The 144179-nt window shown below is 47.8% G+C and overlaps 2 protein-coding genes across 15 annotated transcripts; both read right to left on the reverse strand.

The window, feature by feature from the left end:
* Positions 1–53117: 53117 nt before the first annotated feature.
* ENTREP3 (endosomal transmembrane epsin interactor 3) lies at positions 53118–71697 on the reverse strand. Of its 7 annotated transcripts, none has more exons than XM_077256180.1 (12): positions 70361–71697; positions 60615–60671; positions 59987–60097; positions 59778–59903; positions 59549–59656; positions 59306–59466; positions 59135–59234; positions 56472–56556; positions 55368–55916; positions 54425–54493; positions 53898–54139; positions 53118–53640 (listed from the first exon to the last, which is right to left on the reverse strand). In XM_077256180.1, exons 1-12 carry the CDS (start codon positions 70577–70579, stop codon positions 53467–53469), a joined length of 2001 nt encoding a protein of 666 aa, XP_077112295.1. In that variant the 5' UTR covers positions 70580–71697; the 3' UTR covers positions 53118–53466. The 7 variants fall into 7 exon arrangements, with proteins under 7 accessions (XP_077112295.1, XP_077112331.1, XP_077112334.1 ...); XM_077256216.1 differs by having other exon boundaries at positions 71350–71696; XM_077256219.1 differs by lacking the exon at positions 60615–60671 and having other exon boundaries at positions 71350–71696.
* Positions 71698–72415: 718 nt separating this feature from the next.
* On the reverse strand, positions 72416–117309 carry SCAMP3 (secretory carrier membrane protein 3). Of its 8 annotated transcripts, XM_077256296.1 has the most exons (10): positions 82888–83462; positions 82628–82787; positions 82086–82582; positions 76748–76885; positions 76511–76631; positions 76018–76146; positions 75784–75943; positions 73402–73503; positions 73194–73314; positions 72416–73020 (listed from the first exon to the last, which is right to left on the reverse strand). In XM_077256296.1, the coding sequence occupies exons 4-10, from the start codon at positions 76838–76840 to the stop codon at positions 72877–72879; spliced, it is 870 nt and encodes a 289-aa protein (XP_077112411.1). In that variant the 5' UTR covers positions 76841–76885; positions 82086–82582; positions 82628–82787; positions 82888–83462; the 3' UTR covers positions 72416–72876. The 8 variants fall into 8 exon arrangements, with proteins under 8 accessions (XP_077112411.1, XP_077112391.1, XP_077112396.1 ...); XM_077256276.1 differs by lacking the exons at positions 82628–82787; positions 82888–83462 and adding an exon at positions 117062–117309 and having other exon boundaries at positions 82086–82163; XM_077256281.1 differs by lacking the exons at positions 82628–82787; positions 82888–83462 and adding an exon at positions 117062–117207 and having other exon boundaries at positions 75784–75886; positions 82086–82163.
* Positions 117310–144179: the final 26870 nt, after the last annotated feature.

Raw genomic sequence — 144179 nt, forward strand, 5'->3', positions numbered from 1 at the left:
TTTAATTTTTTTCACATTTTTTTTAACTTTTTTTTTTTTTTTTACTTTTGCCATGCTTCTATAGCCTCCATAGGAGGCTAGAAGCTGGCACAACTCTATCGCCTCTGCTACATAACAGCGATCATCAGATCGCTGCTATGCAGCAGAAAATCAGGTGTGCTGTGAGCGCCGACCACAGGGTGGCGCTCACAGCTACCGGCGATCAGTAACCATAGAGGTCTCAAGGACCTCTATGGTTACAATACTGAAGCATCGCCGACCCCCGATCATGTGACGGGGGTCGGCGATGACGTCATTTCCGGCCGCCCGGCCGGATGCGGTAGTTAAATGCCGCTGTCTGCGTTTGACAGCTTCATTTAACTAGTTAATAGCGGCGGGTGAATCGCGATTTCACCCGCCGCTATTGCGGGCACATGTCAGCTGTTCAAAACAGCTGACATGTCCCGGCTTTGATGCGGGCTCACCGTGGAGCCCTGCATCAAAGCAGGGGACCTGACGTCGGACGTACTATGCCGTCCGACGTCAGGAAGGGGTTAACATTATGGAGATTCAGGAATGTACCTTGGCTTGGTCATACAGTTTCAATAGAGTTAAGGTTCAAATGGGGGAGGTTTGGGGGGGGGCAAACTGATCCTTTGCCCCGGGTGCAGGAAAGGCTAGATACACCTCTGGGTCAGAGGCACCCAACACCATGTTGCAGTGCTGGAGATTCCTCCTGTACGGCAACAGTCCGAGGCGTATCTAGGGGGAGGGGGCAGCCGGAGTATGTGAGAGATAGGAAGCAGCTCCAGTCAGCACGGTGAGACAGCTTCTTCTGCTCTGCAGCCCCGGGACAGAAGACGAGAGCAGCGGGAGGTGCGGGACAGAGCTGCTGTAAGCAGGAGAAGCTGCAGGTTTATATCAGCCTCCCCTGTACCAGAGAGGAGAGTGTGAGATGTGTATATGAGCTGGTATCTGGTGTGTGTGTATCTGTAGTGTGTGTGTGTGTGTGTGTGTGATATCTGTAGTATGTGTGTGTGATATCTGTAGTATGTGTGTGATATCTGTAGTATGTGTGTGATATCTGTAGTATGTGTGTGTGTGATATCTGTAGTATGTGTGTGTGTGTGTGTGATATCTGTAGTATGTGTGTGTGTGTGATATCTGTAGTATGTGTGTGTGTGATATCTGTAGTATGTGTGTGTGTGTGTGATATCTAGTATGTGTGTGTGTGTGTGTGTGTGTGATATCTGTAGTGTGTGTGTGTGATATCTGTAGTGTGTGTGTAATATCTGTAGTGTGTGTGTGTGTGTGATATCTGTAGTGTGTGTGTGTGTGATATCTGTAGTGTGTGTGTGTGTGTGATATCTGTAGTGTGTGTGTGTGTGTGTGATATCTGTAGTGTGTGTGTGTGTGTGTGTGATATCTGTAGTGTGTGTGTGTGTGTGTGTGATATCTGTAGTGTGTGTGTGTGATATCTGTAGTGTGTGTGTGTGTGTGATATCTGTAGTGTGTGTGTGTGTGTGAGGCAGGGGCATAACTACCACGGTCGCAGCGGTGGCCGCTGCAAGCGGCTCTGGCAGGTCAGGGGCCCGTGTGTCCCCTTGAGCCTGTCTCCCTTGTCCCCTTATGCTTGTGTCCCTTGTCCCCGTGTGCCAGTCTCCCTTGCCCATTAGTCCCTGTGTGTCCCCATGTGCCTGTCTCCTTTGTCCCCTTGTGCTTGTGTCAGTCTCCCTTGCCCACTAGTCCCTGTGTGTCAGTCTCCCTTTCCCACTTGTCCCTGTGTGTCCCCTTGTGCTTGTATCCCTTATCCCCGTGTGCCCCTTGTGTCAAGCTCCCTTGCCCACTAGTCCCCGTGTGTCCCCTTGTGCCTGTCTCCCTTGTCCCCTTGTGCTTGTCCCTTGTCCCCGTGTGTCCCCTTGTGTCAGTCTCTCTTGCCCACTAGTCCCTGTGTGTCCCCTTGTGCCTGTCTCCCTTGTCCCCTTGTGCTTGTCCCCGTGTGTCCCCTTGTGTCAGTCTCCATTGCCCACTAGTCCCCTTGTGCCAGTCTCCCTTGTCCACTAGTCCCCGTGTGCCCCTTGTGTCAGTCTCCCTTGCCCACTTGTCCCCGTGTGCCCCTTGTGTCAAGCTCCCTTGCCCACTAGTCCCCGTGTCCCCCCTTGAGTCAGTCTCCCTTGTCCCCTTGTGTCAGTCTCCCTTGCCCACTAGTCCCCTTGTAACCTTCTCCCCTGCCTCCTAGCCCCCATGTGTCCCCTTGTGCCTGTCTTCCTTGCTCCCTAGCCCCCCTATGTTACCCTTGTGCCTGTCTCCCCTAGCCCCCTTGTGCCCTCTCCCCTGCCCCCTCGTCACCATTTGCTTGTGTCTTTCTCACTGCCCCTGTATGGAGGGGCTGCATTATACTATGAGGGGGGCTGCATTATATTCTATGGGGGTTACATTGAATTGTATGGGAGGGCTGCAGTATACTCTGTGGGGTGGCTGCATTATACTCTTTGGGGTGGCTGCATTATACTCTGTGGGGTGGCTGCATTATGCTATGTGTGGGCTGCATTATACTGAATCGAGGACTATGGGGAATATATTATACTATATGAAGAACTATGGGGTGCATTATACTGTGGGAAGTGAATTGTGCGACATGGATGACGATGGCGGTGCATTATACTATATGGAGCACTATGAGGAGTGTATTATACTATATGGAGGACTGAGCAGTGTATTTTAATATATGGAGGACTATGTGGAGTGTATAATACTAAATGGAGGACTGAGGAGTGTATTATACTGTATGGAGGACTTTGAGGGGTGCATTATACTATATGGAGCACTATGAGCAGTGTATTATACTATATGGAGGACTGAGGAGTGTATTATACTATATGGAGGACTGAGCAGTGTATTATACTATATGGAGGACTGAGCAGTGTATTATACTATATGGAGCACTATGAGGAGTGTATTATGCTATATGGAGCACTATGAGGAGTGTATTTTAAAGGGAACCTGTCACCCCATTTTTTCCGTATGAGATAAAAATACCGTTAAATAGGGCCTGAGCTGTGCATTACAATAGTGTATTTTGTGGACCCTGATTCCCCACCTATGCTGCCGAAATACATTACCAAAGTAGCCGTTTTTGCCTGTCAATCAGGCTGGTCTGGTCGGATGGGCGTGGTGACATCGCTGTTTCTTCCCCCAGATCTTGCTTATTTTTCCGTTGGTGGCGTAGTGGTTTGCGCATGCCCAAGTGCCGAATCCACTGCATAGGTGAGGAAATAGAGCACGATCTGCGATATTCCCTTGGTGATCGGTGGGGGCGGCCATCTTCCTGTGGCCGCGCGTGCGCAGATGGAGCGCTCTGCTGCCCGGGGCTTCAGGAAAATGGCTGCGGGATGCCGCGTGTGCGCAGATGGAGATCACGGCAGCCATTTTCCTGAAGCAGAGTTCGCATCTCGGCTTCAGGAAAATGGCCGCCGCGATCTCCATCTGCGCACGGGCAGCATCCCGCGGCCATTTTCCTGAAGCCCCGGGCAGCAGAGCGCTCCATCTGCGCACGCGCGGCCACAGGAAGATGGCCGCCCCCACCGATCACCAGGGGAATAGCGCAGATCGCGCTCTTTTTCCTTACCTGTGCAGTGGATTCGGCACTTGGGCATGCGCAAACCACTACGCCACCAACGGAAAAATAAGCAAGATCTGAGGGAAGAAACAGCAATGTCACCACGCCCATCTGACCAGACCAGCCTGATTGACAGGCGAAAATGGCGACTTTGGTAACGTATTTTGGCAGCATAGGTGGGGAATCAGGGTCCACAAAATACACTATTGTAACGCACAGCTCAGGCCCTATTTAACGGTATTTTTATCTCATACGGAAAAAACGGGGTGACAGGTTCCCTTTAATATATGCAGGACTATGAGGAGTGTATTATACTATATGGAGGACTGAGGAGTGTACAATACTATATGGAGGACTATGGGGAGTGTATTATACTATAAGGAGGACTATGGGGAGTGTATTATACTATAAGGAGGACTATGGGGAGTGTATTATACTATAAGGAGCACTAAGGGGGTGCATTACACTTCTTATATGGATCCCCATGACTTCTATGTTAGCCCCTGATGAGTATAATGATTTATTTTCTTTTATACATTACATAACAATGGTAGTACAGGGGACAAATATATCCCAGGATGGGGCACCAGATAGTTATTCAACTGAGGTCACACTATACAACTTTGCAATACAGCTATAGTGTGCAAAATGAATAGGGAAAATATGAATTTGGGAGGAAAATATTTTGGCGTGGGGGGGGGCCCATTTGAAAGTTCGCAGTGGGGCCCATAACTTTGTAGTTACGCCACTGGCATTAGCGTTATATTGGACAATGATAGGGATATCAGTCAGAGTATCAGATATTTCTCTGTCTTTCTTACCACCATTTATTAGGTCATTTCGTGACTTTGTGGTTGCTAACTGTCTAGCATTTAAAAGATGGTTTATGTCATACCCCTTATTTAAAAAAATAGTAGTTAATAAATCCGCCTCCAGCTCAAAGTCTTGTGGGCGTGAACAGTTTCTAAATGCACAGGTAAACTGGCTCTTTGGCACATTTAAAAGCCAGCTGGGAAGATGACAACTGTCCTTAGAAATATAGTTGTACGAGTCGGTAGGCTTACGATACGTGCAAGTATGAATAACATCATCTTTTATAAAAAAAAAATTGAAATCAAGAAAATTAACCATCTCAGTGCTGGTTGTGGCAGTAAAATTTAAAAAATATATGTTTTTATTGATATCACTTAAAAATTCTGTTAGGGATTCAGGACCTCCTGACCAGATGAATATAATATCATCGATATAACGGTGCCAGAGGACCAGGTTCTCACGCAGCCCGCCTCCCCCATAGATGGCAGTATCCTCCCAACTGCCAACGTAGTGGTTGGCATAGCTGGGCGCGAACCTGGTCCCCATGGCAGTACCCCATTGCTGGGAGTAGTAGTTCGTTTCAAACATAAAAAAAAATGTGCATTAAAATAAAATAAATACAATCTCTAATGAACAATATTAGTTCATAGGGAAGAGAACCTGCTTGCTCTAGAAAATGAACCACTGCTTCACAACCCTTTGTGTGCTGAATAACTGTGTAAAGGGAGGTGATATCGAGCGTACCCAGGATATAATGTTCTTGCTATCGGAATCGGATTTCTCGCAAGATTCGTAAAATGTGCGCACTGTCCTTCAAGTAGGATGGTAATGTTAGCACTACACTCTGTAAGTGGGTGTCAACATATTTTGACATATTCGCTGTCAGGCATTGAATGCTGGAAATTATTGGGCGGCCTGGAGGTTTTTCTAGACATTTGTGCACTTTTGGTAAATAATAAAAAATGGCAATTCTAGGATATAGAGTATTGATAAAATCATAATCTTGCTTGTTCAAAATCCTCTGGTCTAACCCTTTTTTAATTAATACTTGCATTTCTTTTATATATTTTGTAGAAGGGTCATTTTTCAATTTTTTGTAGGTTTTTTCATCACTAAGAAGACATAAGGCTTCTTCTCTATAGTCAGTTGTATTTAAAGGGAACCTGTCACCTGAATTTGGCGAGCCGGTTTTGGGTCATATGGGCGGGGTTTTCGGGTGTTTAATTCACCCTTTCCTTACCCGCTGGCTGCATGCTGGCCGCAATATTGGATTGAAGTTCATTCTCTGTCCTCCGGAGTACACGCTTGCGCAAGGCAATAATGTATAGTTAGAGATAATCGCGTTCTTCCTTTGGAAGTGTTTTTTTTATTGCTAATTTTCTCATAAACATTTTAATCCCAATGAACGCCTGGAATTTATTAAATTGAGTGGCCGGGGAAAATTTCAGTCCTTTATTCAGAAGATTAATTTCATTTTGATTTAAAACATGATTAGGTTAAATATTTTTTGCTGTTGTGAATTTTCATTCATTTCCTTCTGTTTTTTTCTCTTTTTTTGGGCGAGTTGCCCACCCCTATACCCTCTCTTTCATTTCTTTTTGGGGCAAGCCGAAAAAACGGGACTTTACTTTGTGTTTTGTGGACTTGTTTTTTGCCCCCCACAGGTTTAATATTATTTTGTACCACGGTGGTCGGGTTGGAATTACTGGTTGACGGAAGAGCATCACAGTTACTCAAACATTGAAATCTATTTTGTGTGTTAGTTGAAATAATTACTGCATGGGACACGGTATTCACTTGATCATTAGGTGTGGAAATTGATACTATATTATTTGCACGCATCTCGTTTTCATCTTCGTTCGCAATAGAATTAATATTTTCTAAAGGACAATCGTCCTCGGACACAGGATGAATAGAGAATATATCATCCGAAAAGGCAACGGAGGAAGGACTTCCCATAACTTCATCAACCACCTCAAATTGCGAATCCCTATCAGGTGTATTTACAATATGAACCTCCGGTATGGCATCCCTGCCAAATTTGCGTCAGTTTCTCTTGATAATTTCTTTCTCCTTTAAATGAATTCTCTTTTGTATATTAGTAGATAGATGTAGGATTTCTGGATGAGATTGATAAGGTTTAATTTCCTTAAAAAGCCTAGAGATCTGTGTTTTAAGGCCCCGTCTCACATAGCGAGATCGCTAGCGAGATCGCTCCTGAGTCACAAGTTTTGTGACGCAACAGCGACCTCAGTAGCGATCTCGCTATGTGTGACACGTACCAGCGATCAGGCCCCTGCTGCGAGATCGCTGGTCGTGTCAGAATGGCCTGGACCTTTTTTTGGTCGTTGAGGTCCCGCTGACATCGCTGAATCGGTGTGTGTGACACCGATCCAGCGATGTCTTCACTGGTAACCAGGGTAAACATCGGGTTACTAAGCGCAGGGCCGTGCTTAGTAACCCGATGTTTACCCTGGTTACCAGCGTAAATGTAAAAAAAAACAAACAGTACATACTCACCATCTGATGTCCGTCAGGTCCCTTGGCGTCTGCTCCCTGCTCTGACTGAGCCGCCGTAAAGTGAGAGCGCAGCAGTGACGTCACCGCTGCGCTCTGCTCTCACTGTACGGCGGCTCAGTCAGAGCAGGAAGCAGACGCCAAGGGACCTGACGGGCAACAGATGGTGAGTATGTACTGTTTGTTTTTTTTTTACATTTACGCTGGTAACCAGGGTAAACATCGGGTTACTAAGCGCGGCCCTGCGCTTAGTAACCCGATGTTTACCCTGGTTACCCGGGTGCTGCAGGGGGACTTCGGCATCGTTGAAGACAGTTTCAACGATGCCGAAGTCGTTCCCCTGATCGTTGGTCGCTGGAGAGAGCTGTCTGTGTGACAGCTCCCCAGCGACCACACAGCGACCACACAGCGACGCTGCAGCGATCATGATATGGTCAGTCCGTATGCAGAAAAAAAATTGGCGAAGGTCAGTGGTAGGTCTGGTGCTGTTGGCAACGGGGAAAGGGCCTCTGGTGAGTTGGCTGGCAGGGGTACTGGGGTTGGTTGCAGGCTTACCCCCCTCTCCAGCTGGCAGTGACTGTCTTCCGCAGGGGGGTTCGTTTAAGTATAAACATGGTGACGGTATATGACCCGCTTACGGAGAAACCCGTTCCTTGCATTTTGTTAGGTTTAGTTCCTAGCGATTTCAGTGAGTTATATCTCTCTCAGTGGACATCCGGAAAATGTAACTTTTATCTCGCTATCCCTGATCGGTGCCATTATACATAACTTTTCAAGAACAAAAGAGTCCCATGCAGTTTGGAATTTGCTGTACCAGTTATGCTGGTATCAGGTGGGAGGGGGGGATGAGAGGTTTAGGGAGGACTGGCTTTTGCAGCACAAAGCCATAAAAATTCCTCAGTGGAGCTGGCACCCTGGTCTCGCATTACAATTATGTAGTAGGGGAAGGTAGTTGCCTGCAGGCTAAGAAAGAAGGATTTTCTATGCAGAGTGAGAGGGGGTGGAAAAGCCCACAGCGCGTGCCTGAAAAGCCTGGGACCTTTTAGGTATATACTCAAAACGTGGCATATTCATATTATCGTGACAATCTGTATGGAAACATGAATCCTCTGTTAGACTAAAATCTATATCTCTGTGGAGGGGTAGTGGTCCTGCTGTGATTAAAAACACTTGTGGCTAAAAGGCGAAGTGCTCAGCCCGAAAGCTAATGAATACAAATTTCAAAAAACTGACCATCATATCAACATAGACTAAGGCTACTTTCACACTAGCGTCGGTATGGGGCCGTCGCGCTGCGTCGGCCTGACGTACCGACGCATACCGTGCAAGCGCCACACAACGGGGGCAGCGGATGCTCTTTTTCCATGCATCCGCTGCCCCATTGTGAGGTGCGGGGAGGTGGGGGCGGAGTTCCGACCACGCATGCGCGGTCGGAAATGGCGGACCGTCGGCACAAAAAATGTTACATGTAACGTTTTTTGCGGCCGGCGGTCCGCCACAGCACGACGCAACCGTCGCACGACGGTTGCGACGTGTGTCAATACGTCGCAATGCGTCGCTAATGTTAGTCTATGGGGAAAAAACGCATCCTGCAGACGACTTTGCAGGATGCGTTTTTTCGCCAAAACGACGCATTGCGACGTATGCAAAATAACGCTAGTGTGAAAGTAGCCTAAGAGTGAACAGGTGCTGAACCTAAAGTCACCAACTCATATACAATCAAATAAATAAGGCTTCTTTCACACTAGCGTCGGCCCGACGTGCCGACATGCGTTGTGAAAGTAATGCCCGACGTGGGCAGCGGAAGCAGTGTTACGACGTTTCCGCTGCCCAATTGTAAAGGGGGCGGAGTTTCGGCCGCGCATGCGTAGTCGAAAATGGCGGACACGACGAGCAAAAAAACTTTACATGTAACTTTTTTTGTGCCGACGGTCCACCAAAACACGACGCAACCGTCGCAATGCATCGCAAATGAAAGTCTATGGAGAAAAAACGCATCCCGCGGGCAACTTTGCAAGATGCATTTTTTCTACATAACGACGCATTGCGACATGCGTCGAACGACGCTAATGTGAAAGTAGCCTAAGGCAGCACACTGCTGCGCTAAAACATGCAAACATGAAACATGAAAATTGAATTGCATTACTGGACTAGAAATATGAAAAATTTAGAAATTTTAACGCATAAATTGGCCATTTCATGTGTACCAGGTAGCCACGATAAGATATTTCTCGTATACCAGGACCAGGGATATAGATTTTAGACCGAGGGTGGGAGGGGAAGACACGGGAGAGTATACAGGACAGGATCGAGGGGGTGAAGATATGACATGGTGGAATACATAGGACAGGACCGGGGTGTGAGGGGGTAGACTGGCAGAGTACACAGGAGAGGACAGGGGGTGTGAGAGGAAGACACGGCGGAGTATACAGGATAGGACAGGGGTGTGAGGGGATGAGACAACAGATTGTACAGGAGGACCGAGGGTGTGATGGAAAGGCACGGTGGAGTTTATAGGACAAGACCGTGGTGTGAGTGAAAGACATGGCGGAGTATAGGGGACAGGACCGGGGTGTGAGTGGAAGACACTGCGAATTGTACAGTAAAGGAGTGGGGTGTGAGGGGAGGACACAGTGGAGTATACAGGACAGGAAGTGGGTGGGAGGGGAGGACACGACAAAGTATACAGGACTGGGTGTGTGAGAGGACGACACGGCGGATTGTACAGGAGAGGACCGGGGTGTGAGAGGAGGACATGGCAGAATATACAGGAGAGGACTGAGGTCTGAGGGGAAGATACGCCGGAGCATACATGAGAGGACTGGGGTGTGAGGGGAAGATACAGCTGAGTATACAGGAGAGGACCAGGGTGTGTGGGGAGGACCATCGGTGTATACAGGAGAGGACCAGGGTGTGAGGGGAAGACGACGGAGTATACAAGAGAAGACTGGGGTGTGAGGGGAAGACCGGCGGAGTATACAGGACAGGACCAGGGTGTAAGGAGAAGACATGGCGGAGTATACAGGACAGGACAAGGGGTGTGAGGGGAAGATACGGCTGATTATACAGGAGAGGATCAGGGTGTGTGGGGAGGACTGGCAGAGTATGCAGGACAGGACCGGGGTGTGAGGGGAAGATACGGCAGAGTATACAGGAGAGGACTGGCGTGTGAGGGGAGAACCGGGGTGTGAGGGGAGGACATGGCAGAGTATACAGGAGAGGACCGGGGTGTTAGGGGAAGACACGGCGTAGTTTACAGGACCGGGGTGTGAGGGGAAGACGCGGCAGATTGTACATGAGAAGACCGAGGGTGTGAGGGGAAGGCACGGCAGAGTTTACAGGACAAGACCGTGGTGTGAGTGAAAGACATGGCGGAGTATAGGGGACAGGACCGGGGTGTGAGTGGAAGACACTGTGAATTGTACAGTACAGGAGTGGGGTGTGAGGGGAGGACACAATGGAGTATACAGAACAGGAACTGGGTGGGAGGGGAGGACACGACAAAGTATACAGGACCGGTTGTGTAAGAGGAGGACGCGGTGGATTGTACAGGAGAGGACTGGGGTGTGAGAGGAGGACATGGCGGCGCATACACGAGAGGACTGAGGTCTGAGGGGAAGATACGGCGGAGCATACAGGAGAGGACCGGGGCGTTTGGGGAGGACCAGCGGTGTATACAGGAGAGGACCAGGGTGTGAGGGGAAAACACAACGGAGTACAGGAGAGGGCCAGTGTGTGAGGGGAAGACATGGCTGAGTATACAGGAGAGGACCATAGTGTCAGGGGAAGACCAGCGGAGTATGCAGGACAGGACCAGGGTATAAGGGGAAGACATGGCGGAGTACGCAGGAGAGGACCAGGGGTGTGAGGAGAGGAAACGGCAGAGTATTCCTGACAGGACCAGGGTGTGAGGGGAGGACACGACGGAGCATAAATGAGAGGACTGGTGTGTCTAGGGAAGACCAAAGGTGTATACAGGAAAGTACCAGGGTGTGAGGGGAAAAAAACGGAGTATACAGGAGAGGGCCGGGGTGTGAGGGGAAGACATGGCTGAGTATACAGGAGAGGACTGGGGTGTGAGGGGAAGACATGGCTGAGTAAACAGGAGAGGACTGGGGTGTGAGGGGAAGACATCGCTGAATATACAGGAGACGACTGGGGTGTGAGGGGAAGACATGGCTGAGTATACAGGAGAGGAATGGGGTGTGAGGGGAAGACATGGCTGAGTATACAGGAGAGGAATGGGGTGTGAGGGGAAGACACGGCGGAGTATACAGGACAGGACCGGGGTGTGAGTGCAGGACATGGTGGAGTATACAGGACAGGATCAGGGTGTGAGGAGAGGACACAGCGGAGTATACAGGACAGGAGCGGGGGTGTGAGGGGAGGACATGGTGGAGCATACATGAGAGGACTAGGGTGTAAAGGGAAGATACGGCTGAGTATACAGGAGAGGACCGGGGTGTGTGGGGAGGACCATTGGTGTATACAGGACAGGACCAGGGTGTAAGGGGAAGACATGGCGGAGTACACAGGAGAGGACCAGGGGTGTGAGTGGAGGACACGGCGGAGTATACCGGACAGGACCAGGGTGTGAGGGGAGGACACGGCGGAGTACTCAGGAGAGGACCAGGGGTGTGAGGGGAGGACACGGGGGAGTATAACGGACAGGACCAGGGTGGGAGGGGAGGACACGGCGGAGCATACATGAGAGGACTGGGGTGTGAAGGGAGAACCGGGGTGTGAGGGGAGGACACGGCGTAATATACAGGACAGGACTGGGGTGTGAGGGGAGAACATGGCAGAGTATACAGGACAGGACTGAGGTGTGAGGGGAGGGCATGGCGGAGTATACAGGACAGGACAGGACCGGTATGTGAGGGGAGGACACAGCGGAGTATACAGGCCAGGATCGGGGGTATGAGGGGAGGACATGGCGGAGTATACAGGACAGGACTGGGGTGTGGGGGAGGATGCGGCAGCATGTACAGGACAATACTGGAGGACACGTATGTATTCTATAATGTTACACGTATAGTCTGACATCACTAGTGTGTTTAATTACTGTTTTCAGCAGAAAAGGTTCTAGGCTGCCATCACACTAGCAGTATTTGGTCAGTATTTTACATCAGTATTTGTAAGCCAAAACCAGGAGTGGGTGATAAATGCAGAAGTGGTGCATAGGTTTCTATTATACTTTTCCTCTATTTGTTCAACTCCTGGTTTTGGCTTACAAATACTGATGTAAAATACTGACCAAATACTGCTAGTGTGAGGGCAGCCCTACAACATGGGAAAACATTGCTGACTAGATGAAGGTGAGAAATGGGCAACCAACAGAATCAGAAGTCATAACATGCACACTGCTAACTGTGTGCAATTGACTCATTTATTGAAAGTTTTTTCTTTAAATTTAGAGCAATGGTCTTTAGTGAGGTCAATCATTTTATCAGGAAATAGGTGTCAATTATGGCCCTTATTTAACCCCTTAACAACCGCCGATACGCATAAGAACGGCTGCTGCTAAGGGGCCTTATTTCCTCATCGCTATTTTAAAACGGCAATCAGGAATAAATGTATAGCACCCCCAGAGTCTGAAAATATCCTGGGTGTCAGCTACCGGGGGTAAACAAGACCCTGGAGAACATGATCAGAATAGTTTTTTACTGTCCCTTATCATGTGATTGCTGTTATTCAACAAATAACGGAGATCACATAAAATAAAATGCAATGATCCAATATGTCAGAGGAGAGAGAAATGGTGTCCCCAAGTGCCCCTTATTAGCAGAACAGTCGGCCCCCCCTCCTCATGTTCCCAAAGCAAAATGGTGGGCGCATGTGCTGTGCGCCCTTCCAGATCTGCAACCGACAATGTCAGGACTTTGGTTCCTGACATTTGATCACTTGATAGAGTGATCAAAATATTTACAAAACAGGACAGCACTTGGGCTCTGCCTCCCTCTTCAGCCCTTGTACTTTTTCTGGAGAGCGGTCCTATCAGTAAAGAAAAAATCTAATTTTTAGAACAATTCCAATAAATCCTTCCTTAATATGCAAATCACACCCTTGATCCCGATCCCCCCCCCACACACACACACCCACGTCTCATTCCTTTCATTCAGATTTCATTTTTATTTTTTACTTTCTTTGCCGTAAGGGTTTTTTTTTTTTAAATGGAAAAATACTTTTTTAAAAATCCCAGTGTTGGTTAAGGTTTATGTTTACTAGTGCTAGATTATGTTTAGGGTTTTTCTTTTGTTAGGCAGGGATATAATATAATAATGGCTTTCAGAATGTTCACTGCAGAGCAAGCGTACACCCTGCTACGCTCTGGCTGATTCGGGACAGATAAAGAACCTGCTTCTGAAGTGGAAATGTTTTCCGCCATTGACGACTTTTCCTCCACAGGATCCAGCCACCCGATGGTAGCGGAGTCAGTTGTCACTGACAAAACCTCAGAGGCAGGGCCAAATTCCCATCTTCCCTGTGGTATCCTGACAATTCCTTTTCCATGCAAATTCCCCCATTTTTAGCAGCCTGTGGTATAACACTTTATGTAACTTTTTACCCCCTTTCATTTTTTCAAAATTTTTGTTACCCCTTAAGTCCTACAATTAGTTGCCCACCAAATTTATATGCCTATCAATACATTTCCCAAAAACCCACTACCTTTCGTTACAGTTTTTGGATCCCCACAAATGTTCCTGAAGTAAAAAAAAAAATTTTTTTTTTTTAGGTCTTACCCTGAACATCTCAAGGTAAAGAGACTTATTTACGGTGCAATTCTTCTCTGGGAAATTTAATATGCAAATTGAGCCTAAGCCAAAGTAATGCCGCACATGAAACTACCAGAAAGTATACAGGCTAATTTCAGATTAAAATATGCCTTTATTTATAATAAGGTGGCGAATGGTTACAATAAAAATGAAAAACAAATCATAAAATAAAAAAATAATAAAAACGTGCGCAAGAACAGGACTAATTAATGTAATATATTTATATATGTTTCTAGCTACCCCGGGAAAGGACTCAGTATAAGGATGATTATATATTACTCAACCATGCATATATTATTATTGTGAAAACCATAAAAAAGTGATTAAGCCACAATAAAGTGAGAAAGAGTGCATACAACTTTACACGAAGTGTAATATCACTGATACATCATCAATTAATCAGAAATTAAATAAAGTGCATGCGTGCAAAAAAATCACACAATAAAGGCAAATCAATGTGCAAAATACGCATAAATATATAGTACTTACAAATACATACAAAAACTATATCATAGTGAGTTATACATCCTATACCTGGGATAGACACTAAAGTGCAAAAGGGCAAACCAATGTGCAAGATACGCACAGATCTACATACTGAATATATCATAGCGAGATATATATCTCTTATATCTGGGATAACACTGAAGTGCAAAAAGTGCAGAAAGACCGCACATTTAGGGCCAAATGGTGTGCAGAATCTCCAACGATCCACCATAAGAATAGATGCACACAAATTATAATGGCACAGTAAAATATATGTCCTATACCTGAGGGGTAAGCTGGGTCCCGTCTCTGCGCACCCCGACGCGCGTTTCGGAAAACTCCTTTGTCAGGGGGTGGCTATTATGGGTATAGGAGAGGTTTATATACTGTGTGTGTTCCAACTGCCGTGACCCAGGTATAATCGGCGCATGCGCAGTCGGGAGGACCCGGAAGTTCCGGTCACCGAGTCACATGATCGGCCGCACAGGAACGGAGTACCTGGCGTAACCAAGGATACATGGACGCAGAAGGCCGGGACTCCAGGACATGGACTGAGCATGCACACAGCCAGGGGCACAGCGTGGGAGAAGAACGGAGTATAGGGTGTGTTGCGGTCATGTAGAATGACGACAGGCTACACTGCGCATAGTACTAAACAAGGAGAAGGCAAATGAATCTATGCTGGGCATCTTTGGGAATAAATGTCATACAAATAAATGAATGAGGGGATAGAAAACAATATATATATGTGTGTACAGCGACCCAAAAGCAGATCGCATACAGACACACATATACATAACCATATACATACATGAAAATATACATATATAAATGCGCAGTTTAATAATTAGAAATTATATAAAGGAAATATGAAGAATACCATATATCACTATAGTTTATCCCATATATAGGTTATAAATATATACTTGCATGATTGCCAACGGAAAATCAATTTAAATATAAAATGATAAATTATGCTTTCAATAAATAGAGTTGAGAATGTGCAATATTCGCATATAACAGGTATATGCACATCATGCCCATATATATATACACATATCACCTAGTTGCATATAATAATGTATAAAAGAGTATAATAATAAAGAAAAAATAATAAATATTTTAGTGATACGTGAAAAAATGTAAATATAATTAATCCTATACAGGAAAACATGCACAAAAAATATAATAATAATAATAATAATACAAAATAAAGAACAAAAACAAAATATTTTTATATTCTTTTCTTTTTCATTTTTCCAGAGTCTTCAAGCAATACAGATATGTAGCTTCAGTGAAATATGTAATCTTCAATCTTCAGTGGTCCGGAGTCCTTTATCCAAACTTGTTGGTGGGAACAATGTATCCAGAGCCATGGTCCGCACAAGGTAATAAAATTATACTAAAATGAATAATAAAAAAAATGTTAAAACTAAATAATAGCCAATATAGATAAAAAGATAAAAGAATAAAATAGTGGTTTACAAAAAAGGTTCGAAACTCAGGTTCTCATTCAAACCTTTTGGTGACACTGTTTCAAGAGTCCAAATCCATTTAGTTTCTTTTTTGGCCAATGCTATACTAGTTTCACCACCCCTCTCATTGACCTTGATCATGTCAATACCAGCTACCTTCAACAAAGATGCGTCGCAGTCATGGTATAGCTTAAAATGTTTTGGGATTGTTTTTAGTAGGGAGATATCCTCCACTTCTTTTGCCGCTATTATTCCCAAAATATGCTCGCGAACGTGAACTTTTAGCTGTCTGGTCGTCATGCCCACATAAACAAGGGAACACGGGCATGTGGCGTGGTAAATTACAGCTTTTGAAGTACAGGTTATAGCTTGTTTAATTTGATATGTAGTTGTCCTGTTGTAATTAGAAAAGGTATGAGTCTTTGTAATATTTTTACGCAAATCTATTACTGGGGCTGTGGGAGAGGGACCTTTTTCTTTCTGAGCCGGTGTCATCAATGGATCGCATCCTTATTTGGGTGCGATTCATTGATGACATATTTTTTATCTGGCAAGGCTCCGAGGAATCACTTCACACCTTTATGGAACATCTTAATCAAAACTCTTTAAATATCCGCTTAACCTACAGGTGTGATGTGAAGTTTATGGAATTCTTGGATGTGGGTGTACATAGGGATGATGATGGCTGCCTGTACTCTAATATCTTCCGCAAATCTACGGCAGTAAACTCTCTTCTGCACGCTACTTCATCACACCCCCCAACAATGATTAAATCTATTTCCATAGGTCAGTTCTTATGCCTACGCAGGATTTGCTCTAAGGCCTCTTTCACACTTCAGTTGTTTGGCGTCAGTCTAAATCCGCCATTTTCCTCAAATAACGGATCCGTTTTTTTTGTGACGGATCCGTTATTTTCCCATGTAGACTTGCATTAGCAACGGATTGTGATGGATGGTCGTCCGTTCCATCCGTCATGCGACGGATCCGTCAAAATTTGGCGGACGTCATCTAGACATTGACGGTCATTGCAACGTTTTTTGTCTGCGTTGAAATGGCGGATTGCGACGGATCTGTCGCGTCCGTCATTTCATAGTATGGCCACCTATGGGCGACGGATCCGTCGCGACCGTCATTTCGGCGGATCCGTCGCCCCAATCCGTTTTTTCAATTTTTTTCAATTGCGCATGCTCCAAAACGTATATACAACCCCCGAGTAACGGATCCGTCAAAAAAACGGATCCGTTACATCCGTTTTTTCAACTATTGTGACGGATCCATCGATCCGTCATTATGTCGGAAGTGACTGACGCCAAAAAACTGAAGTGTGAAAGAAGCCTTATGAGACGGACTTTGAGAAACAGGCTTCCGATCTCAAAGATAGGTTTTTAGAACGAGGGCACAGCCGACGCTCAATAAAGAAAGGTTACAATCGTGCTAGGCATATAACCTGACATCAAGCCCTATATGGAAATAAGCCATCGAAATCCAATCGGGTAGTAAGATATATCACCCAATATCACGGGCAAACTGAATTAATGAGATCCTATTTAGCTAAATCTTGGGCAATCCTAAGAGCTGATCCAGTATTGTCACAATATATTGGGGAGATACCTAACATCGCCTATCGTAGGTCCAGAAATCTGAAGGATCACCTAGTCAGGAGTAGGGTTGAGCGAAACGGATCGGTCATTTTCACAAGTCGCCGACTTTTGGCAAAGTCGGGTTTCATGAAACCCGACCCGATCCCAGCGGCCATGCGGTACACGATCTTCGCGCCAAAGTCGAGCTTCTTATGACGCTTAAAGCGCCATTTCTCAGCCAATGAAGGTGCACGCAGAGTGTTGGCAGCGTGATGACATAGGTCCTGGTCCCCACCATCTTAGAGAAGGGCATAGCAGTGATTGGCTTGCTTTCTGCGGCGTCACTGGGGCTATAAAGGGGCGTTCCCGCCGACCGCCATGTTACTGCTGCTGATCTGAGCATAGGGAGAGGTTGCTGCCGTTTCGTCAGAAGCAGGGATAGCGTTAGGCAGGGTAAATTAAGCCCCAAACCGCTTGTGCTGTAGCGATTACCACTGTCCAACACCACCTTTTGTTTTTGGGACAGTGGAGGCTCGATTTCTGTGCAACAGCTCTGTAGGTTATAAGGCTCCCTGATAGCTGCGTTGCTGTGTGTACGCCGCTGTGCAAACCAACTGCTTTTTTCAAAGCACAAATCCTGTTGCTCCTTCATCTCTGCACAGCTATCTATCTTGTTTGTTTGTCCACACTTTTGACTTTTGTGTGCAGCAGTCCTTTTTATTGCTGCCTGACATACTTTTCTGATATAACTGTAGGGAGATAGTAATTGTAGTACAGTCCCTTTTTTTTTATTTATTTTTTTTTATATCTCTTCAAGCCACTTTTTGCCACAGAAAATATACTCTAATACAGTGGCCCAGATTTATTCACAATTCTCCCAGAAAAAAAAATAAAACTGGGAGATTAAGATTGGCAAATCTGCATTAGTGCCAGTCCTGTGTGTGGCATCTGTCTTTGTTTTTTCTGCCACAGAAAACCTACTGTATAACAGTGGGCCTGATTTCCTCACAATTCTCCCAGAAAAAAAAATAAAAGTGGGAGATTAAGATTGGCAAATCTGCATTAGTGCCAGTCCTGTGTGTGGCATCTGTCTTTGTTTTTTTCTGCCACAGAAAACCTACTGTATAACAGTGGGCCTGATTTCCTCACAATTCTCCCAGAAAAAAAAATAAAAGTGGGAGATTAAGATTGGCAAATCTGCATTAGTTCCAGTCCTGTGTGTGGCCTTTTTTTTTTTTTCTTTCTGCCACAGAAAACCTACTGTGTGACAGTGGGCCTGATTTCTTCACAATTCTCCCAGAAAAAAAAATAAAAGTTGGGAGATTAAGATTGGCAAACCTGCATTAGTGCCAGTCCTGTGTGTGGCATCTGTCTTTGTTTTTCTGCCACAGAAAACCTACTGTGTGACAGTGGGCCTGATTTCTTCACAATTCTCCCAGAAAAAAAAAATAAAAGTGGGAGATTAAGATTGGCAAATCTGCATTAGTGCCAGTCCTGTGAGTGGCATCTGTCTTTGTTTTTCTGCCACAGAAAACCTACTGTGTAACAGTGGGCCTGATTTCTTCACAATTCTCCCAGAAAAAAAAATAAAAGTGGGAGATTAAGATTGGCAAATCTATCTGCATTAGTGCCAGTCCTGTGAGTGGCATCTGTCTTTGTTTTTCTGCCACAGAAAACCTACTGTATAACAGTTGGCCAGATTAAATCACTTGTGTCACATATCCCCCCAAAAAATTCAAATAAAGGGAGAATAATCTTGCCAAACCTGTGCATCTGTGCAAGTGCTGTCTGTGGTATCTGTCAGTCATTTTGTGCCACAGGAACTATACCGTGATATAGTGGGCCTGATTCAATCCCTTGTCTCCCATATCAAAAAAAAAGAGGGACATTTCTATTGCCAGTGTGTGCATCTGCGTCACTCCTGTTACTGCCATATCTGCCAGCCTCTTTCTGCCAATCAAACTGTGTTGTTGTGTAATACAGTGCCCTGATTTTTCACTGCATTCTCCCACACATAAAGAGGGACATTTCTATTGCCAGTGTTTTTATCTGCGTCACTCCTGTTAGTGCCATATCTGCCAGCCTCTTTCTGCTAATCAAACTGTGTTGTTGTGTAATACAGTGGGCCTGATTTTTCCCTGGATTCTCCCACACATGAAGAGGGACATTTCTATTGCCAGTGTGTGCATCTGCGTCACTCCTGTTAGTGCCATATCTGCCAGCCTCTTTCTGCCAATCAAACTGTCTACTGTAATATAGTGGGACTGATTTTTCACTGCATTCTCCCACACACAAAGAGGGACATTTCTATTGCCAGTGTTTTCATCTGCGTCACTCCTGTTAGTGCCATATCTGCCAGCCTCTTTCTGCCAATCAAACTGTGTAGTGTAATACAGTGGGCCTGATTTTTCCCTGCATTCTCCCACACATAAAGAGGGACATTTCTATTGCCAGTGTTTTCATCTGCGTCACTCCTGTTAGTGCCATATCTGCCAGCCTCTTGCTGCTAATCAAACTGTGTTGTTGTGTAATACAGTGGCCCTGATTTTTCACTGCATTCTCCCACACATAAAGAGGGACATTTCTATTGCCAGTGTGTGCATCTGCGTCACTCCTGTTAGTGCCATATCTGCCAGCCTCTTTCTGCCAATCAAACTGTGTTGTTGTGTAATACAGTGGCCCTGATTTTTCCCTGCATTCTCCCACACATAAAGAGGGACATTTCTATTGCCAGTGTTTTTATCTGCGTCACTCCTGTTAGTGCCATATCTGCCAGCCTCTTTCTGCTAATCAAACTGTGTTGTTGTGTAATACAGTGGGCCTGATTTTTCCCTGGATTCTCCCACACATAAAGAGGGACATTTCTATTGCCAGTGTGTGCATCTGCGTCACTCCTGTTAGTGCCATATCTGCCAGCCTCTTTCTGCCAATCAAACTCTCTAGTGTAATACAGTGGGCCTCATTTTTCACTGCATTCTCCCACACATAAAAAAGGGAGATTTACATTCCCAACAAGTTCACGCACACCTTGTACCTGGTTTTACAGGACCACATAACGGTTGTTAGTTTGGTAACATTTTTCCAAGAATAAGGAAGTCTGGTGGAAGAGGTCGTGGCCGTGGGCGGTCATTGGCAGCTGGTAATGATGGTAGTGGTGGTGGTCGTAGAGCATCAGGTGGTCGTGGGAAAAGCAGTATAGCCCCTAAGTCTCGATAAGTCTCGAGTTGTTGAGCCAGCGTCATCGTCTGGCTGCACAAGGCCTCGAAGGCTCCCTTTTCTGGGAGTAGGAAAACCGCTTTTGAAGCCGGAGCAGCAGGAACAACTATTGGCTTTCATTGCTGACTCTGCCTCTAGCTCTTTCGCCTCCTCCTCGGAAAGTGCCAAATGTCAGAGCAGTGCATCGTCAGTGGATGCTCCCGGTCAGGAACAAGTCGCTTCCTTGTGTCCTTCACCCAGAACAACAGTGAAGGATGCGTCAGGCGACACAACTGGTTACTCCATGGAGCTCTGTACACATACCGTGCCTGGGTTAGAAAGGGAAATTGTTAACAGCCCATTACAAGATGAATCGGACATGGAGTGCACTGATGCACAGCCACAGCTAGATTATTATGCTGTTCCTTTGACTCAGATCAGAACATTGCCCTCGCAGTGTACTGATCCAGAATCTGACCCCGATGAGACTATGGAGCCCCGTCACGAACGCTATAGCACTGGCTTACACGGTGACCCAGAGGAAGGTGCACAGAACATAGAAGAGGAGGTCATAGATGACCCAGTTGTTGACCCCGATTGGGAGCCATTGGGGGAACAGGATGCAGGCGGCAGTAGCTCTGAAGCAGAGGAGGAGGAGCCGCAGCAGGCATCAACATCGCAACAGGTTCCATCTGGCAGGCCCGTATCTGGCCAAAAACGTGTGGCAAAACCAAAACCAGTTGTAGGACAGCGTGGCCATCAGGTTAAAGTAGCTCAGTGTGCAATGCCTGCAATGATCAGCGCAAAGTCATCTGTAAGAAATGCTCAAGGACCTTCAGCAGAGGTCAGAATGTTAAAAATTTAAATACAAGTTGCATGCATAGACATTTAACCACCATGCACTTGCAAGCCTGGACAAACTACCAAACGTCCCTTAACGTTGTAGCACCCTCTCACAATGAAGCTAATGAGCAAGGCGACATCCCTTCCCTCACTGTAAGCCCACCGTTTACCACACCACCTGCAGGTAATGTTGCGGCTTAGTCGCAAGGCCAAAGCAGTCAGGGAATCACCAGGTTCGTGGTCGGAAAAACTGTATGTAGGGCACCATCAAGAATACCATCACCAACCCTCTCTCAGTCACCCATGTCCACCGGCACCCCCGCTAGTTCCACCGTATGCAGCTCTCCAGTCCAGCTCATCCTACATGAGACTCTCGTTAGGAAAAGGAAGTACTCATCCTCGCATCCGCGTACACAGGGTTTGAACGCCCACATTGCAAGACTAATCTCGTTAGAGATGATGCCCTACCGGTTAGTTAAAACCGAAGCTTTCAAAGCCCTGATGGACTACGCTGTACCATGCTACGAGCTACCCAGTCAACACTTCTTTTCGAGAAAAGCCATCCCAGCCCTCCACCAGCATGTAAAAGACCGCATTGTCCATGCGCTCAGGCAATCTGTGAGTAGAAAGGTGCACCTGACAACAGATGCATGGACCAGTAGGCATGGCCAGGGGCGTTACGTCTCCATCACGGCACACTGGGTTAATGTGGTGGATGCAGGGTCCACAGGGGACAGTAATATTGGGACAGTTCTGCCTAGCCCACGGTCTAGGAAACAGTTGGCTGTAGGCGTTCGTCCCCCCTCCTCCTCCTCGTCCTCCAGCAGAAGCGAGAGCTCGTCCACAGACCACAGTCGCACGACCACTCCATCCGTAGCTGCCACTGTTGCACACGAGGTGTCCAATTATGGAACAGCTAGTGGCAAGCGTCAGCAGGCTGTATTGGCAATGAAGTTTTTGGGCGACAACAGACACACCGCGGAAGTTCTGTCCGAGTTCTTGCAGCAAGAAACTCGGTCATGGCTGGGCACTGTACATCTTGAGGCAGGCAAGGTAGTGAGTGATAACGGAAGGAATTTTATGGCTGCCATAGCCCTTTCACAACTGAAACACATTCCTTGCCTGGCTCACACCTTAAACCTGGTGGTGCAGTGCTTCTTGAAAAGTTATCCGGGGTTACCCGACCTGCTGCTGAAAGTGCGCAGACTTTGCTCTCACATCCGCCGTTCGCCCGTACACTCCAGCCGTATGCAGAACCATCAGCGGTCTTTGAACCTTCCCCAGCATCGCCTAATCATCGACGTTGCAACAAGGTGGAACTCCACACTGCACATGCTTCATAGACTGTGCGAACAGATGCGTGCTGTTATGTATTTGTGGGAGGATACACATACACGGGCAGGCAGTTGGATGGCAGACATGGAGTTGTCAGCTGTGCAGTGGTCGGAGCTCCAAGACCTGTGTCAAGTCCTTCAGTGTTTTGAGGAATGCACACGGCTGGTTAGTGCAGACAACGCCGTAATAAGCATAAGCATCCCCCTAATGCGTCTGCTGATGCAAAGTTTGACGCACATAAAGGAACAGGCGTCTGCAGCCGAGGAGGAGGGAAGCCTTGATGATAGTCAGCCATTGTCTGCTCAGGGAAGTCTACAGGACGAGGTGGCGGGCGAAGAGGAGGAGGACGAGGAGGATGATGGGGATGACTATTTTTTGGATGAGGAAGCTTCTCAGGGGGCAATAGAAACTGCTGCCGGTGCAAGGCCGGGTTCAGGGTTTTTGAGGGAGACAAGTGACGTTGATTTGCCAGAAAGTGCTCCTCAACCCAGCATATGCACTGACTTGACAACTGGAACATTGGCCCACATGGCGGATTATGCCTTGCGTATCCTCAAAAGGGACCCACGCATTATAAAAATGATGACAGATGACGATTACTGGTTGGCCTGCCTCCTTGATCCTCGCTATAAAAGCAAATTGCAAAATATCATGCCACATGAGAACCTCGAACAGATATTGGCAACCAAACAAGCTACTCTTGTAGACCGTTTGATTCAGGCATTCCCAGCACATAGCGACGGTGATGGTTCTCACACGAGCTGCAGGGGGCAACAGGGCAGAGGTGTTAGAGGTGCACAGATCAGAAGTGGCGTAGGACAGAGGGGTTTTCTGACCAGGTTGTGGAGTGATTTTGCAATGACCGCAGACACGACAGGTACAGCAGCATCCATTCAAAGTGACAGGAGACAACATTTGTCCAATATGGTTACTAACTATTTTTCCTCCATTACCGATGTTCTCCCTCAACCGTCATTCCCCTTTGATTACTGGGCATCCAAAATAGACACCTGGCCTGAATTGGCTGAATATGCATTGCAGGAGCTTGCTTGCCCAGCAGCTAGTGTGCTATCAGAAAGAGTATTCAGTGCTGCTGTTTCAATACTGACCGAAAAAAAGGACTCGTCTGGCTACCCAAAATGTTGATGATCTAACCTTCATTAAAATGAACCACTCATGGATTTCAAATTATTTTGCCCCACCTTTCCCGGCTGACACCTAGCTTTCCTGTAAAAATGTCTTGCTTTGGGACTGGTGTTACTGACTGTTCCAATCTCTTAATTTGCAGCTGCTGTTTGTCCAGCATACGACATGTTTACACCTCCCTAAATGGCCTAACTCCCCCCACGGGGCCGTGGTCTCGCCACTTGTCGCAAGCACCCGTCAGAGTGCCGTTTGTCTGAAGAGGTGGGTGTGCCCACTTTTGGTCGACGGCACTGGCACTGGGTCCCTCATAGTACAATGAAGTGTCTCTGGCGGTGGTGGCGCGCACCCAACGTCAGACACACCATTGTAACATAAGGAGCCCTGGGCTTGTACCGCCGGCCAGGAGAGAGTGTCCCCCCACAAGGTCAAACAGTGCTCTACCACTTGCAAAATTATCTGTCGCTGCTCCACCACTGTTTAGTCTATGCGCTGAAATCCTTCCATGCCTGGCACAGACAATAACAATTTGTTGACATGTATGATGCTAGTTAAAATAGTCAGGGGCCCTGTCCTACATTTACACCAGTAAATACTTTGCGCCAAATTACAATGTCTGAAAGTCAGTATAGGAGCACACCCCTGTACCTAAGTATGCCACCCTTTTTTTTTTTTGGTTTTGTTTTTGTTTGGGATACATTAACATCAATTTAGGTTTTGGGACTCGGAGTACTTACTGTGTCAGACACTCCTTCCAATTGTCCTCCGCTGACCACACTAATGCTGCCTGTGTACCCCTGTAGCCAAATTTAAGCTGCATAGAGCCTATTTTAATATTTTGGGCCTAGGAAGTCTGTCTGCGGTCCCTCCTTCCAATTGTCCTCCACTGACCACACCAATGCTGCCTGTGTACCCCTGCCACCTAATGGAAGCTGCATAGAGCCTATTTTATTATTTTAGGCCTAGGAAGTCTGTCTGCGGTCCTGCCTTCCAATTGTCCTCCACTGACCACACCAATGCTGCCTGTGTACCTCTGCCACCTAATGGAAGCTGCATAGAGCCTATTTTATTATTTTAGGCCTAGGAAGTCTGTCTGCGGTCCCTCCTTCCAATTGTCCTCCACTGACCACACTAATGCTGCCTGTGTACCCCTGTAGCCAAATTTAAGCTGCATAGAGCCTATTTTAATATTTTGGGCCTAGGAAGTCTGTCTGCGGTCCCTCCTTCCAATTGTCCTCCACTGACCACACCAATGCTGCCTGTGTACCCCTGCCACCTAATGGAAGCTGCATAGAGCCTATTTTATTATTTTAGGCCTAGGAAGTCTGTCTGCGGTCCCTCCTTCCAAATGTCCTCCACTGACCACACCAATGCTGCCTGTGTACCCCTGCCACCTAACGGAAGCTGCATAGAGCCTATTTTATTATTTTAGGCCTAGGAAGTCTGTCTGCGGTCCCTCCTTCCAATTGTCCTCCACTGACCACACCAATGCTGCCTGTGTACCCCTGTAGCAAAATTTAAGCTGCATAGAGCCTATTTTAATATTTTGGGCCTAGGAAGTCTGTCTGCGGTCCCTCCTTCCAATTGTCCTCCACTGACCACACCAATGCTGCCTGTGTACCCCTGTAGCCAAATTTAAGCTGCATAGAGCCTATTTTAATATTTTGGGCCTAGGAAGTCTGTCTGCGGTCCCTCCTTCCAATTGTCCTCCACTGACCACACCAATGCTGCCTGTGTACCCCTGTAGCCAAATTTAAGCTGCATAGAGCCTATTTTAATATTTTGGGCCTAGGAAGTCTGTCTGCGGTCCCTCCTTCCAATTGTCCTCCACTGACCACACCAATGCTGCCTGTGTACCCCTGCCACCTAATGGAAGCTGCATAGACCCTATTTTATTATTTTAGGCCTAGGAAGTCTGTCTGCGGTCCCTCCTTCCAATTGTCCTCTGCTGACCACACCAATGCTGCCTGTGTACCCCTGAAACTAATTTAAAAATGCACAGAGCCAACTTTTTAAGTTAACACATACTACCTTTGTCTGTCTGCGGCGCCACTCAGTCACGTTGTCCTCCACTGAAAAAGCTGAACTTCAACCTTCAGGCTCTCATTAAGTAGTTGTTTATATAAGACAGCAGTTGGCCTACTACTTTGGTTGGGTCCTAGTAACGGTGTCTGCCGCTCCTTGGTGTTCTCCTCCTCCTTGGTGTTCTCCTCCAGGTTTCCTTGTCTGAGCTTCAACCTTCAGGCTCTCATTAAGTATTTTTTAATGTCACACTGCAGTTGGCCTACTGCTTTGGTTGGGGCTTAGTAACGGTGTCTGCCGCTCCTTGGTGTTCTCCTCCTCCTTGGTGTTCTCCTCCAGGTTTCCTTGTCTGACCTTCAACCTTCAGGCTCTCATTAAGTATTTTTTAATGTCACACTGCAGTTGGCCTACTACTTTGGTTGGGGCCTAGTAACGGTGTGTGCCGCTCCCTGGTGTATAAAGCTGAGCTTCAGTCTTTAGGCTTTCGGCCTATAGTAGCAGATATTAAACTGCATTTGGCCTTCAACTTTGGTTGGGCCCTACTAACGGTGTGTGCCGCTCCCTGGTGTTGTCCTCCACTGTATAAAGCTGAGCTTCAGTCTTTAGGCTTTCGGCCTATAGTAGCAGATATTAAACTGCATTTGGCCTTCAACTTTGGTTGGGCCCTACTAACGGTGTGTGCCGCTCCCTGGTGTTGTCCTCCACTGTATAAAGCTGAGCTTCAGTCTTTAGGCTTTCGGCCTATAGTAGCAGATATTAAACTGCATTTGGCCTTCAACTTTGGTTGGGCCCTACTAACGGTGTGTGCCGCTCCCTGGTGTTGCCCTCCACTGTATAAAGCTGAGCTTCAGTCTTTAGGCTTTTGGCCTATAGTAGCAGATATTAAACTGCATTTGGCCTTCAACTTTGGTTGGGCCCTACTAACGGTGTGTGCCGCTCCCTTGTGTTGTCCTCCACTGTATAAAGCTGAGCTTCAGTCTTTAGGCTTTCGGCCTATAGTAGCAGATATTAAACTGCATTTGGCCTACTAGTGTGGTTGGGCCCTTTAAAACGGTGTCTGCTGCTCCTGGGTTTGCTACTTCACTGAACAAAGCAATGCCGCCTGTTTAGTCCTGTTACCAATTTTGAACTGCATTTAGCCTACTTTATTCTTCGGCCCTATATCTGTGTTTCCTTCTCATCCTGCCCATTGCCCAGCCACTGCTAGATGAGTCTGCTGGTACATTGACCCAGACCACTACATTCCCCTTGCACTCTACACAGCCAGAATCTGACCCTGCTGAAAGTAAGGTTCCCCTTCCCGCATGCTATACCACCTCACACAGGGACAAAGAGGAAGGTGCAGATGAAAGTGCAGGTTCCTTCATCAGGTGGGGGGGCATAATCGTTGGCGACGTCACTGGCACAGGGCCCCTCAGAGTACGCAAAAGTGTCGCTGCCGGTGGGAGGCGCCCCCGCCGTGCAAACACACCGCTGTACTTTGAGGGGCCCTATGCCAGTGCCAATGCCAACGAGTGGGCCCCCCCTGCTTGCTCAGGATCACAGCACTTGCAAACTTGACATACTTACCTCTCACTGCTCCACCGCCGTGACGTAGTCCACGTTTCCTGGGCCCACTAAAAACTTGAACCAGCCCTACCCCCCACAACTTTAGCCAAATGACCCCCAATTTCCAATGCCCAACTATTATTATAAAGTTAATTAAGATTGGCAAGCTTCAGAAACAAGAATGGATGTTTTTGCCATTAAAATGGGCACTGTAGGTGTTTTCCTGGCCTCCACTCACTGCCGACTATGCTTCCCCATTGACTTGCATTAGGTTTCATGTTTCGGTCGACCCCCGACTTTTCGCGATAATCGGCCGACTTCACTCGACTTGACTTTTGACAAAGTCGGGTTTCGCAAAACCGACTCGACCCCAAAAAAGTAAAAGTCGCTCAACCCTAGTCAGGAGCCATTATACCCATAATCCAGTAACCCCCTCCTTTTTAATGAATTCAAAACCAATACCAGGCTGTAAATCATGTGGCAAATGTGTCGCATGCCAAATATTACAAACACTCATACCTTTTGTAATTACAACAGGACAACTACATATCAAATTAAACAAGCTATAACCTGTACTTCAAAAGCTGTAATTTACCACGCCACATGCCCGTGTTCCCTTGTTTATGTGGGCATGATGACCAGACAGCTAAAAGTTCGCGGTCGCGAGCATATTTTGGGAATAATAGCTGCAAAAGAAGTGGAGGATATCTCCCTACTAAAAACAATCCCAAAACATTTTAAGCTATACCATGACTGCGACGCATCTTTGTTGAAGGTAGCTGGTATTGACATGATCAAGGTCAATGAGAGGGGTGGTGAAACTAGTATAGCATTGGCCAAAAAAGAAACTACCGTATATACTCGAGTATAAGCCGACCCCCCTAATTTTGCCACAAAAAAACTGGGAAAACTTATTGACTCGAGTATAAGCCTAGGGTGGAAAATGCAGCAGCTATTCAAAAATAAAAATAGATGCTCCATACCGTTCATTATGGCCCCATAGATGCTCCATATAAAGCTGTGCACCGTTCATTATTTCCCCATAGCTCCATAGAAAGCTGTGCCATATAGTGCTCTGCACCGTTCATTATTGCCCCATAGCTGTACCATAGAAAGCTGTGCCATATAGTGCTCTGCACCGTTCATTATTGCCCCATAGCTGTGCCATATAGTGCTCTGCACCGTTCATTATTGCCCCATAGCTGTGCCATATAGTGCTCTGCACCGTTCATTATTGCCCCATAGCTGTGCCATATAGTGCTCTGCACCGTTCATTATTGCCCCATAGCTGTGCCATATAGTGCTCTGCACCGTTCATTATTGCCCCATAGCTGTGCCATATAGTGCTCTGCACCGTTCATTATTGCCCCATAGCTGTGCCATATAGTGCTCTGCACCGTTTTCATTATTGCCCCATAGCTGTGCCATATAGTGCTCTGCACCGTTCATTATTGCCCCATAGCTGTGCCATATAGTGCTCTGCACCGTTCATTATTGCCCCATAGATGTACCATAGAAAGCTGTGCCGCTGCTGCAATAAAAAAAAAATGACATACTCACCTCTCTTGCTTGCAGCTCCTCAGCGTCCCGTCCCGGCGTCTCTCTGCACTGACTGATCAGGCAGAGGGCGGCGCGCACACTATATGCGTCATCGCGCCCTCTGACCTGCACAGTCAGTGCGGAGAGAAGCCGGGAAGATGGAGCGGCGCCCGGCGTGTGGAACGCGGACAGGTGAATATGTAATACTTACCTGCTCCCGGCGTCCCTCTCCTTCCCCCGGACAGCTGGTCTTCGGTGCCGCAGCCTCTTCCTCTATCAGTGGTCACCGTTACCGCTCATTAGAGAAATGAATATGCGGCTCCACCCCTATGGGAGTGGAGTCCATATTCATTTCTCTAATGAGCGGTCCCACGTTACCGCTGAACAGGGGAAGAGCTGCGGCACCCGGAGACCGTGGGACTGCAGGGACAGCGCCAGGAGTCCCGGAAGCAGGTAAGTATGCCTCAGCGCCCTCTCCCCCTCACCCGCCGACCCTGCCGCCGACCGTGACTCGAGTATAAGCCGAGAGGGGCACTTTCAGCCCAAAAATTTGGGCTGAAAATCTCGGCTTATACTCGAGTATATACGGTAAATGGATTTGGACTGTTGAAACAGTGTCACCAAAAGGTTTGAATGAGAACCTGAGTTTCGAACCTTTTTTGTAAACCACTATTTTATTCTTTTATCTTTTTATCTATATTGGCTATTATTTGGTTTTAACATTTTTTTATTATTCATTTTAGTATAATTTTATTACCTTGTGCGGACCATGGGTCTGGATACATTGTTCCCACCAACAAGTTTGGATAAAGGACTCCGGACCACTGAAGATTGAAGATTACATATTTCACTGAAGCTACATATCTGTATTGCTTGAAGACTCTGGAAAAATGAAAAAGAAAAGAATATGAAAATATTTTGTTTTTGTTTTTTATTTTGTATTATTATTATTATTATATTTTTTTGTGCATGTTTTCCTGTATAGGATTAATTATATTTACATTTTTTCACGTATCACTAAAATATTTATTATTTTTTCTTTATTATTATACTCTTTTATACATTATTATATGCAACTAGGTGATATGTGTATATATATATGGGCATGATGTGCATATACCTGTTATATGCGAATATTGCACATTCTCAACTCTATTTATTGAAAGCATAATTTATCATTTTATATTTAAATTGATTTTCCGTTGGCAATCATGCAAGTATATATTTATAACCTATATATGGGATAAACTATAGTGATATATGGTATTCTTCATATTTCCTTTATATAATTTCTAATTATTAAACTGCGCATTTATATATGTATATTTTCATGTATGTATATGGTTATGTATGTGTGTGTCTGTATGCGATCTGCTTTTGGGTCGCTGTACACACATATATATATATTGTTTTCTATCCCCTCATTCATTTATTTGTATGACATTTATTCCCAAAGATGCCCAGCATAGATTTATTTGCCTTCTCCTTGTTTAGTACTATGCGCAGTGTAGCCTGTCGTCATTCTACATGACCGCAACACACCCTATACTCCGTTCTTCTCCCACGCTGTGCCCCTGGCTGTGTGCATGCTCAGTCCATGTCCTGGAGTCCCGGCCTTCTGCGTCCATGTATCCTTGGTTACGCCAGGTACTCCGTTCCTGTGCGGCCGATCATGTGACTCGGTGACCGGAACTTCCGGGTCCTCCCGACTGCGCATGCGCCGATTATACCTGGGTCACGGCAGTTGGAACACACACAGTATATAAACCTCTCCTACACCCATAATAGCCACCCCCTGACGAAGGAGTTTTCCGAAACGCGCGTCGGGGTGCGCAGAGACGAGACCCAGCTTACCCCTCAGGTATAGGACATATATTTTACTGTGCCATTATAATTTGTGTGCATCTATTCTTATGGTGGATCGTTGGAGATTCTGCACATCATTTGGCCCTAAATGTGCGGTCTTTCTGCACTTTTTGCACTTCAGTGTTATCCCAGATATAAGAGATATATATCTCGCTATGATATATTCAGTATGTAGATCTGTGCGTATCTTGCACATTGGTTTGCCCTTTTGCACTTTAGTGTCTATCCCAGGTATTAGATGTATATCTCACTATGATATAGTTTTTGTATGTATTTGTAAGTACTATATATTTATGCGTATTTTGCACATTGATTTGCCTTTATTGTGTTTAATTTTTTTGCACGCATGCACTTTATTTAATTTCTGATTAATTGATGATGTATCAGTTATATTACACTTCGTGTAAAGTTGTATGCACTCTTTCTCACTTTATTGTGGCTTAATCACTTTTTTATGGTTTTCACAATAATAATATATGCATGGTTGAGTAATATATAATCATCCTTATACTGAGTCCTTTCCCGGGGTAGCTAGAAACATATATAAATATATTACATTAATTAGTCCTGTTCTTGCGCACGTTTTTATTATTTTTTTATTTTATGATTTGTTTTTCATTTTTATTGTAACCATTCGCCACCTTATTATAAATAAAGGCATATTTTAATCTGAAATTAGCCTGTATACTTTCTGGTAGTCTCATGTGCGGTATTACTTTGTCTTAGTTGTTCCCTTTGTAGCGGTTTCCACTAAAAAATCTTCACAGCACACCATAACTACCTGTGTACTATTAGTATATATATTATTTTTTTTAATAATTTATATTTTAGATAAGTTTCAGGTGTTCTGTGTTTTTAAACGTTATAGCGCCACCTGATGGAAGCAGCAATCCTGTAAGTCACTGTCTGGACATATGACATAATGTCTTATTGTTCGATCGCACACTGAGCTCTGCTGCATCTTCCTGCGAGTGTAAGTGACATACGGCCCAGACACACACTGTGGGCTCTTTCTCCCCCCTCCTCACACTGCAAGTCAGCTCTGTCTGTGTAATCCTATACTCCTTTCCCCCTCCCCCAGGAATACTTTTGTTTGCAGCCATTCGTCCTCTGAGTTGTGTGAGAATTATTCATGAGGAATAATTCGACCTCAGGTGATGACACAGATATGATAGTCTGATAGAAACTTACCCCAAGCGACTTGCAGCTGTAATCGCAGCAAAAGGTGGCGCAACAAAGTATTAAGTTAAAGGGGCCGAATAATATTGCACGCCCCACTTTTCAGTTTTTCTATTTCCACAAAAATTAAAAATAACAAATACATTTTGTTCAACTTCACAATTGTGTTCCACTTGTTGTTTGATTCTTCACCAAAAATTTACATTTGGTATCTTTATGTTTGAAGCATGATATGTGGGAAAAGGTTGAAAAGTTCCAGGGGGCCGAATACTTTCGCAAGGCACTGTATATATGGGATGTGCGACAATAGGGCTACACACCAGTGCGTTTTCTAAGCACAGCGCCTAGCAGAAACAGAGAAATGGATTTCTGCTTAACCGGGTCATACAGATTCTTCATGTTTTGGCTCAAATTAACGCCCAGCTCATGCCCAGAAGAATGGTAGTTCCGTGGTCGCTATACAGGGTGCCATCCCCGAGCTACGACGGGTAGGTACGCTTCAGTCCCTCTGAGAAAAGAGGAGTGCATTTCATAACTCAGCCCACTCAGTGATGTCACGACAAGAGTTATGAGTCAGTCAGGAAAAAAGCCAACAGCAGCTCTGCAAGCTGCTCTGATGCATTTTGATGTCGCTCCCTCCCCCACCACATGGTTTGCCATGATCTGAAATTATGAGAGAACTGTAAGTGTTCTTTTTTCAACTTTAATCCCTTTTTAATTTGTAATCGTTCTGTATATACATAATGGTATCATTTTATAATATCTTTTTACACTTTGTTAAAATGCCTACCTTTTGAAGTAAAATATATAAAATTATTAGTTTCGTTTCTCCTTGCTCTATAACGTACTTTCACGTCCTCTGAAGTAAATTACGCTACTAATTGGATTGGCTCCTGACCTGTTATTGATTAAGGAATAGGAGCTGGTGGCAACGGACCGTACTGAGCTTGTTGGGTAAAGCTGGCAGCGATGGAACGGGGTTTATAAATGTATTGCTCGGCTGTGGCTGGGAATAATTATATCACCCTCACTGCAGTGTGTGCCCCACAGCCAGTACATAGCAGGCAGCATTTTGGCAACTAATTATCCTAGGTGCAGTTCCCTGACTGACCTGAGGGTAAGGGGCGCCAGAGAGCTGCAAGTTCCAAACCAGAACTGGGAAGTGGGATATAGATGAATCCCCTTCAGAAAAGAACCGTGGCCGGCCAACCAACCCCGGTTCATGACATATTGGTGTCAGCGGAGGGGATGATAAAAATATCCTCCCTGTGATTCGTGACAGTCACTATCAACCCTTTAACGGGCCTTGAAATGTGACTTAGGATGAAAGCCTAATCAGACTCTTGTGTATTATGTGTACATTGGGGGGGATGTGGTGCACGTGTACAATGTACATTGGGGGATGTGGCGCACGTGTGTAATGTGTACATTGGGGATACGACGCACATGCATAATGTGTACATTGGGGAATACGGCGCAAGTGTATAATGTGTATATTTGGGGGAGACTGCATGTGTATAATGTGTCCATTGGGGGACACAGGGCACATCTATAATGTGTACATTGGGGGGGACACGGCACATCTGAGCACAATATATTGGGGCCACACTGCCAATATATGTCCCTTGTTTGCTGTCACAAGGGTCTGCGCTGGAGTTCTGCTGTCACACGCTATGCGGTCTGATCACCAAGATTGCTGCTGTATGTCATTTGCTGCACGGCTTCTGGTTTTGTCTCAGATGCATATGATATCTAAACTCTGTCGTTTTTGATTGTAGCCTCCAGCTGTTCACAAAGAATCCTTGTTCTGCTCACCTGATGAAACGCTTTGACCTCTGACAATGGATGGGCCCGGACCCCGACTCGCAGGTGGAAGGATAGAACATATCATGGAAGGACCAAGAACAGTACATATTTCTAGGGTCAAAACATACAGGACATTTTCTCACTATGATCTGTTTTTCATCTTTTGTGGTTTTCGCTTCTTTTTTAATGGATAAAGCTCTTTTTATTTCAAGTGCACGTTTTTCCTTAGATGGGTGCTTGGGGGTACCTGTCACATGAAGGGGTTTTCACACCCGAAACGTGGTACAGGTTTTATATACTGGTCCTCCATATCCGAGTGTTGGGAGTGCAACACCCTCGCCATCAGCTAATCACAGAGATGTCAGATGTGCTGAGTTGCCCCTCTAAGGTTGTATAATTTCTTAGACTGCCACCACCACTACATTCGGTGTTGTGGTGCTCTATTGCTCTCTGATATCAGGACTGAATGCAGAGGATGGAATGATCCTGCAGACAATGAGTTTGGCATCAGCAATCTTTCCTCTCCATTCAGTCCTGGTATCAGAAAGAAAAAGTACCCCATGAACCCTGTTCTTGTGACTGTTGGGACCCTCAGTGATCAGACAGTCTATCATAGGAAAACTCCCTTATACACAACTGAAACGTCACAGGTGTCACGTATGGAGAGAGTGGATGCTGGTCTAGAGGAAGAGTGGTGAATTAGGGACACTTGTCTTGTGTTCTGTAACTTGTTCCCCAATCGGTAAAGGGGCATTCAAACAAACATTCAGGATTAGTGAGTGTGACCACTCAGCATTTTATCTTAATTAATCAGATGTCTGCTTTCAGTAAGCCAGGAGGCAGAGACTTAAGGTACCGTCACACTCAGCGACGCTGCGGCGATATAGACAACGAGCCAATCGCTGCAGCGTCGCTGTAGAGACGTCAAACACAGCAGCTCCAGAACGATGCAGGAGCGATCCAGTGACATAACGGTGACTCACTTATCGTTCTCACAGGTCGTTAGCTCCATGTAAAACATTGCTGGCATCGTTGCTTTTGCTGTCAAACACGACGATACACGCCGACCTGACGACCAAATAAAGTTCTGGACTTCTAGCTCCGACCAGCGATGGCACAGCGGGATCCAGATCGCTGCTGCGTGTCAAACACAACGAGATCGCTAACCAGGACGCTGCAACGTCACGGATCGTTGTCGTTCTCGTTATAAAGTTGCTGAGTGTGAAGGTACCTTTATCTATATGTTGACTTTTGAGTTTGTGTTTCTTCGGTTGGTCAAGAGTCTGAAATGTTGACTCTTCTTGTAGGTTAAATTGAGACTTGTAAATTGATTAATGGTTGTTATTTACCTCTTATATCAGCTCCTACAGTTTAATGTGCTGTTATCTTTGCAAAACAGGGATGCAGGTTGTCAGGAAATAGAAGTTCTGATTACCTAATTACCCATGCAGAGCTCTCAGCTGCAGTCTCCTGTGCCTGTCAGCACAAGGCTGGAATTCTAAGCCAGTCTTTCTCCCTCCCCCCTGCTATATGGTGGCAATGTGAGGCTAGCTGCCAACTCCGCTGAATAATTTTTATGGCTTCCAGTTGCAAGCTGGTCTCCCTACACTACTCATTCCTCCTCCCACCTGGTACTGGTTAAAACTAGTACAGAAAGCATAAGATTCTATTGTTCTCTGAAGGTTATATCTATTGTCACCGATCAGGGCTAGAGATATAAGAATTATATATTCTGGATGTACAGCGAGGGATCTATAACTCCCTGAAATCGCCTAGGAAGCTAAACCCAACGAGTGCAAAGAATGGGTTTCTCCATAAGTGGGTCATGTAATTATACCGTGTTTACACTTAAAAGAATCCCCCTGATGTGGGGCACTTCCTGATCAGTGTGTCTTTCGTATACGAGATTCATACAGCGAGCTAGGCATAAAAATGGTGGCCATGACTAAGTAAAGGGGAGGTTTCAGCCTCTATGTGAGGTCACCACAGGGGGAGTGCCTGGGTTTTAGGCTGTGAAATAAGTGAGTGAAACGGCAGTCTTCACGTGTCTTTGTCTGGGGTTCTGCTGAGAGACAGGGGTGATGAATCTGGATATATGCTTGTCCCTCCCCCACAGCACACGGTCAGCCATCAATTGATATGACATAACGAAATGTATTTTTTTAATTTTAATCCCATTTTACTTGTCATTGTATTGTACATAAGATATTTGTCTTTATATCTTTTTATACTTCTGTATACACTGCCTACCTTTTTTTTTTGAGTAACATAAAATTACTAGCTTGTCTCTCCTTGCTCTATAACGTATGGTCATGTCCTCTGAAGTGAATTACGCTCCTAATCTGGGTTGGCTCCAGACCCGTTAATAAAGAAATGAGAGCTGGTGGCAGGAGAATTTGTCCTGTGCAATTGGGAGGCTTTGTAGCGACTAGCGGCATTGATAATTATTGTTCCTGCCTGCGTGGGAATAGTTATATCGCCCTCGCTGCAGTGTGCCCATTAGCCAATACAAAGTAAGGCAGCCTTTCTGGTGACTAATTATCCTAGGTGTAGTACCTGGTCTGACCAGAGGGTAAGGGGGCCGCCAGAGAGCTGCAAGTTCCAAACTGGAACTGGGAAGTGGGATAGATAAATCCCCTTCAGAAAGAACCAGGGGCAAGCAAACAACCCTGGTTCATGACAAATTGGTGAGAGTGGTGGGGGTGATAAAGGTATCCTCCCTGTGAACCGTGACACAGGTTTACTGAACAATGATGCTTGCTGATATCTTGATTACACATTATACCAGGCCATCAGTTTGTTGACTTGCAAACATTGAAGGATAAACTAAATAATCAAACAATGATCGTTAATCTCATCACCCCTTGACCTGTGAATAATGGCTTGAAGAACAGTTGTGAACTATAAAAAGGGATATGCATCTGTAACAATGTACATCCAAATATCCAAGACATCCAAAAGGTCCAGAAAACCAAATACTCTTTACAGAACTACAGCCTGGAACACTCTACAGCAGGGGTGGGCAATTAATTTTCCCAAGGGGCCACATCAGAAACTGGCACTGCTGTGGGGGGCCGAACCAATCGGCTGAACTTAACCCCTTCATGACCCAGCCTATTTTGACCTTAATGACCTGGCCGTTTTTTGCAATTCTGACCAGTGTCCCTTTATGAGGTAATAACTCAGGAACGCTTCAACGGATCCTAGCGATTCTGAGATTGTTTTTTCGTGACATATTGAGCTTCACGTTAGTGGTAAATTTAAGGCGATAATTTTTGCGTTTATTTGTGAAAAAAATGGAAATTTGGCGAAAATTTTGAATTTTAATTCTGTTAAACGAGAGAGTTATGTGACACAAAATAGTTAATAAATAACATTACCCACATGTCTACTTTACACAAGCACAATTTTGGAAAAAAATTTTTTTTTTGCTAGGAAGTTATAAGGGTTAAAATTTGACCAGCGATTTCTCATTTTTACAATGAAATTTACAAAACCATTTTTTTTAGGGACTACCTCACATTTGAAGTCAGTTTGAGGGGTCTATATGGCTGAAAATACCCAAAAGTGACACCATTCTAAAAACTGCACCCCTCAAGGTGCTCAAAACCACATACAAGAAGTTTATTAACCCTTCAGGTGTTTCACAGCAGCAGAAGCAACATGGAAGGAAAAAATGAACATATAACTTTATAGCCATAAAAATGAACTTTTATCAACAATTTTTTTATTTTCCCAAGGGTGAAAGGAGAAAGTGGGCACCAAAAGTTATTGTACAACTTGTCCTGAGTACGCCGATACCCCATATGTGTGGGGGAACCACTTTTTGAGTGCATGACAGGGCTCGGAAGGGAAGGAGCGCCATTTGACTTTTTCAATGAAAAATTAGCTCCAATCATTAGCGGACACCATGTCGCGTTTGGAGAGCCCCTATGTGCCTAAACATTAGAGCTCCCCCACAAGTGACCCCATTTTGGAAACTAGATCCCCCAAGGAGCTTATCTAGATGCATAGTGAGCACTTTGAACCCCCAGGTGCTTCACAAATTGATCCGTAATAATGAAAAAGTACTTTTTTTTCACAAAAAAATTCTTTTAGCCTCAATCTTTTCATTTTCACATGGGCAACAGGATAAAATGGATCCTAAAATGTGTTGGGCAATTTCTCCTGAGTACGCCGATACCTCACATGTGGTCACAAACCACTGTTTGTTAACACGGCAAGGCTCGGAAGGGAAGGAGTGCCATTTGACTTTTGAATGAAAAATTAGCTCCAATCGTTAGCGGACACCATGTCGCGTTTGGAGAGCCCCTGTTTGCCTAAACATTGGAGCTCCCCCACAAGTGACCCAATTTTAGAAACTAGACCCCCCAAGGAACTTATCTAGATGCATAGTGAGCACTTTGAACCCCCAGGTGCTTCACAAATTGATCCGTAAATATGAAAAAGTACTTTTTTTTTCACAAAAAATTTCTTTTAGCCTCAATTTGTTCATTTCCACATGGGCAACAGGATAAAATGGATCCTAAAATTTATTGCGCAATTTATCCTGAGTACACCGATACCTCACATGTGCGGGTAAACCACTGTTTGGGCACACAGCAGGGATCGGAAGGGAAGGAGCGCCATTTAACTTTTTGAATGAAAAATTAGCTCCAATCGTTAGCGGACACCATGTCGCGTTTGGAGAGACCCTGTGTGCCTAAACATTGGAGCTCCCCCACAAGTGACCCCATTTTGGAAACTAGACCCCCCAAGGAACTAATCTAGATGTGTGGTGAGCCCTTTAAACCCCCAAGTGCTTTACAGAAGTTTATAACGCAGAGCTGTGAAAATAAAAAATCATTTTTCTTTCCTCAAAAATTAATTTTTAGCAAGCAATTTTTTATTTTCACAAGAGTGACAGGAGAAATTGGACCCCAAAAGTTATTGTCTAGTTTGTCCTGAGTACACCGATACCCAATATGTGGGGGGAAACCACTGTTTGGGCACAAGTCGGGGCTCGGAAGGGAAGTAGTGACGTTTTGAAAGGCAGACTTTGATGGAATGGTCTGCGGGTGTCACGTTGCATTTGCAGAGCCCCTGATGTGCCTAAACAGTAGAACCCCCCCACAAATGACCACATTTTGGAAACTAGACCCCCAAGGATCTTATCTAGATGTGTGGTGAGCACTTTTTACCCCCAAATGCTTCACAGAAGTTTATAACGCAGAGCCGTGAAAATAAAAAAATCTTTTTTTTTTCTTCAAAAATGATTTTTAGCCCGCAATTTTTTATATTCACAAGGGTAACAGGAGAAATTGGTCCCCAAAAGCTGTTGACCAATTTATCCTGAGTACGCTGATACCCTATATGTGGAGGGGAACCACCATTTGGGCACATGGCAGAGCTCGGAAGGGAATGAACACCATTTGGAATGCAGAGTTAGATGGATTGGTCTGCAGGCATCACATTGCGTTTGCAGAGCCCCTAATGTACCTAAACAGTAGAAACCCCCCACAAGTGACCCCATATTGGAAACTAGACCCCCAATGAACTTATCTAGATGTGTTGAGAGAACTTTGAACCCCTAAGTGTTTCACTACAGTTTATAACGCAGAGCTGTGAAAACAAAAAATCATTTTTTCCCACAAAAAGGGTTTTTTAGCCCCCAAATTTTTATTTTGCCAAGGGTAACAAAGAAATTGGACCAAAAAAGTTGTTGTCCAATTTGTCCTGAGTACGCTGATACCCCAAATGTTGGGGTAAACCCCTGTTTGGGCGCACAGGAGAGCTCGGAAGGGAAGGAGCACTGTTTTACTTTTTCAACGCAGAATTGGCTGGAATGGAGATTGGACGCCATGTCGCGTTTGGAGAGCCCCTGATGTGCCTAAACAGTGGAAACCCCCAATTCTATCTCCAACCCTAACCGCAACACACCCCTACCCCTAATCCCAACCCTACCCCTAATCCTAACCCTACCCCTAATCCTAACCCTAATCCCAACCCTAATCCTAACCCTACCCCTAATCCCAACCCTAATGGAAAAACTGGGGCAGGGGAGGACATCAGCGGGGCAGGGGAGGACATCAGCGGGGCAGGGGAGGACATCAGCGGGGCAGGGGAGGACATCAGCGGGGCAGGGGAGGACATCAGCGGGGCAGGGGGGACATCAGCGGGGCAGGGGAGGACATCAGCGGGGCAGGGGGGAGATCTGCAGGTCAGGGGGGACATCAGCGGGGCAGGGGGGACATCAGCGGGGCAGGGGGGACATCAGCGGGTCAGGGGGCGATCCACAGGGCAGGGGGGACATCAGCGGGGCAGGGGGGACATCAGCGGGGCAGGGGGTGATCCACAGGGCAGGGGGGAGATCAGGGGGCCGATCAGAGGAGAGATCAGGGCGGATCACTGGGGCGGGGGCTGTCAGATGCTATGCAGCAGAAGGTGGAAATGGAGCCGGCAGCAGCAGGGGAGGTGATCTCCGGGGCAGGGGGGAGGGGGCGATCACCGGGGGCAGGGAGCGAAGGTCGGGTGTCATGGAATCGCAAGGGGGGGGAAGAGAAGCAGAGGGGAGCACCTGGCGGTGGCGGCCACTGCAGCGGCGGCGGCGATCGCTGTATGTGGCAGGGCAGTATGCAGGCACCTCGCTGTTCAGCTTCCACGGAAGGCATGAAGCTGGACAGCGAGGCAGCCATGGTTTTCTCCGCCCCCCCCACATCTGAATGGAGAGCTAGCGTCACATGGACGCTAGCTCCAATCAGATCTGGGGGGTGGTGACAAAGTGGTTACCAGGGCGATCGTAGCCAAGTGGGGGCTGAGCCACCCCCCCTGGGATAAAGTACAAGTTCCCCTGTACCTGCAGGTCGGGTGAAATTTCAGTTAACCCTTTCACCCGACCTGCAGGAACGCGATTCCGCCATGACGCATACGCTGCGTCACAGGTCGGATTGGCACCGACTTTCATGACGCAGCGTATGCGTCATAGGTCGGGAAGGGGTTAAAGGGGCGGTCCGAAACCAAAGGTGAATTTCATATTAAATGTATATGTATTCAGTGTAATAATCTAATCTTGTTTTCTAATATACTTCAATGAAAAATTCCCTGATGTACCCTTTACATTCTGACTTCCTATCTTTTTTTTTTTTAATTTTTAATGTCCCATGACATTTTGTTTGAGATTCACCAGTGTATTCTGGGATACTCAAATTAGCCGTCTTCAGGGGGCAGAAGCTGCGGTCACTGCCACAAGCTCTGCACCCTCTCTGAATTTAGGCGCCTTCAGTGATGTCTGTTTTGGAGGCTCAGCTAGTCCTCACCTGATAATGCTTCGGTTGTAAATTCTGATGCATACTCGGTATGAGTTTTCTGTGCTATATTCCTTTGAATGCACAGTGTCTGCGCGCTCCCTTGCTGGCTCTAAGGAGAAGAGATGACCCGGCAGAGGCCAGTCCCTGAAACAGATGACGCTATTTTCATGGTGGGGAAAGCAGCTGCCCCCTAATGATGTCCTATGTGAGTATCCCAAAGTGCACTGGGATTCTAAAAAAAATGTCATTGGAAGTAAGAAAAAACCACAAGCAGACAGGAAGTTACATTAGAAAGGGAAAGGTAGAAATTTTTAACTGAAATATATTAGAAAAGTGATTAGATTATTGAATTAAATTTAATATGAAAGTCACCTTTGGTTTCGGATCACCCTTTAATTCTGCATAATATTAATTTTATCACTTTTTAAAAAGCAGTTGCTTATGTGATGAAGTTTACATGAGCATATAAAAAAAAAAATCATGATTTTCGTCCAGAAAGAGATGATTTTCCATCTATGTTGTCATCTTGTTGGCCTAATGCATATTGATCTGTATGTATTGCAACAACTATTGTTTGTTTAATAATGATGTGATTTATATATCTGCATGCATATTGTTCACATGTTAAAGGGCCACTGTCACCCCCCTCCAGCCGTTATAAACTAAAAGAGCCACCTTGTGCAGCAGTAATGCTGCAGTCTAACAAGGTGGCTCTTTTAGTTTTTGATTCAGTTATTCCCTCAATAAAGCGTTTTAAAATTTGTACAAAATAACCTGTCCTTAGACCTGGAGGCGGTCCGAAGCTTCCTCGGTGAATCTCCCAACGGCCGTCACTCTTCTCTTCTGGGGATGTGGTCGCCGCCCCCTGCGCACTGTTTATTCTTAAATCCGGCGCCTGCGCTGTGCGTGCCTGCCTGGGGCAGGCGCAGTCTTCATTGTCCTTCATAGGTCAGATGCAGGGTGCCTGACTGCGCCTGTGCGGGCAGTGCGGCCACCCTGTTGCTGAATCCCCGCCCCGCACTGTGTTATTCATTATGCACAGTGCGGGGCTGGCATTCCTGGGCATGCGCACTGCGCTGTTCAGATGCTCCCCCAGCTCTGACGCTCCCCCGCCTTCCAGCGTTGTTATTTGCGGCTGCTTCATTCCAAACGCTGGCAAGGAAACCTGTATATTACGGCAACGCTGGAAGGCGGGGGACCGGGGGAGCGTCTGAATAGCGCAGTGCGCATGCCCAGGAACCCCAGCCCCGCACTGTGCATAATGAATAACAGTGCGGGGCGGGGATTCAGCAACAGGGTGGCCGCACTGCCCGCACCTGCGCAGTCAGGCACCCTGCATCTGACCTATGACGGACAATGAAGACTGCGCCTGCCCCAGGCAGGCACGCACAGCGCAGGCGCCGGATTTAAGAAGAAACAGCGCGCAGGGGGCGGCGACCACATCCCCAGAAGAGAAGAGTGACGGCCGTTGGGAGATTCACCGAGGAGGCTTCGGACCGCCTCCAGGTCTAAGGACAGGTTATTTTGTACAAATTTTAAAACGCTTTATTAAGGGAATAACTGAATCCAAAACTAAAAGAGCCACCTTGTTAGACTGCAGTATTACTGCTGCACAAGGTGGCTCTTTTAGTTTATAATGGCTGGAGGGGGGTGACAGTGGCCCTTTAACAAAGTTTTTTTTTTTTAAAAAAAGGGAGTCCTCATGTACAGACAGGATGCTCCTCATCCTCCTTCCCTGTGAGCACATTTCTTGTGTGTGGAATTGAAACTGAAAGTAACAGCATATCTCTCTCTCAGAAACCAGATTGATCCTGTTCTCATGTTGTATGCTGAATGTTCTTAGTTCTTAATAAATGAACATTCTCTGTTGCTCGTTGTGGACATCACGCTGATTAACCCGCTGCTAACACATCTGTACGACATCCATTTTTATAGAGCAGAAGTGAATAAAATTTAAAAGAAGAAATACAGTGTCCTGTGTTAGTAATCGAAATGTATTCGTAAAAATCGGATGCTATATGGATGACTCATATGGGATACAATTTTTTTATTTTTGCACACCCATAGACTTCAACAGGGGGAACAGTATGGAGTGGATGTGATATGCCACAGATCACAGGGGGGAGCACTATGGAGGACTTAACCCTTACCTCTCCTGCACAGGACATACCACGGTACAAGCTGGGAGCAAAGAGGGAGGTAAGGGTTAACCCTCACATACAGAGGTGAGGAGGCATACATGGTGGGGGCAGAAGAGCAGTTTGGGGAGCACATAGAATATGTATGTAGTGGAGGTGAGGGGGCACTTCACTGCTGGACCCCATATTCAGAGGGAATACTCAGCCCAAGTGTTTTATCTCCCTTCAGCTACCAGGAACATCCAGTGAGATGCAGTGGCTACTAATAAGCTGCTCTCCCTGAACCTAGACTACAGCCCCACAACTTTCATTCCACAGTGTGAAAGGAGGCAACGCAGGTGCTACGACCTCCTCAGCACAGCAGACACAGGATGCTGCTTCCCAGGTGGTATCTGGGCTCCTCTTAGGGTACCGTCACACATTGAAATTTTCATCGCTGCGACGGCACGATTCGTGACGTCGCAGCGTCGTATAATCATCGCTCCAGCGTCGTAGACTGCGGTCACACGTTGCAATCACGGCGCTGGAGCGATGCCGAAGTCCCCGGGTAACCAGGGTAAACATCGGGTAACTAAGCGCAGGGCCGCGCTTAGTAACCCGATGTTTACCCTGGTTACCAGCGTAAACGTAAAAAAACAAACCGTACATACTCACCCGTCGGTGTCCTTCAGGTCCCTTGCCGTCTGCTTCCTGCTCTGAGTGCAGCCGTACAGTGAGAGCAGACCGCTGCGCTCTGCTCTCACTTTCCGGCCGGCACTCAGAGCAGGAAGCAGACGGCAAGGGACCTGAAGGACACCGACGGGTGAGTATGTACGGTTTGTTTTTTTACGTTTACGCTTGTAACCAGGGTAAACATCGGGTTACTAAGCGCGGCCCTGCGCTTAGTTACCCGATGTTTACCCTGGTTACAAGCGAAGACATCGCTGGATCGCTGTCACACACACCGATCCAGCGATGTCAGCGGGTGATCAAGCGACGAAAGAAAGTTCCAAACGATCTGCTACGACGTACGATTCTCAGCAGGGTGTCTGATCGCAGTAGCGTGTCAGACACAGCGATATCGTAACGATATCGCTAGAACGTCACGAATCGTAACGTCGTAGCGATGGAAATTTCAATGTGTGACGGTACCCTTAGAAGCTACCTGCCCATTATCTGCAGCAGATGGGTGTTGTAGTCCAGAGGTGTCACAATGCATTCCTCGAGGGCCGTCAACAGGTCATGTTTTCAGGATTTCCTTAGCATTCCACAAGGTGCTGGAATCATTCTGTGCAGGTGATTAAATTATCACCTGTGCAATACAAGGAAATCCTGAAAACATGACCTGTTGGCGGCCCTCGAGGAATGCAGTTTGTCACCTCTGTTGTAGTCCATGCTTCCCTCCTCCAGTCCTGACCGCTCTGCCTCCTGTCCTGCACACACAGGTTTCAGCAGCTCTGCAAGCCAGGAACTGAGCAGCCCCGCATCCACCAATGAGAAGACGGGGGCGGGGCATCAATCGCTTCTGAGTAGTGATGGGCAGTCCGGCTCTTTTTGGTGATCCGGATCAGCTCACAAAATGGCTCTTTTTGGATCCTAAATGGATACCTATTGTGCTGCCACTCTGTGACAGATTCAAATGTATTTACATTATTGTTTTTTCTGTTTTTCCCTAGTTGTTCTGAAAATGCATTCAGTTTGTATTGTGTTCTTACTTGTTATGATTTGCTGCCACCCAGTGGTCATCTTGGTGTTCAACATGTATATTTGTATATGTTAATGACCTGGGTGGAGACCTTGCTTTCCCGGTCAGAACTAGTTCTTTTTCCTGTCTGCATTCTGTAATTGTGGAACATTGAAGGAAGTCATACTTTCTGACCTGGCAAAGGAATTGTCTTTTTACCTAGCGGACCGTGATTTGCTTCAAGGCAAAATAAACTGCCAAGTAATCTACTCCCTGACTCCTTGTCTTGTGGATACAGATGTACTAGAAGAATTCAGGTACGACTCGAGTAATATCTGCATGCAGTTTTCCCACACATGGCAACGTTCTCATGAGGCTGAGCATAGGACAGTCCATACGTGAGGGGCGCGTGACAGAATAGTAAAAAGACAACTCAGTATATTCAGGAAGAAAGCTTTGTGAGAAGATTCCTCAGCACTACATAGTGTGTGTGTCATAAGCCGCCTGAAGCCTCAGCAGCCCAGCGCAAATCAGAGACTGTAATATGTAATACGACACCTGCCTGTGTGTGTGCCTCATCCAGCAGCCGCATGTCCAGACAGTAGCCGCATGGTGCCCACAACTGTTCAAGACACAATCCGAACCCATCTGCCCTCAATTAAGTGATAATCCGATCCGATTTGTCATACAATCTGCTTATCTATGAGTGACTGTGACTTATCATCCACCATTTGTGAGAGCACATGTTGAAATCACAGCTTGCTGCCATCTACAGTCCGCGCCATCCGCCACGCGCTCAAAGAGATCTTGATTAATCATAGACTGTATTCCTTTCTTGCATCATCTAAAAGGCCTGCTTTCTGCCTCAAAAAAGATTTAAAGTGACAGTACATCTTTATTGCAAAGTGAAGTAAAATGTCTGATATAAGCTCGCTTGCCGATGCAGTGACAGTGATGGACATTCCTGTGTGCACAGAAGTCACAGAGAGTGCAGATGCAGCCACAAAACCTAAAAGGGCACTCCACCCATCCACAAAGGCAGTGGAAAGTTACATGTACACAAAAAGTGAATATGAAAGTAACTTAAGTGAACTGTGGGAAAGAGTCTCCCAATGCATCTCAGCTTTCCCTCACGGTGATGATACAGCAGAATTAACAGCGTTCATTAACCGTTTATCTGCCAAGCAGGAATCTCATGAGAGGCTTCTTACCAAGTATACCACCTTTCTGAAAAGTAGTAATGTTCCAGATGCCTCACTAACCCTTGCCCAAATAGAAGAACTGAGCCAGCAGAGGCAAGGGACAGTGGAAAACACCAAGGTTAAAGCAGACCTCCGCATCGCCCATTTACAGGAAACCAGATCACACCGATCTGCTGCATCCAAGCAAACTATCAGGACAGCCAGATCATTACGGTCATGCAGAACTACTAGTTCCAGGAGGTCAGTCTTAAGTGACCAACTCATCCAAGCGCAAATAGCCGCTGCAGACTTAGAGGTGAGGAGTGCCTTCTCAAAGAAAGAAGCAGAAGCAGAGGCTGAAGCCAAACAAGCACAAGCAGAGGCCCAAGCCAAACAAGCAAAAGCAGAGGCTGAAGCCAAACAAGCACAAGCAGAGGCCCAAGCCAAACAGGCAAAAGCAGATGCCCTATTGAAAATCCTCCATACAGAAAAGGAAAAGGCCGCTGCCTTCGCTAAAGTAAAAGTCCTGGAACAAGCGTTGGGCCAGTGCACTAATACAGACTGTTTTCTCCCCACAGAGGAGGTTAGCACGGCTGATCGCACTGCTGAGTACGTGCTGAACCAATCAGCCTCCATGCCTCCTAACAGCGATCTCATGCAACCGCCTAAACCGGATGTCGCAGTGCCGCAGACACTGACGTCACCTCCAATCCAATCTTTAAATGTGCCTACACATCAGCAGATCTCATCTGCAGCAGACCACAAGGTGAACACCAGCGCACCGCCACAGTTCAAGCTACAGCCACCAGTCACCACAGAGGTTAAACCGCAGCTCAACCCTTATGCTACGTCATTCCACCCTGGTACAGCTCAGCCTTACACGCCAAACGACTTACCCGTCCAAGAGGGACTACAAGTTTCAGCGGCAACAAGGAACGAGAGGTCAGATCTGTCTGACTTTGCCAGGTACATGATACGCAGGGAGCTGATCAAGGTTAGCCTCTCCAAGTTTGATGACTGTCCAGAGAACTTTAGGGCCTGGAAATCAACTTTCAAGGCTGCAATCGCAGATTTAAGCCTCACCGCCAAGGAAGAACTTGATCTACTCATCAACTGGCTTGGCCCAGAGTCTACCAATCGCATCAAACCGCTAAGGTCAGTGCACATGGATAACCCAGCTCCGGGTCTCGCTGCCGCCTGGAAAAGGCTTGAGGAGTCGTATGGCAGCTCGGAGGTCATTGAGCGTGCCTTGCTCGACAGACTTAAGAACTTTCCTAGGATCCAGATGAGGGAAACTCGCAAGCTTCAGGATCTCAGCGATTTACTGACGGAACTCGAGTTTGCTAAGGCTGACCCACGCCTAACTGGACTGAGATATCTCGACAGTGCTCTTGGTGTGAACCCCATAGTAGCGAAACTACCACATGGCATACAGGAGAGATGGACAATACAAGGCTTCAAGTACAAGGAAGATTATGGTGTGTCTTTTCCCCCTTTCTCTTACCTTTGCAGGTTTGTCCAGAATCAAGCGCGGGTGAGAAATGACCCCAGTTTCGTCTACACCGATCCTGACATGTCAATGCCACCATCTGCCGCTAAGAGGTATGACAACACCACACCAAAACGCAGAGACATTAGAAGGACTGTATCCATCAAGAAAACTGACATCCCTTCTGCCATGCCCCCTCCTGCTACATCAGTTCTCCCTGCCCCGAGGGAAAGGGATCCCAATAGAGAGTGCCCACTCCATGGCAAGTCTCACTCTCTTCATCACTGTAGGGGGTTTAAGGCAATGCCTCTGAGAGAGCGCAGAGAGTTGTTAAAGAAACATAGAATATGTTACAGGTGCTGCGCATCTACCAACCATATTGCCAAAGACTGTACGGTAGAAGTCAAATGTGCTGAGTGCAGTAGCAATAGACATGTAACAGCCATGCACCTTGCCTTAGCTCCTGGAATTGCCCAGCATACCCCTGCCTCCAGTCCTGTACCAGTCCATGGCGGGGAGGGTGAGGGGCCAGTAGCTGCTAAAGCAACAGTCTCATCCTCTTGCACTGAAGTCTGTGGGGAGGGATCCGGTCCCAAATGCTGTGCCAAAATATGCTTAGCCAGTGTTTACCCAGAGGGGAAGCCAGAGGGGGCTGTCCGCATGTACGTTATGTTAGATGAACAAAGCAACAGGTCTCTAGCAAAACCCAAGTTCTTTGACATCTTTGGTATAAAGACACCGGCCACTCCCTACACTCTCAGGACCTGTTCCGGCCTGGTAGACACCACGGGCAGAAGGGCCAGCGGGTACATGATCTCTCCAATTAAGGGCACAAAGAGCTTTCCCTTACCTGCATTGATTGAGTGCAATGATATGCCAGATGAGAGAGAGGAAATACCCACGCCTGAGGCCGCTTATCATCATCCCCACTTAAGGCACCTGGCCAGTGAGATCCCTCCCATGGACATGAATGCAGAAATACTAATCCTTCTTGGGAGAGACGTCCTTAGGATGCACAAGGTGCGCCAGCAGTGCAACGGTCCCGATAATGCCCCATACGCGCAGAGACTTGATTTAGGCTGGGTAATCGTAGGAGATGTGTGCCTGGATAGGATGCATCACGCAGACTGTGTGAGTTCCTTTAAGACTTATGTTCTAAGTAATGGCCGTCCTACTTGCTTCAGACCCTGTCCCTGTCATTACCAAGTGAAAGAGGGACCTTCTGACATAGTGCAGAGACCCGATGTCATTCCCACCCCTTATGATGACAGTTTGGGGGGACAGGTTTTCCGCACAACTCACGATGACAACAAGATAGCCTCATCAGTAGAAGACGAGGAGTTTGTCAATATTATGGACAGTGGGTTTGTCAAGGACAAGACCAGTCATTGGGTCGCACCCTTACCCTTTAAACTCAACAGGGCCAAACTCCCAAGCAACCGGGAACAAGCCTTATCCAGACTCAACTCCTTACAGCGCCCTTTAAGCCACAAACCTCAGATGAAGGAACACTTTGTCACCTTTATGGGTAGGATATTCAGCAACAACCATGCCGAATCAGCCCCTCCACTACAAGTCTACGAGGAGTGCTGGTACCTGCCTTTCTTTGGGGTATACCACCCACGTAAGCCAAACCAAATAAGAGTAGTGTTTGACTCTAGCGCAAAGCACCACGGTACATCCCTTAATGACGTGCTCCTTACAGGTCCCAACCTCACCAATAACCTAGTGGGGGTGCTATTGAGGTTCAGAAAAGAGCGTGTAGCCATCACTGCTGACATTGAACAAATGTTTCATTGCTTTATTGTGCAAGAGGATCATAGGAACTTCCTCAGGTTTCTGTGGCATCGTGACAATGACACCAGTAAGGAGGTAATCGAGTACCGTATGAGAGTACATGTGTTTGGTAACAGCCCTTCACCTGCCGTAGCTACCTATGGGTTGCGCAGGACTGCATCTGAAGGAGGGGCAGAATACGGGGCAGATGCTCAGCGCTTTGTGGAGAGAGACTTTTATGTTGATGATGCACTGAAGTCCCTGCCCACTGAAGGGGAAGCCATTGATCTGTTAAAAAGAACCCAGAGTATGCTATCCAAGGCTTGTTTAAGACTGCACAAAATTGCCTCCAATAGCGCAGAGGTCATGAAAGCCTTTCAACCTAGTGACCATGCTCCAGGTTTTAAAGACTTAAACCTAGGGTCAGACTTGCCACCTGTGCAGATGAGCCTAGGCCTGAAATGGGACTTGTCAACAGACTCCTTTGGGTTTCAGGTCAGCTGTGCCAACAAGTCATTTACAAAAAGAGGTGTCCTTTCAGTAGTCAATAGCCTCTATGATCCCATGGGATTTGTTGCCCCCATCACCATTCGGGGTAAATTCCTATTAAGGCAGCTTTCAGAGACTGTGAAAGATTGGGATGAACCGCTGCCTGACAGTAAGCTTAAAAAATGGGAATCCTGGAAGCAGTCCCTTCAAGCCTTAGAAGGGGTTAATGTGTTAAGACGCTATGTACCAATACCTCTTGCCTCAAGTAAAAGAACTGAGATACATGTGTTTTCTGACGCATCCACTGAGGCCATAGCAGCAGTTGCCTATCTAAGGATTACAGATTCTTCAGACAAAAACCATATTGGGTTCCTGTTCGGCAAGGCTAAGCTAGCCCCCAAACCCGATCATACAATTCCTAGACTTGAACTTTGTGGGGCAGTGCTGGCCGTGGAGATGGCAGACTTTGTGCAGCAGGAGCTAGATGTCAATGTGGACAATGTTAAGTTTTATACAGACAGCAAGGTCGTCCTTGGTTACATTTACAATCAAACCAAGCGCTTCTATGTGTATGTACATAACCGTGTGACAAGAATCAGGAAATCTTCTAAGCCTGAACATTGGAGCTATGTTTCGTCTGAACTTAATCCTGCTGATCTCGCTACCAGGGCAATATCTGCCAGTGCCCTAGTGAAATCTGCCTGGTTAACAGGCCCATCATTCTTGCTGGACAAGGAGGAGGAGTCAACTCAGGACAACTTCTTCAGTCTCCAGAATCCCAACAGCGATCCTGAGATCCATCAGGAAGTCAAGACTTATAAAACCAGAGCAGGACAGGACCGCCAGCACTTTGAATGCTTCTCGAGCTGGACGAGGCTTGTACGAGCTATTGCAAGAGAAATAGCCCCTTTTCAACTTAATCAGTTCACGGCGGGAGTTATCCTGTGGTCGCTGGGAACTCTTGGATTTGCAACCCTGTGGATTACAGTTACACTTTGGATTACAGTTTTGCTGTTCTTTTTCCTTGAGGCCTTGGCCAGTAGGCAGCCTCCCACCTTCATTACAATTTGTTCCTGTTTTACATTTTTGCTTTTTTTTTATGAACAAAGACTACAACTGTTCTTTTTGCATATTGTGTCTATTAAAAGTGCAATTATTAATGCTTTTCCCTTGCAGCTATTCCATGGACTTTGGGCATTTTCCAATGCAGTTAATAAAGGAGTAAAATCCCTTGGATTTTAGGCGAGGAGTGTGCTGCCACTCTGTGACAGATTCAAATGTATTTACATTATTGTTTTTTCTGTTTTTCCCTAGTTGTTCTGAAAATGCATTCAGTTTGTATTGTGTTCTTACTTGTTATGATTTGCTGCCACCCAGTGGTCATCTTGGTGTTCAACATGTATATTTGTATATGTTAATGACCTGGGTGGAGACCTTGCTTTCCCGGTCAGAACTAGTTCTTCTTCCTGTCTGCATTCTGTAATTGTGGAACATTGAAGGAAGTCATACTTTCTGACCTGGCAAAGGAATTGTCTTTTTACCTAGCGGACCGTGATTTGCTTCAAGGCAAAATAAACTGCCAAGTAATCTACTCCCTGACTCCTTGTCTTGTGGATACAGATGTACTAGAAGAATTCAGGTACGACTCGAGTAATATCTGCATGCAGTTTTCCCACACATGGCAACGTTCTCATGAGGCTGAGCATAGGACAGTCCATACGTGAGGGGCGCGTGACAGAATACCTATTGACTATCTGTTCAGGCGTCCGAAACTCCGCCCACATATCGCAGAAACTCCGCCCACTTCTTAGAGCCAATTAAATTGAAGAATGGGCGTGGTTTTTCTCAAGTGGGCGGAGTTGCATATGCCGAAGCCCGGGATTTTATGCCCAGTGAGAGCCATTCAGGAATTTTAGTGGCTCTCACTGGCGTGCCGGCTCCCATCGTTCACAGCAGGGAGCCGGCTCTTTGTGTCGGCTCGTTCGCGAATGACACATCACTACTTCTGAGAAAGATCAGACTCCTAGATCAGTCCCTCTCCGGCCTGCTGGCTGTGAGTGTCAGCGGGCCGCACAGAAACACTCAGGGGGCCGAATGTGGCCCGCGGGCCGCAGTTTGCCCAGGTCTGCTCTACAGGATAGCTGCCAGATCATGGCTCCATCATGAGAGACACAGATTTGACATTCTATAGGATGCCAGCTTAGGGGACCTCAGCCCCGGCTGATAGAATACAGATCTGCTCCATGGATCATTACTGAACACATAGATACATTTGGGTTAGCCAGGATTTGGACCCACTGGTTACCTGAGCCCCATGCATAACTTTGTGAAAGCCAGGATTGGGACCTATCGGTCCCCTGGCTCTATGGAGATAGTTAGAAAAGCCAGGTTGTAACCCTCCAGTCAACTGGTCTTGTACCTCAATGGACTGACAGCTTCCTAAGATTGTCTTTACCTCCTCTCTGTGCGTGCCACAGGTGGGAGAAGTCAGTCCTGGAACCTATGAAGTCACAGCTGCTCTTATCCCGGTGAGTCAGTGGAAGGGTGAGACTCTAATTTTGCACCATCTTAGTTATTTTGCTGGGCCAGTTCTGTGTGTTATTTCCTGTTTTGAGGATCAATAACATATTGCCACACTGTTTTACCCTCGCCTTGTGTTGTCTGAGTAGTGTTAAGCATACAAAAAAAGTAGAGCGGGCGTTCAGTGGGATGATCCCTGGTCCATGCGGTTTCGGCTAGCCGACCAGAATACCCGCTGACCCCCGTGTCTCCACAGTGAGGCTCAGCTTCGCACATAAGCTTGGTTTTTTCAGGTCCTAGGTGGTCCTCCCTGCAGAGCCCCTGCCAGTTCTGGGACATCGTGCTGCAGCAGATGATCAGACCGGCCTCTCACCACTCCTGCAGCGGCATTTCTGACTTCTGAGCTCGATATGTCTTGACAGCAACCTCACACAGTGCAGCTTGTCTAGGTGACCATCATGTGGTTCCACCCAGCTCCTGCTCCAGGTCAGAACTCTGCAGATCCCACATTGTGGCCCAGTATGGAGCTGGCTGCAGGACTTGTGATGCCTGTCTGATTACTCCGCGAGGACAGCATGACTTTATCCTCTGGCCAGGTAGGTGATGTACTGTTTTCATGAAAGCCCCTGCTACCTTGAGGGGAAGATTTGGCATAACTGGCTCAGCATCTGGAGACCTCCGATAACCTCCCATCAACACAAAGTAACAAGCAAAAATCACCTCCAAAACAGCCACAACCATGGGGCCGATCCTCTTCCAAAGGGGGTCTACTTGCACATTGTAAGCCCTATTGTTAGCGATGGAAATCCTGGAAATCTTATTCCAATTCTTATCACAAAAAATGGACACGAGGTAAAGAATTGTTCATCAGAGGAATTTAGTGAAAATGACAATTCTGCACAAAATATTCCCTTCATCGGAAGCAATCAGACCGGGAACAACAATACTGAGGGGCCGGGCACAGGACTGCTAAGTGTTAGCCCTTACACTGCATGAAGCGTGATTGCGAGCTCAGCAAGAAATCAACATGCAAGAAATCTGAGGAGAACCTGCCCCAATGTCCAAGCGTAAAGTATGGCTGCTTGTGCTGTAAGGTCACTTGTGCTTTTATCTTTTGAGGTGGTCTGCGAGACATACAGAGTGCGTCACCTATAGGTTACCGTCTCCATCATAGATTATTGAGTCTCTAGATGAGCAATCTCTTTACTCAGGGCTCTCCTTATGTACTCCATTCATGCTGTGAGGTCGCTGGTTTCCTCTCCGATTAGTTGACAGAAGACGGCGCAGGGAAGAAGTAGAACTGAGGTCTCCACAACTCTGCATGGGGGTCCCAACCTGACGTCTATCATGATCCAAGGACAGGGGACTTTTCGGAGGCTGTGAAGTGACAAAATGATGCTACTTGTTACACCAAGAAATGAAAGGAGCACACTGAGCAACACGAGAGGTCACAGAACAAGCAGGAGAGAAAAATTGGTAAAGGCAAAAATACGAATCAGAGACCTAGCTAATTGCTCAAAGGTAGCCATATGTCTCTCACTTGTATTTCAAGGTCTCCTCTGCTACCTGTTAATATGAGGGGACACAATCACTAGATCATGCCCCAGCGTGGACATGGTTACAGACGGCATTACCGGTTTGGAATTGTCTCCTCCATCTTTCAGACTCCGTCGAGATCTATTCAGAAATCTGGCCACAAGTACTCGGGAATTACGCCCTCCTTTCAGGTCTCCCAAAGACAGAGCTCCACTTCTGGAAAGTCGCTGAGCAGTTTTGCGAGTGAAATGGATTCTGTTTTTACCATCTGAATTAGTGCGTAGAAGTTTTGGCGATCCGGGCGAATGGTGTCTGTGTAGCATGGCTCCTTCACATAGTCCTGCAGTGTAAGAAGCAGACGTCACAATGAGCCACGCCATCCACCTGCTCCCACCATCACAAGAGTTCTCCACACACAAGATATTAGTAACTAGTGGTGAGAAGAGAAGTAACAAGGAAAATAGAATATAGTGGCCTTTACAGCAATAACTGCTTTCTGAACTATAGAATGACACGAGCAGAATTCATCATGTGTCACATTCAGAGCACTAAGCTTTCATGCCAGTATTCTGGCTGTCAAATCTACCCGGGATTATAACTCCGTCGATTCTATACTTCCCCTGACCTGTATACGCAGATGCAATTGAGACATTGTCCTCGTTTAGAGCCTTGGAGTAACTCGGAGCCCCAAAATCTGAGAAGAAAAATATGAACAGAAATATGTTATAACGTGGCCTAGACGTGACATCAGCACAGATGACGCCATGCTGTGGCACATCTACATTAGAGTGGTGAATTGTCTGACGCTGACGTGTCCCTGTAGGTAAAGACTCGTGAAAAAGAACCTGTCAGCACCTACTTGTGATGTAAAGACACGGCTGTAATGGCGCTGTGATACACTTTGTGGTTCTGCTTTACTCACAATTCGATTTTTTCTGCTAAACACATTTTGGTGCACAGGGGCAAGAATATGCACTGGATCTTTTCCTCCCTGTCTGATTCCCAGCCCCTCCGCCTGCCTCTAGTCTGTGATCCCCAGCCCTCCGGTCTATAATCCCAGCTCCTCCGCTCTGCCTCTGATCTGTGAACCCGCCCCTTCGATCAATGATTCTCCGGACAGTGAATGGCGGAGGGACCATTGATCGCAGACCAGAAACAGGTTGAAAGACAGGGCATTGCAGACTGGAGGCAGGCCGGAGAGGACAGGGATCGTAGGCTGGGGTCTAGCGAAGGGGCCGGGGATCACAGACCAGAGGAAAGCGTTGATGCAGGCGGAAAAGCAGGGATCACAGATGCAAAGCAGGCTGGGGATAACATACCAAAGGCAGGTGAAGGAGCTGGGGATCACATAGTGGAGAACACCAATGCACGGTCCTGCCTCTGTGTACCGAATGCTAACAAATTTCTAGCAGAAAACTTCAAATGTTGATTACAGGACAACCATAGAGCAGATTTCTTCACCAAAGGTATCTGTGTAATCAGTATCTTGGCACTATTACAGCCATGTCTACATCACCAGATGGTGCTGACAGGTTGTCTTGGAACTGAGGAGGAGGCCGGCAGCTCACCTGAACTGAGCAGTGAGGAAATCCCTGGGTCACTGTGTGAGCGGATGACAAGTCTTGGGGTGACATCTATGGACAAGGCTTTGGGCCGGGTGTTCTCGCTGTACCTGCGATGGGGACAATCGGGGACCGGGCAGGAAGTGCTGTGGTGCAGAGAGCATCCAGACCCTCTCTTTGCATCCCTCTCATGTGAAGCCTTTGCTTTTACACGTAATTCTGGGAAACAAGGACCCACCGTGCAGCCAATGGTTTCCAACCTGTTACAACTCCGCGTGGCCCCACTGGCTGCATGTGTGGGAGCCTCGGGACAGTCACTGGAGGTGGAGCACGAGAAGGAGCGCACCCCTTTAGCACGAGGAACTGCCACTTCCTCAAAAGGCCCTTGCAGGCTAACAGTGGGGCTCTGCTGGTGGAGGCCACCCTGCCCACAGTCAGCGCTCAGACAGTAGTCGGCCCGGCTGCGCTTGATGAAGCGATATTGGACATAACCCACGGATCCAGCAGGGCCCTGTATCTCCAGCAGCACAGAGTCTTCAGAGGGGCTGCTGTCCTCTGCAACAGAGTGGGATTGTGATCAGAGAGTACGGCCAGAGGCCTCATATCTGAACAGAGTGTACAACAGACAGTTACATAGCGCAGAGTATACAGTCGTATAGTCACTAGGCACAATATCGCCTGCTCCTACCACTGCCCCCTCACCACTAGCCCACGACTTCTCAGTTATCTCTGCTCACTCCCTATTACACCCATGGCTTGTGTTATTTCTGCTTACTCCCCATTACCCCACAGCTTCTCAGTTATCTCTGCCCTCTCCCCATTAGCCCCACGGCTTGTGTTAACTCTGCTTATTCCCTATTACCCCCACGGCTTCTCAATTATATCTGCTTACTCCCCATTACCCCCACAGTGTCTCGGTTACCTCTGCCCACTCCCCTTTACCCCCACCGCTTGTGTTATCTCTGCTAACTCCCCATTACCCCCAAGGCTTCTCTGTTATCTATGCTCACTCACCGTCATCTCTGACCATTCACCATTAACACCACAGTTTCTGCTATCTTTGACCACTCACAGTTACCACCATGGCTTCTGTCATCTCTGCCTACTCACCATTACCACTGTGCCCAGTGGAGTCCATTCTGTCTGACAAGCTGGGGCAGGACTCTTCGTTTCCTTGAGCATCATATAATGTTGCCTATGCAAATACAGAAAAACAAAATTAACCTAGAAACGTGCTGGAAACACTGTGCCACCAGTTGCCCCTCACATCGCTTTCACATCTTGCTACACCCCCTATCGCGCCCCTCTCACATCCTGCCACACCTCCTCACAACATACTTGCACCTCTCTCTTATCCCGTCACACCCCCTCATCCCATCATACGCCCCCTCACACATCTTATCACACCTGCTCTCGCCCCACTTACATCTTGTCGTACCTGATCTCACCCCACTCACATCTTGTCACACCCACTGTCGCCCCAATCACATCTTGCCACACCTCTTTCACACCTTGTCACACCTCCTCTCGCGCCCCTCACACCTCCCTCACATCTTCACACCCCCCTCTCACATCTTGCCACAACCCCTCTCACATCTTATCACACACCCTCTTGCCCCTCTCACATCTTGTCACAACCCCTCTCACATCTTATCACACACCCTCTTGCCCCTCTCACATCTTGTCACACCCCCTTCTCGTCCCCATCACATCTTGTCACACCCCCTTCTCGTCCCTATCACATCTTGTCACACCCCCCTCTCACATCTTGTCACACCCCCTCTCACATCTTGTCACACCCCTTCTCGCCCCTCTCACATCTTGTCACACCCCTTCACTCCCCTCTCACATCTTGTCACACCCCCTCACATTTTGTCACACCCCCTTCTCACATCTCGTCACCCCCCCTCACATCTTGCCACACCCCTTATTGCCCCTCTCACATCTTGTCACACTCCCTCACAACATACTTGAACCCCTCTCACAACCCGTCACACCCACTCTTATCTCGTCACGTCTCACATCTCGTCATACCTGATCTCGCTCCACTCACATCTTGTCAAACACCCTCTTGCCCTGCTCACATCTTGCCACATCTTTCACACCTTATCTCATCTCCTCTTGCGCCCCTCACACCTCTCTAATCTTGTTACACCTCTTCTTGCCCCCCTCACATCTTGTTACACCCCTTCTCGCCCCTCTCACATCTTGTCACACCCCCTTCTCGCCCCTCTCACATCTTGTCACACCCTCTCACATCTTGTCACACCCCTTCTCGCCCCTCTCACATCTTGTCACACCCCTTCTCGCCCCCCTCACATCTTATCACACTCCCTCACAACATACTTGAACCCCTCTCACATCCCGTCACACCCCCTTTTATCTCGTCACGTCTAACATCTTGTTATACCTGATCTCGCCCCAGACACGTCTGCTCATACCTGCTCTCACATCTGGTTACACACCCTCTTGCCATGCTCACATCTTGCCACACCTCTTTCACACCTCCTCTTGCGCCAATCACACCTCTCTCATCTTGTCACACCCCTTCTTGCCCCTCTCACATCTTGTCACACCCCCCTCTCACATCTCGTCACGCCCCCTCTCACATCATGTCACACCCCCCTCTCACATCTTGTCACACCACTTATTGCCCCTCTCACATTTTGTCACAACCCCTCTCATCTCATCTCGCCCATCTCACATTTTGTCACACCCCCTCACATCTTGTCACACCCCTTATTGCCCCTCTCACATCTTGTCACACCCCTTCTTGCCCCTCTCACATCTTGTCACACCCCCTCTCACATCTTGTCATACCCCTTCTTGCCCCTCTCACATCTCATCTCATCCCTTCTCGCCCATCTCACATCTTGTCATACCCCTTCTCGCCCCTCTCACATCTTGTCACACTCCCTCACAGCATACTTGAACCCCTCTCACATCCCGTCACACCCCCTCTTATCTTGTCACGTCTCACATCTTGTCATACCTGATCTCGCCCCACTCACCTCTGCTCATACCTGCTCTTGCTCCACTCACATGTGGTTACACACCCTCTTGCCCTGCTCCCATCTTGCCACATCTCTTTCACCCCCCCGTCACCGTCACCCCCCCTCACATCTTGTCACACCCCCCGCTCACATCTTGTCACACCTTCTCCCCCTCTCATATCCTGTCACACCCCCCTCTCATCTTGTCACACACCCCTCTCATCTTGTCACACCCCTTCTCGCCCCTCACATCTTGTCACCCCCCCCCCTCTCATCTTGTCACACCCCTTCTCACCCCCCTCACATCTTGTCACGCCTCACTCACATCTTGTCACACCCTCACATCTTGTCACACCCTTTATTGCCCCTCTCACATCTCATCTATTCTCGCCCCTCTCACATCCCGTCACACCCCCTCTTATCTCATCACGTCTCAAGTCATACCTGATCTCGCCCCACTCACATCTGGTCATACCTGCTCTCGCTCCACTCACATCTTGTCACACACCCTCTTGCCCTGCTCACATCTCTTTCCCACCTCGTCACACCTCTCTCATCTTGTTACACCTTCTCGCCCCCTCACATCTTGTCACACCCCCCTCACATCTTGTCATACCCCTTCTCGCCCCTCACTTGTCACACACCCTTCTCGCCCCTCACATCTTGTCACACCCCCTTCTCGCCCCTCACATCTTGTCACACCCCTTCTCGCACCTCACATCTTGTCACACCCCTTCTCGCACCTCACATCTTGTCACACCCCCTTCTCGCCCCTCACACCTGGCTGTCCTCCCGGATCCCCATCACGCTTTCGTAGGATGGTGGGAAGTCTGCAGGGTAGAGAGGGATGGGGCTGTCCATGGACCCATTGTATGTGATGCTGTAGAGATCAGAGCAGTGATTATTACTAGTGGTGATAATAGTCTATACCCCCGTGCCTTCTTCCCCTACCTCTGTGCGTCAGTCTCCGAGCTGCAGGTGTATTCTGGTGGGTAATATGGCGGTGGAGGAACAGGGGGCACAAACTCCTCACACTCCATCATACGCTGCAGGATCACCTCTTGAGGAGAGAAGCACTCAAGGTTGATAGAAGTAGATCTCTGCTGTGCCAGCTTTGGATAAAAACAGATGTGTGAACAGGACAAGCACCTGCACCCAACGTCTGTGCGTGTGCACACGCGGCACAGAACTTACGACATGGGTGATATCCAATGAGAATATCTGAATGCAGCAGATGACAGCGGACAAGGTGCAGATGATGGTGGAAAAGATGGTGAGGCCACAGACACTAAACAACAGGTCCTAGGACAGAGAATAGTCAGTAGATGACTGGACAGCTAACAAAAAAAGGACACCAGTCTAGAGATGTCACCCAGAGGAGGAAAGGCAAGACACGGACAGCATACCACCTTCTGTCACCCACCTTCAGTGCCACGCGAATACTGTCACACTGGTGGTTGGGGTACAGTGTCAACTTCTCCAGCTCTCTGCAGTCAGGCAGCGCCTCCTGCTGGCCAACTGGATGGCAGCAAATACACCAGTTGTTTTCCTGAATAATAGACGGCAGGAAATGGGAGATGCGAATCAATGAGCCCAGGTATAAAGACAGCAGAAATGAGCATGAGCACTCACCTTTTTACACGAATTAAAGGATTTCACTAGCTGTCCGTTCTGGCAGGAGAGAATGGAACCAGCCAGGCTGAGCATCACACTCAGGGCACTGACCAGCGTGAACGCCGTCACCTGAAAAATGATTCAGCAGCAGCACTGTCAGCAAACTACTCACTATACTGGTATATACTGCCACACCGCCCTGTATGTCCTCACCTGAATATCACCCTACCCTCGTTCTGCCAGTGATTGAAGACTAACATCCACTGTTATCTAAACCTCCATCTCCCATCTGCCGGACTGCTCTTGGGCTGCACCAGCTCACTAGAATGCACTAACCCCAACGCTCCAGTGCCCGTTTCTTCATAAAATATGTTACTGGCACTATTCATATGCGGACTTATCTCAGAACCTAATGTGTGAATTAATCAGTATCTCCTAGTGTGTGCACATACTGACAAGGGAGAGCCCATGAACGTGTACAACCCTGTATTATATTTTAAGTAAGATGGCAGCACCATTGTATGAAACAAGCACTATCTCAACCCATCATGTGACCCAGTGTTCCTCAGATTGAAAGCGCTTTTGAGCATTTCATCATGATCATTGTGAACTAGCCCCAACCTGTGGCCTAATGATCCGTACTTACCACCAGAGTGATCGGCTTTTTCCACGAGATGCAGCCAATAAGGCCTGAAACAGCCAACTGAGCAGCAAGAGGAGGAGAAGAGCGGCAAAAGACGTATACGGGAGGAAGGAGAAAGCAATGGTGCAGAGCCGAGACCACAGTCAGGTGTTGTGAGATACAAGAGAGAGGTGGGGACAGGTACAAGACCACCATAAGGAGAAGATGAGTCTCAGTGATGGAGGAAATGAAGATGATGCAATAAATGAAGGATGAATCGAGGTTACAGAAAAGAAGGAAAAAGTGACAATGTTAGAATAAGAGTCTGAAAAATTCTCGAAAATTGAATTAGTTCAATAGGTCAATAAATGGAAATGTCAGCAGAACATCAAAGTCACGACAGAATTAAACAGCAGAAAAATATGGCCTCCATCATAACTAAATCTGCAGAAAGCCTGCATACACATACAATTGTGAGCGACACATGACCTTCGCTCTACTCCTAGCACATCCCCCTATACAAATACAGGTATGAGGGACACCTGGCTTATCTACCCCTAGTACATCCCCTATACAAATACAGGTATGAGGGACACCTGGCCTTCTATCTACCCCTAGTACATCCCCCATACATGTACAGGTATGAGGGACACCTGGCCTTCTATCTACCCCTAGTACATCCCCCATACATGTACAGGTATGAGTGACACCTGGCCTATCTACCCCTAGTACACCCCCCATACAAATACAGGTATGAGGGACACCTGGCCTTCTATCTACCCCTAGTACATCCCAGATACATGTACAGGTATGAGGGACACCTGGCCTATCTACCCCTAGTACACCCCCCTATACAAATACAGGTATGAGGGACACCTGGCCTTCTATCTACCCCTAGTACATCCCCCATACACGTACAGGTATGGGCGACACCTGGCCTTCTATCTACCCCTAGTACATCCCTCATACACGTACAGGTATGAGCGACACCTGGCCTATCTACCCCTAGTACACCCCCCTATACAAATACAGGTATGAGGGACACCTGGCCTATCTACCCCTAGCACATCCCCTATACAAATACAGGTATGAGGGACACCTGGCCTTCTATCTACCCCTAGTACATCCCCCATACATGTACAGGTATGAGCGACACCTGGCCTATCTACCCCTAGTACACCCCCCCTATACAAATACAGGTATGAGGGACACCTGGCCTATCTACCCCTAGCACATCCCCTATACAAATACAGGTATGAGGGACACCTGGCCTTCTATCTACCCCTAGTACATCCCCCATACACGTACAGGTATGGGCGACACCTGGCCTTCTATCTACCCCTAGTACATCCCCCATACATGTACAGGTATGAGGGACACCTGGCCTATCTACCCCTAGTACACCCCCCTATACAAATACAGGTATGAGGGACACCAGGCCTTCTATCTACCCCTAGTACATCCCCCATACACGTACAGGTATGGGCGACACCTGGCCTTCTATCTACCCCTAGTACATCCCCCATACATGTACAGGTATGAGGGACACCTGGCCTATCTACCCCTAGTACACCCCCCTATACAAATACAGGTATGAGGGACACCTGGCCTTCTATCTACCCCTAGTACATCCCCCATACACGTACAGGTATGGGCGACACCTGGCCTTCTATCTACCCCTAGTACATCCCCCATACACGTACAGGTATGGGCGACACCTGGCCTTCTATCTACCCCTAGTACATCCCCCATACACGTACAGGTATGAGCGACATCTGGCCTTCTATCTACCCCCCTAGTACATCCCCCATACACGTACAGGTATGAGCAACACCTGGCCTTCTGTCTATCCCTAGTACATCCCCCATATACGTACAGGTATGAGCGACACCTGGTCTATCTACCCCTAGTACATCCCCCATAAACGTACAGGTATGAGCGACATCTGGCCTTCTATCTACCCCTAGTACATCCCCCATAAACGTACAGGCATGAGAGACACCTGGCCTATCTACTCCTAGTACATCCCCCATACACGTACAGGTATGAGCGACACATGACCTTCTATCTACCCTTAGTACATCCCCCATACACATACAGGTATGAGCGACACCTGGCCTTCTATCTACCCCTAGTACATCCCCCATACACGTACAGGCGTACAGGTATGAGTGACACCTGGCCTTCTATCTACCTCTAGTACATCCCCCATACACGTACAGGTATGAGCGACACATGACCCATCTACCCCTAGTACATCCCCTATATACGTACAGGTATGAGCGACACATGGCCTTCTATCTACCCCTAGTACATTCCCCATACACATACAGGTATGAGCGACATGGCCTTCGCTCTACTCCTAGTACATCCCCATATACACATATAGGTATGAACAACACCTGGCCTTCTCTCTACTTCTATTACATCCCTCAATACACATACAGGTATGAGCAACATCTTGGCTCCTCTACTCCTAATACATCCACTCCTAGTCATACAGGAGTGATCGACAGCTGGCCTTCTACCCTTAATACATCCCGCTTTACACATAAAAGACACCTGGTCTTTTAACTACTACTAATACATCCCCCCCATACAAATACAGGTATGAGCAACACCTGACCTTCTCTCTACTCCTAGTACATCCCCCATACACAAACAGTTATGAGTGACAACTGACCTCTCTACTACTAATAGATCCCCCTATAAAAATAAAGGTGTGAGCGACACATGCCCTCTCTATCCCTAGAACATCCGCCATACACATACAGTTATGAGCGACACCTGGCCTCCTCTCTACTACCAATGCATCCCCCCATACATATACAGGAGTGAGAGACACCAAGCCTACTCTCTACTCCCATTACATGCAGGTATGAGCGACACCTGGCCTTCTCGTTACCCCTAATACATCCCTCCATACACATACAGGTATGAGCGACACCTGGCCTCTCTACTACTAATACATCCGCCATACACAAACAGGTATGAGGGACACCTGGCCTCTCTACCCCTAGTACATCCCCCAAAACACATACAGGTATGAGCGACACCTGGCCTCTCTACTACTAATACATCCGCCATACACAAACAGGTATGAGGGACACCTGGCCTCTCTACCCCTAGTACATCCCCCAAAACACATACAGGTAAGAGCGACACCTGGCCTTTTCTCTACTCCTAATATATCTCTCCATACACATACAGGTATGAGCGACACCTGGCCTCTCTACCCTTAGTATATCCCCCAAAACACATACATTTATGAGAGGAACCTGGCCTTCTCTCTACTCCTAATACAGCCCCTGGCAAAAATTATGGAATCACCGGCCTTGAAGGATGTTCATTCAGTTGTTTAATTTTGTATAAAAAAAAAGCAGATCACAGACGTGGCACAAAACTAAAGTCATTTCAAATGGCAACTTTCTGGCTTTAAGAAACACTAAAAGAAATCAAGAACAAAAATGTGGTAGTCGGTAATGGTTACTTTTTTTAACCAAGCATGAGGTAAAAATTATGCAGTCACTCAATTATGAGGAAATTATGGAATCATGAAAAACAAACACAAAAAAACTCCAAAACATCACTAGTACTTTGTTGCACCACCTCTGGCTTTTATAGCAGCTTGCAGTCTCTGAGGCATGGACGTAATGAGTGTCAAACAGTACTCTTCATCAATCTGGCTCCAACTTTCTCTGATTGCTGTGGCCAGATCAGCTTTGCAGGTTGGAGCCTTGTCATGGACCATTTTCTTCAACTTCCACCAAAGATTTTCAATTGGATTGAGATCCGGACTATTTGCAGGCCATGACATTGACCTTGTCTTTTTTCAAGGAATGTTTTCACAGTTTTTGCTCTATGGCCGGATGCATTATCTTGAAAAACATCCTTTCAATTGATGGGATAAGAAAAGTATCCAAAATATCAACATAAACTTGTGGATTTATTGAAGATATAATGACAGCCATCTCCCCAGTGCCTTTACCTGACATGCAGTCCCATATCATCAATGACTGTGGAAATTTGCATGTTCTCTTCAGGCAGTCATCTTTATAAATCTCATTGGAAGGGCACCAAACAAAAGTTCAAGCATCGTCACCTTGCCCAATGCAGATTTGTGATTCATCACTGAATATGACTTTCATCCAGTCATCCACAGTCCACGATTGCTTTTCCTTAGCCCATTGTAACCTTGTTTTTTTGTTTAGGCGTTATTGATGGCTTTCGTTTAGCTTTTCTGTATGTAAATCCCATTTCCTTTAGGCGGTTTTTAACAGTTCGGTCACAGACGTTGACTCCAGTTTCCACCCATTCGTTCCTCATTTGTTTTGTTGTGCATTTCCTGTTTTGGAGACATATTGCTTTAAGTTTCCGGTCTTGACACTTTGAGGTCTTCCTTGGTCTACCAGTATGTTTGCCTTTAACAACCTTCCCATGTTGTTTGTATTTGGTCCAGATTTTAGACACAGCTGACTGAACAACCAACATCTTTTGCAACATTGCGTGATGATTTACCCTCTTAAAAGTTTGATAATCCTCTCCTTTGTTTCAATTGACATCTCTCCTGTTGGAGCCATGATTCATGTCAGTCCACTTGGTGCAACAGCTTTCCAAGGTGTGATCACTCCTTCTTAGATGCAGACTAAAGAGCAGATCTAAATTGATGCATGTGTTATTTTTGGGTATGAAAATTTCCAGGATGATTCCATATTTTTTTCCTCAGAATTGAGTAATTCCATAATTTTTCCCCTATGCTTGATTAAAAAAAAGTAACCATTACTGACTACATTTTTTGATCTTGATTTCTTTTTGTGTTTCTTGAAGCCAGAAAGTTGCCATTTGAAATGACTTTAGCTTTGTGCCATGCCTGCAAGGTGCTTTTTTTTCTACAAAATTAAACAACTGAATGAACATCCTCCAAGGCCAGTGATTCCATAATTTTTGCCAGGGGTTGTATATCTCTCCATATACATACAGGTATGAGCGACACCTGGCCTCTCTACCCCTAATACATCCCCCCAAACACATACAGGAATAAGCGACACATGGCCTCTCTACTCCTAGTACATCCCCCCATACACATACATGTGTGAGTGACACATGGCCTTCTCTGTAGTCCTAGTACATCCCCCCATACACATACAAGTATGAGTGACACCTGGTCTTCTCTCTACCCCTAATACAATGAGTGACACCAGGCCTTCTTTCTACCCCTATTACATCCCCCATAAACTTACAGAAATGAACGATACCTGGCCTTCTCTCTACCCGTAGTACATCCCCTCATACACATACAGGAATGAGTGACACCTGGCCTTCTCTCTACCCCTAATAGAAGAATGAGCGCCACCAGGCCATTTTTCTAACCCTATTACATCCCCCTATACGCAAACAGGTATGCGCGACACCTGGCCTTTGCTCTACTTCTAATACATCTCCAATACACATACAGAAATGAGCGACACATGGCCTTCTCTCTACCCCTAGTACATCCCCTCATACACATACAACTATGAGCAAAACCTGGCCTTCGCTCTCATAATACATAATAGTACATCCCCCCCATACACATACTGGTGTGAGCGACACCTGGATCTCTCCCTACCCATAGTACATACCCCTATACACAGAGGTGTAAGCGACATCAGGCCTTCTCTCTACCCCTAATACATTCCCCATACACATACAGGAATGAGGGACACATGGCCTTCTCTCTACTCCTAGTACATGCTCCCCACACACATACAGGTGTGAGCGACACACGGCCTCTCTGCTCCTAGTACATCTCCCCATACACATACAGGTATGAGTGACACCTGGCCTTTGCTCTACTTCTAATACATCTCCCATACAGGTATAAGCGACACCTCGCCTCCTCTCTACTCCTTGTACATCCTCCCCATACACATACAGGTAAGAGCGACACCTGGCCTCCTCTCTACCCCTAGTACATCCTCCCCATACACGTATGAGCGACACCTGGCTTCTCTACTCCTAGCACATCCTCCCCATACACGTACAGGTATGAGCGACACCTGGCCTTCTCTCTACTCCTAGTACAGTTATATGAAAAAGTTTGGGCACCCCTATTAATCTTAAGCTTAATGTTTTATAAAAATTGCTTTTTTTTTTGCAACAGCTATTTCAGTTTCATATATCTAATAACTGTTGGACACAGTAATGTTTCTGCCTTGAAATGAGGTTTATTGTACTAACAGAAAATGTGCAATCTGCATTCAAACAAAATTTGACAGGTGCATAAGTATGGGCACCTCTCCAGAAAAGTGACATTAATGTTTAGTAGATCCTCCTTTTGCAAAAATAACAGCCTCTAGTCGCTTCCTGTAGCTTTTAATGAGTTCCTGGATCCTGGATGAAGGTATCTTTGACCATTCCTCTTTACAAAACAATTCCAGTTCAGTTAAGTTTGATGTTCGCCAAGCATGGACAGCCCTCTTCAAATGATCCCACAGATGTTCAATGATATTCAGGTCTGGGGACTGGGATGGCCATTCCAGAACAGTGTAATTGTTCCTCTGCATGAATTCCTGAGTAGATTTGGAGCAGTGTTTTGGATCATTGTCTTGCTGAAAGATCCATCCCCTGCGTAACTTCAACTTTGTCACTGATTCATGAACATTATTGTCAAGAATCTGCTGATACTGAGAGGAATCCATGCGTCCCTCAACTTTAACAAGATTCCCGGTGCCGGCATTGGCCACACAGCCCCAAAGCATGATGGAACCTCCACCAAATTTTACTGTGGGTAGCAAGTGTTTTTCTTGGAATGCTGTGTTTTTTTGCCGCCATGCATAACGCCTTTTTGTATGACCAAACAACTCAATCTTGGTTTCATCAGTCCACAGGACCTTCTTCCAAAAAGAAATTGGCTTCTCCAAATGTGCTTTTGCATACCTCAGCCGACTCTGTTTGTGGCGTGCTTGCAGAAATGGCTTCTTTCGCATCACTCTCCCATACAGGTTCTCCTTGTGCAAAGTGTGTTGTATAGTTGACCGATGCACAGTGACACCATCTGCAGCAAGTTGATGCTGCGGCTCTCTGGAGGTGGTCTGAGGATTGTCCTTGACTGATCCCAACATTCTTCTTCTCTGCCTTTCTGATGTTTTTCTTGGCCTGCCACTTCTGGCCTTAACAAGAACTGTACCTGTGTTCTTCCATTTCCTTACTATGTTCCTCACAGTGGAAATTGACAGGTTAAATCTCTGAGACAGCTTTTTGTATCCTTCCCCTGAACAACTATGTTGAATAATCTTTGTTTTCAGATCATTTGACAGTTGTTTTGAGGAGCCCATGATGCCACTCTTCAGAGGAAATTCAAACAGCAGAACAACTTGCAAGTGGCCACTTTAAGTAGCTTTTCTCATGATTGCATACACCTGGCTATGAAGTTCAAAGCTCAATGAGGTTACAAAACCAAAAAAAGTGCTTTAGTAAGTCAGTAAAAAGTAGGTAGGAGTATTTAAAACAAGAAAATAATAAGGGTGCCCATACTTATGCACCTGTCAAATTTTGTTTGAATGCAGATTGCACATTTTCTGTTAGTACAATAAACCTCATTTCAAGGCAGAAACATTACTGTGTCCAACAGCTATTAGATATATGAAAATGAAATAGCTGTTGCAAAAAAAACAATTTTTATAAAATATTAAGCTTAAGATTAATAGGGGTGACCAAACTTTTTCATATAACTGTACATGCTCCCCATACACATATAGGTAAGAGCAAAAACTGGCCTCTCTACCCCTAGTACATGCTCCCCATACAAATACAGCTATGAGCAACATTTGGCCTCTCTACCCCTAGTAAATCCTCCCCATACACATACAGGTATGAGCGACACCTCGAATCCTCTCTACCCCTAATACATTCCCCCATTAACATACAGGTATGAGTGACACCTCGAATCCTCTCAACCCCTAATACATCCCCCCCCATTAACATACAGGTATGAGTGACACCTGGCCTTCTCTCTACCCCTAGTACATGCTACCCATACACATACAGGTATAAGCGAAAACTGGCCTCTCTACCCCTTGTACATCCTCCCCATACACGTAAGAGCGACACCTGGCTTCTCTACTCCTAGTACATCCTCCCCATACAGGTATGAGCGACACCTCGAATCCTCTCTACCCCTAATACATCCCCCATTAACATACAGGTATGAGTGACACCTGGCCTTATCTCTACTCATAGTACATGCTCCCCATACATATACAGGTATGAGTGACACCTCGAATCCTCTCAACCCCTAATACATCCCCCCATTAACATACAGGTATGAGTGACACCTGGCCTTCTCTCTACCCCTAGTATATCCTCCCCATACAGGTATGAACGACACCTGGCCTCTCTACTCCTAGTACATGCTCCCCATACACATACAGGTATGAGCAAAAACTGTCCTCTCTACCCCTAGTACATCCTCCCCATACAGGTATGAGCGACACATGGCCTTCTCTCTACTCCTAGTACATGCTCCCTATACAGGTATGAGTGACACCTGGCCTTCTCTCTACCCCTAATACATCCCCCCATTAACATACAGGTATGAGCGACACCTGGCCTCTCTACTCCTAGTACATGCTCCCCATACACATATAGGTATGAGCAAAAACTGGCCTCTCTACCCCTAGTACATGATCCCCATACACATACGGGTATGAGCGACACCTGGCCTTTCTACCCCTAGTACATGCTCCCCATACACATACAGGTATGAGTGACACCTGGCCTCTCTACCCCTAGTGCATCCTCCTCATACACATACAGGCATGAGCGACACCTGGCCTTTCTACCCCTAGTACATCCCCCATACACATACAGGTATGAGCGACACCTGTCATTCGCTCCACTCCTAATACATCCCCCCCCCCCATATACGAGTGACACCTGGACTCTCTACCCCTAGTACATGCTCCCCATACACATACAGGTATGAGTGACACCTGACCTCTCTACCCCTTAGTACATGCTCCCCATACACATACAGGCATGAGCGACACATGGCCTCTCTACCCCTGGTGCATCCTCCTCATACACATACAGGCATGAGCGACACCTGGCCTTTCTACCCCTAGTACATCCCCCCATAAACATACAGATATGTGTGACACCTGGCATTCTCTGTACCCCTAGTACATCCCCCCATACACATACAGGTATGAGCGACTCCTGGCCTCTCTACTTCTATTACATTAATACAGGTATGAGCGACACATGGCCTTCCCTCTACTCCTAATACATCCCCTCATACACATACAGGTATGAACGACACCTGGCATTCTCTACTCCTAATACATCCCCCCCATACACGAGTGACACCTGGACTCTCTACCGGTAGTACATCCCCTCCTACAGGTATGAGCGACACATGGCCTTCGCTCTAGTCCTAGTACATCCTCCATACACATACAGGAGTGAGCAACACCTGGCCTCTCTACTAACAATACATCCCCCCATACACATACAGGTTTGAGTGACACCCCATTCATTTCATCTTTCATAAACAAGAAACATTCGTCCAATTCTAAGCTCTTCTTACCCGACCGGAGCTCGGACATGCCTTCCACACATCTTCCATTCCATTCCACTTGTGTTCATGCTCCACACTGTTTGGTCGGGACTGTGCACACCCAATTATTCATAGACCCCAAAAGTTGATTAATCATAAGCAATGCTTGGGGGAAGGCAGAAATAATATATTTGCCCACCTGAGACATACAAGAAACATGACCACAACTTACAGAGAATCCAGCCCAAGACGGACATGAATGTTTGATTTTGGCATTTGTGGTGATGGACGCCGTGACCAGACTGAAGGTGACTATCAGGACCCCTAGAATCACCTGCACAAAGCCCAGCGCTAGCAGCACATGTGTCCAAGCCCGGTGTAGCCTCAGCTGGGAAAGGCTGCGGGATGTCCGTCCAGTGAGAGAAAAGCTGGAATCTGTTGGGGAAGGCATCACAACACAGGGTTCCAATTTCAGCGCTCATCAGGAGACCCGTCTACCATAACAAGGGCTTGAAAGAGGTGCTCAGTCAGTGCATCTATCTGCAGAACACAATCCTCACCGGAGAGAGCGATTAGCCCCTAATGCTCAGTGTCCATTTTAGGATAGTCATTCCACAGATGATTAAACATTTAGAGGATTTAGAAGGAATTTTAGGCTCATTTGTCTGAGAACGCAGCAGCGGACAGCCATTCAAACGACTCAACAAGAAGCCAGAATGGATGGGCGCTCTTCACACAACACACTCCTGGCAAGGTCAAGGCAGAACCAGAGAAAGCGGTGGTTATCCACATTACCAGATCAGTCTCAGCATAGCCCCCAATTTAAGGTCCCGTATGACAAGCTGGAGTCATCACAAAGCAGAGCCCACAAACCTCTGACCCCAGGAAACTTCACACTGGAGGGGACAGGACGTAACCAAATCTGAGACCATGAGATGGTGGGGCAGGAGATTAGCACTACAGATACTGGTAAAATGATGCCCCCAAATAATGACTGACACTACAGAAGCGACTGTGTAGACATGGCTGAAAGATGACATCTGGATGAATGGCTGAAAGCAGTGATCTGGAAAATGCTGTGTACTGAATGGATGAGATTGAGAGAATGAATCCAATAGTGAAGACGCTCTGGATTCTGAAGAAAACCAGAGTGGTGACCAGAAGACTTAAAAGTGTAACATGACCACACGCTCCAATGATTCACAAAAGGTAGAAGCCCACCCTTTAGGGTCCTGAGATCATGTGTGCTGGAGGAGGAGAGGCCATCACTTAGACTTCAGAAGTGTTAGTAGAAGCACTGATCCACACCGGGATGTTCGTCAGCAGAATCCGAGACCCATAACACCGGGATGTTCATCAGCAGAATCCGAGACCCATCACACCGGGATGTCCATCAGCAGAATCTGGGACCCAGCACACCGAGATGTCCGTGAGCAGTATCACGGAGCAGCAGAGGATGGATTATCCAACGGGGAACTCAAACCCGAGCAAAGCTGCAGAAATATTCCTCTGGCATCTGCTCAGCATTCTGACAGCTGCAGTACTGCACAGATCCCCTCCCCTCTATACAGCAAGGCAGGCTGGGAAATGTAGTCTGCAGGGGGTGCGGGGCCAGTGATGTCACACATTTAAAGGGACAGTAAGCATTAACCTTTCACAAGCTGTACAAATCAGACTTGTCTTTAGCTCTCACTAACCAACTGAAAAGGAAGTGATACACTGGAAAGGACAAGACCACAGGACTCCCTGGGAAACGGACATATGTGACCAGAGAAATCCTCCATTTTGGATGATGGGGATTAGATGTGTTATACAAACGGATTTAAAATTCCTTGACTGAAGAGCTAACACTCCTTAGCATACTGACTCGAGCTGGCCTGATGCAAAAGATATCCAGAAATAAGAGGCGTATTACGGCTCTGCTCCCATCCCCCATCCCCCTGTGGACCAGTACTCTAATGGAACCCTTTTATCTGGATCCTGGACGTCTGCTCGGGTTTCAGGCAGCAAAAAGGAAATGACCGTCAAACTCATCTTTTATTAATGCCTCATATTCCTAAACAGCTTCTGCGCCAAGTGCAGCCGGCACCACCTCCTCCCATGCAGCTGAGTGAGGAGCCTGCCCGAACGGAGGAGGCAGTCACCGCGCCGTGCGGGGAAATGCCACATTGTGAAAGATGTCAGAAATCATCTGCACCAATAGCTGCACTACCAGGGACAGGCGCAAAAATGATGGGGTGTGATCCCCTTCCAGACCTCAGCTTGAACAGAAAGAGACAAAGCGCCATCAGCTTCATAAAACGGTTTAATTTGGCATCAGCTGGTGGGCAGATCTGAGCCCTCGCCAACATCATGTGGGTGGGGAACAATCCGCGACGACATGCATTACCCCTATAACAGAACATACATGTAAACATGAGGCATGCATCCCCCTCCCATCTTCACAGGGACAACCGGCATTTACTGAAGAGCCCTTCACAGGCAGAGGAGGGTTCATCCTGAGTGGAAAGGTGCTATGGCCTGGCAGGTGGGAAGCACGTATTACAACCAGATCAGTGTCACCTGCACGCTCCCCCTGTACAGTGTAACACTCAGCTCGGACAACATTGTGTTAATACAGACACACAAGCATTAATGGATGGCGGCCAGCACAGAGTGTCGGCTGTCAGCCTTGGGACAAGCTGCCGCAGTACAGTCCGACAGTGCGGGGGATGTGGCAGATAGATGGCGCTCCATTCATGTTCCATCTTAAGGCTTGAATGCGTTCTGCGCAGCCCCTGCTGCTACGTTGGTGGCTGCTGTACGCACTGCACTATTGGAGAACACACCAGCAGCAAATTCTTCCTGCGCCTTCTGGAAACTTGCACCAGTCCGGCGGTAAATGGAGTGAATCTGAGGGGAAACTGAAGGCGTCAGAAACCAACAACCTCAAGTATATTCATGCAATTACATAGAAGTATTAGGACTAATATCTTATACATAGGAGCGGCCATAGACATGCCTTCCAGTACCTGCCGTCTGGAAGATTGGGCCCACCACACCCAGACTCCATACTCCCTACTCACCCTCTTCAGCATGATGATGCCCATGACAGCGATGGCAGTGAGGAGTACAGCTATGATCATCATGAATACTGAGGTTCCAGTATAACCGTGATTCAGAGCAGTGAGAGCAGACACCCAGCCACTAGGAAAGGACAGAGACCAGAGAAGATGGGTAACAATCATGCACACCCCGAGAGCAGACCGAGATCTGACGTGCCAAACCCAGTACCTGAAGCCCCATCCGTATATCCCCACCGCCTCCAGCACGTACACAATGTCCTGGACGAAATAGATGAAGAAGAACAGGAAGAAGTTGAAAGAACTGTCGCTCCTGAGGAGAGAAATCCGATAAAGACAAAACATTACATGGGGCTGGTAATAGACTGAAAAGACCAGCAGCGTCTGATATAAATGATTCTCAGAGCCATGTGGAGTTGGAGTCGGAACCCATTTTGGTGGAATCGGTGTTATGGAAATTGAGGAGTTGGAGGTTTGGCTTACTGACTCCACAGCCCTGAGAGCAATCATGGCATTTGGACTGAGAGACACTGTATATTGTGCCCAGCGAGACGAGCATGGAGCCACCAAGCGGCCAGCTAGACAAGCGTGAAGCCGCCAGCGAGACGAGCGTGGAGCCGCCAGCGAGACGAGCGTGGAGCCGCCCAACAAGAGATTTTAGTTCTCTCTCAAGAGCTGGGAACTCTGTGACAATCGTCACATAGGCCATCACTAGTTCAGTTGGATATGAAAAGGATCTTTAATATCTTATATATAGCGATCTATCTCGCCTTTGGCATATTGGAACAGCAGCTGCATTACCCTGTAAGACTGCCAATTCTGCAAGGGACGATCACCTTTCTACATGAACCAATGATTTGAGTAACACACAGGGAGACATGATTGGAAATTGAGGTATTAGTTTCTCAGACATCTGCCAATACACCAAAACCACAGAATAAGGCCCCTACACATTGTGAAGCCAATGATTACAGATCAGAAATCTATGATCCATAACCTCAACGAATAGGATGTTCTTAGCTTTTAGCCCTCCTCTCAATGTCCAGTGAGGCTTTAAGAGGCTCGTTATCGCAAGAAGACAAGCAGGAGAGGCTTGCTATCGCAAGAGGATGAGCAGGAGAGGCTGAAAAAGGCTCCTCATCTAAGGACGAGCAGGAGAGGTTGAAAAAGGCTCCTCATCTAAGAAGGAGGAGCAGGAGAGGCGACAAGCTCCTTATCTAGAGAGGATTAGCAGGAGCAGCAACAGGCTCCTTATCTAGAGAGGAGGAGCAGGAGAGGTTGAGGGTATGTGCACACGTCAGGATTTCTTGCAGAAATTTCCTGAAGACGACCAGAAATTTTCTGCAAGAAATCCGCCTTTTTTTTTTTTGCGTTTTTTTCCCGTTTTTTTTTAGCATTTTGCAAGCGTAATTAGCTTGCAGAATGCTAAAGTTTTCCATAGAGTTAAGTCCTCTTTTTTTCAGCAGAGGCAATTTGCATATTTAAATTCCCAGAGGAGCATTGCACGGCGAATAAGCCTCCTTACCTTGACAAGCCAGCTGGTATGTCACTCTCCATAAGGAGAAACGTTACCCCTTAGACCCCACTCCAGAGCCTCTCACCTAGCCAAATCAGTTCTCATGCTTCGCACTGACGAGGGCCAAGAGCCCGAAACACCGTGTCTGCGAATTGAGATACTGATTTGGCTTTTATCCTAAGTCATATTGCACGACTCGTTAAAGGGTTGATTGTGACTTGTAGGATCGCTACTTCCAATAGGTGGCGCTATAGAGTTAAGTCCTCTTTTTTTCAGCAGAGGCAATTTGCATATTTAAATTCCCAGAGGAGCATTGCACGGCGAATAAGCCTCCTTACCTTGACAAGCCAGCTGGTATGTCACTCTCCATAAGGAGAAACGTTACCCCTTAGACCCCACTCCAGAGCCTCTCACCTAGCCAAATCAGTTCTCATGCTTCGCACTGACGAGGGCCAAGAGCCCGAAACACCGTGTCTGCGAATTGAGATACTGATTTGGCTTTTATCCTAAGTCATATTGCACGACTCGTTAAAGGGTTGATTGTGACTTGTAGGATCGCTACTTCCAATAGGTGGCGCTATAGAGTTAAGTCCTCTTTTTTTCAGCAGAGGCAATTTGAAAGTTTTCCAAGTGATCTGTAGCATCGCTTGGAAAACTGATTGACAGGTTGGTCACACTTGTCAAACATAGTGTTTGACAAGTGTGACCAACTTTTTACTATAGATGCTGCCTATGCAGCATCAATAGTGAAAGATAGAATGTTTAAAAATAATAAAAAGTAAGCAGATCAATGCATTCCTAGTTGTGCGGAATCCCCGCAATTCCGCAAATTTAATGAACATGTTGCTTTTTTTTCCGCGATGCAATTTTTTCGCAGAAAAAAATGCAACATTTGCACAAGAAATGCGGAATACACTGAAAATAATGGGAGGCATATGTAAGCCTTTTTTTGCGTTTTTATAGCGAAAAAACGCGAAAAAAAACACGAAAAATACTGAACGTGTGCACATGGCCTCAAAGAGACTCCTTGTCATCTAGAGAGGACAAGTAGGTTATGGAGAAGTGTGGACACTTTACCTGAAAGCCTTATACAAAGGTCTGTACCAACAAACAAACGAGCACGGTGTAAAAAGGATGAGCCAGAGAATGGACATGCCAAAACCAGATCCCCCAGTTGAGTCTACACAGAACAACGTGAGGCAGGCAAGGAAATTCAGAAGCAGCGTTCCTGCGCTAACTGGAATAGAGAGGGAAAAAAAACATAAAAGGAAGAAGATAAAATGAGAATCATCATACATAGATTACACTCACCAAGCCACAAATAATACATGATGGACACCGTCCTCTGGAACTCTTGTGGGATGTCCACACCGATGTCCTGGTAGAAGCAAGGCTTCACGGGGCAGAATGCTGGAAGCGGCGGCCAGTTGTTCTGTCTCACTAAGAGAGAGAGAGAGAGAGAGAAAGTTCAAGATAATGAGAAGCATCCACCAACAAGCTGCCAAGCCCTGTAATGGCACAAACCTGGACTATAGGATAAAGAACGTAGCCGATACGCAATACCATAGATTAAACAAGCTAACTGGCCCCGACCTGTCCATATCCAACACACTGCTATAGTCATCTGTGTCCCACAACTGTCTCACCAAGATCCTCAACCTCCAGCTGCATCATTTCAGACCAGAAACCTATAATCTCTGCCGCACGGCCGATCTCGTTCCCAGCAGACTGATCACATCCCTGCTGCCCTCCATGTACCCACATCATCACAAGACCCTCAGAACTATAGAGTCTAGGCTCATACATGTGCCTCCATTAAGAGATGCATTTTGTAGCTCCCGCTCCCTCCGGTCTAGCTCTTCAGCCTTGCGGTTCAGCTCCTCCTGGCGGCGCAGTAAATCTGCTGTTGCTGCAGCTGTAGATTCCTTTAAACGTACATTAAGAAAAATGTTTAAAAAACAGCGGAGATGCCAACAAAACTGTCCATCAGAGAGGACACACTAGGTGATAATGCGACTATATCATTGGTCTGGGCCTCTACCTGAGTCCCGTATGAGCCGTAATTTTTCGGTTCAGTGGGACTTTGTTTCATCAGAGCAGGAGTGACAGGCGGCTGAAATGTAGCAGCAGGCATTGTGGCAGCAGGTTGGCTTGATGGCTCGTGGTAAGGAGGAGGCACCTGAAACGTCAAAACACATCTCTGTAAATGATAAGCTGAGAAGCATACGGGTGAAAAGGGCTCCAAACACTTGTATCTCACTGTCAATAGACGGACACTGGAGAGATCACATACAGTACAGACCAAAAGTTTGGACACACCTCATTTAAAGATTTTTCTGTATTTTCATGACTATGAAAATTGTACATTCACACTGAAGGCATCAAAACTATGAATTAACACATGTGGAATTATATGCTTAACAAAAAAGTGTGAAACAACTGAAATTATGTCTTATATTCCAGGTTCTTTAAAGTAGCCACCTTTTGCTTTGATGACTGCTTTGCACACTCTTGGCATTCTCTTGATGAGCTTCAAGAGGTAGTCACTGGGATTGGTCTTCCAACAATCTTGGAGGAGTTCCCAGAGATGCTTAGCACTTGTTGGCCCTTTTGCCTTCATTCTGCGGTCCAGTTCAGCCCAAACCATCTCGATTGGGTTCAGGTCTGGTGACTGTGGAGGCCAGGTCATCTGGTGTAGCACCCCATCACTCTCCTTCTTTGTCAAATAGCCCTTACACAGCCTGGAAGTGTGTTTGGGGTCATTGTCCTGTTGAAAAATAAATGATGGTCCAACTAAACGCAAACCGGATGGAATAGCATGCCGCTGCAAGATGCTGTGGTAGCCATTCTGGTTCAGTATGCCTTCAATTTTGAATAAATCCCCAACAGTGTCACCAGCAAAGCACCCCCACACCATCACGCCTCCTCCTCCATACTTCATGGTGGGAACCAGGCATGTAGAGTCAATCCATTCACCTTTTTTGTGTCGCACAAAGACACCATGTGGCTGGAAGCAAAGATCTCAAATTTGGACTCATCAGACCAAAGAACAGATTTCCACTGGTCTAATGTCCATTCATTGTGTTCTTTAGCCCAAACAAGTCTCTTCTGCTTGTTGCCTGTCCTTAGCAGTGGTTTCCTAGCAGCTATTTTACCATGAAGGCCTGCTGCACAAAGTCTCCTCTTAACAGTTGTTGTAGAGATGTGTCTGCTGCTAGAACTCTGTGTGGCATTGACCTGGTCTCTAATCTGAGCTGCTGTTAACCTGCGATTTCTGAGGCTGGTGACTAGGATAAACTTATCCTCGGAAGCAGAGGTGACTTTTGGTCTTCCTTTCCTGGGGCGGTCCTCATGTGAGCCAGTTTCTTTGTAGTGCTTGATGGTTTTTGCCACTGCACTTGGGGACACTTTCAAAGTTTTCCCAATTTTTCAGACTGACTGACCTTCATTTCTTAAAATAATGATGGCCACTCGTTTTTCTTTACTTAGAATTCTTATTATGTCAAGAAAAAAGCAGCTAACAGTCTATTCAGTAGGACTATCAGCTGTGTATCCACCAGACTTCTGCACAACACAACTGATGGTCCCAACCCCATTTATAAGGTAAGAAATCCCACTTATTAAACCTGACAAGGCACACCTGTGTAGTGAAAACCATTCCCGGTGACTACCTCTTGAAGCTCTTCAAGAGAATGCCAAGAGTGGACAAAGCAGTCATCAAAGCAAAAGGTGGCTACTTTGAAGAACCTAGAATATGACATATTTTCAGTTGTTTCACACTTTTTTGTTAAGTATATAATTCCACATGTTAATTCATAGTTTTGATGCCTTCAGTGTGAATGTACAATTTTCATAGTCCTGAAAATACAGAAAAATCTTTAAATGAGAAGGTGTGTCCAAACTTTTGGTCTGTACTGTAGATCCCACCAATTATCAAAGATCCCAACCTTGGAGATCGCACAGATCCATATAAATAATAATAAATTATTATTATTATTATTATTAATAATAATCCACCCGCTGTTACCTTTTTGCCACAAACATCCCTCTGCTGTCCCCTGTCATCAGGAAAATTACACAGCTGTTACCACTAATAGGCCAGTTATTGGAGAACCAATATGATACATACGTCTTCGATTCCAACACATGGAATATATAACAATAAGTGTGTGTATGTACATCGGACACATGGTTTCTGGTAGCAAATGGCTTTCAGGAGTGTGGTTTACAGAACAAAAAGGAACAGAACTAATAACATTTATATTTAATCCAGAACTATAGGCAGCGCTTATATATTTTACAAAGGGGGCAAAACAATATAGCATATAAAATTAATTAAAATGAAAGGCAAAACAAAAAAAGAAATCAACCACCAGCTAGCGAAGGACAGCACGTTGATTGGAAATGTCCAGTGAACGGGAATCATACATACACTGCTATGTATCTCTCTGCAGGAACACACAATATTTCGCCTTGACTTTTTATTTAAATTAAAAAGATATTGCGTTTAAGGCAGGGGTCACACTTGCGAGAAACTCGCACAAGTCTCGCACCTCAATACCCGGCACTCGGGACCGGAGTATGTGGCTGCATGTATTTCCATGCATCTGAACGCTCCGGTCCCAAGTGCCGGGTATTGAGGTGTGAGACTCATGCGAGTTTAGATCTATAGATAGATAGATCTATAAATCAGAAAAAAAAAAAAGAATTTAAGCACAGCACAGCAAAAATTGGGTGCAAAGTCTCATATACTAAACCTTGTACGTAGAAGAAAAAAAAGTTGAAACAGCACTCCATATGACAATTGTAACAATTGCCATATGGAATGCCGTTTCAACTTTTTTCGATGATCGATCGATCTATAGTCGATCTATGGATGGATAGATCTATCTATCTATATCAGTATGTGTAAACATTCCTCAATGGAGTATGTAAATGAAGAGGTTGGACATCAAAAAATTTTTTTTTTGTAAATAAATCTTAATTTAGCTTACAAAATCGCATACAAATGCACATGAAAAAAAAAAAAAAAATTCAGCGCGGATTTTTACCTGCATTTTCTGCCAAGAGATGCAGAATCTGCACAGAAAATTCCACAGGCAAATCTGCAAAGTGTGCACATACCCTAAGACACACCCCAAACTTTCAGAAGGAAAATAGGGAAAAAAATATATATAATGTGTCAAATGGGGGCCCGTCTTACTGTCCGGTAAATTCCATCCCAGGCTGGTGTGGCGGTGGTGCTCTGGGGTTCCCAGTGTTTCTGCCGGTATTTAGCGACAGGTTCGGTGGTTGTGCGGTGGGGCTCCACCGGCATTTTGCGACAGGTGCGGTGGTGGTGCTCTGTGATGTGGCAGTGCTCCACCGGCATTTTGTGAAAGCCCAAAAGCCAGGGCCGTATTTAGAGTTTCTGCTGCCCTAGGCACTTTTAGTGCTGCCTCCCCCTTTGGTGAGTATGACACTATCGGCAGTGACTTTGGCAAGAATCGCTGATGTGAAAGTCGCCTTTTGCAGCAGATCCGGCAGTTTTTCTGCATGTGCCGCGTAACGGGTCACTTATAGCAACACTGCTTTTGGCCTCATTCATTCCCTATGGGATTTGCGGCACTTGCCGTGACCTGGCAAATGCGGTACCATACCTCCCAACTTTTGAAGGGAATTTTAGGCCACGCCTCTGACCACACCCATTTCACAACTAGTCACACCCATATCCAAGTCCCAACCACAGCCATTTAGCACTGCTGATCACACTGTTTTATATACAATAATTATAAACAAACAAATATGGCCACACAGTGCTCCATACTATATAATGGCCACACATGATGCTCAATACTGTATAATGGCCACACATGATGCTCAATACTGTATAATGGCCACACATGATGCTCCATACTGTATAATGGCCACACATGATGCTCCATACTGTATAATGGCCACACATGATGCTCCATACTGTATAATGGCCACACATGATGCTCCATACTGTATAATGGCCACACATAGTGCTCCATACTGTGTAACGGCCACACACAGTGCTCCCTACTGTATAACGGCCACACACAGTTCTCCATACTGTATAATGATCCCACATGATGCTCAATACTGTATAATGACCCCCCCTCCTGTATGCATGGCTCATCTCCCTCCCATCCCATATGCATGGCTCATATCCCCCCTCCTGTATGCATGGCTCATATTCCCCCCCTGTATGTATAGCTCATATTTCCCCCCTGTATGCATGGCTCATATTCCCCCCTATATGCATGGCTCATATTCCCCCCCCTGTATGCATGGCTCATATCCCCCTCCTGTATGCATGGCTCATATTCCCCCTCCTGTATGCATGGCTCATATTCCCCCCCTGTATGTATAGCTCATATTTCCCCCCTGTATGCATGGCTCATATTCCCCCCTATATGCATGGCTCATATTCCCCCCCCCTGTATGCATGGCTCATATTCCCCCCTCCCGTATGCATGGCTCATATTCCCCCCCTGTAGGCATGGCTCATATCCCCCCCCCCCACGTATGCATGGCTCATATTCTCCCCCCCCTGTATGCATAGCTTATCTCTCCACCCCCCCCCGCTCCTGCTCCCATCTTGCATGGCGCGCCGGCTTATGTCCTCCTTCATCCCCCTGTCCCTCATACTCACCTGTCCCTCACCGCGCAGCCGCCGACATCCCTCTGGCTCTGTCCCGACTTCCAGCTCAGCACCTTCTTCCTGCGTTAGCGGTCATGTGATACCAATTATTATGGTCATGAATAGGGGGGGGGGCGTGGGGGCGGTCGGTCGGGAGGTGACCCAGGACTTATGGAAAAAAAAAAACAACAAACCTTGCTCAGGTGCCGCCCCCTGCATTGTCCCCACCCTAGGCACGTGCCCTCAAGTGCCTAGTGGCAAATACGGCCCTGCCAGAAGCGCCACCCCACACCACAGAGCACCACTACCGCACCAGCCTGGGAAGGGAGGCTGCACCGCCCTGCAGTGTCGGACCGGGACCGCCGCCACAGTATTTTGTAAGTATATTCCGACTATAAGACGCACCCCCATATTCCCACAATTTTTTTTGGGGAAAAAAGTGCGTCTTACAGTCAGAAAAATACAGTAAATCTCAGTCTTCCTCAAAATAGACATCCTGCATGGCCCTGCAGGAGTCCCCTGCTTCAAAGGGAGTTTAAATTAGTTTCCTCACCTCTCATGCATACGCGATTTCCTCACTTTCCATATTTTAAGGTATGTAATTCTACTACTAAAAGAGGTTTAGAATGTCAGATCTTTTTCCTACTGGAAATTCTGTGTGAGTGAGGAGGGGAGTGAATGCCCCCATCACTGGAGCTGTGCTATGTATTTTAACATTTTCTAAGACACTCACCCCTAAGTTGTTGAATGGATTATACACATCCAAGGTGGCGTACTGGCTGCTGGGCTGGTGTTCTGTCACCGCCGGGTCCTGGGGGGAGAGGAAGAGCCATCAAAAAACAACCCCAGTGTAAATAAATGAGCCACAGTGCTACAGGAAGGCACGGAGAGAAGCCCTCCCATCCGCTACAGGAGGGCATGGGTGAAGAGCCTCCCAACTACTGTAATGGCTAGAGGCTCCCGGTACTCCACGTCTTACAAGAGGACACAGCAAGAGGCCCACAGTACTCCACGACTTACAAGAGGACACAGCAAGAGGCCCACAGTACTCCACGTCCTACAGGAAGAGACAGCAAAAGGTCCAAAGTGAGTCCTCCACTTTCTAAAGGAGAGCACGGCGAGAGACCTCCTCCCCCAAGTACCCCACCTCCTACAGGAGAGCATGGCGAGAGGCACCCCTCCCCCAACTCGGTACTGTGCGTCCTATAAGAGAGCAGGGAGAGAGGTCCCCTCCCCCAAGTACCCCACCTCCTATAGGAGAGCATGGCGAGAGGCCCCCTCCCCCAAGTACCCCACCTCCTACAGTAGAGCATGGCGAGAGGCCCCCTCCCCCAAGAACCCCACCTCTTACAGGAGAGCATGTCGAGAGGCCCCCTCCCCCAAGAACCCCATCTCCTACAGGAGAGCATGGTGAGAGGCACCCCCCCACTCGGTGCTGTGTGTCCTATAGGAGAGCAGGGAGAGAGGCCCCCTCCCCCAAGTACCCCACCTCCTACAGGAGAGCATGGCGAGAGGCACCCCCCCAAACTCAGTACTGTGCATCCTATAGGAGAGCAGGGAGAGAGGCCCCCTCCCCCAAGTACCCCACCTCCTACAGGAGAGCATGGTGAGAGGCACCCCCCCAAACTCAGTACTGTGCATCCTATAGGAGAGCAGGGAGAGAGGCCCCCTCCCCCAAGTACCCCACCTCCTACAGGAGAGCATGGCGAGAGGTCCCCTCTCCCAAGTACCCCACCTCCTACAGGAGAGCATGGCGAGAGGGCCCCCCCCCCTCGGTACGGTGTCTCCAATAGCAGAGCATGGAGACCCCCCACCCCCTCAGTAGTGTGCCTCCTACAGGAGCGCATGGCGAGAGCCCCCTCCCCCAACTCGGTACTGTGTCTCCTATAGCAGAGCATCCTATAGCAGACCCCCCTCGGTAGTGCGCCTCCTACAGGAGAGCATGGCGAGAGGCACCACAACCCCCCCCCCCCCCCCGACTCGGTACCGTGCTTCCTATAGGAGAGCATAGAGAGAGGTCCTCCCTCGGTTCTGGGCCTCTTACAGGAGAGCACGGCTCGACAACTCGGTACTGTGCTTCCTATGGGAGAGCATGGAGAGAGGTCCCCCTTGGTATTGGGCCTCTTAAAGGAGAGCAGGTGAGAATACCCCCCTCAGTACTCCACCTCCTACAGGAGAGCACAGCAAAAGTCTCCTGGCACTCAGCCTCCTACAGGAGAGCAGAGAGAAGCTCCTGGTACTCCAGGCCTTACAAGAGGGCACAGCGCTAGGCCATCGGTACGCCACATCCTACAGGTGAGGCATGGAGAGGCGGCCCCCATCCCCGATACAGGAGAGCATTCTGTGAAATCAAACTGTCCACTTAGGAAGCAACACTGATTGACAATCAATTTCACATGCTGTTGTGCAATTGGAATAGACAACAGATGGAAATTATTGGCAATTATCAAGACACACTCAATAAAGGAGTGGTTCTGCAGGTGGGGACCACAGATCACATCTCAGTACCAATGCTTTCTAGCTGATGTTTTGGTCACTTTTGAATGTTGGTTGTGCTTTATCATTCGTGGTAGCATGAGACGGACTCTACAACCCACACAAGTGGCTCAGGTAGTGCAGCTCATCTAGGATGGCACATCAATGCGAGCTGTGGCAGGTTTGCTATGTCTGTCAGCGTATTGTCCAGAGGCTGGAGGCGATACCAGGAGACAGGCCAGTACACCAGGAGATGTGGATCGGGCCATAGGAGGGCAACAACCCAGCAGCAGGACCGCTACCTCAGCCTTTGTGCAAGGAGGAGCACTGCCAGAGCCCTGCAAAATGAACACCAGCAGGCCACAAATGTTGATGTGTCTGCACAAACGTTTAGAAACTCCATAAGGATGGTCTGAATGCCCGACGTCCACAAATGGGGGTTGTGCTCACAGCCCAACACTGTGCAGGACGCTTGGCATTTGCCACAGAACACCAGGATTGGCGAATTCGCCACTGGCACCATGTACTCTTCACAGATGAAAGCAGGTTTACATGAGCACATGTGACACACATGACAGAGTCTGGAGATGCCGTGGAGAGTGATCTGCTGCCTGCAACATCCTTCAACATGACAGGTTTGGCAGTGGATTAGTAATGGTGTGGGGTGGCATTTCTTTGGAGGGCCGCACAGCCCTGCCTGTGCTCGCCCGAGGTAGCCTGACTGCCATTAGATACCAAGATGAGCTCCTCAGACCCCTTTTGAGACCATATGCTGGTGTGGTTGGCCATGCAGGACAATGCCAGACCTCATTTGGCTGGAGTGTGTCAGCAGTTCCTGCAAGATGAAGGCATTGAAGCTATGGACTGGACCGACTGTTACCCAGATCCGATTGAACACATCTGGGACATCATGTCTCGCACCATCCACCAACGTCACGTTGCACCACAGACTGTCCAGGAGTTGGCAGTTAATTTAGTCCAGGTCTGGGAGGAGATCACTCACAAGACCATCCTCTGCCTCATCAGGAGCATGCACAGGCATTGTATGGAGGTCATACAGGCACGTGGATGCCACACACACACTAATGAGAATCATTTCCTTGTTTTGAGGCATTTCCACTGAAGTTGAATCAGCCTGTAATTTGATTTTCCACTTTGATTTTGAGTATCGTTCCAAATCCAGGCCTCCGTTGGTTAATAAATTTGATTTCCACTGGTGATTTTGTTGTCAGCACATTCAACTTTGTACAGAACAAAGTATTAAATGAGAATGTTTCATTCATTCATTCAGATCTAGAATGTGTTATTTGAGTGTTCCCGTTATTTTTTTGAGCAGTGTATTAAACCAATAAATACATATACATGAAGAAACAAAAAAAGTACACATATTCGGTATCACCGAGTCCGTAACGAGCCAACCTATAAAATGGTTGCACTTGTTCACTCCTTCAGCGCACACAGTAAAAAAAACAAAAAACAAACACGGAGCACAAATTTTGGCTTTTTCATCATGCCACCAATCGAAAAGTATAATAAAACGAGATCAAAAGTCACATTAAAATAAAAATGGTACGTCATCTTGTCCCGCAAAAAACAAGCCGCCATACAGCTCCAACAGCAGAAAAATAAAAAAAGTTATAGCTCTCAGAATAAAGCGATGCAAAAACAATTAGGCCACGTGCACACGTTGCGGAAAGTGGTGCGGATTTTTCCGGACTGATTTTGGTTAATCCACACTGCTGGTGTAAACCTCTGCGGAATCCGCACAAAGAATTGACATGCTGCGGAATAAACAACGCTACGTTTCCGCGTGTTTTATTCCGCAGCATGTGCACTGCGGATTTTGTTTTCCATAGGTTTACATGGTACTGTAAACTCATTGAAAACTGCTGCGAATGCGCAGCGGCCAATCCGCTGCGGATCCACAGCAAAATCCGCAACGTGTGCACATACCCTTATTTTTTCTATAAAGTAGTTTTTATTGGGAAAAAACGCCAAAACACACAAAAAATATAAATGTGGTATCGCTGTAATCGTACAGATCCGAAGAATAAAAACTGCTTTATTAATTTTACTACACACAGAACATCAAATAAAAAAAAAATTAAAAAAAGATAAAACACAATTCCTGGTGTTTGATCATTCTTTCTCCCAAATATCAGAATAGAAAGTGATAAAAAAAAATGTCATATGCCCGAAATATGGTACCAATAAAAAAAAAAAAAAAAAAAAAATATATCAGCTCAACCTGCAAAAAACAAGCCATCACATGACTGTCGGCTGAAATATGGAAAAATTATACCTTTCAAAACATGGTGATGCAAAAACTTGTTTTTGTAATAAAAAGCGTCTTTTAGTGTGTGACAGCAGCCAAACATAAAAACCCGATAAACATCTGGTATCGCTGTTATCACACTGACCCGAAGAATAAAGCCGCCTAATCACTTATATCACCCGAGAAACGTCATAAGAAAAAATATAAAACCAAATTCTTCACCTGCTGTTGATTTTTTCATTCTGCCTCCCAAAGATTGCAGTAAGGCTCAGCACACATTTATCCTGCTCTCTGCGTTTGCATCGGGATTTCCGTGGAAATCTCTCAAATACGTGATTCAGACGGAACCCCAGGCGGAAGATTCCCCATAATGAGGCAGATGGAGGCACTGTGGATGCCATCTGACCTGTGATCCGGCGGTGTCCATCTTTTTAGTCATACATAAAAGTGTAGTCAGCCAGTTTTGTGCACCTCTGAAAAGGACACTGCTGAACAAGAGACCAGACGAAGTCCAGAGTAACTGCTGCCTCATCATAGTTAATGGATCGGGGGTTTCATCTGTCACGTCACTCAGAGATTTAGATAGAAACCCCAAAGTGCTCAGCATAGAGTGCCAGATAAATGTGATCCCAAACGTTATGTAAAATGTTCCCAATAAAATCCATAAAAAAAGCAAGCCCCCATTCAGATCTGCCATGTTATGGCTTCCATGTTACTGCTAGCACAAATGCTCTGGAAAAGCATTATGGCTACTCACCCCCCTAAAATAAATTCTGCGATCCTAAATTCAATTGCCCCCTCCCTTCAGAGCCCCACAGCATACCTAAACCACATATATCATCCACATGTTTGGCTTTTCTGTAGTGATGAGAGTCCGTCTAGTTTATGGGTGCATGTATCCAGAAGCACGGGTTGGGCCTAACGTACTGGTGACTGCAATGTACTGGTCACTACAACGGCAGTTTACATTTTTCACTCAGCAAAATCCACTGCTGCCTGTTTCTGGAAAACACCCATGGAGTCAAAATCATCACTACACTTGTAGATAAATTCCTAAAGGGGCATAATTTCCAAACTGGGGTCATTTGAAGGGGGATTCTGCTTTTATGGCATTTAGAGGCTCTTTTTATAGAGTCTGGAAACTATTCTGTAATGATTTGTTCTCCAAGAGTCAAATAGCGCTCCGTCCCAGAGTCTTGCTGTGTGGCTAAGCAGTACTGTACGGCCACATATGGAGTATTGCCAAGTTCAGAAAAGATTGTGTTATGCTACGTTCACATTTGCGTCGGGCGCCGCAGCGGCGCCGCATGCATCATGCGCCCCTATATTTAACATGGGGGCGCATGGACATGCGGTGCACTTGCTTTTTGCGCCGCATGCGTCCCTGCGGCGCCCGCGTCGGGGCGCAGAGGACGCAGCAAGTTGCATTTTTGCTGCGTCCAAAATCAATGGAAAAAAGGACGCATGCGGCGCAAAACGCAGCGTTGTGCATGTGTTCACATTTGCGCTGTGCGTTGCGGCGGCGACGCTGCGGCGCACACCGCAAATGTGAACGTAGCCTAACATATTTTGGCATCATTTTTACCCATTTCCCAGTGTTAAAATGTAAAATCTGAGACTAAAAATTTGTTTGCGGTAAAAATGTAAATTATTTTTTTCTTCACTGTCCAATGGTATCAAATTCTGTGACACACTTGTAGTGTCAATATTATCACTGCACCCCTAGATGAACTCCTTGAGAGGTGTAGTTTTGTAAAATGGGGTCACTTATGGGGGGGTTCTGGTACCTCAGGGGCTCTGCCAATGTGACATTTCCCCCTCAAACCAATGCAGCAAAACCTGCACTGTACATGGCACTCCTTCCCTTTCATGCCCTGCTCCCAGACAGTAGTTTTCCACCACATACTAGGTATTGGCATACTCCGGAGAAATTGCACAACGAACTTTGGGGTCCATATTTTCTTGCTACTTTTGTGAAAATAAAAAAGTAGGGGCTAAAATAGCATTTTTGTACTAAAAATTATTTTTTTTTATCTTGACGGCTCAATACTACAAACTTCTGTGAAACCCCTGAAGGTTCAAGGTGCTCACCAGACATCTAGATAAATTCCTTGAGGCGTCTAGTTTCCAAAATGGTGTCACTTGTTGGGGGTTATCCACTGTTTAGGCACATCAGGGGCTCTCCAAACACAACATGGCGTCTGCAATCGATTCCAGCAAATTTTGCATTCCAAAAGTCAAATGCTGCTGCTTCCCTTCTGAGCCCTACTGTGCGCCCAAACAGTAGTATTCCCCCACATATGGGGTATCGGCGTGCTAAGGAGAAATTGCACAACAAACTGTATGGAGCAATTTCACCTTTTACCCTTATGAAAATGCAAAATATGGAGCCAAAATAGATTTATTTGGGAAAAAAGTGATTTTTTTTTTTTTTTTAAATTTCCACAGCTCTACGTTATAAACTGTGAAGCACCTGGGGGATCAAGGTGCTCAATACACATCTAGATAAGTTCCCTAAGGGGTTTAGTTTCCAAAATGGTGTCACATGTTGGGGATTTCCACTGTTTAGGTACATCAGGGGCTCTGCAAACGCGACATGGCAACCGCTAATTATTCCAGCAAATTTCACATTCAACAAGTCAAATGGCGCTCCTTCCCTTCCGAGCCCTGCACCCAAAAAGTAGATTTCCCCCACATAGGGGATATCGGCATGCTCAGGAGTAATTGCAAAACAAAATGTATAGTCCACTTTCTCCTGTTACCCTTGAGAATGTAAAAAAAATATTAGGTCCAGAAAATTTTTGTGGAAGAAAAGTAAATGTTTATTTTTTCCTTCCACATTCCATTCATTCCTGTGAAGCACCTGAAGGGTTAATAAACTTCTTGAATGTGGTTTTTCGCACCTTGAGGGGTGCAGTTTTTAGAATGGTGTCACTTTTGGGTATTTTCTTTCATATAGACCCCTCAAAGTGACTTCAAATGTGAGGTGGTCCCTAAAAAACAAAACAAAAAAAATTGTTTTATAACATTTGTTGAAAAAATGAAAAAATGGTAATTAGACCTACCGGTAATTGTATTTCCAGGAATCCATCCTGACAGCACCATGGAAGACGTCCTTCTTATCCATAGTGGGACAGGAAACCACGAGAGCTTAAAAGGACCCTCCCCCTAACACCCCTTCAGTGTTTTTCCTGTCCCACTGTGGATGGGAACGACGAGAGTTCGTCCGTCTGTCCCGTGCAGAGAGTGAGGATCGGGGGGGCTTGGCCTCTTCCTTCCCACTAGAGGACTCTGCCGCGCTGACACCCCAGTTATAGGGTCCCTCAGCAGCACCAGTGTAGCGCTGCTCCTGGTTCAGGGTCGCTTCCCCCTAGGGGGGGCTCTCGACCTTTGGCGCAAGACCCCTATGTACCTGCCATTGAACGCCTCTGCTGGGTACATCCTTCGCAAGCGGATCCAGGGGTAGTGCCGCAGGTCATCTCGGAGTGGGACTGGCGTGTCCGGGAGCGCGGTGGGTGCTCGCTTCCGGATCGCGCTCCTGCGCTAGTCACTTCCGGGTCGCGGCTGGCAGCATGGGGCAGCGTCTTCTCTCCTACTCCCTGAGCGTCAGGAGGTCCGAGACAGGGCGGCAACAGTATAAAGGTATGTGTGACTTATCCGGCGGTATGGAGGATAATCCGAAACCAGAGATACTGCAGGAGGCCCAGGGGCATGTGAGTCCCGGGCAGAGGCCTGCTCCCTCAGATCTTCAATCAAGTGTATAGGCTCATGCAACATTTTTTTTTATATATTTTGTGTGTTATAGGCTTCTGCCTTGGCTAAGAAATCCGGGAGGTGCAGGAAATGTCCCATTTGTGCCATAAGACTTAAAGGGCCACTGTCACCCCCTCCAGCCGTTATAAACTAAAAGAGCCACCTTGTGCAGCAGTAATGCTGCAGTCTAACAAGGTGGCTCTTTTAGTTTTTGATTCATTTATTACCTCAATAAAGCGTTTTAAAAATTGGCCACAAATACCAGATATTGTATCTGGAGGCGGTCCGAATCGTCCTCTATGAAGCTCCCAACTGCCGTCACTCCTCTCTTCAGGGGCGATGGTCGCCGCCCCCTTCGCGCTGTTGCTTCTTAAATCCGGCGCCTGCGCTGTGCGTGCCTGCCTGGGGCAGGCGCAGTCTTCATTGTCAGTCACAGCTCAGACGCAGGGTGCCTGACTGCGCCTGTGCGGGCAGTGCGGCCACCCTGTTCCTGAATCCCCGCCCCGCACTGTGTTATTCATTATGCACAGTGCGGGGCTGGGGTTCCTGGGCATGCGCACTGCGCTTGTCAGACGCTCCCCCGGTCCCCCGCCTTCCAGCATTGTTCTTTGTGGCTGTTCAAAACGTCGGCAATGAAACCTGTATATTCCGGCAATGCTGGAAGGCGGGGGACCGGGGGAGCGTTTGACAAGCGCAGTGCGCATGCCCAGGAACCCCAGCCCCGCACTGTGCATAATGAATAACACAGTGCGGGGCGGGGATTCAGGAACAGGGTGGCCGCACTGCCTGCACAGGCGCAGTCAGGCACCCTGCGTCTGAGCTGTGACTGACAATGAAGACTGCGCCTGCCCCAGGCAGGCACGCACAGCGCAGGCGCCGGATTTAAGAAGCAACAGCGCGAAGGGGGCGGCGACCATCGCCCCTGAAGAGAAGAGTGACGGCAGTTGGGAGCTTCATAGAAGACGATTCGGACCGCCTCCAGGTACAAAATCTGGTATTTGTGGCCAATTTTTAAAACGCTTTATTGAGGTAATAAATGAATCAAAAACTAAAAGAGCCACCTTGTTAGACTGCAGCATTACTGCTGCACAAGGTGGCTCTTTTAGTTTATAACGGCTGGAGGGGGGTGACAGTGGCCCTTTAAGGACTCCTGGCAGAAGTCTCTCTGCGAGTCATGCACCAGTCGTATTGTGGGAGAAGAACAGGCCTCTCTAATGATAAATATGAGGGCCATTGTCAGAGAGGAGTTGCAGGCCTCAATATCTGGCTTAACATTTCCCCAGCCCATCCAGTCTGACCCCCAGGATCCATAGAGATGAGAGAATCGGATCTATCGTCCGAGGACAGCTCTTTTGAATCAGATCTGGAGGAGGAAGAGTTAAGCAGAGATCCTCCAGAGAGAGGGAAGAAATATTTGTTTTTGTCTAATGATATAGAAGAGCTCCTGGGAGCAGTTAGATAGACTATGCAGATTGAGGAATCCGCATCTACTCCGACGGTTCAGGACAAAATGTCTGGGGGGCTACATTCTCAGACCTCAAAAGTCTTTCCTGTTAATGCCCATATTCGTTCTAGGATTTTAGAAGAATGGGAAGAAGCGGAAAGGAAGTTATTAATTCCTAGAGACTTCAGACTCCACCTCCCTTTCGATCATGAAGAAGTCAAGGACTGGGAGGCTATCCCAAAAATTGACATTCCTCTTGCAAAAGAACCGCCGTTCCATTTGAGGACTCCTCTAAACTTAAAGGAGCCGATGGATTGCCAGGCTGATGGGCTCTTAAAGAGAGCCCGGGAAAGCTCAGCGGCGGTAATCCGCACAAATATAACGGCAACATCTGTGGCGAGAGCAATGCATTTGTGGGTAGATGACTTGAAGGATCAGTTGTCTGCTAAAACCCCTAGAGAGACCATTATTAAAGCAATTCCTCTACTAAAACTAGCAACCGGCTTTCTAGCAGATGCTACTGCAGAGTCAGTTAGGTTCACAGCTAGAGGCCAGTCTTTATCAAATGCAGCCAGGAGAGCTATATGGTTGAATAACTGGTCAGGTGATGTTCATTCAAAAAATAAGCTGTGCTCCATCCCTTTCTTAGGGGGTAGAGTCTTTGGACTCATTCTTGTTGATATTCTGGAAAAAGCTTCAGATGAAAAAAGAGTTTCCAGAGGAAAAATGTAGAAAGTATCAGCCATTTCGCAGGCCCTATTATAGCCTAAGATCAGACTATAGGGGTAAGGGAAAGCAGGGGAAATGGAGCTATCAAAAAGGGGGAGAAAATAGGAACAAAAATAAGGATTCAGGTCCCTCAACCTCTAGGTCAGAATTTCGAAGGAAATTACGCCATCAGAATAGGGGGCGGCTGCTGAACTTCCGGATAGAGTGGGGGAAGATTACCAGAAGTCTTTGGGTTCTCCAGGTTATCTCTCAGGGGTACAGAATAGAATTCGACTCCCTTCCCCCAGAAAAATTGTGTGTGTCAAACATCCATCTCTCTTCAGTCTCCCCTATGTGGTTGGACATCCAGGATATTCTGTGGATGGCAGCAATAACCCCAGTCCCTTCTCAGGAAGTAGGAAGGGGTCATTACTCAGGCCTTTTATCTATAAAGAAGCCTTCTGGGGAATCCAGAACTATAATAAACCTCAAACCCCTAAACAAATGGCTAGAATACAAAAGGTTCAAAATGGAATCTATACGCTCTACAATTCCCCTGTTAGGAAAAGACGTGGTAATGTGCACTTTAGACTTAAAGAGTGCATATTATCATGTACCAATCTTCACAGATCACCAAAAGTACCTCAGATTTGCGGTAGAAAAAGAAGGAAGAGTCTACCATTACCAATTTCATTGCCTCCCATTCGAGTTGCCGACAGCGCCCAGAGGTTTTACAAAGCTTGTGGTAGAAATAGTGGCTTATCTGAGAAATCGAGACATCACAATAGTACCCTATTTAGATGATTTTCTAATAGTGGCAGACTCTATAGGGCACTCCCACCCCTGGATAGCTCGTTTTTTCCAGGGCAGCTCTGAGGCTAAAGGTACCATCACACTAAACGATATCGCTAGCGATCCGTGACGTTGCAGCGTCCTGGATAGCGATATCGTTGTGTTTGACACGCAGCAGCGATCAGGATCCTGCTGTGATATCGCTGGTCATTGATTAAAGTTCAGAACTTTATTTGGTCGTCAGATCGCCGTGTATCGTTGTGTTTGACAGCAAAAGCAACGATACCAGCGATGTTTTACAATGGTAACCAGGGTAAATATCGGGTTACTAAGCGCAGGGCCGCGCTCAGTAACCCGATGTTTACCCTGGTTACCAGTGTAAAATGTAAAAAAACAAACACTACATACTCACCTTCGCGTCCCCCGCCGTCCGCTTTCTGCACTGACTGAGCGCTGGCCGTAAAGCGAAAGCACAGCACAGCGGTGACGTCACCGCTCTGCTGTTATGGCCGGCACTCAGTCAGTGCAGGAAGCGGACGCCGGGGGACGCGAATGTAAGTATGTAGTGTTTGTTTTTTTACATTTTACACTGGTAACCAGGGTAAACATCGGGTTACTAAGCGCGGCCCTGCGCTTAGCAACCCGATGTTTACCCTGGTTACCCAGGGACCTCGGCATCGTTGGTCGCTGGAGAGCGGTCTGTGACAGCTCTCCAGCGACCAAACAGCGACGCTGCAGCGATCGGCATCGTTGTCTGTATCGCTGCAGCGTCGCTTAGTGTGACGGTACCTTAAGACCCTTAATAAGGAAAACTGTTCCCCCTTAGGATCTTAACCTGGTCCTTAATGAGTTGTGCAAAAATCCTTTTGATCTAGCAGAAGATACAGTGCCTACAAGTAGTATTCAACCCCCTGCAGATTTAGCAGGTTTACACATTTGGAATTAACTTGGCATTGTGACATTTGGACTGTAGATCAGCCTGGAAGTGTGAAATGCACTGCAGCAAAAAAGAATGTTATTTCTTTGTTTATTTTTTTTTTTTTAAATTGTGAAAAGTTTTTTCAGAGGGTCATTTATTATTCAACCCCTCAACCCCCCAGAATTCTGCTTGGTTCCCCTAAAGTATTAAGAAGTAGTTCAGGCACAAAGAACAATGAGCTTCACATGTTTGGATTAATTATCTCTTTTTCCAGCCTTTTCTGACTATTTAAGACCCTCCCCAAACTTGTGAACAGCACTCATACATGGTCAACATGGGAAAGACAAAGGAGCATTCCAAGGCCATCAGAGACAAGATCGTGGAGGGTCACAAGGCTGGCAAGGGGTACAAAACCCTTTCCAAGGAGTTGGGCCTACCTGTCTCCACTGTTGGGAGCATCATCCGGAAGTGGAAGGCTTATGGAACTACTGTTAGCCTTCCACGACCTGGACAGCCTTTGAAAGTTTCCTCCCGTGCCGAGGCCAGGCTTGTCCGAAGAGTCAAGGCTAACCCAAGGACAACAAGGAAGGAGCTCCGGGAAGATCTCATGGCAGTGGGGACATTGGTTTCAGTCAATACCATAAGTAACGTACTCCACCGCAATGGTCTCCGTTCCAGACGAGCCCGTAAGGTACCTTTACTTTCAAAGCGTCATGTCAAGGCTCGTCTACAGTTTGCTCATGATCACTTGGAGGACTCTGAGACTGACTGGTTCAAGGTTCTCTGGTCTGATGAGACCAAGATCGAGATCTTTGGTGCCAACCACACACGTGACGTTTGGAGACTGGATGGCACTGCATACGACCCCAAGAATATCATCCCTACAGTCAAGCATGGTGGTGGCAGCATCATGCTGTGGGGCTGTTTCTCAGCCAAGGGGCCCGGCCATCTGTTCCGCATCCATGGGAAGATGGATAGCACGGCCTACCTGGAGATTTTGGCCAAGAACCTCCGCTCCTCCATCAAGGATCTTAAGATGGGTCGTCATTTCATCTTCCAACAAGACAACGACCCAAAGCACACAGCCAAGAAAACCAAGGCCTGGTTCAAGAAGCAAAAAATCAAGGTGTTGCAGTGGCCTAGTCAGTCTCCTGACCTTAACCCAATTGAAAACTTGTGGAAGGAGCTCAAGATTAAAGTCCACATGAGACACCCAAAGAACCTAGATAACTTGGAGAAGATCTGCATGGAGGAGTGGGCCAAGATAACTCCAGAGACCTGTGCCGGCCTGATCAGGTCTTATAAAAGACGATTATTAGCTGTAATTGCAAACAAAGGTTATTCCACAAAATATTAAACCTAGGGGTTGAATAATAATTGACCCACACTTTTATGTTTAAAATTTATAAAAATTTAACTGAGCAACAAAACTTTTTGGTTTGTAAGATTTATGCATCTGTTAATAAATCCTGCTCTTGTTTGAAGTTTGAAGGCTCTAACTTATTTGCATCTTATTAAACCTGCAGGGGGTTGAATACTACTTGTAGGCACTGTATAGACATTGCTAATCTTTCCCTCAAAACAGCCTTCCTAGTAGCCATTAGATCGGCTAAAAGACTGGGGGAACTTCAGGCCTTGTCCACTCAGAACCCCTATCTGCAAATATTTGATGATAGACTAGTCTTAAGACTTGATCCAGGTTTTCTTCCTAAAGTGGTCTCAGATTCAAATATGAATCAGGAGGTAGTGCTTCCATCATTTTGTCAGTTTCCTAAAAACCAGAAGGAGAAATTTTACCATAAGTTATATGTTAGGGAGACCGTACTTAAGTACTTGGAGGCAACTAGGGCCTGTAGACAGGATAGTAAGGCTCGTTTCACAATTGCGCTTGTGGCCGCAGTGTTTGTACCGCATATAACCGCATGCGTTGTGTATTCCTATATTTAACATTATTGACGCATGCGTTTGTGTGTTCGCGTTTTGCCGCGTTTGACGACGCATGCGTTGTCTCGTCGTTTGCGTCTTGGCGCAGAAATGCAACATGTAGTAATTTTTAGAGGCGTCTATTTACCGCCTGGAAACGCATGCGGTCGATTGCGCAAGTATTGCGACAAAAAAACTCATTGCTGTCTATATGAACGCATGCGTTTACAAGCACATGCGTTTGGTTGCGTTCTTGAAAGCATGCGTTTCAATTGAGAAAAACATGTCTAGACACTGATAAGCCACCCCCCACCATCAAGGTGATAAAGGGAGGGTGTGGACAGTTGCAGGTCACTTCTCAGCAGACAGCCAAGCAGAGCAGACGGCCCACAGCGGACAGCCAAGCAGAGCAGATGGACCACAGCACCTTGGAGCAAACAAGCCTCAGAACAATGTGAGTATATCCTAGCCAATGCCTTTATTTTCTATCTCTACATGTCCGAATTTCTTGCATTTCTTTCTTTCTACATGCATCAGAATGTCTTCTTCGGATTCTTCTTCTGGTGAGGAGTTTCGTCCACGACAGTCGGAAGTGGAGCATGTCAGTGAGGTGAGTACTTGCCTCGTCAGATTGGTAAGTATTCACTGTCACATCGATACATGTGACAATTTGATTTTTTTCTTTTTTTTTTAGAGCTCTTCTACTGCGGCAGAGACAGGAGCAGCGGAGTCAAGGTCCGGTGGAAAGACGCCAGCGGGTAAGTATACAAGGCTGACTGTCCTCAGTGTAATATTCTTGAATCTTCCTTTCTTTCCACTTTACTTTTTCTTCTGGAATCCTTTTGTATGTTGACTTTCCTATTCATGCCATTTCTCAGCATCTTTTTTCTTTCTTTTCCTTATGTTAATTGAGCAAACTGTAATGACTTTCTTTAATTTTTAGGTTTCACAATGGGAGGATGATCTTATCGAGAATGACCTCCTCATCTCCCTGGTCCAGGAGCGAGTCCCGTTGTGGGACACCCGGGATCCACTGCACTCAAACAACGTCACGATCCGGCGCTTATGGAATGAGGAGGCCCAAGCGATGTGGGATGGCTGGGACAACGCCCTGACACGGGTCCGAAATGCATTTGGTAAGTATTGCACTGCAGTGTGAAGCAGCAGAGACCTTGGCCGTGCTCACTCGACTGTGTGTGATGACAGAAACTCTCAGGAGTTTCTGTCATCACACACAGTTGTGTGAGCACGGCCAAAAGTCCTTTTTCTGACCACAATTTTTTTTTTAACAGTGTCCAAAGTCAAAACACGTTGGCGTTCGATGAAGGACCGCTTCAACAAGGACCTGCGTCAAAAGAGCCGTGTTCCCAGTGGTTCAGGAGCAAGGATCAAACGATACAAATACCATCGAGTTCTGGCATTTTTAAGACCGGTCCTTACCCAGAGAACGCAAGTATTTATCACGTGCATTAGGTTGTATTGTATTGCCATAATATGTATTTTTACATTCCACAGGATTTTGCGTCTGGTAAATTTTTGATATTAATTATCTTTTCCCTTTTTTCACAGCACATACAGCACTACTGTTGGCCCAGGTTCTGGAGCGGTCCTTCATCCGACAGCCACGGACCCGTCCCAGCCATCCAGCAGCGCTGCAGCAAGTGGGCCTGCCACACTAACTGGAGACCAGGGAGCTGGTCCATCAGGTCTTCCCCTTTCGCAGTCCTCTTCCACTGCCCCTTTGTTTTGGGCTCCTCCCTGCAGCGGCAGAGGGCTTCGCACAGGTCACTCATGCCTGAGTTTTTGCACTTCAGCTCGGTTTTACACGAAGCAATCAAGGCTTTGGGTGACCAAATGGATGTTTCACATAACCTCTTGAATGCACGTATCCAGGAGGTCAGCAAAAGCCTTTATCAAGTGAAAGCTGACCTCCAGAGGCCAGCACATCATTTTTTTAACCAAATTGAGCTGGGCATGTTGGAACACCTTACTCCTGATATCCAGCTGAGTGTCATGCAGGCCTGCAATGCTGCTTACGTGCAGGCTATGCAGCAGAGTCGGTATTTCCAGCAGACAGTGGCGGCATATTCACCTGTGCCGTCACGATTGACCTCAATGCCGACCTCTGCTGCATCCCACTGCACGGCCACCTCAATTCCTTCCACAACCGGACACCACTACAGCACCACCACCATGCCGAGTGCAGTTGGACATCCCACCGCCACCACCATGACATCCGCTGCTCCTGCTTGGACCTCCTCCACTGACACCACGATGCAGCAGGACCCTGGCATGGCTGCACGCTCTACGAGCACTATGGACTCTGGCATGGCTGCACGCTCTACGAGCACTATGGACTCTGGCATGGCTGCACGCTCTACGAGCACTATGGACTCTGGCATGGCTGCACGCTCTACGAGCACTATGGACTCTGACACAGTGCAGCCGGACCCTGACAGGTCACCCGCCACCACGCCACGCCATATGAGCCCACCAAGACCTCCCACAACCAGGCAAGCAAAAAAAAAAAAACAAAACAGAGGACTCTTAGCATTCCTCCACCTTCACCTCCCAACGTGTCTGTAATGTCAGGTTTGTCTCACCCTTCCAGTGCGTCTCAAGCCTCTCGTGTCAAGCCCCATCCCCGAACTTCCAGACCCTTCTAGTTTCATTGCCCCTTCTCCTGCCACCTCTGAGTCCTCCACGGTTAGCCAGGCCTCAGTGCTTCACACCCCCCGTTTACATCACTCTACCCCAAGCCGGCGCAGTAAATAAATTTTTTGGTTGTTACAAAATAAAAAAGTTTGATTTGCCACAATTATGTTTGGTTTATTGTGTCTTCCGCCGCCGGCAACACACACCGTGCGCCAAGAAACTTCGCCACACTCTTACTTTTTGGGCCACATCATATCTCCAGTAGTTAAAAAAAAAAAAAGACTGCAGCTTTGTGCGTCTTTAGTATACAGATATGAGGTGGGCCAAAAAATATTACATGTATCTCCATAATCTCTTTTTGTCTGTGCCTAGTGTGGCAGTCTGAAGAGAAAATGGTGGAAATACAATGCAGACCTCTACTGAACAGGTCAGGTGTCAAAAAACTCATTAGTTATAACACCTGACCTGTTGAGTAGAGAGCTGCCTTGTATAACCTCCATTTTCTCTTCTTTATACATAATCTATTACACACAAATTGAGGGGACAATGGTGGTCACACACTGCATATCTATGCTCACCTGCACAGGTGTCAGAAATAGTGAATTCATGAGGCTGTAATATGTGCATCATGAATTCATTATTTCTGACACCAGACTTGATGAGTGTAGATAGTGTGACAGTGATTGTCTCTTCAGTTTGTGTCCAATGGATACAGCAAAACAGAATCAGGACGCAATGACATCAACAAGCTTACCAATAAAGCAACATGGCTGCCATAACACTAGCAGTATGTGGCCAGTGTTTTATATCAGTATTTGTAAGCCAACACAAGGAGTGGAACAATTAGAGTTAAATTATGATATTAACATAATAACTAGCACCTCTGCCTTTATCACCCACTCCTGGTTTTGGATTACAAAAACTGATATTAAATATAGATCAAATACTGCCAGTTTTAGGACAGCCTTGGTTTGGAGAGGAAAAAGATAGGAGACACGGTCAACACAACCAAAAGTAAAGTTTATTAATGAGAAATATTATTATCATTGTAGAAAATTACTGGTACAGATCGAATTACAACAGGACATTTACACAACATTGTCCTGCCATGACACACGTCCAATATCTGAATCAAAAAAGGCAGCAAATTGGTCCCGTATGAGACCAACTGCTGCAGTTGACCGCAGCGGGTGATGCTGGAAATCGGGCAGTGGGTGTGCAACTGGTTCATCCAGTTCAATGTTGGGTTGCTCCTTAACCATTATATAAATTATGCAGAACCACACAGGCTTTGACCACCTCGTCGACTGTTTCCACTTTTAGATTTATGGCTGATGCAAGAATGCGCCATTTAGCGACCAGAATGCCAAAGGTACACTCTACTGTTCTTCGGGCCCTGGTCAGTCTGTAGTTAAAGATCCTTCTAGTGTGGTTCAAGTCCTGACTGGAATAGGGCTTCAGTAGGTTTTCACACATCTGAAAGGCCTCATCCCCAACCATAACAAATGGCATCGGTGGACCTTGAGTGTTGGGGAGAGGTTGTGGCGGGGGAAAATTGAAATTGTTGCCATACACACGGCGGCCCATATCCGAGTTCTTGAAAGTCTGGGAATCGTTGCCACGGCCAAAAGCTCTAATGTTCACGGCGATGAAGCGACAGTTCGCATCAGCTATTGCCATGAGCACAACAGAAAAATATTTTTTGTAATTGAAGTACTCCGATCCTGTTCTGGCTGGTTTGATAATGCGAATGTGCTTTCCATCCACCGCTCCTAAACAGTTGGGGAAATCACACACACTCCAGAATTTTTCCGCAATTTCAAGCCACATGTCGACGGTGGATAGGGGTATAAACTCATCCCGGAGTACATTCCACAAAGCCCGGCAGGTGTCCGCAACTATTCCGGACAGGGTGGATATTCCAAGCCGGTATTGGAAGTGGAGGGATGATAAACTCTCTCCGGTTGCCAGAAACCTGTAAGAAAAACAAACACAAAAAACATTACAATCTATTCTTTTTATGGTGTGGTTACGCTAAAGAAAGAAAGGAAAATACCCAAAAAATACATGTCAGAAAACACAAAATTTGGACTGTCATTGGTTTATATTTGGAACGTACCTTAATGTAACCAGCAGACGTTCCTCCAGAGGAATCGCTCTACGGAGCTGGGTGTCCTGTCTCCGTATGGCTCCTTGGACACGAGAAAGCAAATCCCGGAACGAGTCTTGCGACATCCTTGTGTATTCCTGGAATTTCTCCGGGTTGGCATTAAGCTCGGCATAGAGCGTGTGATAGGCTCCACGGCTCTCACGTAGTTCGATAATGGGGTGTCTCCAAAAACACCTACGTTGTCTCCTTCTCCATCTTTCGCGATTTCTGTCTTGCTCCCAAGCAAAAGCACAGGCAAGAAACAGCTTGATGCTTAAATACAGGTTGAAATAAAAGCTCTCCATGCGAAGATCCATCATGACACAGGATACAGTAGCAAACTGTTAAGATTTCTGTAGCCCTAGGGTCTATATATAGAGATCCCATACTACACGCCCTCTGTAGTCCCATTGGCGGTGTCTGGTTATCTTGATTTTTCTCTTGTGAAATTTCTCATCATGCGCACCAAAAACGCAAACGATGGAAAAAACGCATATAAACGCGTACAAACGCGGCGTTTTTTTAACTGCATGCGACACCGCATGCGTCTAAAAACCGACGCGTTTGTACGCGTTAATATGCGTTTTTTTCACCACTTGCGGATGCGTTTTAAACGCTGCGGATTTAAACGCTAATGTGAAACTAGCCTAATCTGTTTATCCTTTTTAGAGATCCTAATAAAGGGAGAAAAGCATCGAAATCTACCATTGCAAGATGGATTAGGTCCACCATTAGCCTAGCTTATCACACACAGCGAAAGAGTCCCCCAGGCAGCCTTAAAGCTCATTCATCCAGGGCTATAGCCGCTTCATGGGCAGAGAAAGGGGGTGCTTCGGCAGATCAGATCTGCAGGGCGGCATCCTGGTCTAGTCTCAGTACCTTTTCTAAGCATTACAAACTAGACGTAGTGTCATCTCAGCTAGCCTTTGGCAGGAAGGTGCTTCATGCAGTAGTCCCACCCTAGGACAAAAAATCTCCTTTGGTACTTCTCCATGGTGCTGTCAGGTGGTGACCTGGAAAACGGTAATTAAACCTACTGATAATTGTATTTCCAGGAATCCATCCTGACAGCACCATGGAAGACGTCCTTCTTATCCATAGTGGGACAGGAAACCACGAGAGCTTAAAAGGACCCTCCCCCGACCACCCTTCAGTGATTTTCCAAAGTAACACATCTGGATGGATGCAAAAAGAGAATTTTATTTGAACAAAACAATCATTATACAAATGTTAATTCACATAAGTATGCAGCGTATTTGTAACATTTTTATAATGATTGTTTTGTTCAAATAAAATTCTCTTTTTTCATCCATCCAGACGTGTTACTTTGGAAAATCACTGAAGGGTAGTCGGGGGAGGGTCCTTTTAAGCTCTCGTGGTTTCCTGTCCCACTATGGATAAGAAGGACGTCCTCCATGGTGCTGTCAGGTGGTGACCTGGAAATCGCCACTCAACTTTTAACCCTTATAACAACCGAACAAAAAAAAAAAAAAATTTGATTCCAAAATTGTGCTGATGTAAAGTAGACATATGGGAAATGTTATTTATTAACTATTTTGTAAGATATGCCTCTCTGATTTAAGGGAATAGAAATTAAAAGTTTGAAAATAGCAACATTTTCAAGATTTTTGCCAAATTTCCATTTTTTTTCATAAATAATATCAAGTCATATCGAAGAAATGTTACCACTAAGATGAAGTACAATATGTCCCGAGAAAACAATCTCAGAATCACCGGGATCCGTTGAAGCGTTCCAGAGTTATAGACTCATGAAGGGACAGTGGTCAGAATTGTAAAAATTGGCCCGGTCACGAAGGCAAACATAGGCCCGGGCACGAAAGGGTTAAAAAAAAAAAAGGATGTGGGGTCCCATGTATTTTTGATAACCAGCCAAGGTAACGCACATAGCTGCAGGCTTATATTATCAGGATGATAAGGTCCCTGGTTATTGGGCCCTTCCCAGCCTAAGGGTATGTGCACACGTTGCAGATTTCCTGTGGATCCGCAGTGTTTTTTGCCTTGCATAGACGCTGCAGATCAACTACCATTACCACCGCACCAGAGCAATCAGGAAAAGCCAGAAAGCTTTACCTTGACTTGGTTAACAAATAGGGGGCGAGCGACCACATTTTTTTTTCATTTTACAACACATGTGCATCTTATAACTGCAGATTTACCGCATCAAATGCAAGTCTACGGGGAAATTCTGCCCAGAATACCGAGTTGCGACAATTGAAAGATATTGACACGCTGCAGCTCAGAAACCCACATCGCAGGCAAGTTTAAGCAACGGAAAAAAAAAAAAAAAAAAGCACAGAAGGCATGAGATTTCTATTAATCCCATTTACTGTTGTACTGTACAACGCAACGTCTAGAACACTGTCATTACTGATAGTGGCAACGCAACCTAAGGAACGGCGAGAGGCCCCCGGTAATCAACCTACAGGACAGCACTTAGAGGAGCCCCTCAAATACAATAATGCATGACGAGAGGCCCCCGGTCCTCCATGCCCTCCGGGAGTATCACCAGTGAGAGACCCACGCACACAGCTTCACCACTAAGCTCAGCTACGCAATTCCTCATCAACCACACACACACACACCGGTCCCCGCACAACTCACTGAGCACAACACATACACACACACACACCACCGCGCACACACATACATACACACACATACACCGGGCCCCTGCACAGCTAATCACCACACACAAGCAAAAACTCTGGCCCCGGCACCGATCAGCCCGACACACACACAAAGGCACACCTCGGCAACACACAAACACACACCAGCCCCTGCACAGCTAAGCAGAGCTCACACACGCAGGCCTCCGAACAGTTGCTCAGCACCACACACAAAAAACGCCCAAACACACATGCATGCACTGGCCCCCCGCACATCTCAGCGCAGAACACACAAAGGCACAGCTCAGCAACACACACACCAGCATCCGCACAGCTCAGCACAGCACACATACACCGGCCTCAGGACAGTTGCACAGCACCACACACACAGGCCACCGCATGGCTCAGCACAGAACACACAAAAGGTAAAGCTCAGCAACACACACCGGCCCCCCGCACAGCTCAGCACAGCAACAGACACACCAGTCCAAGCATAGTTCAGCAACACACACACACACACACACACACACACACACACACCGGGCCCCGGCACAGCTGCTCCGCACCACACGCACACACCGGGCCCTGGCACAGCTGCTCCGCACCACACGCCGGGACCGGGCACAGTTGCTCCTCACCACACACACACACACCGGGCCCCAGCACAGCTCAGCACCACATGCACACACCAGCCCCAGCACAGCTCAGCACCACACGCACACCCCAGCCCACACACACACAGGCCCAGTTGCTCAGCACCACACACAGGCCCAGTTGCGCAGCACCACACACACACAGGCCCAGTTGCTCAGCACCACACACACACACACACCAGCCCCCACACAGTGGCTCAGCACCACACACCGGGCTCCCGCACAGTAGCTCAGCACCACACACACCAGCCCCTGGCACAGCTCAGTACCACACACACACACACACACACACACACACACACACACACACACACACACACACACACACCAGCCCCCTAGAACAGCTCAGCACCACACACACACCAGCTCCCGGCATAGCTCAGCACCACACACACAGGCCACCGCACAGGTTCGCACCACACACACCGGTCTCCGCACAGTGGCTCAGCACCACACACACAGGCCCCTGCACAGTTGCTCAGCAATACACACTCACACACATCGGGCTCACTCACAGTTGCTCAGCACCACAAACACCACACACCGGCAACCGATCAGTTGCTCAGCACCACACTCCGGGCCCCAGCACAGCAGCTCAGCACCACACGCACACACCGGGCCCCGGCATAGCTGCTCCACACCACACGCACACACCGGGCCCCGGCATAGCTGCTCCACACCACACATCGGGCCCCAGCACAGCTCAACACTATATGCACACACCAGCCCCAGTACAGCTCAGCACCACACACACCCACACACACACCAGCCCATACAGTTGCTCAGCACCACACACACACACACACACACACACAAGCACCCCCAGATCAGCAACACACACACACCAGCCCCCGGCACAGCTCAGCAGCCCCACACACACCAGCCCCCGGCACAGCTCAGCACCACATACACACCAGCCCCCCGGAATAGCTCAGCACCACACACAGCAGCCTCGGCACAGCTCAGCACCACACACACACACACACACACCAGGCCCGGCACAGCTCAGCACCAGACACACACACACCAACCCCCGACACAGCTCAGCACCACACACACACAAGCCCCCGGCACAGCTCAGCACCACACACACACTGGCCCAGGTCCATACCACACACACAGGCCCCTGCAACACACACACCGGTCTCCGCACAGTGGCTCAGCACCACACACACAGGCCCCTGCACAGTTGCTCAGCACCACACACACAGGCCCCTGCACAGTTGCTCAGCAATACACACACACACCTGGCTCACTCACAGTTGCTCAGCACCACAAACACACACCCGAAACCGAACAGTTGCTCCGCACCACAAACACACACACCGAGCCCTGGCACAGCTGCTCCGCACCACACGCACACACTGGGCCTCGGCACAGCGGCTCAGCACCACATGCACACACCAGCCCCAGCACAGCACCACACCATATGCACACATCAGCCCGAGCACAGCTCTAAACCACACACAGCAGCCTCTGGCACAGCTCAGCACCACACACACCCCCGTCACAGCTCTGCACCACACACACACCAGCCCCCCAGAACAGCTCAGCACCAAACACACACTGGCCCAGGTCCGCACCACACACACACACAGGCCTCTGCAACACACACCGGTCTCCGCACAGTGGCTCAGCACCACACACCGGGCCCGGCACAGTTGCTCAGCACCACAGACACAGGCCCCTGCACAGTTGCTCAGCAATACACATACACACTGGCCTCACTCACAGTTGCTCAGCACCTAACACACACACCGGCAACCGAACAGTTGCTCCGAACCACAAACACACACCGGGCCCTGGCACAGCTGCTCCGCACCACATGCACACACCAACCCAAGCACAGCACCACACACCGGGCCCCAGCAGAGCTCAGCACCAAATGCACACACCAGCTCGAGCACAGCTCAGCACCACACCCACACACCGGCCCAATTGCTCAGCACCACACCCACACACCGGCCCAATTGCTCAGCACCACACATCCACACCAGCCCAATTGCTCAGCACCACACATCCACACCAGCCCCGGCACAGCTCAGCACCACACAGCTGCTGCCGGCACAACTCCGCACCACACACAGCAGCCTCCACACAGTTGCTCAGCACCACACACAGCAGCCTCCACACAGTTGCTCAGCACCACACACACACACCAGCTCCCGGCACAGCTCAGCACCACACACACCCACCCCTCGGCACAGCTCAGCACCACACACACCCACCCCTCGGCACAGCTCAGCACCACACACACACCAGATCCACGGCATAGCTCAGCACCACACACACACCAGCCCCCGGCACAGCAACACACGCACGCACACACCGGGCCCCAGCACAGCACCACATGAACACCAGCCCCAGCACAGCACCACACACACACACCAGCCCCTCCACAGCTAAGCACCACACGCACACACCAGCCCCCACACACACACCAGTCCAGTTGCCCAGCACTACACACACCAGCCCCCACACAGTTGCTCAGCACCACACACACACACACACCGGCCCAGTTGCTCAGCACTATTGTGACAATAATGTATACTATGATTTTTAGTTTTCCATGTAATAACACACGCTGGGGGTAATCTGAACCCCCTCTCTTCACGTGTGTGTGTGTGTGTGTGTGTGTGTGTGTGTGTGTGTGTGTGTGTGTGTGTGTGTGTGTGTGAATCCCAAACCTCTCGTTCCCTCCCACCAAAATAATCTTTATTACCCCAGTAGCTGCAATAGACAATTCTCCCATCTAGTACCAGCTGAAACTGGTATAGTCCCTCTCAAAAGACATGAGGTTCTTTGTTCTATCATAGGAAGATATTGGGCCGCCGATTTGGGCTTGAAAAATAAGGAGAACTGTAAGACTATTCCTACTGAGTGTATTGGGGGACACTTGCTTGGCCGCGACATTCAGCACACGGGCACGGGTTTTTAAAACAAAACAGTCCATACGGTTTATTATGCCTCATAAACCATACCACGAGCAGTCCGTTTACATACTGAACCAGGTTATCACTTCAAGTTTCAGACCCTTATACTATGGCAACTAAACACGCTGGTCCCGACTGACCAGTTGCCGTGGGTTACCACACAGTTCATGATACAAGCACCAACAGTTCATGGAGGTACCTTAGGGAGCTCCTGCTCCATCTGCTGACTCCTTGTCAGTCCTTTCTCCTGGGGAAACTGCCTAACGGGGTTCACCAACTTGCCTGGCCGGCACACATCAGTCAGTCCAGAGCCACCGAAGGCCGGTAGCTTCCCCAACGCCGATCATCCAGGTCCACAGTCTCTCAGGTGCTCCAAGAAGACTCCACTCGCAGGAGCTTCTAACACAGACTGTCCAGGACCATGATCACACTGTGGTCTTCAGAACGTCCATCCCACCTGGGACCGTCCACCACAGAGGCATGTGGCCTGTCTGGGTGCTATTCAGGACTTAGTCCAACACCCAGGCCACCAGGTCCAAGCCATGTGCTTTCCAGGAAGCCTCCTCCCAGGTCTTCCTACACAGGCTTCCAGGACCTTGCACTTGGACCATTCAGATCCAAACACAGGAACCACACAGAAGACCATGTGACCCACACCCTGGTCAGGTTATGTACCTGTAACCACACCAACAGTAATGGATCACCTGGGCTGGTCACGTGATCCTGACATCACTGCAGGTCGGTCGATCCTCACGGCCTCAATACGACTCCGTGCACATACCGGGGAGACCATGCAGCGCCCCCTACCTGTTACAGGGGTCACTACATCACAGAACATATTGTGAATTTCCATCGGTAGATCTGTCAACTACTGCAAGCGCTAGCAGCCAAAACACGAGTACAAAGTGCAGATTTCTCCTGAACCGTGTGGAACAACTAGTCTGAGTGCGATATCATTAGAAAGCTACTTTCAATACAAGATGAATGATGTGTGGGCCGTTACTCTGCTAGATTAGCGAGTGAAGTTATGAGAATTATAAGTATTGCTGGTAAAATTTGTAACTTTGAGGAGAGGGGAGGGTGCAGGTAAACCAGCCCCTTTAGTGATGTCACAAGCCCGCAAGCATAAGGCACGGCACTCAACCCAACCTTCAGTCTTGCCTGAGGAGCTGATACAGCAGGTCCCTCTGAGGGACATTTGGCTCTGCCCACTAGCCTGGTTAGCTGAAATGATCTTAGCACATGTGAGTGTTACTTTCTGTTTTAATCCGTTTTCTTTTTGTTTTTTTTTATAATTGCTGTACATACTTTAAATTATTTCATATTATAAACTCTTGATATACTTTTTATAAACACTGCCTAATCTTTTTATGGAGTAAAAGTTATATTTACTAGCTTCGTTCCCTTGCTCTAAAAAGTACCCCAAGTCTTCTAAAGTTAATTACGCTACTAATTTGGGTTGGCTCTGAACCCCTCTGTGGAGAAATCTGAGCTGATGGCAGCGAAGTGTGTTCTGGGATAGTTGGTACAGCTGGCAGCGACGGAACGGGGTTTTAAAAGCTATTGTCTGGCTGCGGCCTGAGCATTTATAAATTCCCTCTCTGCAACGTGCCTGCTAGCCAGTCCACAGTGAAGCGGCCCATCCGGCGACCAATTATCCTAGGTGTAGTTCCCTGACTGACCTGAGGGTAAGGGGGGCGCCGGAGAGCTGCAAGTTCTGAAGCGGAACTGGAAAGCAGGATATACATAAATCCCTGCAGTTCGTGATATATTGTAGCAGCAGTGGGATAACTAAAATAAGCCCCTGCGGTAAATTGATAGGTCAATAGCCTCGTTTGTGTTTTCATCACATTGTAGCAGTGGTGGGATAACTAAGATAAGCCCCCTGCACATGTGATAGCCGTGTGCTGGCCAAAGGTCACCCCCCGATCCGTGACATATTGGAGGCAGCACGGTGGGATTCGTGACAACCACAAACACACACCAGCCCCCGCACAGTGGCTCAGCATCACACAAACAGGGCCCCCCGCACAGTGGCTCAGCACCGCGCACACACACACACACACACACACGCACACCCCGGCACAGCTCAGCACCACACACACCAGCCCCCGGCACAGCTCAACACCACACACACACACACACACACACACACACACACACACACACACACACACACACACACACACACACACACACACACACACACCAGCCCAGCTCAGCACACCACACACACACACCAGCCCCAGGCACAGTTCAGCACAGCACCACACAAAAACACACACACACACACACACACACACACACACACACCAGCCCCCGACACAGCTCAGCACCACACACACACACACACACACCAGCCCCCGGCACAGCTCAGCCCCACACACACATTTGCTCAGCACCACGAATACACGCGCCGGCAACCGTACAGCTGCTCAGCAACAACTGCACAGTTACTCAGCACCACACACATACACCGGGCCCCCGCACAGCTTAGCACAGCATACACACAGCCGCACATGCCCCCTCAGCAACACACACCGGCCCTGCACAGGTGCTCGGCACCACACACACACCCAAGCACAGCACCACACCACACACCAGCCCCAGCAGTTGCTCAGCACCACACACACCAGCCACCGCACAGTTGCTCAGCACCACACACACAGGCCCCCGCACAGTTGCTCAGCACCACACACACCGGCCCCCGCACAGTTGCTCAGGACCACACACACCGGCCCCTGCACAGTTGCTCAGGACCACACACACACACACACACACACCAGCCCACACACACACCAGCCCACACACACACCAGCCCACACACACACCAGCCCACACACACACCAGCCCACACACACACCAGCCTACACACACACACCAGCCCCCACACAGTTGCTCAGCAACACACATACACCAGCCCCCACACAGTTGCTCAGCAACACACACACACACCGGCCCCCGCAGTTGCTCAGCACCACACACACAGGCCCCCGCACAGTTGCTCAGCAACACACACACCGGCTCCCGCACAGTTGCTCAGCACCACACACCAGCCCCCCCACAGTTGCTCAGCACCACACACACACCAGCCCCCACACAGTTGCTCAGCACCACACACACCAGCCACCGCACAGTTGCTCAGCAACACACACACACCGGCCCCCGCACAGTTGCTCAGCAACACACACACCGGCCCCCGCACAGTTGCTCAGCAACACACACACCGGCCCCCCGCACAGTTGCTCAGCAACACACACACCGGCCCCTGCACAGCTGCTCAGCAACACACACACACACACACACACACACACACACACACACACCAGTCCCAGCACAGTTGCTCAGCACCACACTCCAGCCCCGCACAGTTGCTCAGCAACAAACACACCAGCCCCCGCACAGTTGCTCAGCACCACACACACCAGCCCCCACAGTTGCTCAGCAACACACACACCAGCCCCGCACAGTTGCTCAGCAACACACACACACCGGCCCCTGCACAATTGCTCAGCAACACACACACACCGGCCCCCACACAGTTGCTCAGCAACACACACACCAGCCCCCGCAGTTGCTCAGCAACACACACAGGCCCCCGCACAGTTGCTCAGCAACACACACACACGCACCGGCCCCCGCACAGTTGCTCAGCACCACACACACCAGCCCCCGCACAGTTGCTCAGCACCACACACACCAGCCCCCGCACAGTTGCTCAGCACCACACACACCAGCCCCCGCACAGTTGCTCAGCACCACACACACACACCAGCCCCCACACAGTTGCTCAGCACCACACACACACACCAGCCCCCACACAGTTGCTCAGCACCACACACACCAGCCCCCGCACAGTTGCTCAGCACCACACACACCGGCCCCCGCACAGTTGCTCAGCACCACACACACCGGCCCCTGCACAGTTGCTCAGGACCACACACACCGGCCCCTGCACAGCTGCTCAGCACCACACACACCGGCCCCTGCACAGCTGCTCAGCACCACACACACACACACCAGCCACACACACACACACACACCAGCCACACACACACACACACACACACACACACACCAGCCCCCACACAGTTGCTCAGCACCACACACACCGGCCCCTGCACAGTTGCTCAGCAACAAACACACACACACCGGCCCCCGCAGTTGCTCAGCACCACACACACCAGCCCTCGCACAGTTGCTCAGCAACACACACACCAGCCCCCCCCACAGTTGCTCAGCACCACACACACACACACACACCAGCCCCCACACAGTTGCTCAGCACCACACACACACACCAGCCCCCACACAGTTGCTCAGCACCACACACACAGACACACACCAGCCCCACACAGTTGCTCAGCACCACACACCAGCCCCCCGCACAGTTGCTCAGCACCACACACCGGCCCCCGCACAGTTGCTCAGCACCACACACCGGCCCCCGCACAGTTGCTCAGCACCACACACCGGCCCCCGCACAGTTGCGCAGCACCACACACCGGCCCCCGCACAGTTGCTCAGCACCACACACACACACACCAGCCCCCACACAGTTGCGCAGCACCACAGACACACACACCAGCCCCCACACAGTTGCTCAGCACCACACACACACACCGGCCCCTGCACAGTTGCCCAGCAACACACACACACCCCAGCCCCCACACAGTTGCTCAGCACCACACACACACACACACCCCAGCCCCCCCCCACACACACACACCAGCCCCCCCCCCCCACACACACACACACACACCAGCCCCCACACAGTTGCTCAGCACCACACACACCGGCCCCTGCACAGTTGCTCAGCAACACCCACACACCGGCCCTCGCACAGTTGCTCAGCACTACACACACACACACCAGCCCCCGCACAGTTGCTCAGCACCACACACACACACCAGCCCCCACACAGTTGCTCAGCACCACACACACACCAGCCCCCACACAGTTGCTTAGCGCCACACACACCGGCCCCTGCACAGTTGCTCAGCAACACACACCGGCCTCCGCACAGTTGCTCAGCACCACACACACCAGCCCCCGCACAGTTGCTCAGCACCACACACACCAGCCCCTGCACAGTTGCTCAGCACCACACACACCAGCCCCTGCACAGTTGCTCAGCACCACACACACCAGCCCCCGCACAGTTGCTCAGCACCACACACACCAGCCCCTGCACAGTTGCTCAACACCACACACACCAGCCACCGAACAGTTGCTCAGCACCACACACACCAGCCCCCGCACAGTTGCTCAGCACGACACACACCAGCCCCTGCACAGTTGCTCAACACCACACACACCAGCCCCCGCACAGTTGCTCAGCACTACACACACCAGCCCCCGCACAGTTGCTCAGCACCACACACACCGGCCCCCGCACAGTTGCTCAGCACCACACACACACACACACACAGACAGCCCCCACACAGTTGCTCAGCACCACACACACCGGCCCCCGCACAGTTGCTCAGCAACACACACACCGGCCCCCGCACAGTTGCTCAGCACCACACACCAGCCCCCCCACAGTTGCTCAGCACCACACACACACACACACACACACACACCAGCCCCCACACAGTTGCTCAGCACCACACACACAGACACACACCAGCCCCACACAGTTGCTTAGCACCACACACACACAGCCCCCGCACAGTTGCTCAGCACCACACACCAGCCTCGCACAGTTGCTCAGCAACACACAAACACACCAGCCCCCGCAGTTGCTCAGCAACACACACACACCGGCCCCCGCACAGTTGCTCAGCACCACACACCGGCCCCCGCACAGTTGCTCAGCACCACACACACCAGCCCCCACACAGTTGCGCAGCACCACAGACACACACACCAGCCCCCACACAGTTGCTCAGCACCACACACACACACACACCGGCCCCTGCACAGTTGCCCAGCAACACACACCCCAGCCCCCACACAGTTGCTCAGCACCACACACACACACCAGCCCCCCCCCCCCCACACACACACACACACACCAGCCCCCACACAGTTGCTCAGCACCACACACACCGGCCCCTGCACAGTTGCTCAGCAACACCCACACACCGGCCCTCGCACAGTTGCTCAGCACTACACACACACACACACACACACACACACACACACACACACGCCCCCGCACAGTTGCTCAGCACCACACACACCGGCCCCCGCACAGTTGCTCAGCACCACACACACCAGCCCCCGCACAGTTGCTCAGCACCACACACACCAGCCACCGCACAGTTGCTCAGCACCACACACACCAGCCACCGCACAGTTGCTCAGCAACACACACACCGGCCCCCGCACAGTTGCTCAGCAACACACACACCAGTCCCAGCACAGTTGCTCAGCACCACACACACCAGTCCCAGCACAGTTGCTCAGCACCACACTCCAGCCCCGCACAGTTGCTCAGCAACACACAAACACACCAGCCCCCGCAGTTGCTCAGCACCACACACACACCGGCCCCCGCACAGTTGCTCAGCACCACACACACCAGCCCCGCACAGTTGCTCAGCACCACACACACAGGCCCCCGCACAGTTGCTCAGCACCACACACACAGGCCCCAGCACAGTTGCTCAGCACCACACACACAGGCCCCCGCACAGTTGCTCAGCACCACACACACCAGCCCCCGCACAGTTGCTCAGCACCACACACACCGGCCCCCGCACAGTTGCTCAGCACCACACACACACCAGCCCCCACACAGTTGCTTAGCGCCACACACACCGGCCCCTGCACAGTTGCTCAGCAACACAAACACACACCGGCCCCTGCACAGTTGCTCAGCAACACACACCGGCCTCCGCACAGTTGCTCAGCACCACACACACCAGCCCCCGCACAGTTGCTCAGCACCACACACACCAGCCCCTGCACAGTTGCTCAGCACCACACACACCAGCCCCTGCACAGTTGCTCAACAGCACACACACCAGCCACCGAACAGTTGCTCAGCACCACACACACCAGCCCCGCACAGTTGCTCAGCACCACACACACAGGCCCCCGCACAGTTGCTCAGCACCACACACACAGGCCCCAGCACAGTTGCTCAGCACCACACACACAGGCCCCCGCACAGTTGCTCAGCACCACACACACCAGCCCCCGCACAGTTGCTCAGCACCACACACACCGGCCCCCGCACAGTTGCTCAGCACCACACACACACCAGCCCCCACACAGTTGCTTAGCGCCACACACACCGGCCCCTGCACAGTTGCTCAGCAACACAAACACACACCGGCCCCTGCACAGTTGCTCAGCAACACACACCGGCCTCCGCACAGTTGCTCAGCACCACACACACCAGCCCCCGCACAGTTGCTCAGCACCACACACACCAGCCCCTGCACAGTTGCTCAGCACCACACACACCAGCCCCTGCACAGTTGCTCAACAGCACACACACCAGCCACCGAACAGTTGCTCAGCACCACACACACCAGCCCTCGCACAGTTGCTCAGCACCACACACACCGGCCCCCGCACAGTTGCTCAGCATCCCACACACCGGCCCCCGCACAGTTGCTCAGCATCACACACACACACACACACACACACACACACACACACACACACACACACCAGTCCCAGCACAGTTGCTCAGCACCACACACCCACACCAGCCCCCGACACAGCTCAGCACCACACAGCAGCCGCCGACACAACTCAGCACCACACACAGCAGCCTCCACACAGTTGCTCAGCACCACACACAGCAGCCTCCACACAGTTGCTCAGCACCACACCGGCCCAGTTGCTCAGCACCACACAAACACATACACAGGCCCAGTTGCTCAGCACCACACACACACACACACACACACACACACACACACACACACACACACACACCAGCCCCCGGCACAACTCAGCACCACACACACCAGCCCCCCCACAGCTAAGCACCACACGCACACACCAGCCCCCCCACACACACACCAGTCCAGTTGCCCAGCACTACACACACCAGCCCCCACACAGTTGCTCAGCACCACACACACACACCGGCCCAGTTGCTCAGCACTACTGTGACGATAATGTATATTATCATTTTTAGTTTTCCTTGTAATAACACACGCTGGGGGTAATCTGAACCCCCTCTCCTCACTTCTGGTGTGTGTGTGTGTGTGTGTGTGTGTGAGAGAGAATCCCAAACCTCTCATTCCCTCCCACCAAAATAAACTTTATTGCCCCTGTAGCTGCAATAGACAATTCTCCCATCTAGTACCATCTGAAACTGGTATAGTCCCTCTCAAAAGACATGAGGTTCTTTGTTCTATCATAGGAAGATATTGGGCCGCCGATTTGGGCTTGAAAAATAAGGAGAACATATTGTGAATTTCCATCGGTAGATCTGTCAACTACAGCAAGCGCTAGCAGCCAAAACACAACGAGTACAAAGTGCAGATTTCTCCTGAACCGTGTGGAACAACTAGTCTGAGTGCGATATCATTAGAAAGCTACTTTCAATACAAGATGAATGATGTGTGGGCCGTTACTCTGCTAGATTAGCGAGTCAAGTTATGAGAATTATAAGTATTGCTGGTAAAATTTGTAACTTTGAAGAGAGGGGAGGGTGCAGGTAAACCAGCCCCTTTAGTGATGTCACAAGCCCGCAAGTATAAGGCACGGCACTCAACCCAACCTTCAGTCTTGCCTGAGGAGCTGATACAGCAGGTCCCTCTGAGGGACATTTGGCTCTGCCCACTAGCCTGGTTAGCTGAAATGATCTTAGCACATGTGAGTGTTACTTTCTGTTTTAATCCGTTTTCTTTTTGTTTTTTTTTATAATTGCTGTACATACTTTAAATTATTTCATATTATAAACTCTTGATATACTTTTTATAAACACTGCCTAATCTTTTTATGGAGTAAAAGTTATATTTACTAGCTTCGTTCCCTTGCTCTAAAAAGTACCCCAAGTCTTCTAAAGTTAATTACGCTACTAATTTGGGTTGGCTCTGAACCCCTCTGTGGAGAAATCTGAGCTGATGGCAGCGAAGTGTGTTCTGGGATAGTTGGTACAGCTGGCAGCGACGGTACGGGGTTTTATAAGCTATTGTTTGGCTGCGGCCTGAGCATTTATAAATTCCCTCGCTGCAACGTGCCTGCTAGCCAGTCCACAGTGAAGCGGCCCATCCGGCGACCAATTATCCTAGGTGTAGTTCCCTGACTGACCTGAGGGTAAAGGGGGCGCCGGAGAGCTGCAAGTTCTGAAGCGGAACTGGAAAGCGGGATATACATAAATCCCTGCAGTTCGTGATATATTGTAGCAGCAGTGGGATAACTAAAATAAGCCCCTGGGGTAAATTGATAGGTCAATAGCCTCGTTTGTGTTTTCATCACATTGTAGCAGTGGTGGGATAACTAAGATAAGCCCCCTGCACATGTGATAACCGTGTGCTGGTCAAAGGTCACCCCCGATCCGTGACATATTGGTGGCAGCACGGTGGGATTCGTGACAACCACAAACACACACCGGCCCCTGCACAGTTGCTCAGCAACACACACACCGGCCCCTGCACAGTTGCTCAGCAACACACACACCGGCCCCTGCACAGTTGCTCAGCAACACACACACCGGCCCCTGCACAGTTGCTCAGCAACACACACACCGGCCCCTGCACAGTTGCTCAGCAACACACACACCGGCCCCTGCACAGTTGCTCAGCACCACACACACCGGCCCCTGCACAGTTGCTCAGCACCACACACACATACAGGCCCCTGCACAGTTGCTCAGCACCACACACACATACAGGCCTCTGCACAGTTGCTCAGCATCACACACACCGGCCCCCGCACAGTTGCTCAGCACCACACACACCGGCCCCTGCACAGTTGCTCAGCACCACACACACCGGCCCCTGCACAGTCGCTCAGCACCCCCACACCAGCCCCCGCACAGTTGCTCAGCACCACACACACACACACACACACACACACACACACACACACACACAGCAGCACACACAGCAGCACACACGCACCGGTCCCTGCACAGTTGCTCAGCACCACACACACCGGCCCCTGCACAGTTGCTCAGCACCACACACACACACACACAGCAGCACACACGCACCGGTCCCTGCACAGTTGCTCAGCACCACACACACCGGCCCCTGCACAGTTGCTCAGCACCACACACACACACACACAGCAGCACACACACACCGGCCCCCGCACAGTTGCTCAGCACCACACACACACACACACACACACACACGCACACGCACACGCACACGCACACGCACGCACCGGTCCCTGCACAGTTGCTCAGCACCACACACACACACACACACACACACACAGCAGCACACACGCACCGGTCCCTGCCCAGCAACACACACCGCTACCTTGAAGGGGTTGTCAAGCTCGTTGTACGGCGCCGCCATCTCTCCGGTGTTTGCTGATTGGGTCTCCTGTATCCGGAAACAGCGAAGTCACATGAGCGTCCCGTGACCCTGACGTCACCTTCACGCCACCGAGCACATGACGTTCCCAATGAAGGCGGAGCGTCAGTAGCATATACGTAAATGGTCCGTTTAATGATAGGAGAGGAACCAGGGGAGCGCCCGGGAGAAGCATACAGTTAGTGGACGATGCATTTTAGCATTTTGTGTGGCGCCAGTTTTAAGGGCGACGCTGGGGCTAGGACTGCCAGATATGTGTTGGCTCCTTGGCGCTATACACCTCACCTCAGCAATATAACGGAGCCGGCACACTGCATAAAGCAATTTCAAATAATAGCGGCAGATTAGGGACACAACTTTTTAGACTCTTTGTTTATCCTATAGTTTAACATTTAAATAAAAGTTACATTTTATGTTCTTTTAGTGATGGTTTGTTTGGGGTTCTCTCCAAATTGTAAATGATATATATGTCCCTCCAAAGACCATTTTGGTTCCTCCAATCTTTAACTACATGTACTACAGGGGTCAGTACTGGAGAGGTCACAGTCACCAGTGCGGTATCTCAGGGGTCGGTACTGGAGAGGTCACAGTCACCAGTGCGGTATCTCAGGGGTCAGTACTGGAGAGGTCACAGTCACCAGTGCGGTATCTCAGGGGTCAGTACTGGAGAGGTCACAGTCACCAGTGCGGTATCTCAGGGGTCGGTACTGGAGAGGTCACAGTCACCAGTGCGGTATCTCAGGGGTCAGTACTGGAGAGGTCACAGTCACCAGTGCGGTATCTCAGGGGTCAGTACTGGAGAGGTCACAGTCACCAGTGCGGTATCTCAGGGGTCAGTACTGGAGAGGTCACAGTCACCAGTGCCGTATCTCAGGGGTCAGTACTGGAGAGGTCACAGTCACCAGTGCCGTATCTCAGGGGTCAGTACTGGAGAGGTCACAGTCACCAGTGCGGTATCTCAGGGGTCAGTACTGGAGAGGTCACAGTCACCAGTGCGGTATCTCAGGGTCAGTACTGGAGAGGTCACAGTCACCAGTGCGGTATCTCAGGGGTCAGTACTGGAGAGGTCACAGTCACCAGTGAGGTATCTCAGGGGTCGGTACTGGAGAGGTCACAGTCACCAGTGCGGTATCTCAGGGGTCAGTACTGGAGAGGTCACAGTCACCAGTGAGGTATCTCAGGGGTCAGTACTGGAGAGGTCACAGTCACCAGTGCGGTATCTCAGGGGTCAGTACTGGGGAGGTCACAGTCACCAGTGCGGTATCTCAGGGGTCAGTACTGGAGAGGTCACAGTCACCAGTGCGGTATCTCAGGGGTCAGTACTGGGGAGGTCACAGTCACCAGTGCGGTATCTCAGGGGTCAGTACTGGGGAGGTCACAGTCACCAGTGAGGTATCTCAGGGGTCAGTACTGGAGAGGTCACAGTCACCAGTGCCGTATCTCAGGGGTCAGTACTGGAGACATCAGTCACCAGTGCGGTATCTCAGGGGTCAGTACTGGAGAGGTCACAGTCACCAGTGCGGTATCTCAGGGGTCAGTACTGGAGAGGTCACAGTCACCAGTGCGGTATCTCAGGGGTCAGTTCTGTAGAGGTCACAGTCACCAGTGCGGTATCTCAGGGGTCAGTACTGGAGAGGTCACAGTCACCAGTGCGGTATCTCAGGGGTCAGTACTGGAGAGGTCACAGTCACCAGTGCGGTATCTCAGGGGTCAGTACTGGAGAGGTCACCAGTGCGGTATCTCAGGGGTCAGTACTGGAGAGGTCACAGTCACCAGTGCGGTATCTCAGGGGTCAGTACTGGAGAGGTCACAGTCACCAGTGCGGTATCTCAGGGGTCAGTACTGGAGAGGTCACAGTCACCAGTGCGGTATCTCAGGGGTCAGTACTGGAGAGGTCACAGTCACCAGTGCGGTATCTCAGGGGTCAGTACTGGAGAGGTTACAGTCACCAGTGCGGTATCTCAGGGGTCAGTACTGGAGAGGTCACAGTCACCAGTGCGGTATCTCAGGGGTCAGTACTGGAGAGGTCACAGTCACCAGTGCGGTATCTCAGGGTCAGTACTGGAGAGGTCACAGTCACCAGTGCGGTATCTCAGGGGTCAGTACTGGAGAGGTCACAGTCACCAGTGCGGTATCTCAGGGGTCAGTACTGGAGAGGTCAGTCACCAGTGCGGTATCTCAGGGGTCAGTAATAGAGAGGTCACAGTCACCAGTGCGGTATCTCAGGGTCAGTACTGGAGAGGTCACAGTCACCAGTGCGGTATCTCAGGGGTCAGTACTGGAGAGGTCACAGTCACCAGTGCGGTATCTCAGGGGTCAGTACTGGAGAGGTCACAGTCACCAGTGCCGTATCTCAGGGGTCAGTACTGGAGAGGTCACAGTCACCAGTTCGGTATCTCAGGGTCAGTACTGGAGAGGTCACAGTCACCAGTGCGGTATCTCAGGGGTCAGTACTGGAGACATCAGTCACCAGTGCGGTATCTCAGGGGTCAGTACTGGAGAGGTCACAGTCACCAGTTCGGTATCTCAGGGGTCAGTACTGGAGAGGTCACAGTCACCAGTGCGGTATCTCAGGGGTCAGTACTGGAGAGGTCACAGTCACCAGTGCGGTATCTCAGGGGTCAGTACTGGAGAGGTCACAGTCACCAGTGCGGTATCTCAGGGTCAGTACTGGAGAGGTCACAGTCACCAGTGCGGTATCTCAGGGGTCAGTACTGGAGAGGTCACAGTCACCAGTGCGGTATCTCAGGGGTCAGTACTGGAGAGGTCACAGTCACCAGTTCGGTATCTCAGGGGTCAGTACTGGAGAGGTCACAGTCACCAGTGCCGTATCTCAGGGGTCAGTACTGGAGACATCAGTCACCAGTGCGGTATCTCAGGGGTCAGTACTGGAGAGGTTACAGTCACCAGTGCGGTATCTCAGGGTCAGTACTGGAGAGGTCACAGTCACCAGTGCGGTATCTCAGGGGTCAGTACTGGAGAGGTCACAGTCACCAGTGCGGTATCTCAGGGGTCAGTACTGGAGAGGTCACAGTCACCAGTGCGGTATCTCAGGGGTCAGTACTGGAGAGGTCACAGTCACCAGTGAGGTATCTCAGGGGTCAGTACTGGAGAGGTCACAGTCACCAGTGCGGTATCTCAGGGGTCAATACTGGAGAGGTCACAGTCACCAGTGAGGTATCTCAAGGGTCAGTACTGGAGAGGTCACAGTCACCAGTGCGGTATCTCAGGGGTCAGTACTGGAGAGGTCACAGTCACCAGTGATGTATCTCAAGGGTCAGTACTGGAGAGGTCACAGTCACCAGTGCGGTATCTCAGGGGTCAGTTCTGTAGAGGTCACAGTCACCAGTGCGGTATCTCAGGGGTCAGTACTGGAGAGGTCACAGTCACCAGTGAGGTATCTCTGGGGTCAGTACTGGAGAGGTCACAGTCACCAGTGAGGTATCTCAGGGGTCAGTACTGGAGAGGTCACAGTCACCAGTGCGGTATCTCAGGGGTCAGTACTGGAGAGGTCACAGTCACCAGTGCGGTATCTCAAGGGTCAGTACTGGAGAGGTCAGTCACCAGTGAGGTATCTCAGAGGTCAGTACTGGAGAGGTCACAGTCACCAGTGCGGTATCTCAGGGGTCAGTTCTGTAGAGGTCACAGTCACCAGTGAGGTATCTCAGGGGTCAGTACTGGAGACATCAGTCACCAGTGCGGTATCTCAGGGGTCAGTTCTGTAGAGGTCACAGTCACCAGTGAGGTATCTCAGGGGTCAGTACTGGAGACATCAGTCACCAGTGCGGTATCTCAGGGTCAGTACTGGAGAGGTCAGTCACCAGTAAGGTATCTCAGGGGTCAGTACTGGAGAGGTCACAGTCACCAGTGCGGTATCTCAGGGTTCAGTTCTGTAGAGGTCACAGTCACCAGTGAGGTATCTCAGGGGTCAGTACTGGAGAGGTCACAGTCACCAGTGAGGTATCTCTGGGGTCAGTACTGGAGAGGTCAGTCACCAGTGCGGTATCTCAGGGGTCAGTACTGGAGAGGTCACAGTCACCAGTGAGGTATCTCAAGGGTCAGTACTGGAGAGGTCACAGTCACCAGTGCGGTATCTCAGTGGTCAGTTCTGTAGAGGTCACAGTCACCAGTGCGGTATCTCAGAGGTCAGTACTGGAGAGGTCACAGTCACCAGTGAGGTATGTCTGGGGTCAGTACTGGAGAGGTCACAGTCACCAGTGCGGTATCTCAGGGGTCAGTACTGGAGAGGTCACAGTCACCAGTGCGGTATCTCATGGGTCAGTACTGGAGAGGTCAGTCACCAGTGAGGTATCTCAGGGGTCAGTAATAGAGAGGTCACAGTCACCAGTGCGGTATCTCAGGGGTCAGTACTGGAGAGGTCACAGTCACCAGTGCCGTATCTCAGGGGTCAGTACTGGAGAGGTCACAGTCACCAGTGCCGTATCTCAGGGGTCAGTACTGGAGAGGTCACAGTCACCAGTGCGGTATCTCAGGGGTCAGTACTGGAGAGGTCACAGTCACCAGTGCGGTATCTCAGGGGTCAGTACTGGAGAGGTCACCAGTGCGGTATCTCAGGGGTCAGTACTGGAGAGGTCACAGTCACCAGTGCGGTATCTCAGGGGTCAGTACTGGAGAGGTCACAGTCACCAGTGCGGTATCTCAGGGGTCAGTACTGGAGAGGTCACAGTCACCAGTGCGGTATCTCAGGGGTCAGTACTGGAGAGGTTACAGTCACCAGTGAGGTATCTCAGGGGTCAGTACTGGAGAGGTCACAGTCACCAGTGCGGTATCTCAGGGGTCAGTACTGGAGAGGTCACAGTCACCAGTGCGGTATCTCAAGGGTCAGTACTGGAGAGGTCACAGTCACCAGTGCGGTATCTCAGGGGTCAGTACTGGAGAGGTCACAGTCACCAGTGCGGTATCTCAGGGGTCAGTACTGGAGAGGTTACAGTCACCAGTGAGGTATCTCAGGGGTCAGTACTGGAGAGGTCACAGTCACCAGTGCGGTATCTCAGGGGTCAGTACTGGAGAGGTCACAGTCACCAGTGCGGTATCTCAAGGGTCAGTACTGGAGAGGTCACAGTCACCAGTGCGGTATCTCAGGGTCAGTACTGGAGAGGTCACAGTCACCAGTGCGGTATCTCAGGGGTCAGTACTGGAGAGGTCACAGTCACCAGTGCGGTATCTCAGGGGTCAGTACTGGAGAGGTCACAGTCACCAGTGCGGTATCTCAGGGTCAGTACTGGAGAGGTCACAGTCACCAGTGCGGTATCTCAGGGGTCAGTACTGGAGAGGTCACAGTCACCAGTGCGGTATCTCAGGGGTCAGTACTGGAGAGGTCACAGTCACCAGTGCGGTATCTCAGGGGTCAGTACTGGAGAGGTTACAGTCACCAGTGCGGTATCTCAGGGGTCAGTACTGGAGAGGTCACAGTCACCAGTGCGGTATCTCAGGGGTCAGTACTGGAGAGGTCACAGTCACCAGTGCGGTATCTCAGGGTCAGTACTGGAGAGGTCACAGTCACCAGTGCGGTATCTCAGGGGTCAGTACTGGAGAGGTCAGTCACCAGTAAGGTATCTCAGGGGTCAGTACTGGAGAGGTCACAGTCACCAGTGCGGTATCTCAGGGTTCAGTTCTGTAGAGGTCACAGTCACCAGTGAGGTATCTCAGGGGTCAGTACTGGAGAGGTCACAGTCACCAGTGAGGTATCTCTGGGGTCAGTACTGGAGAGGTCAGTCACCAGTGCGGTATCTCAGGGGTCAGTAATAGAGAGGTCACAGTCACCAGTGCGGTATCTCAGGGTCAGTACTGGAGAGGTCACAGTCACCAGTGCGGTATCTCAGGGGTCAGTACTGGAGAGGTCACAGTCACCAGTGCGGTATCTCAGGGGTCAGTACTGGAGAGGTCACAGTCACCAGTGCCGTATCTCAGGGGTCAGTACTGGAGAGGTCACAGTCACCAGTTCGGTATCTCAGGGTCAGTACTGGAGAGGTCACAGTCACCAGTGCGGTATCTCAGGGGTCAGTACTGGAGACATCAGTCACCAGTGCGGTATCTCAGGGGTCAGTACTGGAGAGGTCACAGTCACCAGTTCGGTATCTCAGGGGTCAGTACTGGAGAGGTCACAGTCACCAGTGCGGTATCTCAGGGGTCAGTACTGGAGAGGTCAGTCACCAGTGCGGTATCTCAGGGGTCAGTACTGGAGAGGTCACAGTCACCAGTGCGGTATCTCAGGGTCAGTACTGGAGAGGTCACAGTCACCAGTGCGGTATCTCAGGGGTCAGTACTGGAGAGGTCACAGTCACCAGTGCGGTATCTCAGGGGTCAGTACTGGAGAGGTCACAGTCACCAGTTCGGTATCTCAGGGGTCAGTACTGGAGAGGTCACAGTCACCAGTGCCGTATCTCAGGGGTCAGTACTGGAGACATCAGTCACCAGTGCGGTATCTCAGGGGTCAGTACTGGAGAGGTTACAGTCACCAGTGCGGTATCTCAGGGTCAGTACTGGAGAGGTCACAGTCACCAGTGCGGTATCTCAGGGGTCAGTACTGGAGAGGTCACAGTCACCAGTGCGGTATCTCAGGGGTCAGTACTGGAGAGGTCACAGTCACCAGTGAGGTATCTCAGGGGTCAGTTCTGTAGAGGTCACAGTCACCAGTGCGGTATCTCAGGGGTCAGTACTGGAGAGGTCACAGTCACCAGTGAGGTATCTCAGGGGTCAGTACTGGAGAGGTCACAGTCACCAGTGCGGTATCTCAGGGGTCAGTACTGGAGAGGTCACAGTCACCAGTGAGGTATCTCAAGGGTCAGTACTGGAGAGGTCACAGTCACCAGTGCGGTATCTCAGGGGTCAGTACTGGAGAGGTCACAGTCACCAGTGATGTATCTCAAGGGTCAGTACTGGAGAGGTCACAGTCACCAGTGCGGTATCTCAGGGGTCAGTTCTGTAGAGGTCACAGTCACCAGTGCGGTATCTCAGGGGTCAGTACTGGAGAGGTCACAGTCACCAGTGAGGTATCTCTGGGGTCAGTACTGGAGAGGTCACAGTCACCAGTGCGGTATCTCAGGGGTCAGTACTGGAGAGGTCACAGTCACCAGTGCGGTATTTCAGGGGTCAGTACTGGAGAGGTCACAGTCACCAGTGCGGTATCTCAGGGGTCAGTACTGGAGAGGTTACAGTCACCAGTGCGGTATCTCAGGGGTCAGTACTGGAGAGGTCACAGTCACCAGTGCGGTATCTCAAGGGTCAGTACTGGAGAGGTCAGTCACCAGTGAGGTATCTCAGAGGTCAGTACTGGAGAGGTCACAGTCACCAGTGCGGTATCTCAGGGGTCAGTTCTGTAGAGGTCACAGTCACCAGTGAGGTATCTCAGGGGTCAGTACTGGAGACATCAGTCACCAGTGCGGTATCTCAGGGTCAGTACTGGAGAGGTCAGTCACCAGTAAGGTATCTCAGGGGTCAGTACTGGAGAGGTCACAGTCACCAGTGCGGTATCTCAGGGTTCAGTTCTGTAGAGGTCACAGTCACCAGTGAGGTATCTCAGGGGTCAGTACTGGAGAGGTCACAGTCACCAGTGAGGTATCTCTGGGGTCAGTACTGGAGAGGTCAGTCACCAGTGCGGTATCTCAGGGGTCAGTACTGGAGAGGTCACAGTCACCAGTGAGGTATCTCAAGGGTCAGTACTGGAGAGGTCACAGTCACCAGTGCGGTATCTCAGTGGTCAGTTCTGTAGAGGTCACAGTCACCAGTGCGGTATCTCAGAGGTCAGTACTGGAGAGGTCACAGTCACCAGTGAGGTATGTCTGGGGTCAGTACTGGAGAGGTCACAGTCACCAGTGCGGTATCTCAGGGGTCAGTACTGGAGAGGTCAGTCACCAGTGAGATATCTCAAGGGTCAGTACTGGAGAGGTCACAGTCACCAGTGCGGTATCTCATGGGTCAGTACTGGAGAGGTCAGTCACCAGTGAGGTATCTCAGGGGTCAGTAATAGAGAGGTCACAGTCACCAGTGCGGTATCTCAGGGGTCAGTTCTGTAGAGGTCACAGTCACCAGTGCGGTATCTCAGGGGTCAGTACTGGAGAGGTCACAGTCACCAGTGAGGTATCTCAAGGGTCAGTACTGGAGAGGTCACAGTCACCAGTGCGGTATCTCAGGGGTCAGTACTGGAGAGGTCACAGTCACCAGTGAGGTATCTCAAGGGTCAGTACTGGAGAGGTCACAGTCACCAGTGTGGTATCTCAGGGGTCAGTTCTGTAGAGGTCACAGTCACCAGTGCGGTATCTCAGGGGTCAGTACTGGAGAGGTCACAGTCACCAGTGAGGTATCTCTGGGGTCAGTACTGGAGAGGTCACAGTCACCAGTGAGATATCTCAGGGGTCAGTACTGGAGAGGTCACAGTCACCAGTGCGGTATCTCAGGGGTCAGTACTGGAGAGGTCACAGTCACCAGTGAGGTATCTCTGGGGTCAGTACTGGAGAGGTCACAGTCACCAGTGAGGTATCTCTGGGGTCAGTACTGGAGAGGTCACAGTCACCAGTGAGGTATCTCTGGGGTCAGTACTGGAGAGGTCACAGTCACCAGTGCGGTATCTCAAGGGTCAGTACTGGAGAGGTCACAGTCACCAGTGCGGTATCTCAGGGGTCAGTACTGGAGAGGTCACAGTCACCAGTGCGGTATCTCAGGGGTCAGTACTGGAGAGGTCACAGTCACTAGTGCGGTATCTCAGGGGTCAGTACGGGAGAGGTCAGTCACCAGTCAGGTATCTCAGGGGTCAGTACGGGAGAGGTCAGTCACCAGTCAGGTATCTCAGGGGTCAGTACTGGAGACGTCAGTCACCAGTGCGGTATCTCAGGGGTCAGTACTGGAGAGGTCACAGTCACCAGTGAGGTATCTCAGGGTCAGTACTGGAGAGGTCAGTCACCAGTGCGGTATCTCAGGGGTCAGTACTGGAGAGGTCACAGTCACCAGTGCGGTATCTCAGGGTCAGTACTGGAGAGGTCAGTCACCAGTGAGGTATCTCAGGGGTCAGTACTGGAGAGGTCACAGTCACCAGTGCGGTATCTCAGGGGTCAGTACTGGAGAGGTCACAGTCACCAGTGAGGTATCTCAGGGGTCAGTACTGGAGAGGATACAGTCACCAGTGAGATATCTCAGGGGTCAGTACTGGAGAGGTCACAGTCACCAGTGAGGTATCTCAGGGGTCAATACTGGAGAGGTCAAAGTCACCAGTGCGGTATCTCAGGGGTCAGTACTGGAGAGGTCACAGTCACCAGTGTAATATTACAGGGATCAGTGCTGGAGAGGTCACAACGAGGCTGAAGTTGGTTTCTTATTCGGCAGTTTCTTATTCGGCAATTTTTTTTGTTTTTTATAGGTTTAACCTCAAACATCAAGCATCACAATAATAAGATAGAATGCAGTGAGGTGCCCTGATGTGAATAGACTTAAAAACAGCTACAAAACCGGTACAAAAATGGGCATCAAAGTGGGCACCAAAGGGCATTAATCAAAGGGTTAAATGACTTTGGGCCACGGATATCACAGTGCAGACATATAGAACAGGGAGCCCCACATCAAAACCAGGTCCTTCCAGCCTGGCTCAAATGGGTTCTGGGCATCAGAATTGGCATCAAAGTGGGCAAACAAACAGCCCATCTTCACAGATTTGAATAAGTAACTGATGTTTTTAAGGGGTTAAATGACTTTGGGCCACTGATCTCACACTAAGAATACATAGATAGTGATGCCCTGCATCAAACCCAGGTCACTGTGTATTCTTTGTGTGAGATCAGTGGCCCAAAGTAATTTAACCCCTTAAAAATATCAGTTACTTATTCAAATCTGTGAAAATGGGCTGTTTGCCCTCTTTGATGCCAGTTCTGATGCCATGAACCCATTTGGGCCAGACTGGAGGGACCTGGATTTAATGCGGGGCATCACTGTCTGTGTATTCTAAGTGTGAGATCAGTGTCACAAAGTCATTTAACCCCTTTAAAACACCGGTTACTTATTCAAATGGCCAAAATTGGCTGTTTGTCCACCTTGATGCCAGTTCTGATACCCAGAAGGCCCTTGACCCAGGCTGTAGAGACTTGGTTTTGATGTGTGACTCTGTTCTTTATGTCTGCACTATGATATCAGTGGCCTAGTCATTTAACACCTTAGAAACATCAGTTACTTAGGGTAAAAGTTCGCATTTGCATATATGTGCGCTGCGTATCATCTGTATAGGCAAATGCATGCAAAAATGCGTGCAAACGCATGATTATGCACCGTTTTTTTTTTATCCGCATCAGTTTATGAACAATGACAAAAAAACACTGCGTGTGCATGCGTTTGCATGCGTTTTTGCATGTGTTTGCCTTGTTTATACGCATGCGTTCGATATTTCCAATGTTTTCGTTGACGTCAGACACCCAATGGGCGTGTCTCATAGGATTTCTATATACGGCATATAGAAACACTGCACTGATGAAACCATAGTCTTGGGCTGCTGTATCAAGCTGCAAGATGGATCTTGACGTGGAGACCTTTTATGAAGATCTGGATTTACAATTGTAATTGGCTGCTGCCTTTGCTTTTGCTTGTCAAGAACAAAGAAGAAGAGAAAGATGGAGAAGACATCGATATTGGCAACACCCCATCCTTGAACTCCAAGAGAGCCGTGGAGCATACCACTCCTTGTACACAGAGCTGCGGTAAAACCCTCAGAAGTTTTTAGACTGTATGAGGATGACCGAACAGAGCTTTGATGACTTGCTGCAACGTCTCCAAGGATCAATCGCCAAGCAGGACACACCGCTCCGTCGAGCAATACCTGCTGAGGAACGGCTGTTGGTTACCCTGAGGTACGTAATTTTGAAAAACAAACACCTGTCATTAGTATTATTGTAATAAAAGCCATGTACTGATTTTTTTCCCTTCTTTTCTAAAAGTCTTTTTTTTTCCAGTTTATTTTTTAAAAAGCCATGTACTGGCTTTTTTTTCTCATTTTCTGTTCCGCAGATTCCTGGCTACTGGAAAGACATTGTAATCCCTCCATTTTCAATTCAGGATTGGAGTCTCCACACTGTCTGGGATTATTGGACACACCTGCCATGCTTTAGGTGAAGTTCTGCGTCCAGAATTCCTCCCCCAACCCACAACTGAAATCTGGTTGGAAAATGCTGCCAAATTCCAGGAAATGTGTAATTTTCCTAACTGCCTGGGTGGTGTGGACGACAAACACATTAGGATTATGAAACCTTCTGGTAGTGGAACTGAGTACTTCAATTATAAAAAATACTTTTCCATTGTCCTAATGGCAATTGCTGATGCTCAGTGTAGATTTGTCGCCGTAGACATTGGCTAATTTGGTTGGGAAATGACTTACAAATTTTCAAAAACTCGGACATGGGCCAAAGATTGTATGGTAATGATTTTAATTTCCCACAGCCACAACCTCTTCCCAACACTGAAGGACCGCCAATGCAGTTTGTTGTGCGTGGAGATGAGGCTTTCCAAATGTGTTCCAATGAGTCGCCCGCCAGGGCTGTGGGGTACTCGGTACCGGGTCCAGTACTTAAAGGGGATGTCACGGTGGGGTCGACCCAGTCCGTGGCCCTGGGCTCCCAAGTAAAGGGAAAAGTCTTTAACCCCTTAACGACCGCCGATACGCCTTTTAACGGCGGCAGTTAAGGGTACTTAAACCACAGTGCCGTTAATTAACGGCGCTACGGAAAAAGTGTATAGCGCCCCCCAGAGTCAGATTTTCTCTGGGGTCTCGGTTGCCAGGGGTAGCTGAGACCCAAGAAAACATGATTCGGGTCGGTTTTTACCGACCCCCGTGTTGCGATCGCCGGTAAGTAACCGTTTACCTGCAGTCGCAAAAAAAAAACGATTTGCCAATTAATTTCTCTGTCCTCCGATGTGATCCCACATCAAAGTACAGAGAAATGGGGTCCCCGATCGCCCCCCGATACTCACTCGTCTCCCCCGGTGCTGCTCGTGGCTCCCCATAGGCGCCGCCATCTTCTGGCGAAAAAATGGCGGGCGCAGTGCGCTCGCCGGCCGGCACCCAGAAGATCTTTGGGGTCTCGGCTGCCGGGGGTAGCCGAGACCCCAAAGAACATGATTGGGGTTGACCCCTGTTTTGTGATCGCCGGTAAATAACTTTACCGGCGACCGCAAAAAAAAAAAAAATGCGGTGTTTTATTCTCTATCTTCTGATGTGATCGCACCTCCGAGGACAGAGAAATAGGGGGATCGGGGACCGTGTTATACTTACCGGTGTCCCTGGGTCCTCCTGCTTCCTCTCCTGGCCGCCAGCTTCTTGCTTCGGTAAGAAAATGGCAGGCACATACGCCGTCCGCCCGCCATGATCTGCCAGCCAGCAGAGGAAGATTTCTTCCTCTTTTTTTTTATTTTGGTAACTGTGAGATCCTATCACAGTGATCAAAATAAAAAAATAGTAAAGAACCCCCGTTAATCACCCCCTTAGTTAGGAAAAAATAATAAAATTTAAAAAAATTATGTATTTCTATTTTCCAATTAGGGTTAGGGCTAAAGTTAGGGCTAGGGTTGGGGCTAAAGTTAGGGTTGGGATTAGGGTTACGTTTGGGGTTAGGGTTGGGATTAGGGGTGCATTGGGATTTGGGTTAGGGTTGAGATTAGGATTAGGGGTGTGTTGGGATTAGGGTTTTGATTAGGGTTATGGTTAGGGTTGTGGTTAGGGTTAGAGGTGTTTTGGGGTTAGGGTTTGATTAGGCTTATGGTTTGGGTTGTGATTAGGATTATGGATCGGGTTGGGATTAGGGTTAGGGGTGTGTTGGGGTTAGGGTTGGAGTTAGAATTGGGGGGTTTCAACTGTTTAGGTACATCAGGGGGTCTCCAAACGAGACAGCCAATTTTGCGCTCAAAAAGTCAAATGGTGCTCCCTCCCTTCTGAGCTCTCTCATGCACCCAGTGGTTTGCCCCCACATATGGGGCATCAGCATACTAGTTGGCCAAAAACTTTTGGGGTCAAGTTTCTCCTGTTACCCTTGCAAAAATAGAAAAAAAAATTGGGGGCTAAAAAATCATTTTTGTGGAAAAAAAATTATTTTATTTTCACGGCCCTGCGTCAAACTTCTGTGAAGCACTTGGGCGTTCAAAATATTCACAACACATCTAGATAAGTTCCTTGGGGGGTTTAGTTTCCAAAATGGGGTCACTTGTGGGGGGTTTCTACTGTTTAGGTACACCAGGGGCTCTACAAACACAACATAATGCCCGCAGACCATTCTATCAAAGTCTGCATTCCAAAACTGCGCTCCCTCCCTTCCGAGCTCTGCCATGCGCCCAAACAGTGGTCCCACCCCACATATGGGCTATCAGCGTACTCAGGATAAATTGCCCACTAAATTTTGTGGTCCATTTTCTCCTGTTACCCTTGTTTAAGTAAAAATTTTGGGGTGAAAAGATCACTTTTGTGTAAAAAAATATGATTTTTTTTTATTTTCATGGCTCTACATTATAAACTTCTTTGAAGCAATTAGGGGTTCATAGTGCTCACCACACATCTAGATAAGCTCTTTGGGGGGTCTAGTTTCCAAAATGGGGTCACTTGTGGGGGGTTGGGTTTATACTGTTTAGGTACATCAGGAGCTCTGCAAATGCAACATGATGCCCGCAGACCATTCCATCAAAGTCTGCATTTTAAAACGTCACTACTTCCCTTCCGAGCCCCGATGTGTGCCCAAACAGTGGTTTCCCCCCACACATGAGGTATTGGCGTACTCAGGAAAAATTGGACAACAACTTTTGGGGTCCAATTTCTCCTGTTACCCTTGGGAAAATAAAAAATTGGGGGCTAAAAAAATCATTTTTGTGGAAACAAATGTTTATTTTTATTTTCACGACTCTGCATTATAAACTTCTGTGAAGCACTTGGGCTTTCAAAGTGCTCACCACACATCTAGATAAGTTCCTTGGGGGTCTAGTTTCCAAAATGGGGTCACTTGTGGGGGGTTTCTACTGTTTAGGTACATCAGGGGCTCTGCAAAAGCAACATAATGCCCGCAGACCATTCTATCAAAGTCTGCATTCCAAAACGGCGCTCCTTCCCTTCTGAGCTCTGCCATGCGCCCAAACAGTGGTCCCCCCACATATGGGGTATCAGCGTACTCAGGATAAATTGCCCAATACATTTTGGGGTCCAATTTCTCATGTTACACTTGAGAAAATAAAAAATTGTCAGCTAAAAGAATCATTTTTGAGGAAAAAAAAAAGGATTGTTTATTTTCACGGCTCTACGTTATAAATTTCTGTGAAGCTTTCAAAGTGCTCACCAGTCATCTAGATAAGTTCCTTAATGGGTCTAGTTTCCAAAATGGGGTCATTTGTGGGGGGTTGCCACTGTTTAGGCACATCAGGGGCTCTCCGAACGCGACATGGCGTCCGATCTCCATTCCAGCCAATTCTGCATTGAAAAAGTTAAACGGAACTCCTTCTCTTCCAAGCTCTGCCATGCACCCAAACTGTGGTTTACCCCCACATATGGGGTATCTGCGTACTCAGGACAAATTGCACAACAACTTTCACTGTCTAATTTCTCCTGTTACCCTTGTGAAAATAAAAATTTGGGGACGAAAAGATCATTTTTGTAGAAAAAATTAGATTTTTTTTATTTTCACGGCTCTACGTTATAAACTTCTCTGAAGCACCTTGGGGTTTAAAGTGCTCACCACACATCTAGAAAGGTTCCTTAACCCCTTAGTGACGGAGCCAAATTTTTGACCAGTGTCACTTTGTGCTGATAACTCTGGAATGCTGCAGCAAATTCCAGTGATTTCGAGATTGTTTTTCCGTGACACATTATACTTTATGATAATGGTAAATTTAGGTTGATATGTTTTGAGTTTATTTATAAAATATGTCAGAAATTTGACAAAAATGTAAAAAAATCTGCAATTTTCAATGATTATCCCTTGATCCAGAGAGTCATATCATAGAAATATCTTAATAAATAACATTTCCCATATGCCTGCTTTACATCAGCACTATTTGTAAAATGTTATTTTATTTTGTTAGCATTTTAAGAGGTTTAAAAATGGAGCAACTATTTTTCATTTTTCGATGGAAATTTACAAAATTTAATTTTTTAGCGACCTATTCAGGTTTGAAGTGACTTTGGGGTCCTACATATTGGAAACCCTCAAAAGTAATACCATTTTAAAAACAGCACCCCCTGACATACTGAAAACTGCAGTCAGGTAGATTATGAACCCTTCAGGAATTAATGCAAAGTAGCCTAACAGAAACGGAAAAGTGTATCCTTACCACCTAAATGTCGCTAACTTCTGAATGTGCCGCTATAGCCCGGAGACTCTAAGGCCACTATTTGGCTGTGAATTGCGATGGCAAATATCAGGACCACACAATCATGATCTCAGGGTGCCAATGGGCATAAAGAGAAATTCCCCATACTCTTTTAACTATATGATATAGTCATTACTGACAGCAGCATATGAGGGGTTAAACAGGTACGGACGGTGCAAACACTGATCTTGGCTTATTCAGCAAGTTGTCAGCTATAGTGTACAGCCGACAAATGCTGGATTGTCACCTGTATGTGGATGCAATTCTAATATCTCAGGTCAGTTAAAAGACTTATCTGCAGTCATTAAGGGGTTAAAGGGTCTAGTTTCCAAAATGGTGTCACTTGTGGGGGGTTTCTACTGTTTAGGCACATCAGGGGCTCTCCAAATGCGACATGGTGTTTGATCTCAATTCCAGCCAATTCTGCATTAAAAAGTCAAATGGTGCTCCTTCTCTTCCAAGCCCTGCCGTGCGCCCAAACAGGGGTTTACCCCCACATATGGGGTATTAGCGTACTCGGGACAAATTGCACAACATTCGTGGTCAAATTTCTCCTGATACCCTTGTAAAAATAAAAATTTGGGGGCTAAAAGAACATTTTTGTAGAAAAAATGTGATATTTTTTTTTTATTTTCACGGCTCTACGTTATAAACATCTGTGAAGCACCTGGGGGTTCAAAGTGCTCACCACACATCTAGAATGGTTCCTTAAAGGGTCTAGTTTCCAAAATGGTGTCACTTGTGGGGGGTTTCTACTGTTTAGGCACATCAGGGGCTCTCCAAACGCGACATGACGTCCGATCTCAATTCCAGCCAATTCTGCATTGAAAAAGTCAAACGGCACTCCATCTCTTCCAAGCTCTGCCATGCGCCCAAACAGTGGTTTACCCCCACATATGGGGTATCGGCGTATTCAGGAGAAATTGCACAACAAATTTTGTGGTTAATTTTATCTTTTTACACTTGTGAAAATATAAAAAATTGGTTCTGAAGTAAAATGTTTGCAAAAAAAAGTTAAATGTTAATTTTTTTTCCTTCCACATTGTTTCAGTTCCTGTGAAGCACGTAAAGGGTTAATAAACTTCTTGAATGTGGTTTTGAGCACCTTGAGGGGTGTAGTTTTTAGAATGGTGTCAAGTTTGTGTATTTTCTGTCATGTACACCCATAAAAGTGACTTTAAATGTGAGATTGTCCCTAAAAAAAATGGTTTTGTAAATTTTGTTGTAAAAATGAGAAATCGCTAGTCAACTTTTAACCCTTATAACTTCCTAACAAAAAAAAAAAAAAATTGTTTCCAAAATTGTGCTGATGTAGACATGTGGGAAATGTTATTTATTAACTATTTTGTGTGACATATCTCTCTGATTTAAAGGCAAAAAAATTCAAAGTTTGAAAAATGCAAAATTTTACAAATTTTCGCCATATTTCCATTTTTTTCCATAAATAATCACAAGTAATATCGAATAAATGTTACCACTGGGCTGGGTATTCTTACATGTAAAAAATGGTCATCGAATTTCAGCTGGTTCAGCTGTGATGTGATTTCTTTATATACTTGTATACCCCACAATGTTGCTTTAATGGCTTTACAGTTTCACTTAGATCGGTTCAGTACATATTCCCAGGATCTTGCTAATTATATTTTACAGGTTACCTCTTTTCTTTTGACTCATAATTTTTTTTCCTTTGATGGTGATTATTATTTGCAATACACTGGTGTGGCAATGGGTGCCAAGTTTTCACCGTCTCTTGCAAATTTAGTTATGGCCAAGTGGGAATATGATTTTTTGTTCACATCTGATAATCAGTTTTCACCTCACATTTTTTGGTATGGCAGATACATCGACGTTACATTGATTATATGGGACTGCGATGTATCTGCCATACATTCCTTTGTTGGTTACATTAATAGTAATGATTATAATATCAAGTTTACTTATGTTCATGATAAAACTAATATTTCATTTTTAGATTTGCAATTAATGGGCATTCCTAACCAATATATCTCTACTAAAACATATTTCAAACCAGCATCAGGTAACTCTGTTTTACATGCTCATAGTAGTCATCCTAGGCACACAGTGAAATCTATTCCTGTGGGGGAATTTATAAGGCTCAAACGCAATTGTAATAACAATAATGAATTCAAAAATGACTTGGTCAATTTTAGAAATAAATTTCATAAAAGAGGATATCCCAATTGGATGTTAAATAGAGCGCACCACATTGTACAGAATAAAAAACAACATGATTTAATTTTTTCAAACAATAATAACAATATTGAACGGACTAACCAATTTTCTAACAGACCATTTGTGTGTCTTCAAAATAGTCTACAATTTCAGGACATCAAAAATATTATTAACAAGTATATTCCCCTTTTATACGAAGATCCAGTCCTAGCCAAGATTTTACAAGGTGGATGTAATATTGTTGCACGAAGGGCACCCTCATTAGGCAACATTCTTTCACCTAGTATGTTTACGTCTACTGATAAGAAAATGGGTACCTGGCTTGATTGCAAAGGCAATTACAAATGTGGCACTACCAATTGTTCCACATGCAAACAAATGATTATCACAAAAACATTTACCAATCATTACAATACTTTAACTTTTAATATTCAACAATATATCAATTGTAACACTCGATATGTTGTGTATAAGATAGATTGTGTTATATGCCGCAAATCTTATGTGGGGTGCACTACCCGTAAATTAAAAATTCGTATCTCTGAGCATTTATACGATATTCATAATATCAGTAATAATACCCGCAGCATTTCTTCTTTGTCCAAACATTTTATTGAACATCATGCACGTAATATCAGTTCTTTGAAAATTACAGGTATACAAAAAAATCAGAAAACCTTCTTGCGGCGGTGACATCGGCAGGACTGCTTACCAGAGAGGCTTACTGGATATTCAATCTTGGAACCAGGTTTCCAGACGGCCTCAACAAAAGAAACAAAATCATGTTTCATTATTGATTTATTTTAATATTTTGTCATTTCTTAATTAATTTCTTTGTTTATGCATTATGGTTTTTCCCTTTTCTTGATTGTTTTTGTTCAATATTTATTTTTTTTTTCTGTTATATTCTCTTTTCATGAACAGGACCTTCGATCATGTGATTATGTTCTTTAATTTGATTGGTCTTAGGTTCCTTTATATATTTTCATTGTATTCTGGGTAGTTGAGCTTTGACAAAGACCGCGGTACGGTCGAAACGCGTTGCTTTACCCACTGGGGCCATGGTGATGTATTAGGAGCACTTTTTGTATAATTTCTTTTGCAATTTGCATTTTAACTTAAAACATTGTTTTCCAATAAACTGTTTATATTTTATTAAGCTGGAACATTGCATTTTTTTCTAAATGTTACCACTAACATGAAGTACAATATGTCACAAAAAAATCTCAGAATCAGCGGGATCCATTAAAGCGTTCCAGAGTTATAACCTCATAAAGGGACAGTGGTCAGAATTGTAAAAATTGGCTCGGTCACTAAGGGGTTAAAAGAGTTATGAATAAAGTTTGTGTTTGTGACGCCACCTTTGGTTCTCAGTCAGTGACGACCAACGCTGCTTAAAGGTGTTCACTGTGGTGATGTTATGGCAGCTAAGATGATATGGCTTCCCACAGGTGAAGCTGGGGTCCCAGGGCTCCCGGTGTATAGATGAGGATAATGGGTGGTATAGCAAGAAAAGGAGGACACAGGTTTGCAGTCTCTTTACCTGGTTTACTGAAGGCAGCCACAGTCCAGGGTACCGGATCACAGGTGCAGGTATGGTCCGGCCATCTTGGAAGCGAGTTGGGAGTTCCCCTTATCAGGTGCGGTTAGAAGCCTTCCTCCTAGAAATGTGGTGTAGGACCCTACTGCTTTAAGCCTCTCACAAGGTCCTCACGTGTTCTCTCTGTCCGCCAGGTTGGTAGGACACTACCTGTACAACAGGTAGCTCGAGCCTTTTTACAGTGTCTCTATCATGACCCGGGCTCTATACGCTACTGTGTCCTCAGGTGTAAGGGCAGACAGGTGACATAAAATCCAGCTGTCCTGCCGGTTTCTGCTGTGCCACTTGGAGTACGACAACCCAGATCTTCAAGCTACCTGTGTCTGCGATCAGTAGGGTGGTAGCTCATTCGCAGCTATTCCCCTAGTTCTTTCTCTTTCAGGAGCTGCAGCACCCTAGTGGCTGCACAGCCCCTCTCTCATACGTTCTACCTCAGACTGCTCCAGTCTCACTGACTGACTTCCCCTCCAGACCAGAATATATAGGGGAGCCAGCCACAAGCTGGATAAGAGCTCCCCCTTCTGGCTTGGAGTATGAACATGTTGTATGCTTGTGATGCCTAATAAAAGGAATCCTTCCTCGCCGCGAAGCGTGACATCACTCTCCCCATGAGGAAAGCAATGCCACTGTGACAACCAGGAACCTGGGGTGTCACACCAACCTCCTAAACCCATATTCAAGTCGGGACTTAAATCACAAAAAAAAGTACAACTACCGACTGACAAGGGCACGAAGAACTGTGGAGTGTGCCTTTGAATAGCTGGTCTATAAATGGCGCATTTTGGGAACATCTAAATCTAAAAATTGAGGTTATGAAAGCATGTGTTCTACACAACTACATCATGGCAAAAGAGAGGCCCAACTTAGAAACCGAGGAACCTGTTACATTGCATGATTACCAAAGTCACCCTCTGTGGACTGCTGTGGAAGTTGCCCAGATTAGAGATAAATTTGCTGATTACTTTGTGTCTGAAAATGGACGAGTGGAATGGCAAGACACAATGGTTTAAGCAGTTAAGTAAAATTTACCTGTAATTGTAAAATATATCTGTAATTTTCAAGTGTACATTTTATGTTAAAATGTACCTGTTTTATTAAAATGTACCTGTTCTATTCAAATGTACCTGTTATATTATTCCATTAAAACTTACAAGTTCCCTCAAAAATACAATAGACACATGCATGTGTTTTGCGGCGGTGCAACAATCAAAGAAAACACAAGATATTTTAGGGGAAAAAAATACAAATTTCATTAACAATAATAACAAAAAAAAGGGTGGTAAGGTTCGGGGGGTGATTGGGTTTAGGGTCGGGGTGTATCAGAGGGTGAAATGGGGTGGACTTTGGAGGTGTGGAGCTGTGAGGATTGGGTGGTAGATGGGGAAGAGGAAACAAATTGAAGGATTGGATCAGGGATGGGAGTCGACACATTGGGGAAGCAACAGAGGATGATCCAGGTTGTGTTGTCCTGCACCAGGTTCTGTGTGGAAAAGAAAATAAACACATTAGTAAAAAAAAAAAAAAAACATGTTGTGCTGCTCCAGGCTCTGTGTGGAAAAGAAAATCAAACATTTTGAAAACAACATAAAATATATATATATATATATATATACACACATATTGTAGCATGGCTAAAGGTTGTATAGTCGACGGGAGGTATGTATCACAGAGAAGGCTTGTCGCTGTGATGTAACCCGGAGTGTTTTCTTTAATGCACATAAAGTAATAAGGCATTGTTTGGTATATTTGGGTCCAGGTTACGGGTAGCTATGAGAGATGGGAGGGTCTGGCTACCCATATACCTTACCCCTGGGTAAGGCCCATTTTTTTGGGCTGAAAGTCCCCCTCTCAGCTTATACTCGAGTCATACCCAGGGGTCGGCAGGGGAGGGGGAGCGGGGGTGTCTAATTATACTCACCTACTCCTGGCGCGGTCCCTGGCTTCCCGGGCGCTGCGGCTTCCTGTACTGAGCGGTCACATGGTACCGCTCATTGCAGTAATAAATATGCGGCTCCACCTCCCATAGGGGTGCAGCCGCATATTCATTACTGTAATGAGCGGTAACGGTGACCGCTCAGTACAGGATGAAGCTGTGGCGTCGGGGAAGCAGGGACTGCACAGCGCCAAAAGCAGGTGAGTATAACGGGGAGCGCAGCGCTGCGCGATATTCACCTGCTCCCCGTTCCGGCACCGCTCAGTCTTCAGCGTCTTCTGCTGTGACGCTCAGGTTAGTGCGCGCCCTCTGCCTGAATGTCAGTGCAGAAGACGCTGAAGATGGATCGGCGCCGGAACGAGGAGCAGGTGAATATTGAAAGTGCCGGGGGCCTGAGCGACGAGAGGTGAGTATGTGATTGATTTTTTTTTATCGCAGCAACAGCAAATGGGGCAAGTGTTTGTATGGAGCATCTTGTGAGGCCATAACGTTTGTGCAGCACTTTATGGGGCAAGTGTCTGTATGGGGCCATAATCAACGTTTGTGCAGCACTATATGGGGCAAGTGTCTGTATGGGGCCATAATTAACGTTCGTGGAGCACTATATGGGACAAGTATCTTTATGGGGCCATAATTAACATTTGTGGAGCACTATATGGGGCAAGTGTCTGTATGGGGCCATAACGTTTGTGCAGCACTATATGGGGCAAGTGTCTGTATGGGGCCATAAAGTTTGTGCAACACTATATCGGGCAAGTGTCTGTGTGGGGCCATTACGGTATATGGGGCAAGTGTCTGTATGGGGCATCTTATGGGGCCATAATCAAGGTTTGTGCAGCACTATATGGGGCAAATATCTTTATGGAGCATCTTATGGGGCCATAATCAGCATTTGTGCAGCATTATATTGGGCAAATGTGTGTATGGAGCATCTTATGGGGCCATTATTTACCTTTATGCAGGATTATATGGGGCATATATATATATATATTTTAATATGGAGCATCTTATGGGGCCATCATAAACTTTATGGAGCATTATATGGGGCTCCTGATTCAATATGGATATTCAAAAACACTTAACCTACTGATGTCTGAATTAATTTTACTTTTATTGGTATCTATTTTTACTTTTGACATTTACCGGTAGCTGCTGCATGTCCCACCCTAGGCTTATAATCGAGTCATTAAGTTTTCCCAGTTTTTTGTGGCAAAATTAGGGGGGTCAGGTTATACTCTGGTCAGCTTATACTCGAGTATATACGGTGTGTGTGTATGTATGTGTGTGTGTGTGTGTATGTATATGTATGTATATATATATATATATATATATATATATATATATATACTTACTTAGGTTCGCGTAGCAAGCGCAGGCCTCAGGAAAACAAGGTTCTTGTGGTATTTGTATTTTCTTAACCTTGGTGCAGAACCACTTTTAGCCCGATTCTCCTCTCTCATGTCCTTGTTGAAGCGGTCCTTCATCGAACGCCAGCAGATTTTGATTTTCTTCAATGTGAAGGGGAAAAAAAGTAAAAAATTAATTGGAAAAAATATACATTAACATTTTCACTGCCGCATCAAACCACCTTGCAATACTTACCAAAATCATTTCTGGCACGTAGTGTGGCACGGTCCCAATCAGCCAGCAGCGATATGGCCACTTCTCCCCAGAGTCGTCAAATCACCACATTGTCAGAGTGCTGATGGTCACGGGTGTCCCACAACGATACTCGCTCTTGGACAAAGTTGATGAGTTTCTCATTGTCAATATCTTGATTGGCTTCTTCCCGTTGTGGAACCTATAGATCACAAAAAACAAAAAGATATTTAAGTAAAACTGAAAACAAATTCTATTACAACTCTCCTGAAAAGAATACTTACATCCCGTCTTTCCTCCTGAGACACATGAGCCCGACGACCCCAGGAAGCTTCATTTTAACTTGACTCCTCCTGCTCGTCCCCACTGGAAGGTACCTGTAAAGAAAATACATGATTTACCACATGTATAGCATTGCCAGTCAATACATACCAATCAGTAATCAAATGTGATTACATAGTCAGTGTCATGTCCACCTTCGGAAACTTCAGTGGAGGACATCTTGTAATAGCTGGCAGCAGTCAAGTGAAACACTAGAGAAAAGAACAGAGAAGAAAAATTAAAAGTTGTTAAGAGCTAAACAATATGTTGGCAAAAAAAAAAAAAATATATGGACACCAATACTTACAACATTACAGTCAGTAGTCCAGCAGCACAGCAGTCAGCACAGGCCAGGGACAGACAGCAGCACCAGGAGACAACTACAGCACCAGGAGACAACCGACGCATCAGCAGAGTCGAGCAGTCTACAATGAACAGAAAAACCAGTGAGAGAGATATTTTCAAAGGTCCTATACTTACATAGCCAGTGTTGTCCTCTCCAGGCCAGCACCACCAGGAGAGACGCCAGCATCAAGAGAGATGGCAGCACCAGTAGATACGACAGCACAAGGGACAGGTGGCAGTACCAGGAGACAACCAGTCTAAAGGAACAGAAAGAAAAATGAAGAGAGACAGACATTTTCAAAGGTTCTATACTTACATAGCCAGTGTTGTCCTCTCCAGGCCAGCAGCATCAGGAGAGATGCCAGCACCAAGAGAGATGGCAGAACCAGGAGATAACCAGTCTTGTGCTTCCGTGCAGAGAGTCGTGCTGAGTCTTGGGCTTCAGTGCTGAGACTTGTGGTTCAGTGCTGAGTCTTATGCTTCAGTGATGAGTCTTATGCTTCAGTGCTGACTCTTGGGCTTCAGTGCTGACTCTTGGGCTTCAGTGATGAGTCTTCTGCTTTTATCCAGAGTCTTGAGAGTAATGCACTACATGTCTCCAGACCCCCTTTTATATATCAGGGATTTTGCAGGTGGTGACATAATTTCCTGGACCTTTTGATTGATTATGAAGTGCGCATGCGTATCGAACACAGGTGAAAGCGTGTCCTTACGTAGGCTTGTGTTCCCATAGACAGTAATGCTTTTTTAATGCACTCATGCATGCACATGCCTGCGCATATTTGACAGATTTTTGACGCCTCCAAAAATGCAACATGTTGCGTTCGCCGGAAACCGCCGCACACCAAGAAACGACGCATGGGTACACAGACGCATGCGAACGCATACAAACGTATTTCCCTGCGTACGCCATGTTAAAGATAGGTAGCCATGACACATGCAGATCTGTGCGGATGATATGCTGCGTACAGAGACGCAAATGTGAAACCACCCCTATTAAAATCTATGAAAATAGACTGCCCACTTTGATGCCAATTCTGATGCCCAGAACACATTTGGGCCAGGCTGGATGGAACTCGATTTGATGCAGGGTATCACTATTTGTGTATTCTTAGTGCGAGATCAGTGTCCCAAAGTAATTTAACCAGTTAAAAACATCAGATACTTATTAAAATCTGTGAAAATGGGCTGTTTGCTCACTTTGATGCCAATTCCAATGCCCAGAACACATTTGGGCCAGGCTGGAGGGACCTGGTTTTGATGCGAGGCATCACTATCTATGTATTCTTAGTGTGAGATCAGTGGCCCAAAGTCATTTAACCCCTTAAAAACATCAGATATGTGGCGCCCTAGGGTCCTGGTCGTCACAGTAGCATTGCTTTCCTCACAGGGAGAGTGATGTTACATTTGGAGGCAAGAAGAGATAACTGTCACCAGGTAAACACAAGCATGCAACACATTCACACTCCAGGCCACCAGGGGGAGCTTTTGATCCTATTTACTAGGTGACTCCCCATATATATATGGTAGTTTGGGAGGGAAAGTTAGTCAGTTCCTGTCAGAGAGACAGAGGGGAAGGAAGCAGAAAGATGTGCTAGAGAGAGAGAGATTGCCAGAAGGGAGCTTGTCGTGGAACATCAGTTGAGGCGGAGCTGGTACGATAGAATAGCTGAGCAGACGTGGGGGTCTGCAGCTCCTGACAGAAAGAGGAAACTGAGAAGGAAAGAACATCGTTCAGACAGTTCTTGCCAGGAAACAGACTGGAGCAGTCTGAGGCAGAAGAGGGTGTACGGAGCTGTGTAGCCGCAGTGCAGTAGTTCCTGGAAAGAGATTATACGAAAGCTGAATATATTGCAGTGAGCGTGCAGGAGAGAGAAGCACAGGAGAGTAACACCAGTGGGAAACAAGACACGAGCAGGCTGCCTCCTTCTGCCTCCGAGGTTGTAAGGGCCTCTACGACTTACATCAGAGAACGGCAGGAAAGCTGAACTCCAAGTTACCTGTCACCTTAATACCCAGGAGGCACGGTGACACCCATAGAGCCTGGGGCATGCTAGCGTCCCTATAAACAGGCTCAAGTCACCAGTCATACGGTTATGTCCTATCCTATACGGGGGACAGAGAGAGAACATCTGTGAGGACCTTATCTGAAGCCATAGGCAGTAAGGGACTACAACACCACGGCGCTAGAAGAAGGCTTTGATTTCCACCTGGAAATCTTCAGTAAACAAGGTAAAGAGACTACAAACCTGTGTCCTCGTTCCTTACTGCGCCATTTACCATCTTCCATCTACACATCAGGAGCCCTGGGGATATACTTCACCTGTGGGAAGTTATACCATCTAGCTGCCATAACATCACCCCAGAGGACCCCTTAAAGCAGCATCGGTCCCCACTGACCGAATACCACAGGTGGCGTCACGAACATAAACTTTATTCCCTTTAAAGACCTTTCCCTTTTACATGGGTGCCCAGGGCCATGGACCGGGTCACCGCCACCATGACATCCCCCTGTGAAACACCGGATCCGGTACCGAGTACCCCACGGCCCTGGCGGGGCGACTCAGATACATATTCAAATCTGTGAAAATGGGCTGTTTGACCACTTTGAAGCCAGTTCTGATGCCCAGAACCCATTTAAGCCAGGCTGGAGGGACCTGGTTTTGATGCGGGCCATCACTATCTGTGTATTGTTAGTGTGAGATCAGTGTCACAAAGTCATTTAACCCCTTAAAAACATCAGTTACTTATTCAAACAGCCAAAATCGACTGCCCATTTTGATGCCAGCTCTGATGCCGAGAACCCGCTTGGGCCAGGCTAAAGAGACCTCATTTTTATGTCTTACTCCCTGTTCTATATGTCTGCACAGTGATATCAGTGGCCCATTTAACCCCTTAGAAACATCAGTTACTTATTCAAATCTATGAAAATGGACTGTTTGCCCACTTTGATGCCAATTCTGATGCCCAGAACCCATTTGGGCCAGGTCAGAGGAACCTGGGATTGATGCGGGCCATCGCTATCTGTGTATTCATAGTGTGAGATCAGTGGCCCAATGTCACAATAATATAAATATGCCATATTCAGAGTATAGTTCTAGAAGGATCCATGGCACACACACACTGTGGGCTCTCTGACCCCCCCTCTTCAGCTTCATAAGAAACTCTTCTTCCCACCACAAACTCTGTGCAACTTGAATCCAATGTGCAGCAGCCCCCCACTGAGTAGTTTATGGCTTTAAGCTGGCTAAAGGCAGCTGTAGTACCATGTGCTCTTTTGTTCATGTAAAGACTTAATAGTATGGCATAGCTTGACCCCAATTAGTGACAGAGATATAAAAGTTATATATTTGGTATGTGCAACAATAGGGCTACACACCCGTGCGTTTCCTAAGCACAGCGCCTAGGAGAAACAGAAACAAGTTACTGCAAAGGCTTCTTTCACACTTCAGTTGTTTGGCATCAGTCTGCTCCGACATAGTGACGGATCGACGGATCCGTCAAAATTGAGAAAACGGTTCTAACGGATCCGTTTTTTTGACGGATCCTTTACTTGGGGGTTGTCTGGGAAATATATCTACTTTTTGGAGCATGCTCAATTGAAAAAGCGGATTGGGGCGACGGAACCTTTCCATCCGTCGCGAACCGCCATTTTGGCGCAGACAAAAACGTTATAATGTCCGTCAATGTCTAGATGACGTCCGCCAAATCTCGACGGATCTGTCACATGGCGG

The sequence above is a fragment of the Ranitomeya variabilis genome, chromosome 1 (assembly GCF_051348905.1).
Source record: "Ranitomeya variabilis isolate aRanVar5 chromosome 1, aRanVar5.hap1, whole genome shotgun sequence".
In the NCBI taxonomy this organism is placed as follows: Eukaryota; Metazoa; Chordata; class Amphibia; order Anura; family Dendrobatidae; genus Ranitomeya; species Ranitomeya variabilis.

Bases quoted from the DNA above. Each gene is read 5' to 3' on its own strand.
- ENTREP3 (XM_077256180.1), bottom strand. From the start codon at position 70,579: ATGCCTTCCCCAACAGATTCCAGCTTTTCTCTCACTGGACGGACATCC. The intron at 59,235-59,305 runs GTAGGGGAAGAA...TGATCTCTACAG, and splicing joins TCGGAGACTGACGCACAGAG to CATCACATACAATGGGTCCA. The intron at 55,917-56,471 runs GTGAGTAGGCAG...ACTCTGTTGCAG, and splicing joins CACTGGGCACAGTGGTAATG to AGGACAGCAGCCCCTCTGAA.
- SCAMP3 (XM_077256275.1), bottom strand. From the start codon at position 117,100: ATGGCGGCGCCGTACAACGAGCTTGACAACCCCTTCAAGGTAGCG. The intron at 82,164-117,055 runs GTGTGTGTTGCT...CTCTCCCCCCAG, and splicing joins ACAACCCCTTCAAGGTAGCG to GACCCGGCGGTGACAGAACA. The intron at 73,504-75,783 runs GTAAAGTGTCCA...TTCTCTCCTCAG, and splicing joins CCTTTGTATAAGGCTTTCAG to GAGCGACAGTTCTTTCAACT.